Source organism: Papio anubis, chromosome 12 (genome assembly GCF_008728515.1).
Source record: "Papio anubis isolate 15944 chromosome 12, Panubis1.0, whole genome shotgun sequence".
Taxonomy (NCBI): domain Eukaryota; kingdom Metazoa; phylum Chordata; class Mammalia; order Primates; family Cercopithecidae; genus Papio; species Papio anubis.
Window position 1 is genome coordinate 5,760,174 of NC_044987.1, and position 135,177 is coordinate 5,895,350.

The 135,177-nt window shown below is 48.4% G+C and overlaps 4 protein-coding genes across 14 annotated transcripts; 3 read left to right on the forward strand and 1 right to left on the reverse strand.

Annotated features, from left to right (window-relative positions):
* Positions 1-4,837: 4,837 nt before the first annotated feature.
* Positions 4,838-16,206, forward strand: TP53AIP1 (tumor protein p53 regulated apoptosis inducing protein 1). Of its 2 annotated transcripts, XR_002517311.2 has the most exons (3): positions 4,838-6,697; positions 13,352-13,404; positions 15,420-16,206. XR_002517311.2 is itself a non-coding variant. In XM_021926745.2 (1 exon), exon 1 carries the CDS (start codon positions 5,433-5,435, stop codon positions 6,249-6,251), a length of 819 nt encoding a protein of 272 aa, XP_021782437.2. In that variant the 5' UTR covers positions 4,838-5,432; the 3' UTR covers positions 6,252-10,382. The 2 variants fall into 2 exon arrangements, 1 of the variants encoding a protein (XP_021782437.2); XM_021926745.2 differs by lacking the exons at positions 13,352-13,404; positions 15,420-16,206 and having other exon boundaries at positions 4,838-10,382.
* A 10,026-nt stretch (positions 16,207-26,232) lies between these two features.
* KCNJ5 (potassium inwardly rectifying channel subfamily J member 5) lies at positions 26,233-57,331 on the reverse strand. 3 transcript variants are annotated; one of them, XM_017949108.3, is made up of 5 exons: positions 56,970-57,118; positions 38,385-39,488; positions 35,707-36,653; positions 30,732-31,022; positions 26,233-28,069 (listed from the first exon to the last, which is right to left on the reverse strand). In XM_017949108.3, exons 2-5 carry the CDS (start codon positions 38,417-38,419, stop codon positions 28,023-28,025), a joined length of 1,320 nt encoding a protein of 439 aa, XP_017804597.2. In that variant the 5' UTR covers positions 38,420-39,488; positions 56,970-57,118; the 3' UTR covers positions 26,233-28,022. The 3 variants fall into 3 exon arrangements, with proteins under 3 accessions (XP_017804597.2, XP_017804599.1, XP_003910995.2); XM_017949110.3 differs by lacking the exon at positions 38,385-39,488 and having other exon boundaries at positions 56,970-57,205; XM_003910946.4 differs by lacking the exons at positions 26,233-28,069; positions 38,385-39,488 and having other exon boundaries at positions 29,634-31,022; positions 56,970-57,331.
* Positions 42,166-110,567, forward strand: KCNJ1 (potassium inwardly rectifying channel subfamily J member 1). Of its 8 annotated transcripts, none has more exons than XM_009187657.4 (3): positions 42,166-42,351; positions 43,256-43,423; positions 108,347-110,567. In XM_009187657.4, exons 2-3 carry the CDS (start codon positions 43,301-43,303, stop codon positions 109,484-109,486), a joined length of 1,263 nt encoding a protein of 420 aa, XP_009185921.1. In that variant the 5' UTR covers positions 42,166-42,351; positions 43,256-43,300; the 3' UTR covers positions 109,487-110,567. The 8 variants fall into 8 exon arrangements, with proteins under 8 accessions (XP_009185921.1, XP_009185924.1, XP_031508662.1 ...); XM_031652802.1 differs by lacking the exons at positions 42,166-42,351; positions 43,256-43,423 and adding exons at positions 80,242-80,830; positions 95,958-96,038; XM_003910949.5 differs by lacking the exons at positions 42,166-42,351; positions 43,256-43,423 and adding exons at positions 80,243-80,830; positions 81,350-81,482.
* Positions 110,568-121,734: 11,167 nt separating this feature from the next.
* Positions 121,735-123,938, forward strand: LOC103877764 (anther-specific proline-rich protein APG-like). Its single transcript, XM_009187007.4, has 2 exons — positions 121,735-122,490; positions 123,504-123,938. Exons 1-2 carry the CDS (start codon positions 122,484-122,486, stop codon positions 123,926-123,928), a joined length of 432 nt encoding a protein of 143 aa, XP_009185271.1. The 5' UTR covers positions 121,735-122,483; the 3' UTR covers positions 123,929-123,938.
* The last annotated feature ends 11,239 nt before the right edge of the window (positions 123,939-135,177 follow it).

The window sequence follows — 135,177 nt, forward strand, 5'->3', positions numbered from 1 at the left end:
GTCCCTGAAGAGAGGCCTATCTTAAGCTGAGCAAGAAAAGGTGAGAAAGACTAAAATCAGCGTTGTGGAGAGACGCCAGTTTCTGCTGCACACATGGAAACAACATGCACACAGAGCGAGCTGGCCCAGCTCCCAGCCACGTGGCTCATGCTGTCCCTGCTCACCCACCCGTTGCCTTCATCCCCAGCAGCACTGGTTGTGAACAGGGCACCTGCCTGAGCCACCCCACCACTGCGGGCCTGCCAAGGACAGGCAGGGACTCAGCCATTCCCCTCAAGGAGCCCAGGGGCATCTCCAGGGACGGCTCCCCAGCCTATGGGTTTGCTCCTGACAGGCCATGCTCGGGCTCACCTGCTCAGCTCACTCGGAAAGCCTCTGCTCAGACCTGCACCCAGTCAAAGCAGGAGGAGACCATTTCCACGGGCCCTCCGACTCCTAGGAGGCCGGGGAGGAGAGGGGAGGGAGGGGGCCAGCCCTGGTGCTTCAGGTATGCTCCGACCACTGCAATTCACTCTGCTGTGTGCCTGCTGTTTCACACACATCTCAGCGACTGTGTGCAGAAGGTACGGCTGTGACCGTGCGCAGGCGAGGCCTGGAGGAGTTCAGCTAAACGGCTCTCTCTCGATGGTTCTCAACCCTGAGAGTGCATCAGAGTCACCTGGAGGACTTATGAAAACATAGACTGCAGAATTTCTGACTTGGTCGAAGGAGGTTGGGGCCCAAAATGTGCATCTCTAACAGGTTCCCGGGTGACGCTGATGCTGATGCCACGCATCCAGAGCCACACTTGAAGAGCTACTGCGCAAGCTCACACAGCTAGCAGACCACTGAGCTGGGGCTCAGACCTACGTCAGCCCTGGTCCATGGGCCAGGCCCTTTCTCACGTCCCATGGTGAGCTGGGGCATGGTGGCCTCATGGACAGCGACCAGGGCCCCTAGGGAAGCCTGTCTGGAGGCCACTTCACTTTGAATGGATCTGGGACAGAGGAAGGACTCGAGTTGTGGGAGCCTGGGTCCTGGGCACAGCGGGCATGTCACGGCAGGGGTCACCAGCCTCCTTTGAGCAGTTCCCTGGTTCTGCCCCAGCTACCTGTGGTTGGTGGTGGGAGGTTTATTTGTTAGTTCTCTCAGCAGTGACTCGCCACACTTACTGAGAGCTTACCATGCACCAGGACTGCCACAGGTATGGGGATGCAGAGTGTCCACAGCCCCCAAAAAGATTGATGACAGTACCCTCCATGTGGGAAGGGCTGTGACTGCGGGCGGGATATGGGGCAGGGCACCTGTGTTTGCCACAGCCTCTAGAGGGCGTCTTCATATTCTCATCTGTGCGCGGGGCCCCTCCTCCACTCAGCTCTGCCTCTGGAGCACAGCCGCGCAAGTCCACAGCTGGTGACTGTGGCTGGCAAGCAGGGGAAGGTGGGTGGGGGCGGCAGCTGTGGGCTTTCCACTGGGTCCCAGCAGACCAAGGCTGGGTACAGGGGAGCATGGGCTGGCACTGGCAAACCCTCCTCAGAGAGCAGCAGGCCAGGAACCTGGGATGGGACTGGCAACAACATTTGCTGAAGGGAGAACAGTGCCGAGTATCCCTCGTGTCCCCCCAGCAGCCAGAAACCAGCAAAGAGAGAAGTGTCAGAACCGGGGAGAGGCCCCTGCCTCTGCACAAGGCTAAACGTCATGCCAGCTGGCAAGAGAGAAATGGGTACAGGGCCCAGGGGCGTTATCACAGAGGAAGGCAATGAAGGGTGCGTTGGAGGCTGAGGCAACGCATTATAACTGCACACACCACACACCAAGGATCCACTAATTTAGACTATCATGTGAATGGTCGTTTGGGAACTGAGATGTGTGAGGGCCCAGAGGGAGGAATCCACCCAGCTGGGAGGAGGTTAAGGAGGTCTACCTTAAAATACTTCCTATTCCTTCTCAGAGAACCCATGGACACTGGCCACAGGAGGGAGAGGAACGGCATCGCAGGTGGAGAGAATCGCTTGTATGAAGGCACAGAGCGGGGCAAGAAGATGGTGGTGGACTTTCCCCAGGAGCTGTTCGGGAGAGGGAACAGTGGATGCCGAGCTCTTCCTCTGCCCTGGAGCAAGTCCCATTTCCTCAGAGAACATGGTCCCCTTGGGCCAAAAGGACATGAAGACGCTCTTGCTAATGCCAGCCTGGCTCTCCCCATCCCGCCCCCTGCGTCCCTGCCCTCCTGGCTGCCCTCCCTTCTCCTAGCTCTGTCCCCTCTCACTTCAGGAGCCTCAGGTCCTTCAGATTTCTACTCCAAAGTCTGGGGATCTCTGGACGGGTAGGACGTGATCTCACCGCCTCTTCTCTTGCCCAGACTTGTTGGGATGAACTTCCTGATGCTGGTAGCGCTGAAGCTGACACTAGCCAGGGCACCTCCCTGACATGAACGCCCCTTGAGACTGGGCCAGGGCTCCTGGTGCCTGGGCACCTGCAGAAAGGCACCCAGCATGGCCGCCGCGGCACGCCCTGAGTGTGTGGGTGGGGGCTGATGCAAACTGACATTCCAGCTGTCCCAGTCCAGTTTGTGCTGCTCTCACACAACCCCGGAGACTGGGCGATTCATAAAGGACAGAAACGTATCTACCCGCAGTTCTGGAGCCAGGTGCCAGCAGGTTCCGTGCCTGGTGATGGCTCCAGTCTGTGCTTTCACGATGGTGCCTTGCTACTGCGTCCTCACATGGCTGAAGGTGGAAGGGCAACAAGTGAATATACTCCCTCCACACAGCCCCTGCATCAGGACCCCTGATTCCAACCATGGCCTAATCCCCTCTTAAAGGCCCCACCTGTTAATGCTATCACATTGGCAACACCTGGATTTTGCGGGGGACCACATTCAAACTGTAACGCCATCTAAGGCTGCTTCTGCCTGAGACAAGTGTGCTAATGTCTGCCTCAGAGACAGGGCCGAAAGCAGCTTGCTCTGCCCTGGCTTGGAAGCAGGGACAGGGGATAACTTTCATTTCTCCCTTCCAATGCCAGCTGGTCTCAAACAAAACTTAGCCCCTCATGCCCTCTAAGGAGTGGGTTCCTGTGCAGGAGGCTCTAAGGTACTTTGAGATAATAGACCAGGGAAGGTAAGTGGGTTCCCTCTCATGCTTGGCGTCCAGGTGTTTGAGGGTAGCTGCCCAGGGCCGTGTGTTGAGGGTTCTAAGGCCAGGGCTGCAGCAAGGGGGGATGGGTGCATGATGAATTAGCATGGTAGCTGGAAGTGTCCCCTCTGAATGGCTCCCTGGATATCCCGGGACCACTGGCCATTTGCAGCCTGAGTCCCAGCATGAACTCAGCTGGGGCCCTCCTTCGTGTTAATGCTTCACTTTTCAAACAGGAAATAGAAGGAAAACAAAGCTGGTTTCTAACAAAAACTTTGATTTTAAAGCCAGAATATGAGTCAGAAACATCATCCATTGCAGCCAACTTTACATGGGAACAGCCCAGTTCTTCAAAATAAGCAGCTGTCATTTCATGGCCCCGAGGCATCGTGTTTCCAGAAGAGCCACAGTCCCTCTTGCATTGAGATGGGTTGTAGCAGGACCTCTTAGAGAATCCGACAGTTTCGGGCTGGAAAGGGGATCCCTTTTGTTCTGTCTGGACACTAAGGCAGTGCATCATCTACAGGTACATGCCCTGCATGGCTGCTGGTTTGTCACCCGACAAAATGCCCAGCATTGATCCAGACGCATAGGCGTGAACCCTGGAGAATCCTGTTTTCTGTGGCTGGAAGAGGCAGGTGGAGGCACCAGCTCAAACTGTTCACCTCCTGCCGTCTATCCTGCAGACCCCGGCAGGCCACATGGTGACCTTCTATGTCCATCTGGGGCAGCAGGCAGCTGCCCCTGCCTCTGCGGGGAGTGAGCAATGGGCCGCGGGAGCACTTGTCCTGGGCAGCTCTTCTGAGGGTGGCTTTGCACTGCCACTGAGTTTTGGGAGCCCAGGGCCTGTGGTCTCCTGGGGGCTGCGTGCAGAGTGTAGTTCCCCAGAACCAGATGGGGAAGGGAACCGCGGGGAAAGAACGTGACCTTTGGGCTCAATCCTGGTATTGAAGCCCTGTTCGTTCTTTTACATTTTCCTGATGTGCAGCATTGGGTAAATGCCTTCTGAGTTTCGTTACTGCTGGTTAAATTGGGCGAGAACTTCGTAAGGTTGCAGGAAGTATTCCGAGAAATAGTACACGCACAGTACTTAGCATGGTCACCGCACGTGGCTAGCGTGCACCAAACTGGCCCAAATTGACTAGAATGGGGAGGGTGGGAGGTGGCAATCTCTACTTTCTTTTTAACCTGAGGTGTCTCATGCTACTTGCCGGGCGGGCTTCTGGCCTGTGACGAGCGCTCCCACTCTCTGCTGCCCGGAGACCTCGGTGGCTTTTGGGGTATTCTTTGTTCTCAGTGCCTTTGTGTGGAGAGCCTCTGTCTCCCTCTATTCTGTGGGTGATGCAGGGGGTGCTGCTGTGGGCTGCCCCTGGAAGTCATGGACTCTGAGCCTCAGGCTGTCAAGGATGGAGACTGCCATACCTGAGCTCCCGCCGCCCTGGGGAAGCCATGTGGGCAGTAGCTCAGAATGCAACTCCCCCCTACAGCCTGGGCCACCGGGGACTTGCGGGAGAAAGAACAGGGATGCGGAAGACTGGACAGTCCTGAAAGCTGAGAGGGGCCACAGGAGCCCAGATGACAGAGGACTATGGGAGACAAGTGAGGGCACCAGCTTCCCTGAGTTGAGGGCCCGTGATACCCAGGAGGGCAGAGAGGGAGACAGGGAGCCGGCCGGGAACCTCTGAGCAGGCGAGTGGGAGAGAGAGTGGGACAGAGAAGGCGGCTCTGTGTTCTGCTCTGATCCATCTGACTCCACACAGACGTGGAGTTCTCTGAGACGCCTTTCCCTGAATCTGAGAGCTTACTCACAGGAGGCTGGGCCCCTGAGACAGAGATCAGGCATGTAATGAATGAATGTGAATCATGAATACAGCTGGAGCAGCCCCAATCAGGGTAGCCCATGCCTTCCAACTGTGGACACAGAGGCCTCGTGGCTTTCCCGAAAGTCTAGTTAATGACTAGTTAATATCTAATCAATGACCAGTTAACGACAGTGCTCCCAAGTCCATCATCCCACCCCCTTTCCCCAAAATTCAGCACAAATGGCATCAGTTTGAGCTTCCCAAAGCGTCTCCTAAGATGTGTGGTTACAGTGGTTACAGCCCTGCCCTAGGGTCTCTGGGTGCATTGGCCTCCCGCTCCCAGATCCAAGCACGACCGAAACCCTCACAATAGAAATCGTCATTGCTGGCCCAGCGCTGCCACCTCTGCTTCTGCTTTTAGCCGGTTTTGTTTGTTTTTAGTCCCTTAGGCACTGGCCCTAACAACAAATGAGGAGAAGCCAAGTTCTCTGCTTTCTGCATTCAGGGTCTGCCCTGGATGGGGTCTTCCTCTAAGGCGAGCTTCAGATCTGCTCAAGCTTCCGGCAGTGGGGCCAGGAGGCAGGGCCTGGGCAGGGGAGACCAGAGCCTCTCGATGATGCCTCCCAACGGCAGGGCTCAGACACACACACCGGACTGGGGAAGCCCCTGCAGTGAAAAGCGAGACAGTCTTTTGCCTGCAGTGGCCCTGCGCAGACTCTGCTCTCACCGTGGTGCTGACATCCCAAGTTTTCAGACTCGCCAGGACCCAGTGACAGCATCTGTGTCCCCAGCTCAGGGCACTGGATGGAGCTGGGAACTGACAGCCCTGATCAATAGTCCCAAGAGAAAGGCCAGTCCTCTTCCTCCTCGGAATCCTGGGTTTCTAGAAGGCAAAAGGTTTTCTGAGAAACAAGGCTTTTGGAAGGAAGGCGGTGCCTGGCTGGGCGTTCAGAAAGGAGAGTTAAATGGAGAGGCTGAACAGAGGACACATGTGCAACGCATGGGGAGGGGAGGCTGGGGCGCAGGGCTCCGGGTCTGCTCTTCTGTGTCCATCCCGGATCCTGCTTTTGTCCAGATGGGCCTCGGAGCAGCAGTCACTTACTCCAAGAAGTCATTTCCCGTGGCCAATCATGAAGATGACGCACTCGGAAGCTTGTGGGCTCTGAGGAGGGGGAAGGACGCAGCAGCCATGCATTCATCCCAGCACAGGCAGCGCGTGGCTCCGGAAACAGACACAGGCTGGGCCTGGCCCAGGAGTCTGCCAGGAGCCAGGAGCGTCTGCACCTCCCTGGAGGCCCAGGCTTCTCTCCCCAGAAGCCGATCACGCAGCGTCTGAAGTGCAGGGCCCAGGTGTGCTGGAGTGACAAAGCCCCGAGCTGTGGTGATGGGAGGGAGGGAGGAAGCGCCGGTTTTTGTCTGTTCTTTGGGCGGATTTGCTGTCTCTGTCTTTGTCTCTAATGTCCTTTGCACCGCTGACCTTGAGGAGCCTTTTGTTCCTCCTGTCCCAGTTTGGTTTCCATGGGAACCTGAGTGGCAGCGTCATCACTTTGCTGAGGTGAAATGCCCCCCGATGCCATGAATACCTAGGGGAAAACCTGCCAGAGAAGCATAAACCATCCAAGAGACGGCCTGCAGGGCAGGGCCTCACAGGCTGCTCCCATTCTCTCTCAGGTTTCAGTCTTTTAGCTTTGTGTCTCCAAGTTCACGGAAGGTGCAGGGGAAGAGAAGCTCCATCAGTTTCGTCTGGATCTTGGTCCTCAGCAACTGTCTGGTGCCTGACAGGTGTGTGATAATTACTTAGTGAATTCATGGGTGTGGGCTGTGATAGAATTAAGTGATTTGACGTCCTTCGTTAAATTCAGGTAACGACAGGGTTTTTGGAGTTTGAGCCTCTCCTGAAATTTGCCATCTGACAAAATGACATCATGGCAGAGTTGTAAACTACTGTGGATATATTTTATTTAATTTCTCAAATTAAAATAAAAGGTAATGGTACACGTAAGAGTGGTCACCACAGCCAAGCTCATTGACACCCACTGAACTTTCTGGAATGGGCCGTGGGATGCTGGACAATGGGACAAATTGGAATGAGCGGTCTTCCATTCCAACTTTAGTTTCTGCAAAGCTGTTGAGAGCATGGAGCCAGGCTGCGGGGTCTGGGTTCAAATCCTGGCTCTACCACTTAGGAGCTGTGTGTACATGGGCAGGACAACTGGCCTGCCTGAGTCTCAGTGTACCTGTCTATAAAATAGAACGACAATGGCTTCCATCTCACAGATTCACTGTGTAAAATGGTATATGTGAAATGCTAAGAACAGCACCTGTACATAGTATGTCCTAGATATCTCATTGTTACCATTAGCATATTTTGTTTATTCCACAATATATTGTTTTCCCATTTGATATCTATGAAATCTAAAGATGTTTTTTTCCTGTCTTGGGAGATAGAATAATGCTCTGTCTTACAATGGATTGTTTTAGATTCACTGAAATTCACTGTTGTTTTTATCCCTGGTCTCTAACATGATATCTGGTAAATAACAAGGACTCCATACATTTTGCAAAGAGCAAATTCTCTCCCTTCCCGCTGAGACCTTGGTCTAGGTCTCTCCAGGCCTTTCTTTCCTGGAACCACAGTGCTTAAAGATAGGCCACTGGGGTCAGCACGTAAGCCTGAGCTATGATCAGAAAAAAGCACCATTGAGGTTGCAGTGAGCCGAGATCACACCACAGCACTCCAGCCTGGGCGACAGAGAGAGACTCCATCTCAAAACAAACACAAACAAACAAACAAAAAGGCACCATCTAGAAATGGCCCCGGCACTGACTAGCGGCCACCTCATTTCCCCACTTGACCACTGGGCCCACTGGGTGGCTAGGCTGCCTCATTTTGCATCCTTCTGACAATCAGAGGGAGCTTTATATCCGTGGCAGTCAAGGCCCTCCGGAGAAACAGAACCAACATGGTGTGTGTATATAGAGAGAATGAGCCTGAGGAATTGTGGAGGCTGGCTAATCCAAAGTCTGCAGGGCGGGCTGGGAGGCCACAGACCCGGGAGGAAGCCAGTGCTGCTCTTCACTCTGAGGCTGTCTGCTGGAGACTTTCTTCCTGCTGGGGGAGCTGAGTCCTTCATTCTCTTCAGGCCTTCATTGTCTTCAGCTGCTTAGATGAGGCCTCCCTGCCTTACAGAGACCAACCTACTTCACCAAAACTGCTGATCTAACGTTTATCTCATCCAAAAAACACAATCACAGAGACATCCAGACCAATGTTAGACTGAATATCTGGACACCGTGATCAAGGCAAGTCAACATAAAATCAGCCGTCACCGTGTCTATGGGAGGATTCCTGGAGTGAAGGTGTGCGTTTGCTGAAGACCCGTCTTCCCCAGGAGAGGCCGCTCCTGCTCCCCCGTGATGTCCTAGGGGCTCTGTCAACTCTACCGTAGTATCTTCTGTTATCTCTCCAACAACCCTGCCCTGGAAGTAAGAGTGTCTTCATTTTTCAGATTAAAACAATCAGAGTTTAAATGACTTGTTCAAGGGTAACTCTGGGAAGCCAATACACTGGACAAACTCAGGTTTATCTGTCTGCAACTCTTGTTTGGAAGGATAATAATAGCTACTGTTTCATTGTTTTATTATTGTATTTAACACTTACGTTTGCTGTATTTCAGGCACTGTTCTAACTATGCTAACTCTCCCCAAGAATTCCAGAGGCAGGTGTGATTCACAAGCCATCTGAAGGTAGGAACCACCTGCAGTCCACATTGCCTGGGCACTGGCCCCCAGGATGCCTCAGAGCTGCCCCGGGCCAGTTATTTCTCTCTCACCTGCCAATCCTCTTCCCTACAATTTTTTTTTTTTTTTTTTTTTACTGAGCAGCTGATGAACGTCTGCTCAGGGTGGGCATGAGTGCCCTGTAGTGTTCACGCCCCATCTGCTCTTAGCACCTCCTAATGGCTTCTGAAATTGGTGCCTGCGTTTCTCAGTCTGACACGTTTGATGAGAGGCTGCACACAGGACGGGGGTGGGATGTGGTCCACGCCCACAGTGCTCCTGGTGGCACCCTGCACCTGGCTTGTGCTTTCCTTAATGGCCAGTGGCTGAGGCTGTCGTTCTGCCCTCGTCCTCATGAGAAACATGGATTTTGGCAGTGGGACTTCTGTCGCTCTCTGAGTGTTCATTCAAGGCTGAAGTCCCCATGTCACAGGGAAGCCACGGGGTCGCCTCCGTCACTGCCTCCCGTGTAGATCTCTCCATCAGGACAGAGCCAGGTGCTGAGGGCGCCACAGAGGGAGGAAGCGCCACCTGGACCACTGAGCCACCAGGTGGCTGAGGCCTTCGGCACTTTGAGAACACACCGATGATCACCTGGAGTGAACAGTGAGTCCACTGAGGGAGACCACGAGCATTCAGTGGGAAGAGGGAGCAGTGTGGGTTGGGTTGGGTATGAAGAACAAAGAGGGTGTGACTTCATCTGGGGAGTGAAAGACAAAGAGGATTTTCCAAAAGGCAGAGAGAAGGGGGCAGAACAGGTAGCAGGAAAGCAGGGAAGAGCAGAGCACCCCTTGGAGAGGGGTTCTCCACCTCATCCCGCCTCAGGCTCTGCGTCCCCACTCCCACCTACCCCGGCCTCACGCCCGGGGTAATCTCTTTGCCATTGGCATCTTCTGCTTCCTCTTCTCCAGCAGACATTTCCCATCCGCACTTAGATATGCTTCAGCGTCTTGCATCTTAAAACATCAGCTCACAATCTGAAACTCCAGAATCATCTCTGCCCACCCCCTTTCCCTGCAGACACCTGCTGCCCTGGTTCTCACCTCCACATCATGACCAATATTCCAGGAATCAAATCATATGCACCTCCTCTCAATCCTCTTGCCTCGTGCACCCTCAGCGCCTCTACATTGGCCTCTGTGTCCACACCCTGACAACAGCTCTTGCTAAGGCGCACTGTCCCCCTTGCACTCCCCATCTTGGCAGTGTACAACACTCCTCCTGACACGCTGGAAGTGCTCCTCCCTTGGTCTTTGATGAACTGGACACCTGGTTCCGCTGGTTTGTCGTCTGCCCTTGAGCTTTCCTCCTCCTTCTTGGGCTTCTGTCCTAGGCCAGTAGCTTCCTTGGAGGCGTCACAGAGGGTTCACATCTGCTATGCTTTGGATGTCTGTCCCCTCCGAAATCATGCTGAGCCATAATCCCCAACATGGCAGAACTGAGAGATAAGGCCTTTAAGAGGTGACTGGGCCGTGAGGGTCCTACCTTCATGAATGGATTAATCCATTTGTGGATAAACGGATTCACAGATTAATGAGTTAGTGGATGAATAGGTTCTCATGGGATGCCTTGTGCTGCCTCAGGACTCTGCATACTCCCTGCCATCAAGAAGACCCTCACTATGTGCAGCCCCTCAACCTTGGACTCCTCAGCCCTTCATAAAAAATAAATTCCTTTTCTTTCTAAATTACCCAGTTTCAGGTACTCTGTTATAAGCAACAGAAAATGGACTAAGATAACATTCAACACAGAAAAAAAGGAACTCAACTATTTTTCAAGCACGATCTTTCTCCAGTATTTTCTTAGCAAATGTGATCATTTATCCTTTGTTCAGGCCCCAAATGAGAATGCCGATCTTGACATTCCTCATCTTACTCAGTCCCCTTCTCCCACCCCTCACCCTACTCAGTCTCCTTCTCCCACCCCTCACCCTACTCAGTCCCCTTCTCCCACCCCTCACTGGCCCTGTTGATGCAGGATTTTTTTCTTGGTCACTTTGCAAGGTGGGGGCCTCCAGCCAGTGACACCCCACCTGGGCCTCGCTCAACCATGCTACCTGCTGCAGGAGACGGCCCGCCCACTCAGCCTGCCTGGGCAGAGCTGGGCTTGCCCACTAGTTCCCAAGATCTTGTCCAGCATCCAAGAAGAATGAGCCGATTGAAGACTGAGCAAGGCAGGGAGTTTCACTGAGTGAAGAAATGGCTTTTGGCGAAGAGGGGATGTGGCGGTGGTCGCCCTACCTGAAGGTGGGAAAGTCCCTGTGTGTGTGGGTCCAGGGCTTTTATGGGCTCAGAATAGGGGAAGGGAGGGCAAACAGGAACAGAAATTCTCACTCTGGTCCAAGGTTTTACCCAGGACTGTCTCCAGCTTGGAGGTGGGGTTTCACCTGGGACCCGCCCCTATCTGCCTAGACATTTGGCTGCCTCCAGTCAGTATCTGTCAGTTCTACTCTTAAACATGGCCAGCAGCTGCCCACTTCCTTTTGTATCTACTGATTTACTTCTGCTCCCCTGGTCTGAGCTGTGAGCCTCTCCTGCCTGGACTAACACATTCGCTCTCTAATCCACTTCCCCACTGCTGCTCCTACCTTCCTCATGTCACTCTCCACGCTACGGCCAAACTGATTTCTTCAAAATTGCAGGTCTCATTACATAGTGCCCCCACTTAAAACCTGCCAGTGACCTCTCTTAGCTGCAGACCAGCTCCACTCCCTGTACTCAGGCCCTTGCCTCTCTCTTCCTCCAACATCCCAGGCTCCTTCTGTCTTCCTGGCTTTTGCATATGCTGTTCCCTATGTCTAGGAGGCCCTTCTTGCTTATCTTTACCTAAGTCATTCCTGCTCACCCTTCAGAGCTCAAATCCAGTGTCACTTCCTAGAGGAACTGGTTAGCGCCCGGGCTAGTGCTCACTCTCCTGCTACATATTCCCACACGGCACTCTGCTCAGAGCAGATCTCAAAGTCTGAATGCAACACTAATTGCGGGATGGCTTTTTGCATGCCTTCCCTGGTCCCCAGAATGAGGCCTTCAGTTTGCCTGCTGTCACTTCTGTGCCCTAGAGTATGTGTTGCACACTGTGGGTCCCCAGGGAGTCTGCTGAAGGCCTCAGCCTCTCTCTGCTGCCAGCCTCTCCCCTACACTGCAAATCTGGTTGTTGCTCTTTCTTGCTTGAATATCTTGGGTGGCTTCAAATGATCCATAGCTCCTCTTGTCAATCTTTTCGGCTGAAATGAAGAGGGGCTAGGAGGGCAGGCAAAACAGCTAATGTTGAGCATGAGGTTTTTCTGAAGTTTCACATTTCGGTTTTAAAGCCCTGTGAAGTCACCAGTCAGAGTGGCTATTATTAAAAAGTTAAAAAATATCACAGATGCTGGCAAGGCTGCAGGGAGAAGGGCACACTTACACACTGTTGGTGGGAATGTAAATGAGTTCAGCCACTGTGGAAAGCATTTTGGAGATTTCTGAAATAACTGAAAACAGAACTACCATTCCACCCAGCAATCCTACTACTGGGTAACTGCCCCTAAAAAGTAATACACCTGCACTCACATGTTCACTACAGCACTATTTACAACAGTGAAGACATGGAATCAGCCCAGATGCCCATCAACAGTGGATTGGATAAAGAAAATGCAGGAAATATACACCATGGAATACTACATAGTTATAAAAAAGAATGAAATCATGTCTTCTGCAGCAGGCAGATGCAGCTGGAGGTTACCTTCTAAGCAAATAACAAGTAATGCAGAGACAGAAAACCAAATACTGGGGCGAGGTGTGGTGGCTCATGCCTGTAATGCCAGCACAGTGGGAGACCAAGGTAGGTAGATCACTTGAGGTCAGGAGTTCAAGAGCAGCCTGGCCAACATGGTGAAACCCTGTGTCCACTAAAAATACAAAAAAATTAGCCCGGTGTGGTGGCGGACGCCTGTAATCCCGGCTACCAGGGAGGCTGAGATATGAGCATCACTGGAACCCAGGAGGCTGAGGTTGCAGTGAGTGGAGATTACGTCACTGCACTCCAGCCTGGGTGACAAAGCAAGACTCCATCTCAAACAAGAACAACAAAAACAAAAACAAATACTGGATGTTCTCACTTATGAGTGGGAACTAAACGTTGGGTACACGTGGACATACAGATGGCAACGATAGACCCTGGGGACCCTAGAGGGGGGAGGGAAGGAGGAAGGTGAAGATTGAAACACTCTCTATGGGGTACTATGCTCCCTGCTTGGGTGACAAGATCGCTCGTATACTAAACCTCCGCATCACGCGATATACCCAAGTAACAAATCTGCACGTGTATCCCCAAATCCGAAATAAAAGCTGAAAACAATTATTGTGAAGTTTGCATTCCAATCTATAATATCCACTTGCTAAAAAATAAAAATGACGCATCCCCACAAAACTCCGCAAGGAAAAGTATGCTCCAAGCGTTTCCTCACAGCCGTGGCGGGCACCGGGACCCTTCCAGGGACATAAGTGGCGGTTTGAGAAGTGCGGGTTTGATCATCTATAGCAGATGCTGCTGATGCCAATCAGCAAGCCCCGGGCCCCCGCTGGATGTCCCCCAGCTGTAGTGGACAGTCATTCCTGCTGACATGTTCCTACCACAAGCCCTGGCAATGATAGCTTGGTTTTGTTTTGTGTTTTTCAGTGCAGTAAGAGCTTGCCTGGCCAGTGTGCAGAGCTGCCTCCTCCTGAAATTCCGTGAGTTGGAAACCCCCAGGGCAGCCCTTAACCAATGGGGGAAAACACTGGTGTGTAAATCCCCCAGCTTCCCTGGGTGGGCTGCTGCTGAGCCATATTCTACATGGCACTTCCAAGGATCCCTGATAGGGGAGGATGGGGCCCTGAGACTGGGGGTGATTCATCAGCTGGGTCCTTGGGAAGATGTCGTTAGATGTGCCAGAGATTTACAGGGGGTAATGCCTGTGAACAAAATGGGGAACTAAACAGAAGTAAGCAGAGGGAGCCCCAGGTCTTGATGCAGGTCTGACACCTACGAAAGGAGAGGGAGGAGGAAGGAGGGTCAGGCAGGAAGATGCTCAGAATGCAGGCCACTCAGAAAACTTGGTGAGTGGTGCAGGGGCTCCTGCCCAAGACTGCCCATAGAGGAACCCACCACAGCAGTCATCATCAGCTTGCTGTGCAGGCCCCTGTCACTGGAGGCTGTCTGCTCATTGTATTCCTTGGGGCTGGACCTGTTATGAAGGGAGACCATTCTCTGTATTTTGCAAAGGGGGTTAAGTAAAGGGCCTGAGGTCACTGAGCAAACTGTAGATCCAAGGCTTGCCTCTGGGTTAGCCGGCTCCGAGACATGTGCTTAATCTCTGACCCATGTGGTCTTGGAGAGTGGGCCAGCAGTGGGCAAGACCAGCCTCTTGATAACAGTAGAAGCTAAAGTGCACTTGAAGTCTTGGCTGCAAGTGGGACAGTGTTAAAATCTAGAGATGCCAGCTTGACTCCAGATGGTGGTGAGAAGTGCAGGACACATCTGCAATGGCAGCCTGAGGCCATCTATGTGGGGGGAATTGCAGAGCTCTGTGAGCTCAAGCTGGTCTCCCTCAATTCCTTCTGCTCACATCAGTATCCAGGATCGTTTCCAAGAATCCAGGCCCCCAAAGTGGCTGCAGCCCCCACCCCATCTCCCTACCTTAAAGATGGCTCTGTACCCAGGGCCAGGCTACCATGTTGTGCCCGCCTGTCTGTTTGGGGACAGAGCTGAGTTTTCACTTCTGCAGCCGCATTCTGCGTAGATGTGGCTTGGGCTGCGCCATCCATGCGGTAGGGCAGGGAGCCCCCACCCAGGTCCACAGATGGTGACAGGTGAGTGGACAAGGAGATCAGAGGGACCTGGGGAAGCTCCGAGCATGGGGGGGCCTCACAATGATTCCTGATAGCCTTTCACTAGGGTTAGGTTGCATTTTCACCCTGGGGGCCTGTTTTAAAAATGAAGCAGCCCCTATGGACGCACACACACACACACCCTGCCGCGGAGGATAAACGCAAGACCAGCATATCCCAAACTATCCTTTTCAGATCATCAACATCTGAATGGCAGAGGATGCACTGGTTTTTTTTTTTGTTTTTTGTTTTTTGTTTTTTGAGACTGAGTCTCGCTCTGTTGCCCAAGCTGGAGTGCAATGGCGTGATCTCAGTTCAGTTCACTGCAACCTCCACCTCCTGGGTTCAAGCGGTTCTCCTGCCTCAGCCTCCTGAGTAGTTGGGACTACAGGTGCCTGCCACCATGCCCAGCTAATTTTTGTGTTTTTTTTTAGTAGAGACGATGTTTCACCATGTTGGCCAGCTGGTCTTGAACTCCTGACCTTAAGTGATCCACGGGCCTTGGCCTCCCAACGTGCTGGGATTACAGGTGTGAGCCACCACACCTGGTCAGGATGCATGTTTAAATGCAGACTCCGGGGCCCACATCAGACATACTGGATCTTCACGTCTGCACCCAGCAGACTAGGTCACACTCACACATTTCAAACTCTGACAACAGCTCCACAAGGAGGCTCCGGATGTCAGCACTGAGGGGTGTTGAGGGTCATCTGGTTAAATGCCTGCGTTGCAGAGGTGAGGAAACCGAGTGTGAGATAGACAGTCACCCCTCTGGGCTCAGGCTCTGTGATGGCTGCTCTGACTCACAAGCCAAAACCTTTTGAGTTATTAACAGTCTAATGTGCTGATCAATTTGTCCTATCATTTCCCCCTTGTAGTGACAGCCTGAGGGCAGAAACTGTCAACCGGCTCCCTCCCAGTGATCAGATGGACTGAAGTGGGCACAGGTCCCACTTCATCAACTAAACATACAGCACACCTAATTCCATTGAATTGCAGGTAAACAACATAAAACTTTTCAGTGTAAGTGTGTCCCCAGAACTGCGTGGCACACACTTACGTTCCAACAGTAGTCAGTGATCATCTGAAATTTCAAAGGAGCTGGGAAGCCTGTGTTTGTATTTGTTGAATCTGGCAGCTCTACTTCCAGGAGCTAGCACCCCTCTCAAGGCAATGAGAGCGATGCAGCATGGCGGCCTCTACTGAGGTGTGGTGTATGCACAGGGGGTCTTCCGTGGATGCTGCAGGGGAAGGAGGAGCAGCTGTCAACCCTGCAGGCTATAACCTCGACAGGTGGAGACGTGGAGGAAGATCATGTGTGCCCCCAGGAATGCTCTGCTGCCTCTCCTTGGAAGTTCTCTTAGTCAGCTTGGGCTGTATCACAGAACACCATAGATGGAGTGGCTTCATCAACAAACATTTATTTCTCACAGCTCTGGGGGCTGGGAAGCCCATGATGAAGGTGCCAGCAGATCTGATGTCGTGTGAAGGTTCACAACCTGGTTTGCAGAAACCCAGCCTCTCCTTGTATCCTCACGTGACGCAAAGACAGAAGAATCTTCTGTCTCTTCTTGGTTCTTTATTTTTGAGACAGAGTCTCACTCTGCCACCCAGACTGGGGTGCCAGGACTTCCCGGACTCAAGCAATTCTCCTGCCTCAGCCTCCCGAGTAGCTGGGACTACAGGTGTGTGCCAACACACCAGGCTAATTTTTGTATTTTTTGTAGAGATGGAGTTTTGCTATGATGCCCAAGCTGGTCTTGAACCTCTGAGCTCCAGTATTTGCCCATCTCGGCCTCCCAAAGTGCTGGGATGACTGGCATGAGCCACCGTGCCCGGCCTCTTCGTCTTTTCGTGAAGGCACTAATCCCACTCCCAGGGCCCCACCCTCCTGACCTCATCTAAGGCTAATCCCTTCCCAAAGGCCCCACCTCCAGATCCCATCACATTGGGGTTAGGGTTTCAACATGGGAATTGGGGTTGGGGGACACAAACATTCAGTCCAGAGCAGAAGACAAAAACCAATGTCCAACACATACATAGAGGTTGAGGGAGGGTAGAGAAAATCCACTCCATCTGACAGGGAGAGCGGGCCAGGAAGGAGCCAGGCAGAGATAGGAACACCTGGTTGGGATGGAGAGGGAGTAGCGAGTGCCAGGTTTACAACCCCTGCCCTCCAGAACCACTGCCCTCTCTAATCCCTGCCTCAATAACCCCTGCCTCCCTAATGCCCTGCATCCCTAACCCCCAGCCTCCCTAACCCCCTGCCTCCCTAACCCTCGGCCTCCCTAATCCCTGGCCTCCCTAACCCTCGGCCTCCCTAACCCCTGGCCTCCCTAACCCTCAGCCTCCCTAATCCCTGGCCTTCCTAACCCTCGGCCTCCCTAACCCCTGGCCTCCCTCACCCCTGGCCTCCCAACTCGCCGCCTCCTTCTCAGTGTGGCCCTTTGTACCTCCAGGGAGGGTGGTGAGAAGAAGGGATGGGAGCGGGGAGCAGGAGGGGGAATTATCTAGACAGTAAGTTCCAAATCTGACCTCCAAATGCACTCTCTTGTTCCTTGCTCTCCTCAGGAAGTGCTTCAGGTGCCAGGGCAGCTGGCCCTCCGAGGGCCTGCTCAGCTCTCAGGACACATGCCCAGCTGCTTGCAGGCTGCAGCGCCCTGGGGGCTGAGGTCATTGTTTTGCTGTATGACCTGGCAAATAATTCTCTGGGGGCACTTCTGCTATAGATGAATGGGCTATAGCCTTCCACTGAGACTAATGCCACATGTCTCCCTCAGATCGGAAGTGCATTCGTCACCGCAAAGCAGCTGTCTGCTTCATGAGCAGTGGCTCCACTGAGGGCCCACGCAAGTAGGCAGAGAATCCCATTGCTAAAGGTTCTGGCAGGTCCCTCCCCCATGTGAAAGCAGGATCCCTCCCCCACCAACAAACCTCACAAGCCAAGGGGGCAGGGGGAGCTCGCTTTTCTAGAAAGGTCACTCATCTGACCTCTCATGTACGGGGTCAGAAGGGAACTGAACCTTGTTAGCCAGGATGGACCCTTGGCCCAGCATCCTGCATGGGGCATGTGGGCAGCATGGCTGGCTCTGACTCGGGTGCCTACCAGGAGCCCCCGAGCCAGGACCTGGTGTGGCAGCACTGGGCACAGGGCAGCCAGGTGCTTAGTACGTGCTCAGCAAATCAATGCAGGATGAGGCTGGGTGAGTTGTAAAGAAGGAGGAGGAGGGAGTGTTTTGGGAGAGTGTGGGGGTCTCCCCTCAGGGGAAAGTTCCTCTCAGAGCAACACCAAGTGCACAGCTGACTGGTGCTGGAGAAGATGCCTGGCCAGCTTGGCCCAGCAGGTTCTTGGAAAGCCAGGGATGACGAGGAAAACACGGGGACAGTGACACAAAGGAGGACGAGGGTGGAAGTGATGTGGCCTCTCTCCTCACGTGGCCCCCATTTAAAGAGGGAAGGAGTTAATGTTTACAGGGATGCCACTTTGAGTAAGGCCGAGCCCATGAACTCTGATTTAATTCTGTAATAGTCCACGAGGGGGTGACCCGTGTGCTGCAGAGAAAGAGACGCAGAGGTAGAATCTGGCTCTGTCAGACTGAAAAGGCTTTTTTGGCCGGGCACGGTGCCTCACACCTCAAATCCCAGCCCTTTGGGAGACTGAGACAGGGGAATCACTCGAGGTTGGGAGCTCAAGACCAGCCTGGTCAATATAGTGAAACCCCATCTCGTCTGAAAATACAAAAATTAGCTGGGTGTGGTGGTGGGTGCCTGTCATCCCAGCTACTCGGGAGGCTGAGGCAGGAGAATCGCTTGAAACCCGGGAGTCGGAGGTTGCAGTGGGCTGAGATCTCACCACTGTACTCCAGCCTGGGTGACAGAGTGAGACTGTGTCTCAAAAAAAAAAAAAAAAAAAGGCTTTTTTTCTTTCAAGATGGCGTGGACACTTGAAGTGCAGCTGAAAATGCTTGCGGCTCTCCATCTGGGTGGTGTTTGAAGATTATATGCTTATGCAAGGGTAGCATATTAATATGGCGTGTATGCTTTTACACGTATAACTCTAATTGTAAATTAGCGAATAAGGCAAAGGTGATCGTAATCCACTCGCAGGTCAGTAAGAAAGAAATGAGCTGTAGAATTATGAATGTACTGCTATGAATCTCGGAGGGGGCATGTCTGTGTGTGCGTGAGTGAAAATGTCACAGTCTGCCGGACGTGTCTGTGAAACTAGGCTGAAGGGTTTTGCTAAAGAAACTGAAAGCTTTCTCGAGAAAGGCAGGGTAAGGAGGGAGGGGCACCTGGAAGTGATGAGCACTGACTCATCAGATGCACGGACCATCCTGTAGCAAATAAGATGAAGTGGTACCACATGGGACATGTCACTGAAACTACAACCAAAGCTGCTTATGAATTATCTTCCAGAATCGGCTACGCTAGGCAGAGTCAAATACAAATTAAGGGCTATGGGGTGCACTGGGTGGCAGTGATGTAGGAATCAAAGTTTATATTAACTACGAAGTTCTTCCCCCACAGCTGACTTCTGAGATTTTCCTCCCTGAGGTCTCATATTGCAAAAGGAGCCAGTTGTTTCCTTCCATGCACCTTTCTGCCCACCAGCTATTTCACTGATTCAACTGTCTTTTCTCCAGCAGATGGGAAAATGCAAATCTGTAAGGAGAATATGGAAATTCACTCTTTTAAGCCAGCTACCTGTCAGATATCACAATAGAAACCAACGAGGTGACAGGACGTTTAAAGGAATGCTTCAAAAATGAAAATAAGGCATTTAAATGGGCAGTGGAAATCAAGAGAAACTGCAAAGCTACAACATGAAAAGAGCTAATTAGGAGGAAGTCAGAGCAGCCCAGATCCTGTGACAAGCAAGCCAACAAGCGACATGGCCGCACTCAGAGGGAAGCAAAGCAGTGTCAGTGAAGCCCAGGGCTGCAGGAGAGGTCCTTTGGCCATCCTTGGTGATGGTGGGTCTGCGGGGAGCAGATGGGTTGCGGTGAGGATGGTAAGGGGTGCTCTGCTCAGGAGGCACATAAACCTGCGCAGCCTCAGGCTTGCCCTGGCATGTTCCCACCTGATGACCCCTCTGTGGGCTCCTTGCTCAGCATCCTCCGGAATCACAGGGACCATGGAAGCAGCAGTTGTGATGGTCCCTGCGAGAGTCTTGCCAGGTTAACAACACCTAGAGAGTGCTTGAAGGCCGGGGCCATGGGGATTTGAGAGTCTAAAATCAGTAATTCGCAGAATGATCGGATCGAGGCAGAGAGGAGTGTTAGGGAGGAACCAGGGCCTCTGACTTGCAGAAGCAAATGGACAGAGCATTTGAATGGACAGAGCATCCTCCTCTCCAGCCTCTGCCCATTCAGTGAGTGAGCTCCTCAAGCGTCAGTCCTAGCCTGCCTCTCTGTCCATGCTCTGCTTCCTTCGAGGACAATCTTAGCTAGGAACTCAGCTTCAGGTCCCACTTACAGCCCAATGACTCCCAAACTTAGGACTTTCACTGTTCTGTCTTCAGAGGTCTAGGTATATGCAAATGCTGGCTTTTGAGGGTCCTCAGATGCAAACATGCAAATGCAGGGGCTTGGCTCAAAGCCAAACTCACGCCATTCTCTTTCCAACCCCTCTGAATTAGATTCTACTCCAGGGCAGCTGGGCTCAGGGATTGGGCAGCCCCCGTCCATTTGCTTCTGCAAGCCAGAGGCCCTGGTTCCTACATAACACTCCCCTTTGCCTCGTTCCGATCATTCTGTGCATTATTGCCCTGAAAATGTCAAATCCATCTACGTATCTGTAGCTCCACTGCCTCCTCAGTCCAAGTGGCCATCACTTCTCACCCAGCTGGCCCCCCCATGCCTTCTCTTGTCCCTTTGGAGCCCCTGTCCTGTGTGGCCAGTTGGCAAGTGCTGTTCCCTGCGGGCCTCTGGCAGGAATGTGGCTAAGAGGGTGCAGGGGGCCGGCGGGGTGGGGCAGAGGGCACAGGAGCGGGATGGCAGGTGCCTCTCAGGGCCGCAGGGGTTTCTCTCAGGTTGGCAGGATGAAGGGCCACGATTCCTTTTCATTTCTGTTTCTTTTTTTAAAACTTGGAGCATGAAAGAAATCTTGGGAACTGTGTTCACTGTAACCTAAGAAAGAGGGATGCCTGTGCATCCTGGAGGAGCCCAGTGGAAACCCTCAGGAGTCCCAGAAGAGCTCTCTGCAGACAGGCCTCCGCGCGCAGTGGGCAAGGAAGGCCCCGGGCAGGGGGCTGGGCACGGCGGGTTCCCGAGATTCAGGAGAAGTCCCCTACAGAGCGCGCTCTGCAAGCCCTGGCTGTGGAGAGGATGAAGGTTTTGCCTGGAATTGGCACTGTCTTTTGATGGCACATTTTACATGTGTAAATCCTTAACGCTGATTTGATGGAAAAGCATTGCTTTTGTTGACAAAACCTGCATGTTTAGTCTCTCACTAATTTTTTTTTTTTTTTAATGAATGTGTCCATGTGTTTTTACCAAGTTCTTGCCTCTTGTCCAAGAACTTGGTTCTTGGTTCTTGTCCAACAACATGGACATTTGTCTTTATAAAATAGAATGACGTTTTTAAACAAACAAAAATTATTCTATGCAATGAATCAGAGCAATCAGTGCAGAACCCTCCTTCCAACCTGGCTGTGGGCTCCCAAAGGGCAGGGACTGAGTCAGCTTGGTTTCCCCAGGTCCTGTCGGGACGCTCGGGACACAGAAGGGGCTTGGCAAATGTTTGCTGAGTATACATCTAGCCTAAAACGATGGCCTGGAAAGGCATCTAGGAACATCCTCATTCTACATGTAAAGAATCAACTCCCAAATCCCTCCACCCTCAAAGGGTTTTGTTTGTTTGCTGGTTTTTGTTTTTTTAAAGGAACAATCTGATTTTCTTTTCTTTCTTTTTTCTTTTTCTTTTTTTTTTTGAGTCAGAGTCTTGTTCTGTCACCCAAGCTGGAGTGCAGTGGCGTGATCTCAGCTCACTGCAACCTCCGTCTTCCAGGTTCAAGCGATTCCCCTGCCTCAGCCTCCCGAGTAGCTGGGACTACAGGCGCACACCACCATGCCTGGCTAATATTTTATATTTTAGTACAGACGGGGTTTCACCATGTTGGTCAGGATGGTCTCGATCTCCTGACCTCATGATCTGCCTGCCTTGACCTCCCAAAGTGCTGGGATGACACACATGAGACACTGCGCCCAGCCACAATCTGATTTTCATACACAGAGGAGGATGGTTAACATGGCAGTGGAATGGGGCATTATGCATGGAAGGTAGGAGGACTGCAGGTGGAGGGCAGGGCCCAGGGAGTCCAGGATTGGAGCTGGGAAGAGGATCATGAAAGGGAGAGTGTGGGAGGCAGAGGGGGAGCTGGATTTCACTGGACACCACATAGAGCAATCCCAGTTTTCCAGATGTACAAATGTCAGATGCATGAGCAGTGCTTTGTGTAATGCAATTTCCCTTTTAAGATGAACACTTTAAGGGCCTTGAAAAGAGGCTGGTTTTCTCTTTCAGATGCTGCCTATTTGAAATGGATGTGGAGCCAGCTCTCAAGGTCAGGGCTGTGCGCTGGAAGCCTTCTCCATGTTGGTAAGGAGTCTGCATGCCGCCTGGCAGCCCACATAGGTGGGTGGCTGAGCTCGTTCCCCAGCTGCAGACAGGCGGGAAATGGAGCAAGTGATGTGGGCCGTGGACCCTGGCACTGGGAAGGGTCCTCGAACAGTCTGACCAGCTTCTGACACAGAGGGCATGTGCAATAATAGTTAGGAGGGATTTGTCCAGGATGACTCAGAAATATTACTGGGTTTACAACTTGGAAATATTTATGAAAAGAACTTAGACTGACCTGTGGCGTTTAGACCTTAAAGGACAGGGTTAAGGACAGCCAGACAGAGCTGTTCAGACTGTGCCCCAATGTGGCTGATGACCTGTGACCTCCAGGACAAAGGAAGGGTCACAGCATCTCAGGGTGGACTCACAGCAGGTCACCCCAGATAAGCCTCTTGGTGCGCTTTCCCCTGAACTTGGCATGAGATCTGATCTCAGCCCTAGCTCCCAGCCAGGTGTGCGCTGACTCCCCGCTCCCCTCTCCCAAGGCTGCTGCTTCCCTGGGCTCTTTTCAGTTCTTTGGATACAGCTGCCCCTTCCACCCCAGGACCTTTACACACAGCTGATCCCCCAGAGCCCTTGCGGGAGGAGCTCATTCCTGCTCCTGTTTCAAGGCTCAGCTTCCGGGCCCCCCTCAGAGCCTCAGTCCCTGTGGCCTCCCCAGGGGCAGCCCTGCTGTTCCTGACCTCAGCCCCCTGTTAGTTTCCCTCATAGCCCTTATTGCGAACTGGAATTCTTTGATTTGTGTATATTTTCTGTCTCTGTCTCTCCCCCTCCCCACCAGACAGAAAATTTCATGAGGGCAAAAAATCATATTGTCTCTGTTCTGGTCTAAATATTTATCTCCCCTTAAAATTCCTTTGTTGAAACCTAACCCCTTAGGTAACAACATTAGGAGGCGGGGCCTTTGGGCAGTGATGAGGTCATGGGAGAGGATCCTCGTGATGGATGAGTGCCCTTATGAAAGTGGCTTCAAGGAGCCTGTTGGCCCCTTCCACCAAGTGAGGACACCTGTAAGGCACCGTCTGTGAGGAACAGGCCCTCACCAGACACCTGATCTGCTGCCGGACTGATCTTGATCTTGGACTTCGCAGCCTTCAGAACTGTGAGCAGGAAGTCTCTGTTCTTTCACTCTAAGGTATTTTTGTAATGCAGCCCCAGTGGACTAAGACAGTCTTATCACCACTGAGTGTGCGGTGCCTGTTCCTGCTCTGGGCACATAGTAGGTGCTCACTAAATATATGCTGAATAATAGATGTGTGGGAGAATTGAAGTAATGAAAAGTCAGAGATGCTTCAGATGTTGTGTGGAGTTGGCTCTGTGCTTTCTGAGATGTCATTTTAATCCTTTGTCACAATGAGATGGTTGTTGGAAAGCCCTGCAAAGCTTCACCGATGCCAAAGGGAATGGTCAGGATGGTCAGCTCCTGGACTAATGCCCAGGTACTGCTGCTGCTGTGGGGTTCTGGGAGACCTAAACAGGAGCAGCTTCCCTGCAGGATTTTATCTTATATTCAAAGACAGGGTGTGTCCATGGGGTGCTTCATCTGAAGAGGAGGAGTGTGAAGCCTCTCCCAGTGCATTTATTGAATGGGAAAGACACCAGGAGATTAAACAGCCACACTCTCATCCATCAGGGCACAGTCTGGGTTCAGCAAATGCTCTTCCCCCTTTCTTAGCTGTTTCCATGAACCAGAGCAAGCGGGCTCTCCTCTGTAGGGAGAGAGAAGGTGGGTGCATTCCTGAGTGATCATGCCTTCCCACTTCCCCAGGTAACTACATGGTAAGGCGAGGAAATGGTTATTGCCTCGAAGCTTCAGATCACACAGAGCTGGCTGCAGTCTCTTCCATGAGCATGTTTATTTAAGAGGGGACTTGGGGACTGGGTGTAGTGGCTCACTCCTGTAATCCTAGCACTTTGAGAGGCCAAGGCGGGTGGATCACCTGAGGTCAGGAGCTCAAGACCAGCCTGGCCAACATGGGGAAACCCCATCTCTACTAAAAATACAAAAAATTGGCTGGGCGTGGTGGTGGGCGCCTGTAATCCCAGCTACTCGGGAGGCTGAGGCAAGAGAATTGCTTGAACCCAGCAGGCAGGGGTTGCAGTGAGCCGAGATTGTGCCATTGCACTCCAGCGTGGGCAACAGAGCGAGACTCTGTCTCAAAACAAACAAACAAACAAACAAACAAATAAATAAATAAATAATAGAGGTGATTTGGAATGTGGCATCCAGTGGGCACATGCACAGGAGTTCTCAGTGAAGCTACACGTCATCTCCTCTTCCTCGCTCCCTGCTGCAGCCTCACCCAGCGCAGCCGAGGATTGCTCCACTTACACTTTTGCTTACTTGGTAGAAAAATGAAGCACTAAGTATATGTTAATCTGCCCAAATTCTCAGTAATTTCTCCTCTGGGATTTAGGATTTTTGCCTCCACCAAGTGAGCCAAGGTTATTTGAATAGCAGCTTCTGAATCAACGTAAATACTCAGAGAAAAAGTCAGCAATGTTTCTGCTTTCAAAACTCCTTCCTAGACATTTATTTACCATAAGAAAGTCAGCACGCTTTATCACTGGGATCTAACAAGGCCTAAGGAGACATCTGCTATGCATGCGTTGGTGTTGGTCTTCTTCTGACTAGAACCAGCAGAGCGCATCTTCTGGGCCCGGGTGAGTTTTCTTTTTTCTTTTTTTTTTTTTTTTGAGACGGAGTCTCGCTCTGTCACCCAGGCTGGAGTGCAGTGGCGTGATCTCGATCTCGGCTCACTGCAAGCTTCGCCTCTCAGGTTCACGCCATTCTCCTGCCTCAGCCTCCGAATAGCTGGGACTACAGGCGCCCGCCACCACGCCCGGCTAATTTTTTTTTGTATTTTTAGTAGAAATGGGGTTTCACCGTGTTAGCTAGGATGGTCTCGATCTGACCTTGTGATCCGCCTGCCTCGGCCTCCCAAAGTGCTGGGATTACAGGCGTGAGTCACCACGCCCTGCTGGGCCCGGGTGGGTTTTCTAAGGGTTACTTTCAGATAGTTGCTTTTATTAGATTATGGGTCTAGTTCTCCTTCCTCAAATTGCAATCTGAGCTTGACTGACAAATGTGCAAATTCACAGATTCATCATTTCCCCTGACCTCATGTCTCCATTCTGACACTGAACAGTAACTGTAGCGCAATCCCCAGGCAAGAGCCATTCCCAGAGCTCCTGGCCTTTGCATGGGTCTTACCAACGTGAAGGCAATTCACCCTCAGAGTCACCAGGTACTTTTGTTCATGGCTGATTTTGAGGCTCAGCACATGCTATTGGCCCAAGCCCCATACACAGATTTGCTGATGCCCGGTTACCGTGGGGGGGCCATGGGGCCAGATATGGGAAGCACTCCCACGTACATCAGAGCTGTGCTGCCTTTCTCCTCTGAAAATACTGCTTCTCATTTTGAATCAGAGCCCTGGTGAGCATTGGTGTTGGTGTACGTGAGGGATTTTCTGTAAATCTCGGCTCTTCAATATTGCCACTGGGTGACCAGAGCAGAAGAGAAGCGAATCTTACATCCTCTTCTGCTAATGACATTTTCAACAGAAGCTTTAGGACTTCTCTTGAAAGATCCTGAGACCTTTTGCCAACATTAGAAATCACAGCCTCCTCTGCCCCTTTCCCACTGTTCAGCGAGAACGATCCTTTTGCAGATGTATGCCCTGACAGCAGAATGCTAGTCCAAGGGGCCCCTAAAGTAGGTATTTTTAGAATTACTCATTACATAGGTAATGTGGGTTCTGAATATTTGACATTAAAGAATGTACAGAAGTTATTTGGGGGTGGCATGAATGACTTAGTGTGAGAACCCTTGCTGCCCGCACCCTCCGCATCTGCCGCCAGCTCTGCCTCCAGACACCTGGTGCAGCTGCCCCTATCCGGCTGTCTCCTCCCCACCTTTGCCCATTCTCCCACCTCAAAACCAGTGGTCTAGATGTTGATACTACATTTTTAGGCTAACAAAACCAAGAAGGACAAGGTTTCTACAACTGGCAATGAGTTTACATGGGCAACTAGTGGCCGTCTGTTTAAAATGAGAAAGAGTTCTGCAAGGTCAAGTCCATTTTATTGTGTGAATTTTTAGCAGTGCAGTGGTGTTCTTTTTCATATGAAGATTGATGAATCCTACACAGGGAGAAAAAGATTTGACGGCAGTTTAAGGAGACGTTGTTAGCAAAAACCAAGGCGAGCCGAGTAAGTGGCTTCTCCCCGAAAGCAATTCTTCCCTGTCTAATCTCTTTTTGCAGCTCATTAGTTCTCTGGGAATCAGAAAAAGGTTGTTTCTCAATTATCCTGCCACAGGGGCACATCCTGGGTGAAAGCCGGGGCTCTGCGGCACAGCAGGTGAATCGGCACGACGCCATCCCAAGAGCCAGGGCTCTCCTTATCTCTGTTGCCTGGGTCCAGAGAGGTGCCGTGGATGCGAGAGTTTAGGCAGGATCACGGCCCCTGCTGTTTGTTTGGGAGGCGCTTGGCACCAAGGCCATGCCTCTTATTACTACCCGTAGCCTTAAGCAAGCTCATGAACCTCTCTGAGCCTCAACTGTCACGTTGGTAAGAGCTTCTTGGCAGTGTTTTGAGAATCAAGTGCCTGACCCACGGTGGGCACCTAACACGTGCTCCATGATGCACAGGCAGAGATGTTTCAGTTACAAGACAGTGGGCAACTTTGGTTTTTGGCAACTTCAGTACAAGCAATTTAAGTTTCTCTGGGGGTCACCTCACATGAGGCATAGGATAGATGGGGCTGGAAGGCAAGCCATGAGATAAGGGGTGTGAAAAAGACGCCCCACTGTTATAGATCACGAGCAGGGACAGTGCTCCCCAGACTGCAGGGGCTCTTCTCCTCCGGCAAGGTAACTGCTCAGGCCAGGACCTCAACCTCAAAGCAGAAGCAGGAGGCGATGGGCGGTGGGCTCTCTGACGACACAGGAGGCCGGTGGGAGGGAAGTCTGAAGGGGAGAGTCACGGGCAATGCTCATTCTGCCCTGGCCTGGGGACAGGATCCTTTAGGCAGTGGTGACATCTGTCAGGCATCAGATTGGTGGAGCAAGGAAAACAAGTGGGAACGGTTCTCTTCTGAGTTCCTGGAGGCTTCTCCCTACAGGGGACATTCTCAGAGAGCTTCAATTAAGGCAAGAAACCAGCTCTCCAAACTTTCAGCATCCGAAAGTGAAATACCTATCACTTTGGGATTTTGGAGATACTCAAGACTGTGGCAATGACCAGTGCACGACCCCATCTTAAAGCGGGGTCAGCCCTCTGGGGTCCATCAGATGTGATGGCGTGGGCTCAGAGCCTTCACAGAACCAAGGGCTGTGGCCTCTGAGTGGTTTGTATGAGGGAGCAATGTCTTGAAAATGGCTGGGCGCGGTGGCTCGTGCCTGAATCCCACTTACTCAGGAGGTTGAAGCATGAGAATCGCTTGATCCAGGGAGGTGGCAGAATTTGCAGTGAGCTGAGGTTGTACCACTGCACTCCAGCCTCGGCACCAGAGCAAGATCCTATCTCTACATAAATAAATTAATTAAATATTTTGAAAGTGACCCCTTGAAACTCTGTCCATCATCAGACTCTGCATTTAGTAAGTCCATGTTTATTCAAGAACTTCTAGAAAATGAAGAACTTTTCAAACTTTTATTGCTTCGACTGGTCACCAGGAAGGAGATTTCCTCGGGATGTGAAGGGGGTCTTCTTGCTTTTAAATTGGCATGGTAGAAGGCAGAGGAGGCACACCGGGGCAGTGTTGCACTAATCCCACTATGCCCAGGCTCGGGCCAGGCAGGGAGTTTTGGCTAAGGACCCTCTGCACACTTCCTCTCCTCTACCCAGAGCTTCTAGACTTGGCTGAGAGATGTGACCTGGTCCTGGCTCACGGAGGGCCCTGGTGGAATGAGAGAACTGGAGAGTGGCTCCCTTGGTCAGTTGGGTGATGTTTCAGTCATAAATGAAGGCAGGTGTGGGGAGGAGCCAGGCCGCTGTCTGGGTGCAAGGCCGGCTTCGCCTTCACCTCCCCTCCCTTGCTTAGTTGACCCCCATGGGCTCTAACCTGGGGGCACTGACTGGTCCTAAGACAGGCTTAGATCCGGCAAGGGGGTGTGGAATGGTTTTGCTGTTAGTAACCCTGGGGTCCAGGGAGCCCCGGGGGAGTGCTGGCCTCAGCCAGAGGGTTCCAGCTGTAGCTCCGCCAAAAGGCACCCAGCCTTGGTGATGAGCTGCCTGTCTGAGACTCCTGGGGGCATGCAGCTCCCCTGCTGGGGCACCGTCTGCTTCCCCTAAGTGGGGTGCCAGCCCATTCCCCATTCCCTCCAAGGCCTGCTTCCCCAAGACGGATGCCTGGGACCACAACTCCACGCCCTGCCACTGGTGGGAAGACCTCATTTGGCCATGGCACCCTGCGCACCTCTCAAGATCCCGCCCAGGAGCAAAGCTCTGGGAGCCCCTCCTGGCAGTGCGCAGACCACAGAGGCAGTTCCCGTCCCAGGCTGGCCCACTCCCTTCCAGCCCCAGGCCTAGAAAACGCATCTGAGATGAACCGGGCCTGAGCTCTGAAGTCTTCCCTTTGCTCTGCCTCAACTTCCTACCTCTCTGTGGCTCTGCTCCTCTCCCGGGAAGAAGTGCCATAACCAGGGCAGGAAAAGGCTTCCATTCTCAAAGGCCAGTTGAGAGCTGTGAAAACTGGGTGAGGCCCCCGTAATTCTGTGGCCTGGGAACATTGGCACTCTCTCCCCATGTCAGGCCAGCTAACCTGAAGCCTGTGTGTGTCAACACGCATTCCGAGACCTGACAATCTGCCCCGCTCCACCCTTGCTCTCACTGGGCCTCCAGAGCAGAAAACCCTGGAGGTTGGTGATTTTCAGGCTCTTCTCTACTCTTTTTCTCTTAACACTCACCGTGTCCCTGAATTCTCCTGCTGACCCCCTTGCCCTGTTGTTTCCAGCCTGGGAGGGGCAGCCACTCCCTTCGCCTTCCCAGGGCATCCTCCCTGCCCTCCCTGCCCAGCCCTCCTGGTTGTAGCTCTGCCTGCAGAGGGAGGCCCAGGGGCTTTGCAGCACCGGGCTGGGAGCTTGGTCCAGGCTGAGCTTGATGGTGAAGCTGCCACTGCAGTCACCTCTCACTTTTGATTCACATCCCGTCATCTGCCGTGATGGCAAAGGTGCTGAGCCCTGTGGCAGAGTGTCTCAGCCACAATTGGGGCAGATGCTGATTCTTTTTTTTTTTTTTTTTTTTTGATGGAGTCTGTCGCCCAGGCTGGCGTGCAGTGGCACAATCTCGGCTCACTGCAAGCTCCGCCTCCCAGGTTCACACCATTCTCCTGCCTCAGCCTCCCGAGTAGCTGGGACTACAGGCGCCCACCACCACGCCCGGCTAATTTTTTATATTTTTTTAGTAGAGACGGGGTTTCACTGTGTTAGCTGGGATGGTCTCGATCTCCTGACCTCATGATCTGCCTGACTTGCCCTCCCAAAGTGCTGGGATTGCAGGTGTGAGCCATCACACTCTGCCCAGATGCTGATTTTTAAATGCTCCTGGCTCTCCTTTCTCTTTGCCCCATTCCTGTTTCAGGGCCAACTGGCTCATCATGCCCCCTGACACTCAGCTTTCTCCCCAGGTCACACCACAGGCTCACTGAGATTGTGAAAAAACAACACAAAACAAAAAAACTACTGTAATGATTAGAAGCACTCTGAGATTCTTGGGCCAAAAAGCACTAGAAAAGCCCCAGCTGCTGGGGTTCCCCTTGGTGGGAGGTGCAGGGCACAGTGTGATTGGGAGTAGGCCAGGAAGCTGCTGATGCCACTATGCTTGTGCTCAGAGGGGCTGTCTAGTCCCAGGTCACCTTCTAAGAGTCACTCTAATGAGATCGATTCTCCAGTAGGTTACATTGGACACACAGAACACAGCAGAGGAAAAGCACACACTTGGCAGATAGTAGCGGAGAACACCAACGGCTGTACGCTCTGTAGCTCTCAGTAATGGGTCATCAGTATCTGATTTAAAAGGAATTGCCTCTGTGACACGGATGGACCTTAACCCATGAGGGCTCTGTGAGCTCATCCCAGACTACAGGTTTGAGCTCCCATCAGGTAAGGCTCCTCTCTGAATCCACGGCAAGCCTCATGGTGGAAGGAATGAGAGGACAAGGTGATGGCTCTCTCTAGATGTCAGCCCCTGGAGGGTCTGTGAGACCCAAAAAAGGAAGTGACCCAGGGCAGGGAGAGAACAGATGCCACCTTGTAACATTCACCATGGGGAAACTCATCCTGGCCTGGCCCTTAGCCAGCACCCACAAGAGGCAGCACTGCCATGGGGGGCCCAGGAAGGATGCCACTGGCTCAGGGAGGCCCTGTGCTGGGAGCTGTGAGGGCTGGGTATATGGTTCCTCCTCACAGCCTTGATGGCTTCTGAGCCCCCAAACAGCACACTCAACTATTCCCCTCCCCTGGTCCCAGGCTCTGCAGTGCCTGTGCTCACTGAAGCCAGTGACAGGAGGTCTTAGGGAGGCTGCAGCCCTCACACCGAGCCCCTGGCCTCCCTGGACCCACCTAGCCTCTTGGGCTCATCGTCTTCATTCTGCTCAGCCTCTGCATCCAGCCCTGCCTCAGCACAGCCCCCCAGCAGCGGGGGGCTGGGGAGGTACTGGAGGAGCCGGCCTTCCCGCTTCATTTCTGCCAGCTCCTTGGCACAGCAGCTGGGTGTGTTGGTCTCATAGGTGTCGTGGAAGGTGTTGTAGTCCACCTCATAAAAGCCCTTTTCCAAAGTGAGGACTGGTGTGAATCGGTGGCCCCAGAGCACCTCTGTATCCATGTAGGAGCTCCGGGCTTGGCAGGTCATGCCTGGGAAAACAGAAGTTACATGCATTATGATGCAATCATCCATCCATCTATTCATCCATCCATCCATCCATCCATCCATCCATCCATCCATCCATCCATCCAATCATCTATCCATCCATCCATCCATCCATCTATCCATCCATCCATCCATCCATCCATCCATCCATCCATCCATCCATCCAATCGATATCTATCCATCCATCATCCATCCATCCATCCATCCATCCAATCGTCTATCCAGGTAAAGATTAAAGATTAAGGTAGAATTAAGGTGGATTAAGGTGCATTAGCATTAAAGGTAAAATTAAGGTAAAGATTAAGTTAGAATTAAATTAAAAAGGTAAATTAAGATTTGATAGATAATAATATGATAGGTAAATTAAAATTAAAATTACAGTGGGTGGAGTGGATTCGATGGGGTCAAAGATTAAGATTAAAGGTAAAAGTTAGTGCGTGACGTGAATTAAAGATTACACAAAGGTGCATTAGTTATTAAATGCATTAAAGGTAAGATTAAGATTAAAATTAAATTAAGAATTAAAATTAAATTAAAGTCAAAAGTGGGAACAATTAGAAGTAAGACAAAGATTACAAGATTAAAGATTAAAGAACAAAGTGAATTAGTGCTGATATGATGGGTAAAAGGTGAGTGAGTGGGTAAAGACAGGTAAAAGGTAAATTAGGTGATAGCAATGCTGATAAAGGTAAAGGTGATTACGTTAAAATTAAGGTGGTGAATTGGGTAGATGGATTCGTTAGATTGGAGTGGATTAGATGCAGTAAAAGTAAGGTGGTGTTAGTTTGGGTAAGATTAAAATTAGATTAAATTAAATTAAGATGGGTCGTCGAGTTAAAATTAAGATTAGATTAGGACATCATCCCATCCTCCACCCCAATTATTTTATTCATCCTATCAGCCCCAGTGCTCTATCCCATCCTATCTGTCCAACATCCATCCATCCATCCACTCATCTACCCAATCACCCATCCATCCAATCATCCATCTACCCAGTCATCCATACATTCATGCATTCCTTCATCCATTCAATCATTCATCAACCATTTCATGAACATCTGCTTTGTGCTAAGCACAGTGGAGATGTAAAGCTGAATACGACACGTCCTTGCCCTGGAGGAGTTCAAGGCATGGTGGTGGCAGAAAATTAGAAACCAACATGCAAGATTCTGAAAGTCATTTCCTAGAGATTGGAGTGAATAGATGTTGGAACAGTTGAAGGCAGGGACTTGGTTCCTGAAAACAGCATTCAGGTCTAGAAGATTGAGATGGGAAAAAGGCAGGAGAGAGCAAAGATAAATTCAGCGTGAATGAACACGGAGAAGCTGACAGGCATTTGGAACATATGGGGATTGTTTTGGGTAGACACATATGGAGAGAGGGCTCCACACTCACATACACACAGGAAGAGGAGCAGACGCACACACAGAGCTTGACTTCTTGATTTGAGGCTGCTCCAATGCCTCCCTTCCCGTCTACTCAGCCCGTGCCATGCCTGTGCTATTTTTAGGTGTTGCTTTCTCTCCAGAGAGGAGAGCAGCTTTGTTTATGAATGAGGAGGCCTCTGTGCTTAGGGTCACAGGAAAGCAACTTTCTGATATTTAATCTTCTGGCCAAGGAAGGCATTAACTGTGCTGGTTGGGTGCTGAAGGCAACCATCTCCGGCTCCCACTTTGAGTTTTCTCTGGGAGGGGCTCATACAAACCAGACCCAGGTCCAGGGCTGCTTCTCAGCCCCAGCGCACCCACACAGGGGGGCCCACAGCCTGCCCTCTGCTCTCAGGGATGCCTGCCTGGGCCGGGCCTCTCCCTTCAGTCCTCACCCTTGTTGTCCCCACAGCCTTGGCAGAGAGGCCCGAACTGGGCCCTGAGCAGCCTAGACTATGCCAGATGTCTGCAGGCTCCCAGGGCCTTGGGAAAGGTGTGGGCAGGACCTTTCCCCTTTGGGCGCCTCCTGCTGCTCATGGGGTGTGGTAGCAGCTGCCCTGTAGCTAGAGATCCTGCTGTGTCCCTGTCACTGCTCGATGCCTCTGGAAAGGATTCTCCAGGTGTCAGGTATAGTGCTCAGCACAGGGTGCTCCTTTTCATCTTGAATCCTCCCAACAGCCCTAGGAGATCGATTTTCCTCACTCTGCTGACAGGGTAAGCAGCTGGCTCAGACCCGCTCAGGCAGGATACAGCGGAGTTGTGCTACTCAAGCCGAGGCATGGATTCCCAGCCCACACCTGGCTGCATGTGCCTGACAACCAAGCCACCCACATCCAGGACAGATGTGGGCCGGGGTCTCCTGCCCTATCTCCCTGGATCTCCCCTACAGTTTCTGGGACAGAGCAAGCATAGCCCAGGTTGTAGGAGGGGAAGGAGGACAAACCGTGAGGACAAGTGAACGGTGGGCCCCTGACTTCGAGGGAGGCATGGCTGGGGGTGTAGCAGGGCGGATAGCACTGGTTCCCTCCACTATGAGCCTGTGGGCGCTCTCCCCGCTGTGTGGCTGGCGAGTGAGGGCGGCCTTGGGGAGTGGTCAGGCATGCTATGATTTGTCCCCATGTCTCTCACCCAATCCCTTTTTTGTGACTCCAGAGTGAAGCTCTTCCCCTGAAATGCAGCCTGGGTCCTGATTCTGACCCTAGAGCCAAGGACAGGGTGACCTGCAAGCCCCTAGCTCTGCAGGGGAAAGCTTCCTGTGTCCTGACTGTCCTTGGCCCCGGGGGCTGCCCACCTGCCACCATATGCTGCCTGCTAGGCTCCAGCCCCCAGCAGATGGCCGAGCAGCCCTCTGTGGCACCAGTCCCTGGAGCCTGTCATTGCCCTCTCCTGGTTCCACTGACTTCAAAATGGGAAGGCTTGTGGAGTCTGGGTCTGAGTCCCCTGCCCGGCAGCCAGCTGCCCGGGGTCTGGAAGGCGTGCTTGGCCATCTTTCTGACAGGCCCCTAGTATTTCAGGGGGGCAGAGTGGTGAGAGAAGCTCCAGATTTGTAAGTGGAAGAGCTGAATATGCGCACTCACTGTCTACATAATGCTTTTGAGCTTCAGCTTCGACATCTGTAAAATGAGACTGAAGCCAGCTCTACACTGTTGTTTGCAAGAATTAGAAAAATAGACATGCATAATTCTGAGTGTGATTGAGTTTCTAGAAGCCATCCTTAGGGCCTGACCAGCTGCTCATTGTACCTGGTTGGAAAGAAAGGGGGGGGGGGGGGGGGGGGGGAGAGAGGGGGGGAGGGGGGGGGGGGGGGGGAGAGAGAGAGAGAGAGAGAGAGAGAGAGAGAGAGAGAGAAAGGAAGGCACAAGGAAGAAACAAAATACGCAGGATGTCGGATTTTGCTGGTGGTGGGGTGGGGACTAGGATTCTCAGCCAGAGCTCAGGCGGTCCCAGGCCTTGGGATCCCTGGAGCCACCTCACAGAGGTCTGCCGTGGCTGAGTGGCTGAGGAATGGGGGGGTCCTTGGTTACCAGCTGCCGGTGAGTCAGTAGCTGAGCAGGGAGGTGCCATGCTGGCCACAAAAAGGGCATTTTCTTGGGCATATGTGGATGTTGATGCCTCAGTATGGATGCACTGGTGTTTTTTTTTTTTTGTGAGAAAGGAGCCTTGCCTGCCCTGGGTTCACTAAGCCAACCTTCTGCAACAACGCTGAGGGCTGGCTGCTCCAGAGGGGGCCCAGCCAAAAGAGCCCCTCCCCTGCAGCAAAGTTCTTTCCAAGTAAAGGATTGGTGAGAACCCTTTTGAGTTTCGGAAATTCTGCATCCTCTCCTTTCCCAGTGATGAGACTCAGTGGGTAAGGAGAGCGAGAAGTCCACTAGTCCACTGTAAAGAAACCAGTTCGTCTTTGTTTCGCCCTGTGATTACCAGAGCTATCTGAGCAGCAAGCTCTTCTGGGTAGAACACTTGTTCCAAGAAGGGGCAGTTTGGCCTGTTGGAAACAAGTGCTGGCTCTGGGGTCCCCTGCCTCAATTTCCACCCTGGCTCTATCACGCAAAAGTGCTTGCTCTTGGGCAAATAATTTAGCCTGTCTGTGTCCCTGTTTCTTTATTTGTACCTTAATAAAAACTATCTCAGCTGGGCACTGTGGCTCACACGTGTAATCCCAGCACTTTGGGAGGCCAAGACAGGTGGATCACAAGGTCAGGAGTTCAATACCAGCCTGGCCAACATGGTGAAACCCTGTCTGTACTAAAAATACAAAAATTAGCTGGGCGCGGTGGCGGGCACCTGTAATCCCAGCTACTCCAGAGGCTGAGGCAGGAGAATCGCTTGAATCGGGAGGTGGAGGTTGCAGTGAGCCAAGATCGGGCCACTGCACTGTAGCCTGGGTGACAGAGCAAGACCCTATCTCAAAAACAAACAAGCAAGCAAACAAAACAACAACAACAACAACAACATCACAAAAAACCCCACTATCTTATAAGGCATGCGAGGACATTTGGCCGAATGATAGATGTTTATGGTTTAGGACAGTGCCTGAAAGTTGGGAAGCTCCTGTCAGTGTTAGCTGTTGCTATTACTCCATCTTGAGTAGCAGTACCACTCAAAGCACAATTTACGGATTGAACGTGTTGCCTGTGCCACCCCAGGACTCTCAGGCACAGACCTGCATCTTCTTGGGTCACAGTGGTCTAAGTCTGAAGTGTAAGTAGGGCCATCTGTGGCTAAGGAGGACAAAGTGCCTTACCTGTGGCTTCCACCATCCCTTCTAGAATGACCACGACTTCGAACTCCTCCTGATGCAGCTGAGCCTGAGACATCTCCCAGAAAGGGCTCTTCTCGTTGATCTCGTGGGAGATGATCAGAGGAGACACCAGGAAGAGGCGGTCGTCGCCCGTGTCGAAGCCCACGTTGATGTCGGTCTGGTTCAGGGGGATGAACTCCCCCTCCTTGGTCTGCCGGGACTTGATGAGCTTGGCTCGGATGGAGGCCTCTACGATGTGGGAGTTGCGGAGGTCACCCACCCGGAACATGAGGCACAGCTTCTCGTCCCGCATGGAGATGACCGCGTTGTTGGAAAACATGAGAGTCTCAGCTCTCTTCTTGGGCTGGCTGATCTTGACAAACATGCACCCCACCATGAAGGCATTGACGATGGAGCCCAGGATGGCCTGAACCAAGAGGAGTATAATCCCCTCCGGACACTTCTCTGTGATGACTCGGAAGCCATACCCAATGGTTGTTTCCGTCTCAATGGAGAACAGGAAAGCGGACACGAAGCCACTGAGGTTTTCAACACAAGGGATCCACTCTTGGTCACCAACATGGTCCAGGTCACCCCGGATGTAAGCAATGAGCCACCAAATGAAGCCGAAGAACAGCCAGGTGACGGTGTAAACCATGGTGAAGACGAGCAGGTTGAAACGCCACTTGAGGTCCACCAGGGTGGTGAAGAGGTCACTCAGGTACCGGTAGGTCTCCTGGACGTTGCCGTGGTGCACATTGCACTTGCCGCTCTTCTCCATGTAGCGCTGGCGCGGCTTCTTGCCCTCGGCCAGCAGGCGCGTGCGGTCTGTGGCAATGGGGACATATTCGCGGGCCTGTTTGGGAATCCTCTTGGGGTCCCATGGAGTGACTCCAATCTCCATGTCCTGGTTCATGGCATTCCTAGAATCACCAGCCATAGCTGGGATGCTTTGAGTTAAAAAAGACACCATCAGGGAAGTGGGCTGTTCTGATTCACTAGAACACAAGATCAAAGGCCACCCCCGCCCCGGGGCTCTCCCAGGCTTCTCCTCTGGATCCAGGGGTCGGGGTGTAAAATCGTCAAGGGCAGGGGCCTCACTCTCTTACAGGGTTCTTTTGTATCCCTGGTGCCTAGTACAGAGTCTAGCACATAATAGATGCTCGATAGCTGTCTGTTGAATGAATACATCAACAACACCTAGGTGCAAAGTACACATTAAGTGTTAAAAGGGTTTGAGAAATGTGGGAGCAATTTTAAAAAGAATAATCACAACAGTTTATTAAATGTACTATGTCCCATGCATTCCATGTGGATTGTCGCTTATTATCACCACAGCAACTCACTGGCATTAGATATTGGAATTCCCACTATATAAACAACATATTGTTTGCTTATGAATCAGGCTTAATTCAAATCGTCTCTCTCCCACCATCAGAAGGTAAGCTCCACGGGGGCATAAGTGTGTGTTCGTTTTGTTCTGTGATATTCCAAGCACTTAGAACATAGCCTGGCACATAGATGTATTCAAAAAGTACTTATTGAATAATTGGATGGATAAATAAGAAAACAGGGTTCCAAAGAGGTTAAGTGACCCCCAGGCCGAGCTGATATTTGGATTCCTGCTCATCTGGCCCAAGCCTGTGCTGTTTCTTTCATTCCTTACTGTCTCCATTTATCTTGAGGCCTTTTAGCAGCAGACAGAAAGGAAGAGGCGGCACGTGTCTGATTTGTCGATTGGTCACTCCTACCATCTGAGTGTGAAGTCTGAGGCCATCTGAGCACTTATTAAAATGACAAATTGCTGTGTAGGCCCGCCATTAGAAAATTTGATTCCCTGTCCTCTAAGAAATTGAAATGGACAGGATGTTAATGGCCCCAAGGCTCTTCAAAGGGCATAACATGTTTGGGGGGTACCTGCCACACCCCCAAGAGATACCCAGACGCCTGCAGTACAGGTGTCGGATATTTCCCTCAAAACCCATTTGACATGCTTTAAGACTCTCATGCAATTAGGAAAGACCTCTTTAATTAACAATAACAGACTACATTTGTGAGCACTCAGAAGCCAGGCACTGCACTAGGACATTTCTATCCATTAGCTGATTTAATCCTCACAACATGGTTAGATAAATACTATTATTATCCCCCCATTTTTCAGAAGAGAAGAATGAAGCTCATGTAGCATGTGGCCAAGTGAGGTTCTGGGTCTAAGTTTATCTGGCTGCAGCCCGAGGCCTGACCCATAGCACTCACCACACAATGGCCAGCAGACACTGATGCTCCATGGCTCATGCTAAGGCTGATGACCTGCTCCCTCCAGAAAGTTCTATGAGCTTCCAGCCCTGGGAAACGTCACCTTAGGGATACTATCCTTCAACCCTTCTTCCTCTTTATAAGCAAGCTTTCCCTGAATTCGCAGGTACCCTCCTTCCCAGGTATAGGGTGCCCCAGGAACCACCACTTACTTATCTGTCCTGATCAAGGAACACAGAATGCCTAGACTGCTCTGCCACCTGGCCAGCTGCAGACCTGAGCCCTGGAAACATTCCCGGTGCTGAAACCCTGTTTAGGTTGCCACCTGAAGTACTGAAAGATCAAACATGTTGCTAAACAAGTAGGAATTAGCCCAACTTTAGGCCAAGTAACTCCATAACCCAGAGCCCTTGCTGCAGACGTACCTAAACAGAGCATGTCTTTTCTTGCTGTCCGTCATGAGGGCCACTGCAGCGCTCTACATGTAAGTTCCCCTCATAAGTGCTTTGGAACCTGGTGCTTTCTTCTTTGGAATCTCAACTGACCCCATTTGGGGATGGTTTGGGTAGTCCCTTGCAGGAATTCCCCTGCCACCATTCTGAGGGTGACTTCAGCTGCAGGTTCCACCAGGCAGAACACCAGGAAGCTGTGTCCCCAGTGGAACAACCTGGAGAAAGGTGTGTCAACCACTGAGCCGACTGCCTAATGGCAAACCAAGGTAGATTCCAGCTGTCCCGGGAAGTCAGATGACCCTGGCAGGCCTTTTCCTGTGCTGCCTGAGTGGTTATAGCAATTTTAAAGTAACCTTTAAAACATCAGATCGAAAGGTCATCTGAAGGGCTATTTGTCCCACATATCCATTGGCCATTTCCCACTCTGCATAGGGCCACCTGCTTCCTGCTCCTTCGTGTGGCAGTTAACAAAGATAAATGAGACAAGGAGGAAAATGCTTGGGGCTATCTTTGCAGAATCCCAAGCAGGAATTTGCTCTGCCTTAAGTGGGAGACTTCATCCTGAAAACCTGATCACAGACGCTCGGAGATGGTGGAAAATGCTGCTGTCCCAAGGCCCCGTGTATTCTGGACGCCCCCGCTGCTGGAACCAAGATAGGGTTCCAATGGGGGTGCTGCTGCGGACTCCCTGAGCCACTGAGGTTGGGCAGGGCAGGCACAGTGCCCACAGGAATGAGTCATCGGCTGGGGCACATGGGAGCTCACATCCTCCTGTGCTCAGCTCTTTGGGGAAAACAGCTTGCTGCTGATTTTCTGCACTGTTTCCTTCTTTATTTTTAAACATACTTGCATACATTCTTGTAGGCGAAGGCTTTGTGCTGTACTAGAAATGGGAAAATGTTTTCTAGGAGACTTCAGCCCAGATAGGAGAACTTTTTGCGTCCGGCAGATAGGCAAAGGTGGTTTACTTTTGATTTGATATTGGGATGCATTCCTGTGCACTGAATCATCCGCAGAAGTCATTCCTGGCTCAACCCAGGGTAACATTTGGATTCTAACGCAGTGTCCAACAACCTGCTTTGTGGTCCAAAGAAAAACAAACTTAACTTTCTTTGCTCAGTTTACTCTGCTATAAATCCCAGATAATATTCTCTGCCCCTCCAGCCCTGGGAGCCAATTGTAGGGATTCTTGGAAGGAATACATGATACAAACATAAATATAAATAAAATAAACATACGTATTCATAATCTCTCCTCAAATTGAAATTTAATGCAAATCCCATTAATTCCATTTTAAAGATGAAGAAAGAGAGGTAGAGAATATCTAAGACAAGGAGCTAAAGGCCCAGAGGGCAATTTGCAGGGCAAGCATTGGGCTGACTGGCATGGAGCTTCTATTGTTCAGATTTCTTTTAAGGGTAAGTAAAATCCCCATCCTTGAAACCCTGGCTTCCAGTGTTGTGTGCCTATCAAGTCAAAAGGATTTTCAGGGACAATGGAGATGAAATTCTTTAATCAGGTTTTTGAGATCCGTTCTATTAATTATGCACTCATTAAGCACACATTAATTGAGGAACTACTGTAGCGGAGCCCCTGTGCTAGGAGGTGGACATAAAGCAGTGAAGAAGATAAACGCAGAGCCAGCCCTCCCATTGTTGATATTCGAGCATTTCCTCTTTGAAGCTAGGGTTTTTACAGAACTGTCTGTACAGGACAGACAGCGAGGAACGCTGTGGCTGGCCCAGGCAAGCCGAACATCCTAGCTACTCTCTGCAGGACGCAGGGAAAGGCACTGACTTGAGCAAATCCTATCAAGCCTCATCAAGCCTGTTACTGCTCTTCTTCCACCCTCTCCTGTGTCTGCGAATGGGAAGCTGTGCTGAGACATGAAGAAAGCTTTTGGAAAAGACAGAGCTTCAAGTCCAGCAAAGTGGTTTAATCCCTTTGATAGGAAAACACAAGTGGAGAAAGACTCAAAAGAGGCAAAATCAAAGGAAGTTGTATTTCAGATGATGCATTAGTGAATCTGACATCCATTTAGATGGACCTCTGGATTAAGAAGGTCAAACATCACGCACCCATAGGGAGGAAAACTTGGTGGTTTTCCTGGAGAGATCACGGCGTGGTCTAGAATGTCAGGAGTCGGGGCCACAGCAACTTGATAAGAGCCTTGCTTGGGGGTCAGCAGGGCTTCCTGGAGAGATCACTGGGCTGGGAGTGATTTTTCAGACTCAGTCTCCCTATCTGTGATCACAAACATCTTTATCAATTTCCTACTTTCTCTCTCAGATATGCCGGATCAAAATGTACATTCCCTGAGCTTTGAAACATGGGATGAGGTTGGAGGAAGAGGAATGGAGGAGGGTGTGCTTATGTCTCATATGGAGATATTTGTATACTCTTCTATGGGAATGTATATGACTGTACTCATAGGAAAATGCTCCAAACTGGTTGGTGAATAGGCTGCCCCTCTCCCCTCAAGGCCCTTTAGGGTTAGCAGGAAGCGTTCAAGGTGTTACACTTGAATGTAACACCAGAATACATGCTGGTGACAGGGAAGGCCCTTGTAAGTAGGCAGAATTCCAAGACACCCTGGTGATTCCTGCCCCCTTGTATACACCCCCTGAGGAACCCCAGGAAATCCTCACTCCCATGACCGGGGCATGTCATATGGCAGAGCTGATTTGAAGAAAGAAAGTTCATCGGGGGTGAGCTTGACCCAGTCATAAGCCCTTTGAAGGCATTGGGCTTTTTCTGAAGTAGGAGATTCGAATTATTAGAGGAATTAGACAGAGGGAGGTTCTCTTCTGCTGGTTTTAAAGATAGAGGGGGCCACAGAGCAAGGAATGTGGGTGACCTCTGGGAGCTGACAGCAGCCCCCAGCTGAGAGCTAGCGAAAAAATGAGGACTTCAGTCCTACAACCACAAAGACCTGAATTCTGCCAGAACCACAGGAGCTTGAAGGGGGCCCTGAGTTCCACATGAGAATGCAGGCCTCGCTGACACCCTGGTTTTGGCCTTGTGAGAACAGAGCAGAGAACACAGTCGCATCGAGCCTGGACTTCTGACCTACAGAACTGTGAGCTTATAAATGGGTGCTGTTTCCAGCCATTATGCCTGTGGTCATCTGTTATGGCAGAAATAGAAAATTCGGTACAGAAAGGGAAGCCGGATCATAAACAGTGAGGAAGGCTGACTCTGGCATCAGATGACTTAGGTTCCTATTTTGCCTGGAGCTGAGGCACATTTGGAAAAGTTACTTCTCTAAGCCTCCGTTGCTTTATTTGCAAAATGGGGATAACAGTACTCACCAAGAAGAGCTGCTGCGAAGATGAAATGAAAAGTGTGTGTACAGTGCCTGGCTTACGGGAGCCCTCCTGAGAGGTAGTTCTTACGATTTTCCACCAGGGGGCAGGGCTGGGAAAAGGCGTGGGGCTGAGGGGCCGGAGTGCTTCAAACAACTCAAGGATAAGGAAGGAGAATCAAGAAGTCCCGAATTCCTACGGAGTGTCTGCATCGTGCTCCCACTCCCAGGAGAGAGACGTTATCTTCAGTTTACAAAAGCAGAAAACAGGAGAGAGTTTAAAAACCTCGCCCGGAGTCGCACAGCTAGTGCTGCAGGCTCTCCGGCTTCCGCCTCAGCTGCCCTAGATGAGCGCATGCCTGGAGGCCCCGCTCGGCTGCAGGGCCGGTGGGACTGGGAACCCGTGCGCCTTTCCTCCCCCCGCCCCGCCCCGCCCCCCAGAAGCCAAAGCCTGAAGAATTTTCTAAGAACTTTCCCTTTCGTCCCTCCCACGACTAAGGTCCAGGTCCCAGGAGTTTCCCTTGCACCTTCATCCCTGGCCCTGCAGAGGCCTGCTTCTCGCTTCCAGGGTCGCCAGAGCGCCCCTCCCGCCACCCGTCGATCTCCTGGCCGGATCCTGGGAGAGAAGCAGAGGAGGTTGGGACCGGAGATGGGGGCTGAGACTGGGGAAGGGAGCCTGGGAGAGATGGGGAGGGAGGCTGGGACTGGGGAGCCTGAGGGCGGCGGGAACCGGGAGTCCTGAGCGCCGCAACCTCTAGCCTGGCCTCGGAGTGTGACACAGGGGACATCCCTCACTCCGCGGGGGACGAAGCCCCCAGTGGGGCTGGATAAGGCGATGCTCGCCGCCTGGGTTCGGCCCCCTAGTCAGCTGCAGCTCCGCGGCGGCGGAGGAGGCGGGGCTGGGGGATGCAGGCTGGGAGGGTGAGAGCCAGGAAGAGCCTGCGGAGGGGGGACAGAGGCCCTGTCCCCAGGGAACGGGCGTGGGGAGGCCTTTGGCAGTGCCGGGGACTCCCCACCAGCGAGTCTGTCTTCCTTCCAGCGGCCCCAGCCACCTGGAGGCTGTGCCCAAACCACACAGGTGGACAGGATCCTCCCAGGGGCCAGTCCTGGTTTCCCAGGTTTTCACAATTACTAATCTTAAAACCAAAATTATCTTCACGTGTAGTAGAAGAGGTTTAATGGCGCAGAGCCTGGTGGTAATAAATCTTTAAAAGCCCATCAGGTGTTTCATTTAAAAACCTCACCATTTTGCAGCTATTTGTTCTATCAACTTAGGTCTGTGTCTATTTTTGAATTCCTGAATGTTTTACGGGTTTACTTTTTGAGCCTGTTTGTTTCATAGCACATGAGGGAGTAGGTGTGAAGTCCCAGTGGAAACTGACACAGGGCTTCACTCATTCAGTCAATTAGTCAATCAGTGAACCCCCACTCAACACCCACTGGGTGTTTGAATTATGTCGAGCTCTGGGGACACTTCGCTGGCATTCCTGTGCTTTCCATTCCTGGGGATCTGGCTAAAATGCAGGTTCTGATTCTCTAGGTCTGGAGTTTCCAGAGTCCGCGGTTTTGCTAAGGAGCTGCAGTGATGTTGATGCGGCTGGTCCTCAGTGCACACCTGAGTAGCACGACCTTTCTGTCCTGGACACACGCTGCCATCAGCTGGGAGCTGGACAACGTGCTGATGCCTAGTCCCAGAATCTGGCCCCAGGTGAGTCCAACAGGCAATTAGATTGAGGACCCTTGATGCATTCCCTGTCCAAAAGGAGTTCCCGGTCTGGTGGGGAGTACACAGCCAAAAAAAAAAAAAAAAAAAAAAAAAAAAAAATCAGTGCAATAGAGAGTGAGAGAGAGGCCAAGGTGCAGTTCTGAATTTGGCGTGTCTGGGGCGGGTGAGGAAGGGTCAGGAAGGCCCTGGTGAGGAAGGCGCCCAGTGAGCAGGACGAGGTGGCAGAGCCTTGTGGGCATGAGAACAGGGGAGCAAACAGTAATAAAAGTTCGGGCATGGAATCCCTGTTATGTGCCATCTTTGTGCTGAGTGTTTTTCGTGCATTGTATCATTTAATCCTCAAACAGATCTATGAAGTCTGGTTTAGTCGCCTCATTTTACAGGTCACAGAAGCAGAGTGATTCAGTAGCTTGCTTCAGGCCACGGTTACTAAGCTGTGGACTAGGTTTTGTCTGATTCCAAAGGCTCTGACTGCAGCCACTGCTGCTGGGGAGGTTGTTCCTCCTGAGCCCTCTGGGTGTGACCAGGTTGTTCTGAGCCCCCGGGGGGATCAAGCCCTGAGAAAACTGGCCCTGGCTGGAGCCAGATCCACACCAGCCTGATCTGCATCAGGGAAGGAATTCATGATTTCCTGCTGTGTGGCCCGCTGTGCACAGGCTGCCCAGCAGCTCGAGTCACTTCCCGCCAACCAGGGCTGTGTTCTCCCTCTCCCTCCTGCTCCCCTCCAGCACGCTCCCTATTCATCTAACAGCTGCTCCTCTTATTGTGGTTAGACTTTTTCTAACCACAATACTTGCCCCCAAAGGTCCCTGATTGCTCCAAGGAGATAAGGTGTCCATGCGTCCCAGGTAGCACCTGCTGTTCTGGCAGCATCACCAAGAGTGCCCCGTCGCTCTCTGAAGGTCTGCTTGGACAATGGCGCCCACAGCAGAAACAAGAGCCCTGACTAGCAGCCGCTGATTTCATTCTTAACGCGCCTTTACTGGATTCTCCTTCTTCTAAGGCAGGTCTGCCTCTGCCAGGAGTGAGGGTAATGCCTCCTCACTCTGGAATTTCTCCGCTGGGCAGGATGTGCGTGTCATAGTAACCAGAACCTGTGGGTCTTGTGCTGAGCTCTGCCGCCTACACCCGCCTCTGTGGCTGTGTGAGGTCAGCGAGCACAGTTGCTGGATTGGGTTCTTCCGACACAGACACACTCTACATCCTTCTTGGTCCCGTGCAGTTAGTAGGCTTTCTCCTATTTCTATTTAAATGGGATGTCTTAGACCCTCATTTTCATATTTTGATGTAGAGAAACATTTAAAATATTGCATTGTGTTTATTCTAGGAAAAGCAAATATACAAACCCATGATAAATGTGACCAAAACTTCCCCTGGGTTTGGGGGACATGGTAGGGGGTGGTGGGGACTGTGGTGAGCTGTACACACATGCAGTTCTAAAGCAGCAGCCGCGACTCGCCTCTAGTTTATTATTGCCTTGCCATGCCGTGGAGCCAGTACTGCAAGATCCTCCTCTTGCTTTTTCCAGAAAAGCCAGAAATTAAACTTTTGAAGATGAAATTTCTCTTTTTCCATGTTGACCACTAATTCGACAGTTTTTGAAAAAGTGAGCAAGCCATAGAAGATCTCTGTGTGAGTCAGATTCAGTCTGTCAGCTGCCGGTTTGTATTTCTGGGCTAGGGAGTCAGAGAGAAGCCTTTTCCTCCCATGGCTACGTTGGGCTGCTTTGTGAGTTAGGCTGAGAGTGGTGGTAGGAGTTGTGGTAGTGCCACTAGATTCCTCTCAGCGCCTCCCTGTTTGCACTAACAGATCTGCCACAAACATTACCTGCCAGTCCTCAGGACAATGAAGGCAGGAGGCCCGGCAGGAAGAGAACTCAATCTGCAAGGCCCATGATAGCAGAGAGGGCCACCTGGGCTGCCCCCTCAGTGCCCATCAGCCTGGTTCCCGTGGTCCCAACTAGCTCTATCTCCTTGCCAACAGCCCTGTGCTCCCCAGCCCCCTCCACCATGCAGATGGCTGCTATGACATCCCTGTTCCTTAAAGTGTGGGGTTCCTTGCTCCCCTCTCCTCCCTAACTGGCACCCCGTGCAAACCTGCTGCAGGGAACAGCGTCTTGGGCAATGGCAATAGTCCTCCAGTTCACCAACAGTAAAAATGGTCTCAATGGGGAGAGATTTCTGACTGCAAGCGCTCTGAGTCCTTCCAGAGGAGGGCTGGAGAGACAGGAGGGGGGATCAGGCGGCCTCCTGAGCTGGTTCCTGGCGCCGATGTAATGGATGCTGATTATCAGCGGTGAGGGCATCCCGGAAAGGATGGAAAGGACTGCAGAGCTGTGCGAGATGAGTGGGATGAGGCCGCAGGTGCTGATTTTTATGCCCAGGATGCTCCTGGCTGTCATGGACTCCCAGGGCTCCAGGCATGCATAGCTCTTTCACCTCTTCTCCAAGCAGAATGCCCCAGAAAGGCCGCCTCTATTATCCAGAGTGGCTAGAGTCTCCGGTGGCTGTGCGCGGGGACTGAGGGCCGGAATCAGGGCAAGGGGCTTTCAGTGAAACGCAGAGCCAGGCAGGGACAGCGCGGATCTCGGAACAGTCTGTGTCAGATGGGACACTTCATCCCCGCGGAGCTGTCCGTGCACACGATGTTCTCTGATTGCCAAGCTGTTAAGGGCTCCGTGGAAGGGAGCTGCTGGGAAGGCGGACGAGGCATCTCGGGCGGGTGAGGGGCTCTGCTGCATCGGCCTTGCTCACACCGACCATCCCTGGGGAGCTGTCACTGGCACCCAGGTCTCCCCTTCTCAGCACATCCTATGCCTCCATTCTGGGCTGCCTCTGTCCGTCGAAGGGGAGCTCCCCACATGGGTGGGATTATTGTTGAGAACAAAGTTAAGGTGTTGACGAGGATGCAGGACTGAGGTTGATCCCAGAGTCACTCAGTTGTCCCTCATTTTGCTCAGAGACACCCTGACCAGGACAAGCTCTTTAGGGAGCATCTTTCCTGTCTGTGCCACATTCTCCATGGCCTTTGCACTCTTTTTGCTTTTGCTTTAAAACATCGCCGCCACTCATTGCCTGCGCAGGGCTTGAATTCGCCCTTTTGGTTTTTCTTGCAACAGCTCTGGAATTGGAAGTGTAAAAAGCGGTGTGTCCGTGGTAGGTGTGTGTTCGTGTGTACATGTGTGAAGGCCCAGGTAGGAACCAGGTGGAAGGAAGGAATGGAACAGGGAATGGAAGGAAGGGAAACCGGACAACAGGGACAGACTGGCAGGTGGTGGTTCAGGCGGCTGGCAGGCAGGTCTCAGGTGGTGGTGGTTCAGGTACCGCAGGTGGTCCCAGGTGGTAAGTCCAGGTCTCAGGTGGGTGGGTGGTCCAGTGGTGGTGGTCCAGGCCAGGTGGCACCAGGTGTCCAGGTGGTATCCAGGTAAAGAATCTGGCAGGTGTCCTGCAGGTGGTTCAGGTGGCACACGCGCAGGTTCAGGCAGGTGTCATTCAGGTGGTCCAGGTATGGTGAGGTGTCCCAGGCAGGTGGTGTCCAGGCAGGCAGGCAAGAACGCAACAAGATGGGTAAAAGAACGCAGCGCAGGTGGCAGGTTCAGGTGGTGGCAAGACCGCCGTCTGGATCCGGATCTTTATCGCAGGTTAACGACCTGATCAGCTCAGCAACACTGTGGAATAAGTGTTTTATATCCAGTATTCAGATCAGGAGACTGAGATTCAGAGCAGGGAGGGAACTTGTCGGAGACCACGTGGCTCGCAAGCAGCAGAACCTGGGTTTGAACTGACAGCGGCCTGACTTCAGAGCCCATGCTTTCCCACGCTCCTACTGCACACCCATTGGAGTCCAGCCATCTTGGTTCTGAATCATAACCCTGGCTCTCCTGGCCACATCCTGTGCCCCACATTACATGTTACTCTATAGGTTACCACCCTGGGTCTCTTTCCTATATAAGACATAGAAATACTACTTGTGGAAATCCTAATGTTCCTGACATCTCTGCCATTTTATCATGAAAAATCCTATCCTACCAAATACTGGTGTAATGTACTTGGCCCCCCTGGATCGGATTGGTACAGGTTAAGGGCAGATATAAGGTCTCAAATAATCCCGGTATTCCTGTATGTGGAGTTATTATTATGGAATAATAATGGCAGTTTGCATCTCTGTTGGGCTCTTCCAGCTCCGGTGTTGGCTCATGAGAATCCTATCACATTAGTCCCCTTTTATAGTTGGATAGTGGGGCTTGCCAGAAGGCACACTAATTTGGGTTAACTCGTTCCCAGGATTCTGGCATTGTAGACACAGAAACAGCTCCTGTGGAGTTTTGTGTAATATAAACACTGAAAGATTTAGCAATAGGTCTGCCAGGCGGTCCTGACCTCTGGCTGCACAACAAAGGGGGGCGGCTGGTGCCAAATGGGGCAACAGAAAGTGAGTTTGGGGCCTGCAGAGCCTCGGGTAGCCCAGACAACCGGGAGAGAATGGGCTGCTTATTCCAACTCCACCCTTGCAGGATTCCCCACCACAAGTCTAAGGAAGTAATAAAACCTCATGCATTATTTTCTGATATCTGGAGAGAAACACGTACCCTAGAAATGCTGTGGACTGATTCCACAGTTACTTTGTCATTAAAGAAACCAAAATACTGAGAGGTCACCATAAACACAAAAAGGCAGAGAGAGAAGGATTAAATGGTGTTTCATGTAAGGATTTTTAAAGGGAGGCAGAATTCTAGTCTGAAAGGAGAGCTGGCAGATCTGGCATTTTGCTTGAGGAGTTCAATTCTTTGGAGAAAATACAGAGACAAAAAGACCATTTTGATGGTATTTAAAATATCCCTCTGTCCAGCATATCTAAGTGAGTCTAAATATATTCAGCAGTTTTTTAAAGGGCAGATATCAGGCCCGATTCAAGGTATGGAATATAGATTTGAAAGGCTTAGTGACACGTGAGTGCCTTTCAAGTAACTTAGCATCACAGATGAAGCCCGTGATTGAGCACTGCACCTATGGAGCAGGCGCGTGAGCTTGTGACTGAGCTTCCCACCTACCAGCCTCCCATTTGCTTAGGATGAGTAGTTTTCTGCCCTCCTTGGTGAGCCGCTGTGGGCCACTCACCACTCCTTACACCCCTTCCCTTTAGTACTTAGCTGTGGCTTACTTGCAAAATCCACATGCACCCTCCTGGATCCCACAGACGATGTATGAAAAATCATGGCCATGAAAAGGGCACGGAAATCAAATTAATTAATTTTGCCTTTTCCCCACATTTGTTTCTGTCTGTCTGGTACTTTTCCTTTTTAAGCCTACCATCTCTTTGAAAGTGAGCCGCACAGTGATAATCCATTTTCCTCATTGTAACCCCACAGTGTATGTATTCCACATTAAATAATAAAAGGGATTAATAATTAAATCAAAATGAAAAACCACTTGTTTCCTCTCTATAACCCAAGGGACAGATTTCCTGGGCTGGTGCCAATTGATCAGTGATGATTAGGCAATATGAGGTAGATGTGCACAGAGATGACAGCCTGAAAGCAAGGTAATTAGAATTTGAATATATTCATATACAAGTGAACAGGATCAGATGGTGTGGGAAGGTAAATGTGAGAAAGAGCCAGGGAAACTGGACATAACAGGTAAAATCCCAATAATTATAGCTACCTACTGGGGCTATACCATATACCCAATTTTATTCCAAATGCTTTACATGTATAAACTCATTTAATCATTTCAGAAAAGGTATCAGGTAGATACTGTTCTCCCCATTTTATAGATGAGAAAACTGAGGTGCAGGAGGGTGAGTCAACTGTCCTGAATCTAGTAAGTGATTGATCTGGATTTGAACTCAGGTTGAGTGACCCTTGAGTCACACTCAATGTCTGAGCAACTCCACAAAAATGGAATGCTTAAATGATCCAGGAAAGAGGAGAGACACAAATACCGTGGGAGAAGAAATGAAACAGAAAAGTCCAGTGAGAATAAGAGAAAAACAACATGAAAGAAATAGGAAAGGCCGGCAGTGGTGGCTCAGACCTGTAACCCAGCACTTTGGGAGGCCGAGGCAGGTGGATTACCTGGGGTCAAGAGTTTGAGAAGAGCCTGGCCAACATGGTGAAACCCCAACTCTACTAAAAATACAAAAAAATTAGCTGGGCGTGGTGGTTAGCACCTGTAGTCTCAGCTATTCGGGATGCTGAGGTATGAGAATCCTTGAACTCAGGCAGCAGAGGTTGACAGTGAACCGAGATTGCACCACTGTACTCCAGCCTGGGTGACAGAGTGGCACTCTGTCTCAGAAAAAAAAAAAAAAGAAAAAAGAAAGAAAAAAAGAAAGAAAAAGAAAGAAAAGAGAGAGAAAAATTAGAGTAAGGAGTTGAGAATGAAAGAAGGATAAAAAAAAGCAAAGGATAAGGAAAGACAAAGTGAAGTGTAAGTGGATGTGGGCATCAGAATGAAAGCTGAAGAAGAAGAAAGAACGAACAGATGAGAGACCCAGCTGAAGGGAACTGCGTCTTGGTGCTTGCCATGGGGTACTGCTCATGTGCTATCTTATTTGACTTTCCCATGGCATTTCAAGGTAGGTATTACCAGACACGTTTTACAGACAGAGAACTGAAGGTCTGAAAGACTAATGTCCAAGGTCACACGATTAGTGACAATTACAAAATGCCAAAGAGAGAAACTGAAGAATAGCAAATAAATGGAGAAACATACTGTATTCATGGATTGGAAGACTCAATATAGTAAAAATGTTGATTCTGTCTGAATTCGTATACAGATTCAATGCAATTTCTATCAAAATATCACAAGATTTTTTACAGATATAGATAAAATTATTCTAAACTTATGTGAAAAGGCAAAGCTACTAGAATAGATAAAACAATTTTGGAAAAGAATAAAGTGGAAGGAATCAGTCTATACAAGTTCAAGACTCATTACATAACTGCAGTGATCCAGACTATGTGGTATTGGCAGAAGGATAGACACATAGATTGATGGAACAGAACAGAGAACCCAGAAATAGACCTTTGCAAATATGCCCAACTTATTTTTGACAAAAGTGCAAAAGGAATTCAGTGGAGGAAACAGTCTTTGCAACAAATGGTGCCAGAGCAATTGCACATTTTTAGGCAAAAAAAAGAACCTTGACCTAAGTCTCAGACTTTATACCAAAGTTAATTCAAAATGCATCATGAACTTAAATATAAAACAATAAAACTTTCTAGGGAAAAACATGGGAGACACTCTTCAAGATCTAGGGCAGGCAAAGAGTTCTTAGACTTGACAACAAAAGCACAATCCATAAGAAGAAAAACTGGTCAATTAAACTTCCATCAAATTAAAAACACTTGCTCTTAAAGACTCTGTTAAGATGGAAAGGCAAAATTACAAAGTAGGAGAAAACATTTGTAAATTACATATCTGACTGACAAAGGACTGGTATCTAAAATATATACTTAAAAATTCTCAAAACTCAACAGAAACAACAACAAAAGCCAATCAAATTAGAAAATGGGCAAAAGACGTGAGAGGATATCTGGAGGGCAAATAAGCACATAAAAAGATGGTCAACAGGCCAGGCATGGTGGCTTATGCTTGTAACCCCAGCATTTTGGGAGGCTGAGGTGAGCAGATCACCTGAAGTCAGGAGTTTGAGACCAGCCTGACAAACATGGTGAAACCTCGTCTCTACTAAAAATACAAAAATTAGCCAGGCATGGTGGCACGCACCTGTAGTCCCAGTTACTTGGGAGGCTGAGGCCAGAGAAGCACTTGAACTCAGGAGGCAGAGGTTGCAGTGAGCTGAGATCACACCACTGCACTCCAGCCTGGGAGACAGAACAAGGCTCTGTCTCAAAAAAAAAAAAAAAAAAAAAGATGGTCAACGGCATTAGTAATCAGGGAAATGCAAAATAAAACCCCAACAAGATAGGACTAGAATGGCTAAAATAGGAAATAGTGACAATAACAAATATTGGCAAAAATGCAGAGAAACTGGATCACTGATACATTGTTGGTGGGAGTGTAAAATGGCATAGTCACAATGGAAAACAGCTTGAGAGTTCTTTGGGGAAAAAAAAACTAAACATACAACTACCAGATGACCCATCAATTACACTTCTGGGCATTGATCCCAGAGACATGAAAACCTATGTACCTGTGTTCACACAAGAACCAGTACACAAATGTTTATAGCAACTTTATTCATAATTGCCCCAAAGTGGAAACATCCCAGATGTCATTCAGTAAGTGAATGGTTAAACCAGCAATGGTACCTTCCCGCTATGGTACATTCCCACTACTCAGCAATAAAAAAACCACACACACACACACACACACACACACACCCCTCACCCCCAGCCCCAACAAGCACACAGGCACACCCCTGAATGAATCTCCAGAGAATTTTGTTGCGTGAAAAAGGCCAATCCCAAAAGATTACATACTGTATAATTCTACTTCCATAACATTCTTGAGATGACAAATACAGACAAGTGATTGCCAGAGGTTAAGGAGAGGGTGAGGTGGGATGGAAGTGGGCGTGGCTATAAAAGGGCCACATAAGAGATACTCCTGGTGACAGAAATGTTGTTTTCTTATCAGTTATGTATTCGTTTTGATGGTGTACTACAGTTTTGCAAAATATTACCACTGAGAGAAACTGGATGAAGGGAGTGGCAGATCTCTGTTCATTATTTCTGAAACTGCATGTGAATGTATAATGATCTCAAAATCAAAGCGTTTAGTGGAAAAATAAGGAATGACTGCAGTAAAGAGATGGAGTTAAAGAAGCATAAATGCACTAAACGGCATCCATGATCAAGAGAATGAGTGAGGCCGGGCGCGGTGGCTCACGCCTGTAATCGCAGCACTCTGGGAGGCCGAGGCGGGCGGATCACAAGGCAGGAAATCGAGACCATCCTGGCTCACACGGTGAAATCCCATCTCTACTGAAAATACAAAAAATTAGCCGGGCGAGGTGGCGGGCGCCTGTAATCTCAGCTACTCGGGAGGCTGAGGCAGGAGAATGGTGTGAACCCGGGAGGCGGAGCTTGCAGTGAGCCAAGATTGTGCCACTGCACTCCAGCCAGGGGGACAGAGCGAGACTCCGTCTCAAAAAAAAAAAGAGAGAGAATGAGTGAAAAAAAGACAAAAATGGAGGGGAAAAAAGAACCAAACTGAGACAGAGAGAGAGGGAGAGGAAGAGAAAGGAAATAAAATGTGACGGAGCATGAGTATTTAGGAGGAGTCAGGGGACATTGAAAGAGACGCAGGAGAGGTGGTCGGGGCTGGGGGCAGCCGCAGGCCCAGGCCTCCCTCCCTACTGCCCTGTGTCTAGCCTTGGCTCTCTCCTCTACAAACCACTCCCTGGGCCCCTTCTACCCTTTCACCAGCAAACCTGTTTCTCAAGCCCCCTTAGAAGCCTTCCCTGCTCCCCCAGGGCAGCCCGCCTTCACCCCTGTGGCTCCTGTGCCTCTCCGTAAGGGCACGCAGCACCAATGCTGGAGTCTGTCCGGGCAGCTCTGCCGCCCCCAGGCAGTGGTCTGAGAGCTCCTCCGGCGGGCGGCAGGCCTGGTGTGTAAGATCCGCCCCCCTCCCCCGTCTAACTCAGGTGCCTGCACAAGGTCTGGCCTGTAATAGGAGCTCCCTACTCATTTTTTGAGGGAGTTCATCTGGAGAAGGACACTTCACAAAGCAACCTGACTTGGCTGGGGAAGCTTTCATACTGTGACATCCAGTGGGCCGGTTCCTGGGGCCTGGCACCCATGGCTTCTGCTGGCACTGCTGGACAATCCCCCTTGCTGGCGCAGAAGCAGCACCTCCCACTGCCCCGGGCTCTAGGCACCAAGTCCTCAGCAGTGCCCTCCTCCCTGGGGTTGGGGGAGTGGGGGGCACACTCTAAGGGGGAGATACAGGTTTGGTTCCAGGAAGCATCTGAGGTCCTGTTGGTTCTTGCACTGCGCCCCACTCCCATTTTCCTTTCTGAGCAGCAGGAAATAACGTAAGATGATAGCATTGGACCTCCCTGATTGTAAAGTGGGGTGCCTGAAACCTGAGAGAAGGTATAGTGTGGGCAGCACACCCAGTCCCGGACCACCAAGTCAGAGGGGAGGAGAATGAGACTCTGAGTTTGCTCTCTCCTTCCCTCCCCAACCCCTCCATTTCTCCCCCACCCTCACCCTTTCCTGCCCCCAAACTCTCTGGCCATCCTATTGATTGATCCCTGGTGACCAGGAAGTGCCATTGCCACCTGCCAACTGGTCAGATGATCCATGACCTTTGCCCTCAGCTTGCTCTGGTCTGGAACGATAATGGATGTTAACAGTTTAAGCACTAGCCAGGATCTCCAGGGTCACATGTTAAAGCTTTGGCTCTACCATTTAACTTAGCACGGCTCTTGGCAAGGGTTCCCGCCATCCTGGGCCCTGCTGACTAGAATAGCTCCCTTATCAGAATGTCAAGGTAGGAGGAGTTAGATAAGCTGCTGCTGCCCAGGCAGGGCCTTCAGAGGCAGCCGCTTATGCCAGCCCTGGCTGGCAGAACGTCAGAAGGGGAAGCTGTCCACTCTGTTTTAAAACAATTCCAGAGAAAGCCACTCCATAAGTCTTTTTGAAAGATACACTCAGGTATTCTTATTCAAATACCTCACTACATTCCTCTGAACTGGAACTCCCATTCTTCTTGTTTTTTCTTTAGAAAAAGAAAAACCAGAAAGATTTCTCCATGTCTGACAACTATCTTAACAGTTATCTGATGACGGATCCGCTCTTGGAACACACTGCCAGCCCTCAGTGACCTGTCTATAGCTCACACACAGTGAACATTTTCATCCAAAAATAGCCCCTTTGAGCTACCTATGGAGTCCCTGACCCCTGCCTTCTCTCCACCATCCTTCCACCTCCAGCCTAAATGGTCAATCAGTATTGGCTCAGAAAACGCAAGTTTGCTAATATTCTCCTAAACAAAAAGCATAACCCTGCCCCAACGATCACATTCCAAGGTTTTCAAAAATTAATGATTTCTGGCACATGATAGGTGATCAAACAAATGGTTGTTGAACCAGAAAAACAACAACAATGCAGAAGTGGATGCAGTTTTCAAGTACGTGAAAGCACAGCACACATGTTTGTGGCTTCGCCCACAGCAGGCAGGAAGAAGCAGGTGATTTGAAGGGCAAATGGGAACCAGAGACTGGGCATTCTAGTCATTTCTTCCCTCCGTGGGGGTTTACTTCATCACAGATGACTAGAGCAGGCTTCAGAGTCTCCCAGATTCCTGGACAAGAAACCCAGTCTGGTGCTTGCAGAAAGCCCCAAAGGGATCTTGCTTGGCACCAGGGACAGCGGGGCTGAGGAATGCTGTGACAGAGCCACACACATGTGTCTGCTGGAGCCACAGACAACGAGCTCTGCACTGCTCAGGACATGCCAGCTGACTCTGGAGAAGCCATGGTGGGGAATCCCACTAAGAGCTAACTTCATCCCAGAGAAGACAGCTAAGCTTTGGGGACAGCCCCGGGCAGAGTGAATGTGGCCCAGGTTCTCTTTGACCCCCTCACCCTCATCCTCTAGCTGGACTGCTCCCTGGATGGAGCACGTTCATTTTCTGCTGAATGCAGGCAGACTACTTCAATCCAAATGCTGCGTGTGAGTAATGCCAGCGGTTTCTAGCAGCTTTTGGAGAGGCCAGAAAACAGCTACCCCTGAGTGGCTGGTTCCCTTTCTGTTGGAGAGCTGGGTCTAGAACATTGTTCTGGGGACAATCCTTGTGCTTTGTGGAATGTATAGGCAAATTCTCCATCCTTTCTTTCTCTTTTTCTTTTTGAGATGGGGTCTTGCTATGTTGCCCCAGTTGGTCTTGAACTCTTGGGCTCAAGTAATCCTCTCACCTCAGCCTCCTGAGCCAGCAAGTTCTCTATGTGCTGTTTCCTCTCTTTCAATGGTGGCCCTGCTGCTGCTCTTCCAAGAAACACATACCCTGTTCCCCGGGCCTCCCATTAAAGGCCTCATGCCTCTAGGCAGAATGGTGCCATCTCAGGTGGGCTCCATAGTTTAAAATGCCAGCCAAGCGGACCAAGCTCTTTATGCCAGAGTCCAGCCATGGGCCTCTAACTCCCACATCATTCGCTCTGCCCTGTTCATTCCTCAGATTCCAGGAAGCCTGAGGGCCTCATTCAGCCAGATGATGCGATTTACACCTGGCTTTGAGGAAAAGCAGGGACATGGGAAGACCAGAGCAGCTTTCACAATTAGCTTTTGTTAGTGGAAAGACCCTGGATGTAAAGCCAGAGGACAAGAGTTTTGGAGATAACAGTGCTGCTGCCACTTAGTGCTCGGAATCCTGTTACCCTTACTCTCATCTGTAAAACAGAAGAAATAAGCTCTGCCCCACAGGACTGGTGTCAGGATGAACTCATGTAAACGTATCTAGCTCAGCACCTTGGTTTCATAAATATTAGACTTTTCCTCACATGGACAAGTGCTTTGGGAACCAGAAAGCCCGATAAAGCATGGCTTATGAAAACAAGGTATGTTTTCGAGTCATATCTAGGAGAGAATCTCCCTTTATGAGCTGTGCACCTGAGGCAAGTTGCACAGCCTCTCTGGGCTGCTATTTTTCACCTGGAGAATGAGGATGATAATCTCAGCTTATTAAAAGGATTGAAGCAGAGTAAAATGCTCGGAATGTTCCTGTTGATCTTCTGGTGTTTGAAAAGGCTCCTGGAACAGGTTCTGGGCTGGCCTTGCTCACCCTGATGTTCGGGGTAGGCCCTAGAACTTTGGGGGCTGGACCTGAGGACCTCCACAGCCCCCGGGGCAGGAGAGCCCTGCTTGAGGGAAGGCGCAGATAAAACCAGGGGCCAACAGCTCTGCAGGGAGAAGCACTGACTTAAAGAGAAGGGGAGCAATGACAAGGCCGCCCTTCCCTGTTCCCTATCCTCTGTCCTCACAGCCTTGACCCCTGGCCTTTCTGAACCGTTTGAAAGCTGTTTAAAAGGAGATAGGGAGGTACGCAGGAAGTGACTCGGGCAGCGAGAGGGGCAGAAATCACAAGGCCGTGTTTCCAATTTGGCCACACTTAAAAGAGAAAGCAAGATTAGGCTGGGGATCTAAGGCTGAGGGGTGCACCGCCCCCACCCTGGCCCTCCCTGCTCCCACTTGAAGGAAGAGTCCTACCAGGTGAATAATGTCCTCCCCACCCCACCCACTCCTGGCCACTGTTGCCTCTCAAACCACTGCTGGGAGATCTGGGGCACCCCCAGGTAGCCCTGGTCTAGTGCCAGAAGTTAAGGTGTTTATGGCTGGGCTCCCAACGCCCAGGGCAGCCTGCAGCCACGGAGATCTCCAATTTCCTGGCTAAACTTGGGACTTGCCCTAAGCTTTTCCTTATCCCTCCTGGCTACCAATCTAGCAGGTTCCCTGTGAAAGCCTGCTGCCCAGCGAATGGACACCTGAGGGTGTCGTCCTGCCCTCCAGAACCCGCGAGCTGGGGGAGAAATGGAGGAGGAAAAGAAGACAACTTACTTGTTGAGATCAGAGCTTCCGAGTCCCACTGATGCTAACTTCTGGGGTGTCCCTTAGCGGCAGTGCAGGGGTGCTCAGGGCTTTTGAGGGGACTCCCCAGCCCCTGCCATGACCCCACGGAGGAGCTGTAGCTGGAACCTCTCCTGTCGTGTGGGGTCACCATGGGCGGAAGTGCTTGCAGCCATCCTGTCCCTTCCTCCATTGTAGGTCCTCCCTTTCTCTAGCGAGAGCAGCTGCTGGTGTCTGTCTCTCTCTCTCTCTCTCTCTCTCTCTCTCTCTCCCTCTCTCTCTCTCTCTTTCTCTGTGGCCAGCCATGTGTGTTCCCTCTCCCTCTCCCTCTCTCCCTCTGTCCTGGTACAGATACGATCTCTGGGGTATGTGACTGGAGGGCCACGGCATTGGTGAGAGGGGACGGGCTGGGAATTAGAGGCAGAAGCTCCATGTGATCAGGGACGCCCATCAGGCTCAGTGGGACTGGGAGAAGAAGGGAAGAGGCAGAGAGAGAGCCAGCAGGCATCAGCCCTCCCGCGTCCCGCGGCCTGCGCCCTCCCCAGCTCCCCACCCGGCACCTGCAAAGGTGCAGGAGACCTGCAGCGTGACATGCCTGTGTAGGCGCCGCGTGTACGCGTGTCAGTGTGTGGAAGGCCCGTGTTTGAGTAGGTGCGGTGGAGGCAGACAGAAGGAGAGCTATTAGGGCCAGAGATCTTGGTGGGTGCCTCGGCGGGGCTGCTCAGTGGCTCTGCGGTGCGCTAAGCTGGCGGTTGGCAGCATTTCGCTGTTTCCCGAGAGGGATGGAGCAGATGGGGGAATTCCTTTGGGAAGGCGGGGGAGCCACAGTCTGGGCACTACATCCCCCGCGCGACGGCTCTGTCTCCCGCAGTGGAGTGAGGGTCCGGGGACCTGATCCGCCAGCTGCAGGTGGAGTAGGTCCAGGGACAGGACCCAGGCCAGCTGTCCCCGGGCTCGCTGCTCATCCCGGAAGATCCCTCCCTGGCGTGCGGCGGTGGCTGGAAACGCGCCCTGCACGGACAGGAGGCCGGAGCGGCCCGGAGGGAACGGAGCTCAACCTTGCCCAGACGTGGGCAGAGTCGGCGTCCTCCGCGCCACCTCCCGGCTCTCGCTTGTGGATTCCTCCCTGCCTTGAGGACAGATGATGACCAGAGTGTATTCTTTAATTCGTGGAAGCCGTAGGAAAGGCAGCTGCCAGGGCAGGCTAAAAGGGAGGGCTGCTGTCTGGGGAGGGCCGGCAGGTGCCTCTGAGGACAGGTCTGTTCAGGGTGGCCCTTCTCACCCTGTAATGTTCCTTCTGACCCTCTCTGTTACCCAGCCTTTTGGGGTCAACACCCCCCATGCCAGCCCCCTCTCTCAGGGGCAGACACAGCTTGGTCAAACGTGGGATGTCCCCAGCACCTAGCACAAGTGCTAAGTGAATGATGTCTACGACCAGAAAACTGGTTTATTACATTGCAATGAGAAAAATGCGTGTCACTAATACTGGAGGGCACCAAGTCCATCCTCTCCTGTAAGCACAGTGACAGGGAAACTTAGTCTCTAATAGTGGCCTGGGGGTCCTCTTGCCTTGGAGACCAGTGTGCACACAGCTCATTGCCCAGGCACCCTCCCCTGGGACACAGCACAGAGCTGTCCAGCCCGAGTGGGCCTCCTGGATGCCCCTCTTCTCTCTGTAGAGGGGGTGATAACTAAATGTGGCTGCAACAGGCCCTGACTAACAGGAAAGCTCTGTGTCCACTTAGGGGATTCAGCTTGCCTAGGTGCTCACGCACTGCACCGTACATTGCTTGATCTCAGGGCTTAACACTATTGAGGAGAAAGTTCTTAATTCCCTAATTGCCTAGTTCTTGGGAGAGGCTTTGGCTGTGCAGTTCTCAGGTCCAGATAACACACACTATAATCTTCTGCTGAGCCCTGAGGAGGGCTCTGTCCTGGGGCAGCAGTTGCTTTTGGATCAGGTATAAAGACCATGATAGTCCTTCTGCCATTATGGGGTGGGGGTAGGGGGAGCTGGACTGACTTTAAAGCCAAATATAGGGTACTCTGGGAAACACTGCTTTGCAAAGATTCTCTCAGGGATGGGACCTTGGATCAGGAGACAGAAAAATTTGTGTCCAGGTCTCACCTGAGAACTGAAAAATGAGAAATTTGGGGATTCTAGTCCTGACTGATTGTTGCAAACTTAGGGGAGCTTTAGCTTCTCCATGCCCAAGCCTCTCAAAGAGCACGGACAACATTTGAGGATAGAAATGCAATAAAAGAACTACTCAGGGAGCCATGCAAGGTGCTACGTGTGTCTTTCATTGTCTGAAAATTGATGAGGCGGCGCTTGAAAGCAACAGAAAATGTGTATGTATCATCGCTGTTAATTAGAGTACAGCCCCACCTCTTCTGTTCCCTTTATCTGCTTCTCTTACCTTCTTTCATCGAGCGGGAGATGGGTTCACAATTAAAGATGTTCTCTTTAGAATATGAGACTTGCAGAAAATTATTTTTTCTCCTATTTATAGAAATTCTATTTGCATTTATGAGGCTGGTAATGTCTCATAAATATTTCCTGTTAGATAAAATATTAATTAAAGGAGTTTGTTGAGTTATACTCTGAAATCCCAACTAAATAGCTTCTAAAACAAATATTTTAAGCATTTTCTCTCATGTCAGAAGAATTCTTCATACATTCTTTGTGTACGTTAATAAGCTCATCTGAAAACAGCAGATATCAATCAAGTAAGGACATAATATTTTGCATATTTTTTTATAAGTAAGGATGTATTATTTTGCATATTTTAAAAACTGGGTGGCAGTATTATGTTAAATAAGGTATCTTATTTACTTACAGATATTTATCAAGTAAGGACATATTATTTTGCATATTTTTAAACTGGGTGGCAGTATTATGTTAAATATGTTTATTTATTAGTTAAATAACTAAATAAATGAACTAAATAAATAAACGTATTTAACATAATACTGCCACCCAGTTTTAAAAAACAAAACCAGGCATGGCCAACACTGCCAGATCCACATGGGATCACCTCCTCTTCCCTCAGGAGAGGACCAGCCACCTGAGTTTGGTGTTTCTCTTTCTCATAGCTTTTAAAATGCGAAATGGACACACACACACACACACCCCCCTACACCTACACCTGCACATCCTCAGTTAGTGAATATTAACTGTATGTAAGTATTTTTATGTCCACAAACTCTTGGTTGATAAAGGCCTACTATGTTTGAGACACTTTGATAGGTGCTATGAGAGAGAATAAAAGGTATAATGGTGGCTTTGATCTCAAATGTCTCACATCTAATGGGGAAGGTGGCATATCTGTGAGTAGGGAGGAGTTAGCCTACAAATTAATGTGGGATTTTAATTCCTAGGTGTTAATTGGGAGCTGGTGTGGAATTGACAGGAATGCTAACACAGCTCGGAGAAGAGAAGCTAGGACTGACTTCTGACCGAAAGGCTACCCAGAGAAGGAAAGCCTGAAGGAATTAGGAAAGGAAGACTAAGGTTTGAATGTGATGAGAGGGAGAGGAGTCACGGAGCTGGGCTGGGAATCAGGGCTTGAGAAGGGAAGGCTCAGGGTGCTCAGGGACCACAGGAAAGGGAAGGGTTGCTGCTGGGGGATCAGAGCAGTAAAGTGGTGATGCCAGTGGCTGTAATTAACGCAGTGCCTACTAGGTGCTGAGCCCTGCTCAGTGCTTCATGTAAGTAATTGCTTGTAATTTTCTTGGCAGCCTCGGGAGGGAGGTAGCTTTAGCACCTTTCTCAGGGGAGGAAACAGGCTCAGACAAGTCAAGTCCCCTCACACTGGCAGGAATTTCAGAGCTGCTCTCAGAACCCAGTTTTGTTAGTTTCCAAGATCATATTTCTAATTGTTATGAGATGAGCTTTGTCTCTCCCGAATTCAGATGGTGAAGGCCTGATTCCGAGTGCTTCTGAATGTGACTGTATTTGGAGACAGGGCCTTTAAAGGGGTGATTAAATTAAACTAAGGGGACTGGTGAGGTGGCTCACGCCTGTAATCTCATACTTTGGGAGGCCAAGGCAGGTGGATCACCTGAGATCAGGAGTTTGAGATCAGCCTGGCCAACATGGGGAAACCCCGTCTCTACTAAAAATACAAAAATTAGCCAGGTGTGGTGGTGTGTACCTGTAGTCCCAGCTACTCAGGAGTCTGAGGAAGGAGAATCTCTTGAACCTGGGAGGTGGAGGTTGCAGTGAGCCGAGATCGTGCCACTGCACTCCAGCCTGGGCAACAGAGTGAGAGTCCATCTCAAATTAAAAAAAAATTTAAAAAAAGAATTAATTAAACTAAGACCATTAGGGTGAGTCCTAATCCAATCTGACTGGTGTCCTTATAAGAAGAGGAATGACCTTGAGGACACTAGGAGAAGGCAGCTGTCTCCAAGCGAAGCAGATAGGCCTCAGGAGAAATCAACTTTGTTGACAACCTTGATCTTGGACTCCTAATTTCCAGGGCTGTGGGAAATCAGTTTCTGTCTGAGCCACCCAGTCAGTGGTGTTTTGTTATGGCAGCCCTAACAAACGAAGACGCTAACCCCGCATCTCTGCCTCTCAGAAGGGCCTCGTACCCCAGGCTGTGGCATCTGGATTTTCTTCTGCATATTGAAAGCAAGTATTAAACATTTCTGAGTTAGGGAGAATGATGAAAATCAGTGTGAAGATTTCCCTGGGGGTGGTCTGTGTATGATTCATTCATTTTTTCATTTCAATGAAGACTTATGGAGCACCTGTTTTGTGACCTCTGCAATTACAGGGACCACGTTTGTCTTGTTCACCTTGGGGTGCCACCTACTCCCAGTGCTAAGCACCGCATCTGCTACATAGGAGATGATCAATAAATATTTGTCAAATGAAAGAAAGGATATGGGGTAGGTTCTGCAATTAGAGAAAGATGACAAGACAAATACAGAACTTGCCTTCAAGGAGCTGACAGTGTGGTGAGACTGGTAGTCAGTTTGTGGTTAGTTTAGGTGGAGCTGAGATTATTGTGCAGTGCCACCCAACGGAAGTTTTGCAATGAAGAAAATGCTTGATATCTTTTCTGTATAATGTGGCATTGTGGCCATTGCGTATGTGAAATGTGGCTACTGTAAATAGAAAGGGAATTTTAAGTTTTAATTAATTTGCATTTAAGTAGGCACTATGGCTGGTGGCTACTGTACTGCACAGTCTAGGATTAGAGGCAGGGAGAGTGTTTGTGGGCTGGGCCCTGGCGCTGGCCTGAGGTGATAAGGCTGCAACAAGGCAAAAGAAGGAAGAACCTTGGGATGTGTAGTGGGTTGCACAGTCTGGCGGCAACAGTGCCACTCCCTGGGATCATGTATGAAATGTAGAACCTCAGGCTCCACCCTCCACCTGCTCAAAGAGAATTCGCCTTTTAACAAGATCTCCAAGTGACTCTTATGCACACTGGGGCTTGGAAAAGCATGAAGCAGAAGATGTAGCTGAGAAAGGGTCAATAGGAGCCCAAAGCGAAAGAGGAATGAAACTGGATTGCGTGGAGTTGAGCTGGGCTAAGCTCCCCTGAATCTCCAGGGGCACTGAGATCCCCTCCTCTGTGGACACCTTGACCCCTCTGCTTCCTTCTGATAGAGCTCTGATCACATGTGTTGGGGGTTCTGTGACCTGTCTCTCTCCTCTACCTGCAATCTACGAGTTCGTTAAGGGTGTAAACCTTGTTTTTTAAAACCCGAGTAAATGTTTATTGAATGCGTGCATGCCTGATGTTGGGAATGAGAAAATTAGCAGGAGTAGGTGGCTGGGACGGGAGAGCTGCTGAGTTTGATTCTAGACATGCTGCATGCATGTCTAACTGAAGGTTGGTGAATTGCCTAAGTGGAGTTGTCTGAAAAGAGGCAGGAATGGATGTCTGGAGATGAGGAGGGAGTCAAGGATGGGGTGGAGATTTTGGAGTGTCATCCACAGAGGGGAGAAGACTGAAACTCTGAGAAATAATTTAGATATCTGGAGGAGGGTGGAGACAGAAGGAGAAGAGTCAAGAGCTGGGAACCATGCTCAGATCTGGGACAGAGGGAGGAGGATACAGAACAGGAGATAGAGGAGTGATCAGGATGACGGGGGGTCAGCCAGGCTGTGGTGGCAGAATGATCTGGAAAGGAAGAGTGGCAAGAAAACTGAGTGGCCAGTGTGCCAGAATCCCTCATTAATAGAATATTTCTTTCATAGTATTTATCTCATGAAGCCTGTGTGCAACAGAGCAGAGGTCCGAAATAGGTAACCACAGATCCAGAAAAGTCATGGAAAATAGGGCCAATGGGGGAAAAAAAACCCCTAATCATTGACCAGGTCATCAAGTTGCCATTAGTGACTTTGCAGAATGTGTTAAAGAGGCCTCCTATTCATCTCAAAACTCGAAGCAGACATGCTTTCGGGGAAAGTGGCCTGATATTCATGCTGATGCCTTGGCTTCTCCCAGTGCATAAGCTTCCCACTTGTCACTGAATAATCCCAAATTCACTTTTCCTTGAATGTCATTCAATTCTGACCACAGGGAGCACCAAAGGTAGCTTCAGCTTCCCTGAAACAAGCTTCCCGTTCCTGAATTTCCTCTCACTCGTGAGTCCAGGCCCAGGTGCCTGAGACAGGCATTTGCCACAGCTGGCCACACCGTTGAATGTATCGAGTTAACATCTGTTTCTAGAGGGCACAGCACTTAGCCCCAGGACTCAGCTTCGTGCCTAGCACTGAGCTTCCAGTTATTGCACCACTAGGGGCAAATGATGTTTTTCTTCCTATTCAGTGAAGTGGGATCCTATTTAGCAAGGAAAGAAAATGAACAACGTTAATTCCTTCCTAACTTTTTTCATAACAAGCTTACTTAATTCTGTTTCGTGGAAACTCCACAGACATGCTGACCAGCACCTGCCCTGCCCGGGTGCGGTTTCCACAAGGGGGACAACAGCACCATCTAGTGGTTGAAAGAGATTTCACACTAGGTAGAACACATGTATTTACTTATTTTGATTTTTAGTTTTTGTTTTATTACAGTAATATATTGGCCGGGCGCGGTGGCTCACGCCTGTAATCCCAGAACTTTGGGAGGCCGAGGTGGGCACGAGAACACGAGGTCAAGAGATCGAGACCATCCTGGCCAATCAACCCGGTCTCTACTAAAAATACAAAAATTAGCTGGGCGTAGTGGCGCATGCCTGTAGTCCCAGCTACTCGGGAGGCTGAGGCAGGAGAATCCCTTGAACCGGGGAGAAGGAGGTTGTAGTAAGCCGAGATCGCGCCACTGCACTCCAGCTTGGGCGACAGAGCGAGACTCCGTCTAAAAAAAAAAAAAAAAAAAAAAAAAAGAAAAAAAAAGTACTATATTTGAAGCATCACATTCTTCTAAATAATTTGAAACAAAAGCAGTTGAGTTTTCCTCTTTGACCATCTTCCAATCTCCAGAGGTCACCACTTTCATTTATTTTGGCTGTTTTTTCCCCCTTGATTTTTGTCTCTAAATGACACCCTTCTAGTAATACTTCTAGATGCTTCCATCTTCAGAGATGACCTATGAACTTTCCACCGCTGAAGATGGAAACGTGGCTCCCTTTCCTCCCCTGTACCCACCACATGCTCACATACTTCCCACTTCTCATCCAGCAAGGGAGCTGTGCCACAATTTTGGTTGGATGAATACTCAGTTTTAATATTTTTATGTCCATGAAGTTCTATTTGTATATAACTGATCCATGCAGCAAACCAGATTGCGTTGTCTTTCCTGCACAACGTTTTGTCTTCTCTGGAGGTACTAATTCATTGTCTTGGTTTGGTTTGTGTAGTTGTCCTTGCTCTCATCGCCAATTTCTTTTTTCTTTTTTTTTGAGATAGAGTCTTGCTCTGTCATCCAGGCTGGAGTGCGATGGTGTGATCTTGGTTCACTGCAACCTCTGCCTCCTGGGTTCAAGCAATTCTCCTGTCTCAGCCTCCTGAAGAGCTGAGATTACAAGTGTGCGTTACGTGCCACCACGCCCGGTTAATTTTTGTATTTTGGATAGAGACAGGGTTTCCCCGTGTTGGCCAGACTGGTCTCAAACTCCCGACCTCAAGTGATTTTCCTGCCTTGGCTTCCAAAAGTGCTGAGATTACAGGTGTGAGCCATCACGCCTGCCCTTATCACCAATTTCAATGCAAAAATTTCCACCTACAATTTCAATCTCCTCTCAAGATGTCCAGATGCACCAGAAGTCCTACTGATTGCATCTGGAGAAATCTCCCTGGGGCCTTCTGCTCCCTTTGGTCTGGCCTGGTTGCCCTCTCTGCCTAGCACACAGCTGACTTCCTGGCATCTCTGTTTCCTTTGCCTCACTCCCATATTGCATCCCCTGTTTCCTGAATGCCATGCGTGTTTCTTTCTTGGTTTACTCTCTTACTTTTTAGGAAGAACACGTCCTACCATTGCTTCCTAGGAAAGAGAGTGTGCAAGGTACAATTTTGAGACTCTGCATATCTGAGAGGATCTCTATTCTATTCTGTTCGCAGCTTGGGCATGTGTAGAATTCTAAATGGGAAATTGTTTTTCTTCAGAATGTTAGAGGAATTTCTTCTTCTTCCACATTTCAATTATATTGTTAGAAGCCCGAAGCAAGTTTCATTCCTGATCCTTTTGCGGGTCCTCTTTTTCCTTTCTGGAAACTAGCCGGATCTTCTCTTAGTGAGTAGTGGTGTGAAGTTTCACAATGATGTGCCTTGGTGTGGGACTGTTTTCCTCCACTGTACGGAACACTGGGTAGCCCTTTTAATCATTGCCTTCCCTTCTGGGTGAGTTTCTTGCAATGCTTCTTTGATGATTTCCTCCTTCCTATTTTCTCTATTCTCTCCTTCTGGAATTCCTCTCACTTAGATGTCAGATCTCAGAAACCTCTCATTTCCTCATCTTTTTTCTCTACCTTCATCTCTTTGTATTTTTGCAGTATGTCCTGGTAGATCTCCTCAACTTTTTTCTTTCAACCCTTCCATTGAGATTTTTATTTTTCTATCATATTTTAATTTCCAAGGGCTCCCCTTTTTTCTGTTCCCTGAAGGATTTTTGGAGCATCCTCTTTATTTGAAGCGTTCTTCTCCCTGGACAGACTCTGTTTCCTCCAAGATGCCTTTTCATGCTTGTGTTTTCGCTCTGTCTTTCCTCAGATGCCTGATAACCAAGTAAGAGGAGGCTCTGGGCCTGTGAACTGGACATCTGTCAGCTTCCCTGGAGGGTGCACTGGCAGGGACTGAGCTTGTTACAGGAACACTTGGTATCAGATTTTGCTTAGGGGAAAGTCAGAATCCTCAGGATGAGCTCTTTCAGTCTCCTGCTTGGAGGGTTGAGTCCTGACCACCAGCCCCTGAAACCAAATTGGAGGAGAGAGCTGGGAGTCTAGACATCTAGTGTGGATATGTTTACTTAGTCATCCTTTGGGGGGTATGACAAGCCCATCCTTAACGGTTCTGTGTGTTTTTCAGTCAAGAGACCCTTTGTTTTCCACTTTCCAGAGAACAAATCTCCAGGCTTCTGCCAGGAAGGGTTGGGAGAAGTCTCTTGTCTGGACAGAGTCAGGGAGGGGAACAGGAGGTCTAACTAGGGTGCTCCCTGAATGGACTCTCAACCCATCCCCTCTTCTTTTGGCTGCTTCCTTCACCCCCGACTTCCAGAGGTAGACAGGGTCATGGACATCTAATCCCTTTGGGATTCTGAAGTGGCAATGGTGCTAGTTCCTGTTTTTTGTTTTTTTGTTTTTTTGTTTTTCTTGCACAAGTGTAGAATGCATCTACTTTCTGGGTTTCAAGAAAGTTGCCATTGTTTCCTCTGCAGTTCTTCTCACCCTTCAGGGTTTATCCTTTTTTTATAAAAGCTGTTGTTTTTACTGGGATTTTTGGATGGGAGCAAAAGTAGAAGCATTTCTTTAACTTGCCATCTTTATGCTGAAGTCATTCATTCATTTTTAATCACCCATTCTGTAAACATTCTTGACCTTCTCCTATGCAGTAGGCTCTCCGGTAGATTCCGCTGTGCACTGATGAATAAGGCTGTGTTTCCTGCCCCCATAGGGATACGTATTCTGTGTGGTAGCAGATAAATAAATAGCTATACAAACTTAAATCTCAAGGGGACACAGCTAAGGGTGATGGTTGGCTGTCTCCATGAAGGTCATCTGTCTTCCAAGAGACCCCAGAAGGTGACGTAGCTTAGACCATTTGCCAAGGTGCTCTTGCAAGTTCAGACACCTAATTTCCAGCACGACCATCTCCCGGAACACCCATCTCCACCGACTGAAGTTCAGCCTCCTGACGTCCAGATGAGAATGTGAATTTGTTCATTAGCTGTGCGTGACTGTGCCGGGGGCTAGAATACACAAGATGGCACGATCAGCAAATCTCTCCCTACAGGGGGCTGGACAGGAAGCCAGATCTTGATTGAAGCATGGCTGGGTGAGTCTGGAATCCAGCAAGGACATGAATTGTCGATGCCTTATGGCCATTGTTCGTGGCTCTTGAACAAGAAGGAAGGGCATGTTCACTGGACTGGAATGCAGGAGCCTGCTGAATGAGGCTTACCCTTCCTGGAAAGTGCCTGATTCACAGCTCTGCTGAGGCCTTTTTTCCTTCAGGTGCATCGGGTCAGGTTGGGGGAAGACACAAAGAAATTGGACTTTTTCTAGATGGGGTCAGACTCCCCCACCTGCCTCCAGCTGATCAAGCCGTCCCCTGACACTCTGGCAAAGACAGATCTTACTGCGTCAGGGGACACTGTCTCTCACTAGATGCAGGCTCCAAGTGGGTCATCCCACATCTGTCTCTTGGTGGACACACCTGCTGGGGGAATTGAAGAATTGCATGAGGGGACTGATGAGCTCTAGAGGGTCACAGAGAAAGACCACCTACTTCACTTCACAGTAGCATCAGGAAACATGCATTGGACAGTTGTTTCCAGAGAATCATTTTCCCCGGAGAACCTGGCAGTCCTTAGCCCCAGTGCCCTTTTGAAAACAAGAAGCTAAGTCCCAAAGCTGTGGGGGTGGGGGAGTAGCCAGGATGGGGTCTTCCTCCTCTGTTAGGATTTGCAGGGCATGGGGATGGGCGCTCATAGCTTCTGCTTACTGAGCCAGGCAGGACAAGGCAGGACTGGGGTGTGGGCGGCACAGGCGGGCATGGGCAGCACAGGTAGGCATGGGCGGCACAGGTGGGCATGGGCAGCACAGGTGGGCATGGGCAGCACAGGTGGGCAATGGGGAATAGGAATTGGACATGAAAGTGCCCCATGTCACTTCTGCTCCAAGGCACCAGGGCAGGCCAAGAGCTTGGGCCCTGGACTTTCCCTCTGCGGCCAGGGAAGACCCACTCTGGGGGCCGGGGTACATGACCACTCAGTTGAGCAGAGGTTTTGGTGGGGGAGCTGCTGTCCCCAATCCCCCTCCCTGCCCCCACCCTCCCACTCCATTCAACCCTCCTCCTTCTGGTGCCCCCAGGCCCCTGACCGCGCCTGATCCTCGTGGCTGTGGACCTCACCAGACCGGCCTCATCTCTTTTACCCAGCAGCACCACCTTCCCCAGACTGGAGCCCTGCCCTGTGTGAGACTGTAGTTCAGAGGAGGCTGCAGTCCTCCCCTGAAAGCCAGGGAGAGCAGCACAACAAACACTTAGGTTTTTTTGTAGGATTAAACACAGTTTTGTATTTTTTTAAAGGAGTTTACCGGAGAAGATTATTAACCTGACCAAGAGCCAGGAGGCCAGGGACAGTCTCCGCCCTCCTCTGCAGCTGCCTTCTCACGCAGACATGATCTCATAAGATCATTCACCAGAGTGCTGTGGGAAGGGCCACACAGACAGTGAAGGTCGCTATGGTGACTGCCCCCTAAGCAAGGCCAAGAACCCTTTACAGAGCAGAGTCCCTGCTGGGATTCTCTTGCCTGCAGGCAGGTACAGCCCCGCATCCTAGTAGCCAAGCCTAGGCCAGGCCTTCTGTGTGGTCTGATCTCCAAAGAGCATCCCAGACACCCAGCACCTCCATTTCCACAGCCCCTGCGGGCCCCAGGGTCCCTGGAGACAGCTGTCTCTATCTGCACGTTACAGCCGGGGAAGGCTCAGCGTGGCCTCCGCTGAGCATTGGTGGAGGACTTAGAACTGACACTGGAACTTCCTCATCCCTGGCTATATTTGATTTTAGTACTACACATAATAGTAATAGCAAGCAATGATATTTTATATAGTATTTAGCAGCTACAGGGCACAGTCACACAACATTGTATATGGCAAGTAGAATTTGTCCTTTTTTCCAATGAGAAAGCGAATATGCAGAGAGGTTATGTAACCACTCAAGGTCAGGCTGCTGAGACACGGCAAAGGCGGACCTCAAGCCCAGATTTGCCGATCCAAATTCAGTGTTTTTCCTACTACCCAAGCTCCCTGAGGCTGTCACCCTGAAGTGTGGGGCCCTTATTCTAAAGCACGTTTCCTTCCCCTGAATGGAATCCTCATGAAATAGTCCCCCAGGCACTGCAGGCTCAGCAAGAGTGCAGGGACCCTGGCCAAAAGGCCAGTGAGACCCACTCTTTGGAAGTTCTAGGATATTCTGGAGAGGTCTGGGGTTTGCAGTTGGTCCCATGGGCCCTGGGCATGCCAAAAAGACGGTCCCATGGCACCAGCTGTGGGTGGATCTTTGAGCAGCATGGTAAGGAGTGGGGCAGGTCACATCATCTAATGTGGCTGAAGGGCGTTGACTTCAAGGTCACTGCACTGCTTTGTCTTTGCGGAAGCTGCCCACTTCCAGAGCCTGGGCGAAGGTGCGTGCCGAGTATCTGTGCAAGGGGAATTTGCTACCTGCCTGCCCCTGCCCACTTCCCCCCAGCATTCAGTGAGCACACGGGCTGACCAGCTGGGAACGTGTGACCCTACTTGTTTTGACTTCAGACGTTATAAGGACACGTGTGAGGCAACTGAGGATCTGGAAGAAAGTGAAATGCTGAAGTATGGAACCATAGAAAGACACAGGCCAGTGCTGACCATAATGTAGAGCTCGGGATCCCTCTTGAGCCCCTGCTTTTAGCTTGCCAAAGGGCCCCAGCATGGTTCTCTGGCCTCACTCCCTGCCAACCCCCCAGCCCAGATCTCCTCTCTCCACAGAGGAATGTGAGAAGCAGGACTGTCACCATCTGTTGCTTCTCTGATCAGAGGTCCCAGCTTGAACCGCCTGCTCTGTGGGAATCTGACAGGTCTGGCAATGACTGAGGGGGTGGTGGGTGGTCCTCCCAGGATCTACTGGCTGCTGGAGGGATTGTAGCCCCCAGTGAAGACCATTAGCCAGACCATCATAACCTGGTAATACCCTGGGTCTTCAGAGAGGAGGTGGAGGGGTGGGTTATGCACACAGTATAGGGGCCACTCAGCTTTGTCCTCAGCCCAACCCACTGCAGATGTGGGTCTTGGTGTCTCTCCAGAAACAGAATGAAAAGTACTTCCCCTGCTCACTCCGCCAGAGACAGCACAGTACAGGCCTCCTGCGTGTCCTGGCACCACCATGGAAGGCGCAGTGGGCTCTGTGGATCTGACACCTTGAGCAACTCATGCCTTGATCTTGAGTACGTGTGAGACCCCAGCGGGCACCTCTTGGAAAAGACTTTCTTGGGTCAGGGTGGTGACACTTTGCAGGGGAACAGGCATCCCAGACTAGCAGGTTGGGTGAGACAAAGAAAAGGGAAGACACAATTTCAGTCATCCTTCATTCATCCTTTGGACAGGTATCACTCTTGGGAGCTCTGGAGCGTGAGGATCTTTGGGAACATACAACAATGACTCGGAGGAGGTACCTACCCTCCTCCTAGGACTTCAAGCCAGTAAAGGAGAAAGCCATGATCACGGATAAAAGCAACTTGAGAAGTAGCAACAAAGTCCTGCCAGAGTGCAAGAGTTAGGGGAGGAGGGCGTGACCGCTGACTTGGGGGTTGGAAGCCTTCATGGAGAAGGCTTTGGGAGGCTGCTGTCTCCCTCTGCTTGCTGGTTACAGAGGTCAGGAAAGCAGTGAGGCCAGATCCTCAGAATGAAAAGTCGAATTTCTGTGGTGAAGCCACCGTGAGGCTCTTGGCCCATCTTCCTGGCCTATTTGTATTCATCACTCCAGCCTACCAGACAGCCATCTCTGCCCCAGTGCTCAGACGACCTACACACACGCCACGCCAGCCTTTCCCAGAGATTTATTTGTATATATTTACTCTTTAAACTTCTAGTAAGTTGCCCACATTTTTTTCGTAGACATTATCAGGTTTTTTTTGTTTGTTTGTTTGTTTTTTTTGTTAGCTAATGTGTGAAAAAGGAGAGAAATGTGAAAGGAGTGGGGACGGGGGGAGAGGAGACGCTCTCCAAACTGCCCTTGTGATTTCACCATCAAGCCCAGACACTGGGGAGCAGACATTGTAGGTCTTCCCTGAGGTTTGCGAAGTTCCTTGTCCCAATTCCTGAATGTTCAAAGACTGAGAGAGAGTATTTTGTCTTTGTGATCTGCTTAGTATTTATGCTTCCATAGCACAGTGGAGGTGGAGTCTGGGATCTGAGCGCTGGTTCTCTGTCTGTCATCCACGTTCTCTTGGGCAAGTCAACTGCCAACTAGCCATGAAGGTGCAGGCTGGGGAACATATGGGTTCTTTCTTTCTTTTTTTTTTTTTTAGATGGAGTTTCACTCTCGTTGCCTTGTTGCCCAGGCTGGAGTGCAATGGCCCAATCTCGGTCACTGCAACCTCCACTTCCTGGGTTCAAGTGATTCTCCTGCCTCAGCCTCCCAACATATGGGTTCTTTAGCACTTGTAAACCAAACAAAAGTCACTTCTAGCTCAATAAAAATCACTCTATGAGTTCTAAGGGGCATTAATAGGAGCAAGATGTCTAGCATGAAGGGGGTGATGGTCCTATTTCACTTGGGCTGGTGGGAGCACACCTCCAGAGGGCCAGCCCCGAGGGGTACGTGTGAAGAAGGTTCTTGGCAGGCTGGAGTGTTTGGGTGGATGTTGTTGAGGCAAAAAGCACAGGAAATATGGACAGGCCAGAGGTGGCTTTTTCTTTTGAGATGGAGTCTCACTCTGTCACTCAGGCTGGAGTGCACTGACTGGATCTCGGCTCACTGCAAGCTCCGACCCCCGGGTTCACACCATTCGCCCGCCTCAGCCTCCAGAGTAGCTGGGACTACAGGCTTCCGCCACTAGGCCCAGCTAATTTTTTGTATTTTTGGTAGAGACGGGGTTTCACCATGTTAGCCAGAATGGTCTCAATCTCCCGACCTCGTGATCTGCTCGCCTCCGCCTCCCAAAGTGCTGGATTACAGGCGTGAGCCACTGCCCCCAGCCCAGAGGTGACTTCTACATTCCCTTCCAGTGCAGGGAGTTTGTGAATCTATGAACCTTTCTTTGCATTCCAGGAAGCAGCTGCTCGGGGAGTGGCGGTCCAAAGCTTTTCAGATTGCTGGTGTGGAACCGAGCTATGGAAAATACTGAGCAGTTAGGTTCCCAGCGTTAGTGGCTGAGCGCAGCCTTGACCCCTTGTCTCACCATCGACACCAGGACCCCTTTAGGAAGGGTGTTCAAGGCCCTCCGGGAGCACCTCTTGCTAAACCTCTGCTTCCTCATCTCTAAATACTTCTCCGCCTCCCTCACAGGCAAAAGAGATCCGGACAATAGAGTAACATCAAAGGGTCTGTGAACTGCAGAGTGAGCAGGCGGATTGTCTTCACCTACGGGGCTCACCGCTGAGTCTCGTTCCTGTGCTTCCTGGGAGGAAAGCTACGGTACACGCCTATGCACACGCGTGTTTCCTTGTTCCCCAAGCTGGAGTGCAGTGGCACAATCTCGGTCACTACACCCTCCGCCTCCCAGTTGCAAGTGATTCTCCTGCCTCAGCCTCCCAACATAAGGGTTCTTTAGCACTTGTAAACCAAACAAAAGTCACTTCTAGCTCAATACAAATGTCTTTGCAACAGAGGGGAACTGGATAATCCACTGAGAAGACAAGAAGGAAAGAACATTGCTCTACGTTCTCACAAGGAAAAGGTTTTGAGAAAGCCACATGCAAGAGATAAAAATGCTTTCCCTCCGAAACCTGTAGCAGCCCCTCCGGAACGTGGAGCAGGCCCTCAGCAGAGGAGTCGGTGGTGGAAACCCAAGCGTCCTGGCTGCAGTCTTCCGGGAGCTGCAGTGTGAATGCTTTCCTTCTGACGGCAGACAGCTGAGAACCTGCAGGGTTAAAAGTGCACAGTCCGGGAAGCTTCCGTTCCCAGGAGAGCGCTATCAAGTCCATTTGCGGGCGCTCCACGCGGTCTACCTAAAGGGAACAGCCTGCGGCGCCGGCGCCCTGTTCATCTCTACCGGTGGGGAGATGGAAAAATACCGTGCCGCTTAGCATTGATGAAGCGCTTGCTTCAGGGAAACTGACTAGAATCTATTTAGTCCCCAGAGCATTTCTGAGAGGCAGGCAGGCCTCAGGGCACCGCAGAGGGACCTCGTCTTTTTCCAGAAAGCCTGGCAGACAGCAAAATGAGGCCAAGCCTGAGGGCTCCCGGCTCCTTCTCTTCCTTGTGGAATGCCCTTTCAGACTGGTGTGAGCGTCGGGGCTCCGTGAATAACCTGCTGTGTGTCTTTGGGTGTGAGATTTGGGCTATGGGATGTGTCCGCACAATATCCCAGAGAAGGAAAAATTTTGTATCTGTCAAAAACCTACTAGGGATGTCAAAATATGAAACAATATTTATAAATATGAAATTCTGGGTAAAACATGACAAAGCTCCTCGAGATAGACAATAAGAAACAAAGAGAAGTGGTGAGCATCCTCCTACAGAAAGCCCCCGCCACCCTCACCCCGGCTCCTGCATGCCAAGAGCCTGTCCCTGCCCCAGAAGGAGGCCACACAGTGCTTGCGTGGAGGGGTCTCCACAGTTAAGGAAGGATGAAAGGTCACCCTGCCCAGCACAGCAGATCCTGCCACCTTGTTCCCACCTACCCTTCTGCCTTGTCCACCAGCACGTCTTCTTTTAAGCCGGGCTTTTTCCTCTTGACTAGTCCCCCCTTTACTCTCTGGCCTCCAAGCTGCTTCTCCTTCCTCTCCTCCCCACCTTCCATGACCACCTGTTGTAATTTTAATCTTTCTATAGTGTCCAGTCCAACAGCACCATTTCTGTGAAGCCTCTCCAATTTCCCCAGCTGGACGGAACTTCTGTATATTCGTAACCCTTCCTATGCGTTTATGCCTTATGATGTTTGTGACTGTCCTCCCTTCTATAAGAGATTCAACTCTTAAAGGGCAAGGGCCATGTTTTATCATTGTTGCAACTCCTAAAGTGCCTAGCCTGCTGCCTTTTATTTAGCAAGGCCCTCAAAAAGCTTTGGATGAATTAATTGGAATCATCCAGATTTTCCCTTCATTCAGTTAGATTTCTTTTTCAAAGAAAGGCCTTCAACCTGGAATTTCTCACTAAGTGAGATGCTTTCATCTGCAGTGGCAGGCCAGGTTTCGGAGGGAAAGCATTTTTATTCTTGCATATGACTTTCTCAAAACCTTTCCCTTGTGAGAGTGTATAGCAGTGCTCTTTCCTTCTTGTCATCTCAGTGGATTATCCAGTTCTCCTCTGTCGCAAACACATTTGGATTTTACCATCACTCTTTCACCGGACAAGAAAATCAGGCCTCAAAGGTAGAAGAGCCTATTCCAGCAGAGTCCCTCTGTCCTGTTCCATTTAGGAGGGCCTGTAAGGTGATGTGCCTTGCTGCTGGTGGTGTCATCTGCATGGCTGCCTTTCCTCAATCAAAGAAGGGCACTCACAGGTCAGCATCTGCAGAGAGCAGTGACCTGGGATTCCTTATGTATGGATGGGAAACAGCTTGTAGGTTTGTGGCTACATGAAGCAAAGATGCAACTCAGTCTCATTGTGTTTGAACACATGTCAGTGAGCTAGTTTTGCAAAACGCGTGAGACTGTGGTGATGAAGTCATATATCAATGAGACTCGCCAGTGGACACTGCTTGGCTCCTCCTGTCTGACTCTCATGGCTGCCAAGCATGTTTTCCACATCACTAAACAAGATCACCCCTCCCTTGGAGCTGGAGTCAAGGAGAGGAAATACTATCCACCAGAAAAAAATCACAACCACACTGTCCAAATACGAGCATTAGTCTTGGAGTTGCGTTTCTGAAAAAAGTGTCTGTCCTCAGCCAAATCTTTAAAGGGGCTTGCGGGAGAAAATAGGGGAAATGTCAAAAAACTGTACCCAGAGGATTCATTCCTTTCCCCCCACCCAAAAGTGGATGCTGGGAGACGATACCTCCGAGTCAATCAGCATTAGTTACTGCGCCATTCTTACTTGGGGTGTATTGGGGTGTGGGGGGATGGCATCCACTCCCAGGGCTCCAGGAGCTGTGGTTCAGGTGAGTGACTGTGGTTCAGGGCAAATCAGATGCTCCTTCTGAACGACATAGAGACCTATGATCAGTGCACAGCATAGAGACCCACCATCAGGGCGTTTGCTTCGTCTTGCCTCATTTCATTGTAAATTATTCAAAGATAAAAAGGGACTGTGCCTTTAAATTTTACTGTTGTTAAAGTAATCTACATATAACCTTTAAAAAGGCTCTTGTTCACATTATCCCCTCTATATTCCTCTCCACACTCCCATATAGCTAGATCAGACATTTTATTAGATCAATACTCAATGTTGCATTCCGATAACTCTAATATCGTTCACAGCTGAACCAAGTTAGGGTATTATAAGTACATTTTCTCTCCTTTAAAATTGCTTGCATTTAGTGGAGTTAACAATGTTCTCCTTTTCGTGTTTACATAGTTCTCTATATGTCTATCCCTGATTCATCCTGAAAATCTCTTTCAGAACCATAAACACCCTCTTAACACATATGGGCAATTCAGTCTGTCCCATTTTCCTGAGAGGTGGCCACCTCTCCTTGCTGGATATTCTCGGGGTCAGCTGGGCAGATGTCCTGCAGGGTGGCCCTTCACCATCACCCAGGCAAGCCCCTTTGCTTCTTGCCTGTGCGGGAGCCCATGTGTCTGGGATTTCCTGTCCCACTTTCTGGGGTTCTTCCCTTTCTTTAGTGGATGCATATTCTAGTCATCTCCTAGGAAATGGTCTGGAAGAGGTAATTTGAACCTTGTATGTCTGAAATAGTCTTTATTCCACCTGCACATTTAATTGAGGGTTCGTCTAGGCATAGAATTATTTTCCCTCAACATTTCAATTTGAAAATGCTCCACTGTTTTTTGTAGCATCCTGTGTGGCTGTTGGGGATTCAAGTACCCTTTTGGTGAACAATTATTCATAATCATTGATGTGCAATATATTTCTCTTGCTTTATCTCCAGCGTTTCGAAGTTTTATGAGATTGCCTTGATGTGGTTGACATTTTTTGTTCAGAGTTCTTAGTGGGCTCTTTTAATTTGGAATCTTGTGGCCTTCATTTTGAGAAACTAAAATAATATATACAATTCCTCCATAATTTCTCCCTTTTATTTTTTCAGTTCTTTCTTTCTGGAACTTGTAGTACTAGTCTGGGTCCTCCAGGAAGGAGATGCCAGGACAGGATGAAACATGAGAGGATTTTGTTAAGGAAGATGGTGGTGAGAGAGTGTGGGGAGGAATCTAAGAGAGGCTGGGGGCTGGGGTAGCAAATCTGAACCCTGCAAAGGAGAGAGGGAGGAGGATTGGAGGGTGCATCTCGTAGGGGACAGCTGTCGTGGAGCTGAAGCCCCATCAGAGAGCCTACCTCTTCCAAGAACTGGCCTGCCTTGGTGCTCTGCCTCACTCAGTGACCAGGACCAGCTCCCAGAGTGTGTGCGTGGAGCAGAGGCTGTGGAGGGCCTCAGCAGCTGCAGCTGCCAGTTGGCCAGGTACGTTCTCACGGCTGCCACCTCCTATCATCCTGTGAATGCTGACTCTCCTGCACGGATTCTATCCTTTTCTTATCTTTTCTCCCCTATTATTGTCCCTTAACAAAGAATATTGGGAGATTTTCCTAGCTTTGTTTTCAGATCATTTTATCTGCTCTAATATTTAAATTTCCAAGTGCTCTTTCTTGTTCTTGGAGTCTTTTTTTCTAGCTTCTTGTTTGACATCTATAATGTCATCTTTTCTCTCTGAAGGTAGTTGAGGGTTTTAGAAAATTATCTTGCCCCCTGCTATGCCTCTACTTACTCGTTTCCTTTCTGTGTTTGCCTTGACCTTTCTTTTTCATGTGAAAGCCTTTCCTCAAATGTCTGGTGACACTTGGCTGCCTGTCATTTAAGAAAGTGCCCCTAGTCAGCTCATTGGAAGCTGTGAGGGAGAGGGCTGCACTCGGTCCTGCCAGGCGGAGGAACACCCACGCATCAGTACTGGGAGGTCTTTCCTCTCAGCCCATTGAATTTCCCTAAAGAGTCCTTCGCGGCTGGGATGAGGCACCTGTGCGCTGAGTAGAGGAAGGGAGTCATGGGTCAGTCATCCTGTACGCAGATTTTCACACAACCCCCTCAGTCTCCAGGATATGCCTTCCCCCTACCCTAAGTAATGCAGAACCCAAATCCATACCCTTCCTGGGTTTCTCCACAGTCAACCTCAAACCCTAGGCTGGGGAGTCTGTTTCCTAAAGGCACTTTCAACCAGTGTTCCTGTTTCTAGCCCCACCCATCAGGTCTTCTTTCAGAGGCGCCCGGCCCCTCTGTTGTGTGAATGGGAATGTGCTACCTTCCTCTAAATCAGACAGGCGCCTGCAAAGGCCTTTTGTTTATCTGAATGACTCCTGTTGGAATATTAGTCATGAATAGGATAATGTATTTCAAATGTTCCAAACTTCTTTAAGAGAAAAGGAAAGAAAACCATCTGTTGACTCTGGTCTTTGCTCAGGTCCGGAGGCGGGAGGCTCCAGGTCCAGTCTGAGGAGTAAATGCTGGATGCATAAACTCATCAGTGTTGGGAACCCAGTGAGGCTACACAGCACAGAGGGGCTGGACAGAGTCAGGGGAAGAGGAGCTGGCTTGTCTCCTCATTGTCACACGCCGTCCCACCGTGGAGGACTCAGGCTGTCTGGTGGCTACAGAGGTAGTGAAGCGGTTACCAGGGGCCAGAGCAGGAGTGGAATTTCTCCGTGAAGACAGTGGTTAGGAGGAAGGACTGAGAGCGCATCCCGCTGGGGTACTGGAAGGTGTAGGATTCCATCAGGGCAAATGCTATCGCTTGTGCTTTAAGACTAGGATTTGTGGAACAGGTAGAATGCATCCCCTGCCTTCCCCGTTGCTTAGCAACAGGCCTCTTTCTCATTCCCAGCAGGTCCAAAAGGGCCCAGTTTTGAAGGTAGGGGGCAAGGAGTAGGGGATGAAGGTAAGATAACTCCCTAGTCTGCATAATAATGAGACATTCTGGCTCCTTTGTGCAAAAGGTACCTGCCTTGCAAATGAATGAGGTAGTTGAAAAACACTTCTTTTCCCTGTTTGGGGTTTATTCTGTGAGGATGGATGCTTACCTGGGGCAGGCACATGTTTCTGTGTATGTGTTTGTATTTCCACAGCAGTCTGCTGGATTATGAGAGTCAAAGTCATGTTTTCAGCCCACACCGGTGGGGAGGCTCACAATGCCTGCCCCCTGGGCCTCCACACTGGACACTGGGTCGGGGAAGCCCCCGTTTCCTGAGTTGTTCTGTGGGACTCCAAAGGGCCTCCTGCCAAGCTCTCTGACAGTTCACATCCCATCTGAATAGCCTCATGCGCCAGTCCAGGGCCTCTGAGAAGCAGATGCCAAGAGGGGATTAAAAGTGCCAGGATTTTGTTGGGGGAGATGCCCAGGTAAGGAACGTCAGAGGGAGCCTGGTAACTTGCAGCTGGTAGACCACGGTCTTAGCCCCACCAGTGTAGTGCAAAGTCTGTGCTGTGAAGCTCTGCATTGCCCGGGACCAGGCTGGCTGTGAATGGTCAAGGGAAAGTCAGGTCAGCCTGACCTTCTAGGGCAGGAGTCCCCACACCTGGTCTGTGGCCTGTTAGGAACTGGGCTGCACAGCAGGAAGTGAGCGGTAGGTGAGCAAAGCTTCATTTGTATTTATGACCCTCCCCATCACTCACATTACCGCTTGAGCTCTGCTTCCCGTCAGATCAGCAATGGCATTACAGTCGCACAGGGTCGTGAACCCTTTTGTGAACTGCACGTTTGAGGATCTAGGTTGTGCGCTCCTTGTGAGAATCTAACGCCTGATGATCTGTCACTATCTCCCATCACCCCCAATGGGACTGTCTAGTTGCAAGAAAACAAGCTCAGGGCTCCCACTGACTCTACATTATGGTGATGTTGTATAATTATTCCATTATCTATTAGAATATAATATATATTATATAATTATATATAATATATTAAATATATAATATACAATATTATATTCTAATATATAAGATATAAAATATATAATATATAATATATAACATATATAATATATATTATATAATATATTTAATTATATATCTTAAATATATAATATTTAATATATTATATAATATATAATAGAATAGAATATTATATATAATAGAATAGAATATTATTTCATTATATATTAATTTATAATACTTTTCAAATATATATATAATGAAATAAGAATATAATAGAATGTAATACGAAATAATTATTGTATATAAATAGCAGTAGAAATAGTTATATAATATATATAATATATTTATATATAATATATTATGTATATAATATATAATATATTTATATATAATATATTATGTATAATATATAATATATTTATATAATATTATGTATAATATATAATATATATAATATATCATGTATATGTATTTATATAATATATCATGTATAATATATATGTTATATAATATATAACTATATATATATATATTTATATAATATATCATGTATAATATATAATATATTAGAATATAATATATAACATATTATAATATATTATGAAATAAGGAATGTAACAGAATATTATTTTGTAGAATAGAATAGAATATTATTTCATTCTATAATAGAGTAGAATATTTCATTATTTCATTCTATATTCATTATTTCATTCTATAATATTATAGAATAGAATAGAATATTATATAATAGAATAGAATATTATTTCATTATATATTAGAATATAATATAGAATATAATATATAATGAAATAAGGAATATAATAGAATGTAATAGAAATAAAGTAATTATTATAAATAAACACAGTAGAAATAAAGTTCACGATAAATGCCATGTGCTTGAATCATCTTGAAATCATCCTCCCCCACCACCTCCCTGGTCCATGGAAAAAATGTCTCCCATGAAACTTGTCCCTGGTGCCAAAAAGTTTGGGGACTGCTGTTCTAGGGCCACTGAATGATTCACAGTACAGGAGACACTGGTGAGGGGCTCCTTGGGGACCCCTACTTCCCTGCCCTGTAACATCCAGCCCCAGGTGCACATGTGTTCAAACTCATGCCTCTGACTTAGACACCATCAACATAAGCATTCCAGCCTTCTGGTTCGAAGCCAGGGTTCCATAAACAAATCCTTCTTAGTTAGCCTCGGGAGCTCAACACCTTTGGTATCTCACCCACTTAACTGGCACGCCTACTCTTGTTGGATCTGGTTATAAAGTAAACTATGTTCTTTGAGAGCTGTTGCATACAGATGAGTTGGTAGCCAGTCTGAGCTGGCCCACAGACTCATAAAATCAACAGGGCCTCAGGTACCCTCACCCAGCACATCCAAACTCTTGCATCAAATGTGCAAGGACTTGCTCACATCGAGAATCTGTCTGCTTTCTTCAAGACCAAGAAAATGAGTTTTTGTTTCTACATTTACTCCAGCAATCCATGAGGTAAGAGGAGAAACACCTCATTGTCTCTTTGTAGGAAAAAGAAGTTAATTCTTGTGAAAATTTAGACTTCTTTTCCCCACCTCAAATCTAGGCAGACTTGTCTGTCCACTTCTGGGGGGATAGATAGAAGCACGGTTTTAACTCACTCACTGGATGCTTTTGATGTGCTGGTTACGTTTGGATTTATTAGCTGTGAGCTACATCTTGCCTTCCCTGGGCCACTCTGCAGCCCTGCGGCTGGAGGGCAGTAAGAATCTTTGGTTGCATCATGCCTGGATTCGAAGTCTTCTTTTGGCGGCAGAGATGTACGTAGGGTTTTCATCTCCGGTGGCATCCTTTCAATTGTAGCAAGACCTTGCCTAGTAACACAACCTCTGCCAGGCCTTTTCCATCTTTAAGGTAGAGGATCAAGGTGCTAGTGGGGTCTACTATGGAAAACATCTATCAGGAAAAGGCAAGAGTTAGCAAGACATTTTGATTACCTTCGCCCAAATGTCTTTCTTTCCTTTCCTGACGTAGGACTTCATAGGAATTTTGCACCATTCTGAATGAATACATTTGGATTTCTCAACATTTGTTCAGCTCCCTAATGACTGTTGTGACAATTGCTGTATACCAGTGAATGCCAACTGTTTATCTCTGCTCTGAACAGGTATGGAGCCCCTTCTCTCAATATCTATATCTTACAGATTTGGTGCATAGACACTTAAAAGGAGTTGGTCTTTCTCAACCAGCAACCTTTAGGAAAAATGATTGGATTTTTCTCCTTTTAGCTGGGCTTACAAAATGGAGCAAAACATCATGATTGTGCAAAGGATCCGTTATGGACAGAAACTTGGCAGAGTCCCTCACTGGATGCTTTTGATCTGCTGGTTGTACCTATATTATTAGCTGCGAGCTGCACGCTGCCTTCCCTGGGCCTTTCCTTGGCCCTGGGGCTGGAGGGCAATTAGAATCTTTGGTTGAATCTTTGGTTACATTGGACGAGCTGCGCATTCTTTGTGGGCTCCCTTCAGTCGTGGGCTTGGCTTGTGTTGTCTTACTCTACATTGTTTAGTGTAAATGGATTCTCACTAAGTCAGCTTCAGCTTCTAAGAGCATGATGGGGTAGGGATATCTGGGAATGTATGGGCCATTAGAAAAGCTTTTTTTTTTTTTTAATATATATATACTCAAGTCATGAAGGTGGATTTCTTCTGTGTAAGGTGGTGCACCAAGTCATTGTAGGTACAAGACTGCACTTGCAAAGAAGCAGAGTATGTGAATTCCTTGTGAGTGGGTCTTGATCTTTAATGCTGTTAGTGACTTTTGGTTTGCCTGATTTTTTTTTTTTTTAAATATAAGAAGCTTGTAATTGCCAAGCATGCTTTGCTGTGAAGAGCTAAGACTTGAAATTCCCCATGCACATTCTTTTTCTTTCCTCAGTAATGTGTTTTTCTGTGCTAGGTTACAAGTCTACCCTGGACCTTGTCACAGCTCAGTGATTATCCAGGGATTCAGCTGCGACTCACATGCTTTGCCTTTTACTTGCCCCAGGGTTTCCATGCATTGAAGGCTTCCTGGTGCTCTCTCAGTGGAATTGCTTCTGGCCTGGCAGTTTGATCCTGAGGGTGACCCAAATGTTCCTCCCCTTGGCTCCACAATTTAAGATGCCAATGGTGACTATTGTCTTCTCTTCATTCTTGTCTTTCTCATGACTATTATTATTATACATACAGGTTTTGTTCTTCATTTGCCTTTCAACAAGCTTGTAATGAGAACTCACTGTGTTTGGGGTGCTGGGTCCTGGGAAACCACTGAATGGCTTGGGAAACACTGCTCTGGAGGGCAGGCACTTGGGCTAGGGGATATATGCATGGAAACAAACTGTCACACACTAGTGGGAGAGATACCATGACGAGTGGGGACTGCGACACAAAAACATAGCTCATGGTATTATCACTGCCTGCACAGGAAAGTACATCATACTTTTCCTACAGAAGACCTCATGGAAGCATGATCCTAAATGCCCTGGGTGAGCAGGAAGGGGCCTACTGGAGGCAGGGAGAAGAACATTCTAGAACAAGGAAATGGCATTTACAAAAATATGCAAGCATGAGACAGAGCATGGCTTACACAGGGAATACCAGGCTGGTGTGGCTGAGGGTGGGTGACCAGGGGAGGGGTGAGGGAAGCTGCAGGGTGCCATGATGAAGGACCTAGTACGTGATGCTGAGGAACTTGGGCAGTGTCTAGAAGGTGGTGAGAACCAGGGTAAGATCTTGTTTACGATGTGGAAGGGTTGCTTTGCCTGCAAAGTGCAAGGTGGACTGGAGTAGGGTAAGACCACGGCCGGGTAATCAGGGAGGAGATTACCAAGAGGCAGAAGGCACAAGGTCTGGTGGCCGATCGGCTGCAGAGAGTGATGGGGACAGGCGAGGATGAAGTGGAGCTCTGAAACAGGAGCCAGAGACTCCCAAAGGCCACAAAAAGAGCACACTTTGAATGGCACAGAGCCTTTTCCTTCCATTCACCCTCCCACATTCAAGACTGTGATGACCTAGGCTCAAGCCAAAAGAATACAGAAAAGGGCCCGGGCCTTCTCAATCTGCTCTGTCTCCTGAAATATATATGGTTCAGGAATAGTATTAGTACTGCTGTGAAATAGCAAAAAGTGGTTGGCTTGATTATGTGGTTCAGAAATCATCATGAACAAGCAGGGTATGCAGAAATTGGAAAAAGAAAACAGAGCAAAAACAAACATCTACAAAAAAAATGCTGAAGAAAAAAATTAGTGTAGAGACATATAAAAGATAGACCCCTAGAAAAGTCAACAATAGGCCTGGTGCAGTGCCTTACACCTGTAATCCCAGCACTTTGGGTGGCTGAGGCTCATGTGAGGTCAAGAGTTCAAGACCAGCCTGGCCAACATGGAAAAACCTCATTTCTACTAAAAATATGAAAATTAGCCAGGCCTGGTGGTGCACACCTGTAGTCCCAGCTACTTAGGAGGCTGAGGCATAAGAATCGCTTGGACCCGGGAGGTGGAAGTGGCAGTGAACCGAGATCGTGCCACTGTACTCCAGCCTGGGTGATAGAGTGAGACTTTAAAAAAAAAAAAAAAAAAAAAAAAAAGAAAGAAAAGAAAAGTAACAATTTTGCCCTGTTTCAGGCAGGATGATTTTAAGCCATCCTTTTAGAAGATTGTGAAGGATGTGCAAAGTGTCAGCCTTTCTTGCCACTGCCTTGTCAGAATCTGTGAGCAAACAGAAAAAAGAACGATGCCCTTACACATGAAACTCCCGGATTCTTTTTAGAAAAATAACAGAAAGAAACCAAAAATAGTGCAGAGAACAGGTCGCTTCAAAACTATTGAGGATCCAAAGATGTTCTGCCCTAAGGAATTGCTTCTCAAAAACTGTTATTAAGGTCCTTATCTGTCAAATATAAAACCCAACCCAAAAGCATCCCATTAGAAACCAGAGCATTGAAACACTAATTTTGAACAATCATTGTAAAGCCTCATCAAATCCAGCTCACTCATTGCAGGAATACACAACTCAAAGGCCCTAGGAGAAATGTAAATCTGAATTTTCCCAGCACTGTTTTGGATAAATAATTTCTTCTCTCAGAAGAAGCCTGTTGTTATTTTTTATTTATTTATTTATTTTTTTTTTTTTTGAGGCGGAGTCTCGCTCTGTCGCCCAGGCTGGAGTGCAGTGGCCGGATCTCAGCTCACTGCAAGCTCTGCCTCCCAGGTTTACGCCATTCTCCTGCCTCAGCCTCCCGAGTAGCTGGGACTACAGGCGCCCGCCACCTCGCCCGGCTAGTTTTTTTTTTTGTATTTTAGTAGAGACGGGGTTTCACCATGTTAGCCAGGATGGTCTTGATCTCCTGACCTCGTGATCCGCCCGTCTCGGCCTCCCAAAGTGCTGGGATTACAGGCTTGAGCCACCGCGCCCGGCGCCTGTTGTTATTTTTCAAAATGGGTTTCCCAGTATGCAACAGAGTCCATCTCTGCATGCATGTATCTGCCCTGTGCTGTGTTCTGCCGTTACCATGCTTTGTAAACTGCATTCTGGTTAGATGCATGTGACCCACCCAGGCTTCTAAGAGAAGATTCTTTTTGAATGCTCCGTGAAGTACAAGCCAGAATTTTCCATTTATTTAGAATTTCCAATGTTCCTGCCCCTCCCTCTCCTCCACTTGCACACACACCAATGTTTCTTGGCTGGGATTCAGGAATTGTATTTATTGGGGTCTCCCAGTGTGTCACCATATCCCCAGGGAGCAGATTTAAATGTGCGACCCAACACAGTTGAAAGCAACAGGTTAATACTGTCTTTGCAGAGTTAAAACAGCCCAAGCTCTCTCAGGCGACTGCCTCTAGGGGAAGTCTCATGGTTCGTTGCCCTTGATTACATTCTCAGGAGCTTTCTGGTTTTAACCAGATCTACCATTTGTCCTTGAGGAGCTCAGGAGAACTCAGCAACTGTGAATAACTGTTGCGGGTCTTTTCACAAGAGAAGACTCCGTGAAATGTGCGGCCCCTTGGAGTCCGAGAGCAGCGATGAGATGTTCAGAGAGATAAGGGTAATCCTGGTCTCATGCTGGAAGGTGCATGTGACCATTTTGGGGATCAGGGTATTTGGATGCTGTTAAGGGAAGTGTTGGACGGCTGATGAATTATGCACAGAGTATGGGGAGCTTGAATCGGGTTCAGAGATAAGCCATAGGCATGGGCTAAGGTCACTTTAGAAGACCTCTGGGATGCCCCTGCTGTGCTGGACTTAGTGAAGTGTGATGACACAGTCCCTGTGCTGCAGAAGCTCCGGTCCCCATGAGAGGATGAGTAGGGATGACAGGTACAAGAGTGGCTTCGTGACACATCAGCGGACTGGCACAGCATGAGCACGTTTTAACCTACTGACCAGGCTCCCCAACCCAGTCTGCTTCAAGGGCAGCCCTGGGGGATATGGGGAGTGGTAGGAGAGAGGGCTGCTTCCTCTCCCAATACTCCATCCCCTCAGAGGAAGTGGAGAAGGGGAGTCAGGAGACCCCCAGAGCGTGCCCCAGGACCAGGTCTGAGAGTCTTTTCCAGCATGGGGCCCTTCACTCCTAGTCCTGCCTGAATCCATTGTGCATGAGAATTCACGCCCAGGCTGGGCAGTGCTGACCACTGAAGAGACAGGATGACGTCTGCTGGGGACAGAGGCTGCCAGGGAGTGGAGAAAAGCCCGTGCCGCACTCGGATTTTCTTCACCTTCTTACTGACACACCTGCTCCTTTGGCTGGGCGTTTCCCAGCCTGTGGTGTTTACAGATTTGGATTTCTACAAAGATGCCCCTTAAGTATCTTGTAGCAGTGGGGAAAGGGGTGGGGAGAGAGCGGGAGGATGGCACTGCAGCAAGGTGAGTGGCGCGACCCAGGCACCCAGCGCGCAGCAGGCAAATCCCTTCCCACGCGACTGACCACATCCACTGAGACCTGAAGCTGGGAATAGGCAGCCACCGGAGAAGCACAGCCGAGAGCTGGGGGTTGAAACTGCTTTCTCATCTATGAAGAGGCTGGTTTTCTCCTCCTCACTGAAGGCCAGAGGAAACGAGACTTCAGCCTCACCCGTTAGGATGTGGGTTGGAGATCAGGAAGAAGCTTGGGCTTTAGGGGTGTGGAGAGGCAGGAATCCATGTCAGCGGGAAATGGACACAAACTTCTACAGACACAGAGCCCGCATCTCTCTTTCTGGGAGGGGTTCTGGTGGCCGCTTACTGACAGGCAGGGCACGGGGCTGGCGTTTTTGGAAATCTTATCACAAGGCCCTCATTCCTGGGCTTGCACCAGGGAGGCGAGCCCCAGTTCTCCTGCTCTCCAGCGGCTCCCAGAGCAGGGGTATGTTTCTGATGACGGTCACCTCTGGCTATCACTCTGATTCTGCCTTTCTTCAGCTTGCCTGGGTCTATCCCATCAATGAGCCTGTGATCACTGGGTACAAGCTCCCTTGCAGCTTCCTTTCTGTCTGAGGTCGCAGCGATACCTGCTAGCCCTGTTGCTCCCATCTTGCCTCCTCACTCGGCATGTTTCTCTTCCTGTTCTAAATGTCCCAGCTCATGCTCCTCCATGGTACCATCCCCATTGACCCCAGCCCCACTAGGGCCCCCGATGCTGGGTCTCAGCTGTGAGTGAATGCTGCAACCTTGCGTCAGTCGCTCAGTCAGCACCCCACCACAGGAAAGCGCCGTGAGCAGAAGCTGGCGACACCAGAGTTTCTGTCTTTGCCTGCTTAGCCATGTGGGTTAGGGAGCCCCAGGGACGCCAACAACCAGACCACAGGCGGGCTAATTTCCAAATGCAGACACAGTGAATGCCACCCATATTTCACCAGTGACTGGAGAGCAGATGCTGGGCCATTTGTGGGCCCTGCGTGTGCCTGGGGATGGAGAGAAGGCAGGACACTTGAGGGAGATGCCAGTGCTGCCTCTGAGCTGTTGATGCTCCCTGCCCTGGGGTTCATAAAAATAATCCTCTACATGGTGCATAGAGTGTTTTTGTGTTTTCTGAAGTATTACAGGCAGGCCCCGGCAACATGATCTTCATCTCCAAGATAGGGAAATTCCCGCACCAGGAAAGGGGCTGGACATGCACCTGTCACATAGCTGCTAAGTGGAGCTGGGTCTCTGGCCTTCAGGGCACTTCCTTTGTGGTCACACCTGGGTTTCAGAGCCACCTGGCTTCTACTTTTCTGAGCAGCTTCCTTCAGCATTTTCTTGTTTCCTCTGTGCTTGCATCCTGCCTGCCCCTTGGAGTCACCCTGTTTCCAGGCTATTGCGTCTCCAGGCCCCTTGGTCCAGCTGATGTGGGTTACAAGGCCCACCTGTGAAGTGGCAGTAGGCTAATTTTCAATAATCCAGTTGGTGACTGTTCTTCAGAGAGAATCTTCTGGAATCCTTGACTTAGTGACAGCACAGAGACTTCCTGAGTTCCTTAAGTCACATCTTCCTTCCCTTAGGTCACTTCTTAAAAAAAAAATCAATTCATTTCTACAAGAACTCCTGTATGCATTTCACACAGTGAAACCTGTGCAGTGTCACGCACTTATGTGAGACAGTCATTGCCTCTCTTTCACATTGTCAGGATGGAATTCTTCACTGGATACCTGCCACAGTGTCCTGCTGGCCTCTCAGTCAACCCATCTTCATGTCTCACTGAAGTCTCTCTTGCCATAAATCCAAGTCATGTTTCTATAGTGTGGCTCCTCCATCCGGATTCTCCCAAGCATTGCATCATTTAACCTGTACGATGGCCCTGGGAAGTAGATAGCATCATTGTCATCTGACAGATGAGAATCTGAGGCCTGACTCTTGCCGCGTCTGGGGCCAGGCAGGTGTCCTTCCGGGCGCTCCTCTGAAATCAATGCCGACCTCCCTGCGCAGCGCCCTCAGCAGGTGCCAGGGGGCGCTGCTGCTGGTAAGCAGGAGGCCCGGCGGAGGCGAGTGTGGGCCCTGCCGCGCCTTCTGTCTCCCCTGCGCGTTGCTGCCAGCGCCGTCTGCAGCACCAGTGCCTACTTACGGGTACTTTTCAAGGTCACTTCTAGTTACTGTTTCTTTCTAAGTCCTTATCACAATCTATAATTACTCTGTTTATTTGGCTCCTTTTAATTTCCTGCCCAGCTCCCCCACTTTCCTGGGTCTTGTGAAGGCCGTACCCCAGTGCCCAGCACAGGCGGCTCCCACTACAGATGCCCTGACAGATGCAGAAGGGAGGGCGAGCCAGGAGAGGGCACACAGGGAAGGGAGGTGAGGAGGGAGGGCCAGCCTTTCCCCCAGGCCTTCCTTCCTTTTCTCTCCTGCCTTAGACATCAGGATTTACTCATCTTCTGGGCCAGATCTTCAGGGAACTTGGGGTGGAGACATCGGGTTAAGACCTGGGTTCCGGCTGGGCGCGGTGGCTCAGGCCTGTAATCCCAGCACTTTGGGAGGCTGAGGCAGGAGAATTGCTTGAGGCCAGGAGTTCAAGGCCAGCCTGGGTAACCTAGTGAGACCTCATCTCCACAATCAATATACTAGCCTGGAGTGGGGTACTTGCCTGTGGTCCCAGCTACTCAGGAGGCTGAGGCGGGAGGATCCTGTGAGCTGGGGAGGTAAGAGGCTGCAGTGAGCTATGATTGTACCACTGCACTCCAGCCTGGGCAACAGAGCAAGACCCTGTCTCAAAAAGAGCTGCGTTTCTACCTCAGTTCAGCCTCATATGAGTTCTTTAAATTCTCTAAACTTCAGTTCCCTTCCTTGTCAAATAGAGAAAACTAGACCTACTTCATGGGGTCGCTGTGAGATTGAATGAAATAATTTCTGCCAAGCCCCTACCGCAGTTGCTGGTACATGACAGAGATTCAACAAGTGTCCACTCCTTTTCCCCTGTGGTAATTCCATGCCTAGAAGGGACCCACCATTTAACCCCAATCCTGTAGACTAAAATCAACCCCTTATGTGCCTTCAATCACATAAGAGGGGTAACTTGCCTGGTGGGATGAGGGTCTGGTAGCAAATTCACTACCACTTTTCAGGTCTGTGCCAAAGAAAGTCACATGGGAAATGATTAGTTTTAATGAGTTTCTTCCAATAATTAAACCCAAGGTAGACACATAGCTACCCGCTGAGTCCTATACTAGGCTAAATTCTAACCTTCTAGCTCTGTGAACTTGGATCAATCACTTAGCCTCTGGTGTTTGGTCTCCTTCTCTAGACACTGGGAATAATAATGCTGTGTATGTCATAGAGTGATTGTAACTACCGAGTTTAGCCCTGGAGACTGCCTGGGACATAGTAAGATCCGTTAATGTCAGTGATTTCTGGTCCATGGATGAGAAGGAGAACTACCCTGACCGAACTAGTTTCACGAAAACTTTATGGAACATTTATTATTCGCCAGCCTCTTTTCTATATCTTGTCTTCCTTCACCTTCAAATCACTCTGAAAAGTACGCGCCCTTCCCATTTTTCATTCATTCATCCATTCACTCCTTCAACAAACCCTAGCTGTTGCCACGGAGACATGCGCCATTTGAACAGAGGTTAATTGTCAATCAAATATGGTGGTGCAGAGTTGACACTTAACTGTTCTTACCTGTCTTTCATGGTAGGGCTCATGAATGTGTTGTGAACCTCCTTAAGGAGTGGATGTTTTTCTCTGGGCACTTCTGCTTGGTCTGTAGCATGCATTTCCTTGTCTCTTCATTCTCAGCTGCTCTTACTCACCGGTATTCTTTGCCTCTGCATCCCTTCCCATCCCTCCCCATCCCTCACCATCCCTCATCATCCCTCCCCATCCCTCGCCACCCCTTGCCATCCCTCCTTAACCCTCCCCATCCCTTCCCATCCCTTGCCATCGTGGAGCTTCTCACATTCCCTTTGCCCACTCTATTTTATCCATATTTTATGCAGTTTCTCCAAGCTCTTGCACAGGGTTTAGCTGCTTTTGCACTTTTTAAAACTTTTGGCCGGGCGCGGTGGCTCAAGCCCGTAATCCCAGCACTTTGGGAGGCCGAGGCGGGTGGATCACCCGAGGTCCGGTCGAGACCATCACAGCTGGCTAACATGGTGAAAACCCCGTCTCTACTAAAAATACAAAAACTAGCCAGGCGGTGGCGGGCGCCTGTAGTCCCAGCTACTGGGAGGCTGAGGCGAGGAGAATGGCGTGAGCAGAGGCCGGGCTTGCAGTGAAGCGAGATCGGCGCCACGCACTCAGCCTGGGCTGACACAGCCCAGCTCATCTAAAAAAAAAAAAACAAAAACAAACAAACAAACAAAAACTTTTAAACCCTTGACTAAGCCAATAAATGCTAAAATTGGGTAATTTTTAAAAAATGTAAATGAATACCCAGAAACACATTTTTATGTATGTTTTCAGATACAATATTGAGTTCAAAATACATGAGATCTACGTATTCTTACTCACTGTAGAAAATCTAAGGTCCCGCTTAAAAAGACGAGGGAGACAGTACTCCAGGTGCATCCCGAGCCAATGCACAGGCACTCGTCCCTGCCACCTGTCAGCGATGGCGCCTTGAATCCTGCCATGTGCAGTGTCCACACCATCCCTGGGTGTTTCCTTGGTCATTAGTTTGGTGAGCTAGTGAAAAACTAGCTCAGCTACAACTTGGAGAAAAGTAGCTTCTCTCTTCCCTGGCCTTCTCTGTTTGGAGAGAGCCCTGAGGCCCAAGGAACAGTGTTGGGTATAACATAGGGATGCAGCTGACGGGTCCCTGCACTTGTGGCACTCCCAGCCTGGGGAAGGGCACTGACCTTGGTTAAGAAAGATTTGTAGAGTCTCCACTGTGGATCCGCATGCTGGGGATTCAGAGGAAGGCAAGACGGGCTGCTGTCCTGGAGGGTGCATTCTGTAGAGGGGAGATGGACAATCAGTGAACGCATCACCAGCAGGGAAATAAACAACCAACCTGACAACCACTCTTGATAAGAGATGGGAAGAAGCCAAGACAGGATGGAGTTCCCACTGGAGCAGCGGATGATCCTTAGATTGGATGCTGAAAGGCTCTCGAAGAAGGTGGTGTTGGAGCTAGGTCCCCAGTGACATGGAGCAGCCAGACACTGGAAGACCTAGAGCAGAGCAGCCCTGAAGGAGGAAGCAGCAGGTGCCAAAGCCCAGGGCAGGAGCTGCGCCGCACGCTTGCAGAGCAGAGGGGGCGGGAACATAGTGAGGTGACAGAGGGGATGACTTTGGGCTGTGGAGTGTGGCAGAGTCCCGGCTACATGGGGCCTTGAGGTCATCAGAACAAGGGGAAGCTGAGAGAGGTCTCAGCAAGGCAGCAGCGTGATCTGATATTCAGGACTCCTTCCTCGCTCTGATGGTGTGGACTCTATTATAAGGAGGAGAGAGAGGCAGTGGACAGATCAAGGAGCCCATTTTTGTAGCCCAGCCAAGGAATTATGGTGGCCTGGCAGCAAAGGAGATGAAGAGAAGAGGACAGAGAGGTCCTGACTATATTCTGTAGAAAAAGCAGACAACATTTGCTGATGGATTGCTTATGAGGGTGAGAGGAAGAAAAGAATTAAGAGTGAATCAAGGTTTTGCTTGACTTTGGGGTGATGTGCCATTGACAGAGCTGAGGATGATCTGAATTGAACAAAATCAGTATCAATTCAGTTGTATTCAGTCCTAAGAAGGAAAAGAAGATGGTATTAGGAAATTTTTTTAGAGTAGGAATTTCAGCCCAAGATGCCTATACCCAGATGTGCTGTACCCGCATATATCACACATGGAGCTGCCCCTCTCCTGCTCCCTCTTCTGCGGTCCTCTCTCTGTCCTGCACTCTGAGGGTGGACATGCACCTCTCACTGCAGCCTAGTGGCCATGGAACCTGCAACCCCAGCCAAGAGCTTTCAGAGAAAGGATCATGCCAGGCATCCATCACAAAACCTTGTGCCCTGGCTGCCTCTGGGTCTGGAAGGCTGGTCATGCAAACCTCAGAGGAAATTCAGTTGGTCTAGCACAATTGCATTCTCCTCATGTAATTTAATCTTATCGTTTCATGGCCAATCTTTCTCTCTCTGATCCACAGATTTCACCACTTCGTTAATTTGTCCCTAGCAGACAGATAAACAGAGTCTTCTCCCTCTGGGCCTCATGTACACAAAGATGCTTCTGACAGGCCCCTTGAAAGCAGCTCAGAGCCTGCTGTCTTTTCCCGCCCGTCAGTTCTGGTGGGGAAGCCTTCTTTAAGAGGCTCCAGGAGGGGATGAGGGGAGAGAGAGAGAAGAGTTCCCAAGACCTGGCAAGAGCCCGGAGCAGGACTGTGCATCCTTCCTGCATTTTCTCTGCAGCTCACACAGGCACAGTGGTGCTGTCCTTGGGTTGGGCGGTGAGAGCTGCCTGCCCAAATCCAGACCTGGGAGTTAAAACTGAGTTCCCCAAGTACCACCCCAGTCTTTGGCTGTCCCAGTCCTGATCTCTTCATCCTGACTCTCGTTCAAGAGTCCACAGCCCTTGAATGTGGTCTCTTCATCAGAGCCCCTCAGCCCTGCTAAACAAGGAAGGTACCCGGCATTTATTGTGGCTTTCCCCATACTGAATCCTCTACTGGGCCTTCTGACACTTAATCCTATCTCAGCACTGTGAAACGGATTTCCTTATTTCCATGTTCACGTTCTCTAAACGTTCAGGTTTGGAGAAGCAAAGTAACTCACTCTGATAACAAGTGGAAGAGGTGGTGTTTAAGCCCAGCTCTACACCGCCTTATAGCCTATCCCTTCACTACTTTCAAGGCACCGGTGGAGCCCCATCTTTGCTTTGCCAACCTTATTTGCTGGCTCTTTGCAATAACGTCTTCAATCGTAATGCGGATCGCAGCTTGGACCTCACACCCTCTGGGTGCCAGGGAGCCAGTATTTTGGTTAGTGCTAAGGCCAGTTTTCAATCTCATCACAATTCCTAGAGGTCTTCCTTCTATCCTCTTTTCTCCATCTGCTCCAGTGAAGATCGGGGACCTTGGCAAGGTGCGAAAGGTCAGGACTCAAATGATGTTGGGGAAAAAGAATAAACCCATCACTGAAAATGGGTACAATTTTTGGAAGTGTGGGAGGGTAAGAAAAGTGAATCAGGAAGACAGTCATGTCCAAAACAACAGAAAAGAAAAGGAAAGGAAAGAAAAACTGTAAATAGCTCACAATGAGCTCCAGGGTTTTTATTGCTCCTTACGTTTCTTTTTTTTTTTTTTTTTTTTTTTTTTGAGACGGAGTCTGGCTCTGTTGCCCAGGCTGGAGTGCAGTGGCCGGATCTCAGCTCACTGCAAGCCCCGCCTCCCGGGTTCCCGCCATTCTCCTGCCTCAGCCTCCCGAGTAGCTGGGACTACAGGCGCCCGCCACCGCGCCCGGCTAACTTTTTTTGTATTTTAGTAGAGACGGGGTTTCACCGTGTTAGCCAGGATGGTCTCGATCTCCTGACCTCGTGATCCGCCCGTCTCGGCCTCCCAAAGTGCTGGGATTACAGGCTTGAGCCACCGCGCCCGGCCATGCTCCTTACGTTTCTTAGCAACATTTTTGTTTGTTTGTTTTCCAGGCTTAATCGATTACATTGAGAAATTGGCTCTGTAAAAACCCCAGGTAGGCTGCTGGGTCACGCACCAGTAAGCTGCGGAGGCGGAATTCAGGCCTGACTCCAGACATGTGTCTCAAGGCCAGAGGCTCAGTGGGGAGCCTGCGCGTGCGCTCCAGCTAGACCACCTCATTTCTTCCCATAGGAATTAGTACTCTTAGAACACCGGGTGCTTCAGTTTCTTTCCCCAAACCCATCATGCATCTACAATACTTAGTAAGATCTAGGTTTGGCCTTCCAGGTGTGTCATCAAACAGATCATTACGATTTGTGCTAATCCAGATGAGGATGTTGAGAGGTGCTGGTTGGGGACATTCTTTCTAGTTCTTGATAGTGGCCCTTATTCAGGAAGTAAGTGAGGAACATCCAGCCCTGCCTTTGAGAAAGGGCCCAGCCTCTGGACATGCACAGTGGGGGGTTTCTGTCATTCTCGCGTGAGCCCTTGAATGCGGACTCCACACAACTCTGTGCCCTGTTGTCACCCAAGAAAGCAGCAAGGTCCCCATCCCAGTCACCTTCCATCCTTCTCTCCCCTTAGCGTATGTGGTGCGGGGTGGGGAGCAGAGGGAAGGAGTGGCACTGGGGAAATGTGGGGCAAGGAGGGGTTTTGAATGGGCCTGTGGGGCTCTGGCTTATCTGTGAGGTCATGCTGAGTCTCCGGAAGTGCTGGCTCAAATGGTAATTGGAACATCCGCACTGCTGACTCCAGGAATACAAGGGCTATGGGCAGGGAACAAAATGCCTGAAAACATTCAAACAAAAGATGTGCTGAAAGAAGGAGAAAGAAGGAGAAAATGAAACCGAGCTCCCAGGAGAGCCGAGAGAGGGAGCGCTGGCTTGGCTGGTGCAGTAGGGGAGACCCTGTGACTTTCCTCCCGTCCCACAGATCTGCCCTCTGGCACTGGGAGGTGTGAGGGACTTCACCCTGGAGCTGCCAACCCCGGATCATAACTGAACACCATTCTCAGGCTTGTGGAGCCCAGGTGCAGGTGGATGGGTGGGTGGGTGAGTGGGAGGGCCCACGGTCCAGCCTGGACTGCTTCATCCACACACACCTGGGCAGCAGCAAGGAAGAGCTTCTCCTGTAGACCCTGGGAGAAGAGACATCTCCCACGCTAGCGGGCCTTCTGTTTAGCAGTGAGGGTGAGCAGAATAATACTTTCCATACTCCAAGCTCTTGTGGCAAAGAAAATCATTTTGATGGCGGTGCCTTCAGGATCACAGTAGCCACTTGCTAGAGAAGGCAGGTGCTGAGTTCAGCCAAGGTTCCAACAAGGGTCTAAAAGCATGGGGAAGTGGGGTGAGAGTGGGAGGGGAAGTGGGTTGAGACTGTACTGTGTGGCAGGCACTTTACATGTGTGTGTTTTCTATCCCAGCTTTATTGCAATATAATTCTCATAAAATAAAACCCACTCATTTGAAGTGTATGATAGGTGGTTTTCAGTGTATTCACAGAGTTGCACAGCCATCATTACAATCAATATGAGAACATTTTCATCACCCACAAAAGAACCTGGTGCCCATTAGCAGTCACTCCTCATCGCCTCTTCCCCAGTCCCGGCAGCCACCAGTCTAACTCTCTTTCTCTGTAGATTTGCCTATTCTAACATATCATTTACATGGAATCATATACTCTTCGGCTTCTTTCACTGGTCTAATGTTTTCCAGGTCCGTCTGTGTTGTAGCATCTACCAGTACTTTTTTCCTTTTTAGAGCTGAATAATATTCCACTGTATGGATACATCACATTTTATTTATTGATTCATCAGCTAATGGACATCGACTGTTTCAAAAGTTTCCCCTTTTTGGCTATTGTGAATAATGCTGCTATTCACATACTCATTTTCATGTGGATATGTGTATTTCTCACTGAATCCCCATAACAACAAAGGCACTAGAATCATCAGTATGGTGTGGAAAAGTGCAGCTCAGAGAGGTTAAGGAACATCTTTGAGGCTGAAAAGCTTCTTTTGATTTGGCTTGATTTTGGTAGACTAGCAAATACATGAAAATAAAGTGGAATTTAATTTTGCCTTTTCCAGGTCATTATACACACCACTGAGTGAAAAGAAACGAGGAAAGGAATGAGAGAAAGTGCGTCAGCAGGCCTTCTCTCCCGGGAGGTGGGTCTCAGTGAAGGCCCCGAGCTTGCCTGCCTTGGCATGGCTCTAAGGTCTAGGGGGATGCCCCCTTCCTGCTTGTCCTCTTTGTTTCAGAGGCAGACACCAGGATTGCTCAAGAGCAGTTCAAGACATTTGCTGGAGAACCCAGCTGGGAAGTCTCCCAGGCAGTGTCCTGTTCTGAGAGGGCTCCTGGGTGGGCTCTGCCCGGTGATGAGGATGGGGGCGTGCTAAATGCCAGCAAGAAGAGCCCCAGTGAGAAGACTCCAGCATTTGCTCAAGGGCAGCTCTGTGGCATGGAACAAACGGTCACCGAAGCTACTGGCTCTGCTCCCTCTGGCTCCAGGGTTTTCCCAGAAAGCACTTGGATGTGGGAGGGTGGGTGATGACGTGCCGCCCCATTAATGTAACTCTGATGGCTTGGCAGAACCCAAGCCGAAACTGGTAATCACTGACCCTTTGAGGGTCAATGATACCCGTGGGGCATAGCAACAGAGTCAACAGAAATGCTGGCTCTCCCACTAATCCACTGCCCTAGAGCCTGGCTATTCTTACCTCCTCTCTGGGAAGCAGGATGCTATTGCAGCCTGCACAGTAGCTAGAGAAGCCCAGGATTAAAGGCCTCACAGATAGGGACAGGATTGCCTCCTTTCATTCAATGCATGGCAGGAGCTTGAAGGAGAAACTGGAGTTGCACACAGTATGACTCAAGGTGTTAATAGCTTGATCATGTTCTATGTCCAAGTGTGGTCTAAGCTATTTCTATCCATCTGTAAGCTAGATATGAATGCCCCCATTTTTCAGACAAGGAAACTGATACACTGAGTACCCAGTGTTAGAGCTAGTAAGTGACTGACTTCAGATTCAAACACTGGAAACCCACTTCTTAAATCCTACGCCATAGGTCACTTGATGGGACTAGGACAGAGAAACTTCAAACACACAAGGTGTGGGCCTAGAAGGCATCCAAATCCCCTTCCAAACCCAAGCACCTGGTGCTCTGTGCCTTAGATCTTGTGTGTCTGTGGAAGCTGGGATACAAGGGCCTTCTTTGCCTGTGCAACTTAATGAATACTAGTCCCCTTGAGTCTTCATACTCAGTACATTAGCTGAATTTTTTCCATTTTATAAATTGTCAAGGTTGGGCATCCTATATGTTTTCTTTAAAACAAAGTGCACTTTCTTGTCGCAGACACTCGGTAAAGCATGTTTAGGCCTCCTGTCCACATGGAATCCATTCCTTTCTGGTCTGGAAAGACTGAGTTGATTTAATACCAACCCAAACCACAGAGAACTAGAAGGGTCAGACTAATAACAGGATCTCTGCACACATAATAGCTACAACTTTTTAATAAACATTGAAATTCCTTCATTAAACTCCAGTGCCATTTGAGGTGGGTGGCTGAATATGAGACTTAAGAACAGTTTCATTACAGATATATCCGGTTTTCAGAGCAACCATCTGCTTCTCAACTCACGTACAGGATAAACAAGTGGAAGAATGATTATTTGATTTGCAAAAATTATTCTTCACTTTATAAAATAACCCACTATAGGATTCCTATAAATATCTAATATCCTAATGCATACGTAATATGATTCACCATACACAATTTCTGTCTATATACATCTTTTGAGAGTATACAGTGATTTCAATATGGAATATCTAGATGTGTACAATGATATTTTCAATGCAGTGGTGTTCTTTTTAATAGTAATAAAAATAAAAAGACCATGAGACTAGGACAGACTGTGGATCATTGTGTTAATTTAATTTTCAATCTTAAATTCACTAGAAACTAGAATGGACTAGTTAGGGAGGTGTGGCCTGAGCGTGTGGTAGAGGTTTGAGAACTTGGGTTAAAGTTGAGTCCACCGGAGCCTGAGCTGACCTTTCTGCCTTTGCTGATGTGGAGGGTCCTGTGTGTTCCTGGTCCAGACTGACTGAAGTTTCACCCTGGCTTCTGTGTGGGCCTTTCCTCTGTCCCCAGACAGTAGCCACGTGTGTTGTATTTTACCAGGTATCTTCTCTACTGTGCCTTCATTCCCATCCTGGGCCCTGACAGAGACAGTGTGATAAGTTCTGATCCCCACAGGTAGAATCCCAAACCAAGCAGCTCTTGCTGGTCATCCCAAGATCTACTTATACATGAGGTTTTGAAAATCATCTCCTGAACCTCTTCCGACAGAGGTGAGTGGCTTGATTTTCAATAAGCAACTATTGGACACCCCAGGCTACAAGAAAGCTGGGTAAGCATTTGGTTATGCAGAGCCTCTTAGGCAAAGGCTGCGGGACCTAATCATCTGCCCGTTCAGGTTCTGCAAGTACTGAGTCCCACCACCAGCATCAGAGAGTGGTGTTAGGCTGGCATTGCCCTCTCCACAGCCCCTTTCAAAAATCAAGCACACTGAGTCATTCACACTTTCCTGTATTTGCTTATTTCCTTGACAGATACCTGTTGAGCCTCTGTTCTCTGCCTGGTGCTGTGTGGGTGGGCACTGGGGACATGGCGGTGGAGGAGACAGCACAAAAGTAAATGTATCAGTTAAAATTACTGTTCATACCACAAATAAAAGGAAAGCATACAATCAAATATTGCAAGGAGAGGAAACTTGATTTAAATGGGGAGGGGGATCTTCTTCCTTCTTTGAGAAACTAACATTTACATGTCCTTCTGAGAAATGACATTTAACTTGAGGTCAAGAAGTCGACAAGGGGGTGGGGGTGGCGTGGGGGAGAGTAGAGTGCCAAGGGTTCCCAGCTGAGGAAATAGCAGGTGATACAGGACCAGAGAGGTTAAATGACCTGCTCCAGACTCTACGGTTATGTGTCTTTTTGCCTTTGTATCCCCAGCCTGCTTCCTAAACATGACCTCAGCACTGACTCCAAGGTCAAGAGCTTTGCCCTCTGCTAAAGCAGTGATGAGCATGGGGCGGGCTCATCGTCACTGGCAGGTTTTCCTTATCCACCAGGTGGTGGGTTGGCCGGCGGGCAGGCGGGGTTGTGGGGGGGTTGCCTCCTCTTCCCACAGGAGCCATTGTCATCACACCAAACTTGTGCCTATAGAAGTAACAACACCCTGTAGAGGTCCACAGATGTCCCTAAATGTAAAATGTCACTCCCACAACTTCAGGTCATTTGCTTATGCCGGGACAATCCACAGAAGCTTCCAAAAAAAAAGCATGATGCTGGACAGCGCATCTTCAGTTGCTCTCATGGCTGCTTCTTAATTCTCTTGATATCGTAACCATTTCTAAACTCTGCCTGGCTCTACCAGGCCCTTCTCATGACATCAGGGCCTATGGCCTTCTCTTCCAACACACACCCTCAGATCCAACTCAGGGTACCTAGTGCCCTCTCCATCAAGTCCTCTCCTTCCTCCTCTTGTAGTGCTTTTGTAGATGCTACAAAACCCCAGAAACCTGTGCCCTCCTGATCCTTTTGTGCTCACTATCTAAAAAGGTTTGGACCCTTGCTAGCTCTCACCCTCTTATGTGATCACTCATACAAAGCAAGGAAATGTGTAGAAAACCATTCCTGGTGCAGAGTAAGTTGATGCTGAATAAATATTTACTTTCCCTCTACATTGTTTACCAACTGTGTTACGTATGCTTTAGGGTTTAAAAGCAAAGACTTGTCAGTTGGGAAGATCTAGATTCTTCTAATCTTTGCTCTTCTGGCTTTCTGCTTTGTGACCCTGGAGAAGTTGCTTAACTTCTCTGAGCCTCAGTTCCCAGCCTCCTAGAGTTACTATGAGTTTAAATCCAACAACACCTTTAAGAGATTTTGCATCCGTGCCTGGGATGATACTACAGGCCTTTGGGGGCCCAGAATGTCACTACTCCAGAGGGGCACCGCTGACATCGTGCTCCAGAGGGCGCTGTTCGCTGAGACTGCCACAGCGTGTGTCTCCTGCAACAGGCAGCCGAATACAGAAACCCTCTCTGGTCACCTTAATGGCCATTCCACACTGTCTGGAGACTGTTCTCAGCTCCAGCCTTTTTATTCATTCATCTGTGCTTTGCACTTCCATTTTTACCTTGGTTTACCTTCTCAACCCTGGCTCAGCCCACTTAATGTCCAATAAAGCAATGCTTTCCCTTAAAGTGCAGTTGAAGGGAAAGTTTAGAAGAGAAAATTCTTAGAAAATCTCTAGCATAGCCAAGTAGCTCCCATTGTGTGGTAGTGAGTTTCTCCTGTCCCCTAGGGTGTTCCAGCTCCTTGTCACTGTTCCTCACAGCCCCTGAGGATGTGCTGCTCTCTCTTTAAAACTCTGAACAAGGCAGGGACCAAGTGCTTCTTTTTGGTGTTTCTTCATATAGCTTAGACATGCTAGCATTTCTGAAATATCTTAAGAAACTATTATGAAGAACAGCAGGAAACAATATTGGAAATACAGCGGCCAGGCATGGTGGCTCACACCCGTAATCCCAGCACTTTGGGAGGCCGAGGGAGGAGGATGGCTTGAGAATAGGAGTTCAAGACCAGCCTGGGAAACATGATAAGACTCCATCTCTACAAAATTAACAACAACAACAAAATCAGCTGGGCATGCTGGTGCACACCTGTGGTCTCAGATACTTTGAGGCTGAGGCAGGAGGATCGCTTGAGCCCAGGAGGTCAAGGATGCAGTGAACTGTGGTTGCACCACTGCACTCCAATCTGGATGACAGAGTGAGACCCTGCTCAAAAATAAAAATAAATAAATAAATAAATAAGAAAAGAAATGAAAAAGAAAATACATACAGGATAAGCATCCAGCTTCCAAAGCATTGATTTCTGACTACAGCAAATGCGGACTGCCACCAAAGACTGGTAAGACCTCATGAACACTTTGCCTGGATTCAGGCTTCACTAGCACCCAGTGGTGGGGACATCACAGCTTCCAGTGCTTCCCACTGGGACCCAATCAAGGTGCCAAGAAGAGGTATAGGTTTCTGTGGTGAGAGTATAGTTATCTTAGGATAACCAATGGCTTTGGTAAACACGTTAGCTAGATAGAACTTAAAACCTGAACTTGAAATGTTTTAACTCATTTTAATGGGTTTTTCTATTGAATGTGGCAATATCCTGATTCTTCACTTCTTCATACAAAAACAAACATACGTACCAATTGCACATAGGCATGTAAGACTTGCGGAAGCCACGGAATGCAACTGGTTCTCGCCAATGGGCTTGTAAAGTGGTTTTATTGTGTTATAGTTACACTTCTTATTTCCTGTGCTCTTAGGGTCTGTCGTGGTGTCAGTGCCCTCCAGTCAGAAAGTACCCTGTGTTTGAGCAAGTTGGACTTTTTGCAGCTGTGGAGACCTACACCATAAGCAATCACGGGGCGTCTCACTGAGAGGGCTTTGGAAAGGACTTTCATAGGATCTGAGCATGTTTCAGATGATGTGGTTGGGGAGAGGCTTAAGGAAGCAATGCTTTGCTCTGGATTAGGTGCTGTTAGGGAGTAGTGATGATTCTATGATTCAATATGTTGATAATTCTTATTATCTAGGTGAGAAGACTGACATGAGGCTAAAGCTGTTCTGGGGAAAGAAACAGCAGACACTCATCATAGCCAGGATGGGGGGATATTTGGCCATTTTGTGGCTTGGGTAACGTTTGTGTTTTGACGGTGTTCAGACATTATTACAGAGTGACCTTGTTTTATCCCAATCCATCATGATTTGAGTGGCCTGGTCTGAGGCTGACGATCTGTGAGATTGCTTGTGCTTGACAGGAGCAAGACCCAGCCTCCTGTGCCAGGAGAGCCAAGACCTTGCTGGTAGTTCAAGGTCAGCTCCTAGAGGTCAGGGCTGCTTTTCCACCGGTCAAATCCTAGTTGATGTCTAGGGTGAGAGAAGAACAGCATCACGCCTCGGTACCATGGCTCTGTTCAGCCTAGCCAAGGATAATTCTCTCCCTCTGTCCTGTTCCCACCTCTCCAAGATAAGACTTCTGCCCTGATTATAGAGAAAACCTTTATAAAACATGTTTGTATTTTCCAGATCTCCTGTTCTGCACTGGAAGGATGGGCTCTGAAGCTAGCATAGCTGATAGACAAGATATGTTTTGCAGAACTTTCGTCACTCTCACAGAAGCCTTTTCCCCCATTGGCTGTAATCTCCAATATGACCCATTTTGCTCCACATGGTAGATCCTGGTTGGCCTGGACTAGTGACCCCTGGTTAAACTGCCACACTAGTTTAAGATTTGTGAAGAAGTGATAACAATTGTAGCTATTTATTGCATAATTGCTATTTTCTATGAACTTTACCTATGCTATTGCATTTAAATCATACAACAATGTTTGAGAGTATATTATTATAGCCATTTCATAGGTGAGGAAACTGAGGCTCAGCAAAGGTCACCTAACTGTTGCTCAGGTCACCTAACTGTTGGGTGGTAGAGATAGGGTTCAAATCCATGTCCATGCTAACCCAAACTAGAGGCCCTTCCACTCTGCCACGCTGCCTGTAGCTGTTACCTCTTCTGGGAACATTCCTGGCTGGAATCTCCTATCTTCTCCAGATTCCTTATGCACAAAAGGCCAAGTTTTTCAAAAGTGATATACTCTGGCTGGCTGGCCCAGAGATGCCTACAGAGCACGGTGTGCCTCCTGAGAGTACCAACACCATCAGACCTTGTGATGCTCCAGCCCTTTCTCCCCAAGCTGTCTTCTCTGGAAGGAGGGAGGCACCTGGGAAGGTCCTTGCTGCACTCGCACCCTGGATTCAGACACACTCTGGCTTCACTGCAGTGGGGACCCACTGCTCACCCCACAAAAATGTAGGGTATTCCTGAAGTGCATTCCCAAGTGTAGCCTGGAAGAGTCCTGAAGCTCAGATGCCCTCTTCTATGCCCATGAGGCCAGGAAAGATGGTTTCTACCAGCCTTGCCAAGTTCTATCTAGAAGGAGCCCATGCTGCTCCCATGTGAGCTGCCTGATAGTGGTAAAGACATCAGAGATAACTTCTCCGGCATTACCGAACAGAAAGGAAATGCCACCCTCTGTCCACCACAGGTTCTGAATGTTATAGGTGTAGTCTGTGGAGCTGGATGGTTTACTGCTTCTTGGGGCTCTGAACCTTTGCAAATCCAGCAGGGTGGCGATCCTCCAATAGCTTGGATGATTTTCATAGAAAACAGGAAGTCCTCTGCAGCAGCAGTTAGATGCACTTATTTTCCCTCCTTAGCAAAGCTGAGTAAGAATACAAGTCCAACACCCACCCACCCTTCTGGGTCTCCTCTTTGGGGCCACCTTAACATCCTGTCCTCAATCTTTTCAAGGCAGCAAACCTGCCCCATTACAATTCTTGAATTACTTATTCATGAACAACTTGAGAGCAGGAGCTGTTACCTTGCATTGTTTCCTAGCACAGCACCTGGTATATAGCAGATGCTCAATAAATAGAGTGTTTATATTGATTAAGAAGTAAGAGTCTCTACCCCATAATCCCATTCAATCATTGCTATGGAAAATCCTCAAGATTTTCCATAGAAAATCTTTCCGGATTCAATCAACTGTTGGTAAAGCAGTAATTTTTTCATAGAAATGAATTTCTTCTCCACTGCATTTACAAAGGGACGGGAGAAAATCATCTGACTTCTTCTCTCAGGCCACACAGCTCATATTTCCTACCTCTAACCTGAAATCCTGACTCTCAGAAATGTCCTAAAGTTAACGAAGGCTGTGTATGAGCCATGAGAGGTTTGACTAAAAGGCAGACTACAGTAAGTGTTTTTGTGTTTCCATTTCTGTGGAGGAATAATAGACTTCTAATTCCAAATCAGAAGCAGTAACAGCCATGCCTATTTCCCTTTCCCCTTTTTGACACAGTGGCTGTTTCACTGCTGAGCAGGCTGGGGTGGTAAGTGCTGTAAGAAATCCCAAATTCATAACGAATTGTTCTCAAGTGGGTGTCTCTGGAAGAAGAGCTTCTGCACCTGGGTTCATCAGATTCAGTAAGGACCACAAACTGTTGGTCCCTCCCTTAAAATGCGCACATACTGACTAAAGTAGATGTTACATACAAATGAAGCACATATTTTTATGGAGAAAAGGAAATTCAGGAAGAAAATATGTTTATTTTCAAGAATTTGAAGGGCTGTTAAATGGAGGAGACTTCAGACTCATTTAGAATTTTAATGAGTTTTCTCTGAAGCACAACTAGAAGAATGTTCTTTATCACAGCTTCTCCTTTAGTTCAATAAAAAAACCATGTCAAATGGTACACCAAGTGCAGAGTGTGTTGGCTCTAGCTTGCCTTTGCAGCCCAATGTCTCACTGAGGCTTTCCATGCTCCATTATTTGCTTACTTGAAACTTCTTTCAGCTCCTCCATGTTTTCTTTCCTCGGTTGCCCCTGCCTGGGTCCCATAGAAGATTACACTGTAATGTGGTTAGTACGGTACATGCAAGACATCTCCATTAGAGTGGGAGCCACCAGATACTAAGTGATATAAGTGACAGCAAGCTCATTGATTTTATGTACTCATTGGTTTATTTATTTATCATCATTCAGCAAATATTTATAGAGTTTCTACTGTGTGTGACTCTAACTCATCTTCAGGGCTTGGCCTCAGGGTTGCGGTTCTGCTCATCAAAATAGGTGCTCCCCGGAGGGCTCCCACTGTTTCATATCCTGGCATTTATCACTGGTCATTTCACAGTTGATTGACTCATTTGCACCGCCCTCTCTGCTGAAATGGGAGCTGCATGATAACAAGGACTGATGTCTAGGATGTCTAGTACAATGGTCAGCACACACAGTCAACACCGGGTATCAACACATCATCAGTGAATAATGATTGATAAATAAATTAATGTATACATAAATGCAATGAGTTTTCTGCCAGTTGAAGTAAGTTTGCAAAGAAAGGGTGGATCCCCAGCTGATGGGGATCTTTTAAAAAAGTTATTCTTTTTGGCATTATACCAACCATGCTAGGTTGTTAATTGATTTCCTTAGTTCACTTCCCCATTAGACTATGAACTCCTTGAGAACAGGAAGAGTTCTATTTGTCTTTGAAATCCTACAGAATAAGCATACAATCAATGTTTGGGAAGTGCACAAAATGTCTATTTTCTGAGAATGTATTGTTTACAGAACAAGAATGCTGAGGCACTAAAGAAAAAGTGGCAGTAATGTAATCCACTTGCTTTGCCAAGCCACTAAGAATACCTTGGTAAATATTAGCTAACGCGCAGCCCTTTGCTTGCTATTAAGATTTACTGATTTCAATAGAAAGGAACCTAAAAACTGAGCATATTATATAACGCAGACACCAGGGACAATCTCTAATCACCTAAGAGTTCATAAAATACATATTGGCTCTGTCTGTGGTTAGATTAAATGCCATTGTCTAAAAAACGTAGGATCTGTGCAATAATGGGTCTGCCATGTGAATGACAGCTTTGGTTAGTGGATGAATTTATCCTGTATCATTGCATTCTCTAAGAATAATCCCTCTCACTCTGAACAAATAAATCAATAGCATTGGCTAACCCAGTGCATGTAAAAAACACCTTCAGTAAATGCCAGGTTTTCCAGAATAATAAAGACTTCCAACAATAAAGACTTCTTTTAAGTCTGTTTCTTACATAACTGTTGTATAGAGAGATTAACATGGTATCTTGTTTCTTCCTGGTGTGATCTTACTGTTGTCTTGTAAATATGTACTTACCTGTCTGTATGTTCACCTGCATCTTTGTGAACCCTTGGAAAACTCAGTATTTCAGTGGGTTTCAGAGAATAGGCTGGGAGATTGATGATAAGTAACTATTTCCGGCCAGTAGTTATTAGGCACAACTTTTAGGAGAAACAAGTGAGCAATAGAGCGTGGCCAAGGAGAGGAAGGCAATGCTGGAACCCAATCCACTCCTGCCCCCCAGGGACCTTAGCTGATGGCTTGTCATGTCTTGGCATGTTGGTATTCAAGCCATGTGATGTTGGAAAGAAAAAAATACATATTCAACTTGGGGCTTGGTCTGAGAACAACCAATTGCCTTGGTTTAAATCACACGATTCCACTATCAAATTAAGTGTTTTCAAGTTAACACAAATTAGCGTCAGTCCACTGACTGTCGCCTACAATAAATTAGGCTGAGTCTGAAAGAAATCAGTCTGCATAGAAAGACCAACTCCCAGCACCACTTCCTTGCTTTTTCCTGCCATGAATGCTTCCAGGTGGAATGTGTTTGAGACATTGGTAAGTGGAGGCTGGGGAAATCACCTCTGTAAAGCAAGGCAGATAATGTTTCATTCTTAATGCAGTCATGGAAACCCAACGTTATTCAAGTGATCAATCGGGATACTTCTTCACTCTACAGAAATCTTCTTTACCTTTAAAAGTAAAGTGAATTTAAGGGAAGCTAGAGGAGCAGGGTGGTGGGGAAAAAAACTCAGAAGTTGGTGTGTTAGGAGCCATCTCTGGAATTACAATGTATGACAAAGAGAATGTGGATTCAGTTGATAACTGTTGGTTTTAGAATTTACTATTTGAGCTGAGAGTCCCTCTCTGGAGAGCTGGATAAACAGTGCGACCCTGAATGCACCCGGGAGAGAGGTCAGTCCACATGGGTGTAGACCAGGGTAAAGGATGCGTGTACGAGGAAAGGAGGAGACCATTTCCTCCTCTGTACCTCACATGCACCATCCCCTAGTCCTCGCTGGGGACTTGAGGTCAATAAGGGCAGTGTGGGAGGAGAGGAGGGCCCTCTGACTATGTGCATTGTTGTTTATTCTCTTGGCAGCATTTTTTTTTTCTTTATGTCTTTAAGACCTGTTCTCAACATTTCCAATCACCACAGCTGTGGTTTTCTTGTCACCGCTTCGACTTGGTGTTGGCTTCTTGTGTTTTCAGCTGGGTTAAGGCCTTGAACAAGACACTGTGGGATATCACTATTATTTAAAATGTATCACTCAGTTGGTTTCGCTTCCTAGTTCTTACGAATAAACACATTTTTCAAGGGGGATTTTGAAATCTATTTTAAAAACATATTTGCATTTAATGAAAAATACCCTGAAGACATTGCAGACCAGGGTGGGCACACCTTGATATTCTTGGGCGTAGGGGAGGAGGTAATCTAGCGTTTATGACTTTGGGTTTCACCATCGTTGGCTGTTTATGGGACAGTCCCTTCACTATTTTGCTGTAAAATGGAAGTCACAGTAATGTCATCTATAAAAAATCTATTGAGCAGATAGGAATTTGAAAAATGTAATTCATTCACTGAATTATTTCATTTATGTTTACTGAATAAACAGTAGGCACTCATTGACTGTGCAAGCAACTGGGATATAGGAATGAATAAAGTATGGTCTGTCTTAATGGAGTATTATTTAAATCAATGCTCCCCAGTCCTCCAGCTTTGGAGTAGGGAAGGAAGTGTGAGATGTGTTGATGGTGGCTCTCATACTATTCATTTTGGGAACCTTGGGAAACCATGGGGAGAGAGTAGGAACAGGCTTGTAGATTTATGGAGAAGTCCTGTGAGACCATCTGGTTGGATCTGAGCTCTGTTCTAAATAGTGTTGAGCATTTAACAAAAAGAAATATGACCCATACTTGTCTAAAAATATTTTAGGGAAGTGTAACTTTAGAATATAACATTTGATAACTGAGACACAGAGTGGTAGAAACTCCCCTAGACTGGAGGCAGGGAGCCCTATATTCTAGTTGTCATCCTGCCACTGGCTAGGTACATGAATTTGGACAAGTCATTTAAATTTTCTGAATCTCAGTTTTCTCACTTGATAAAAGAGAGAACAGAATTGAATTAGGATTTTTCTTGATATATGAGTATCAATAGAAGTACATAGATGATTTAGGAAGTATATTGATGAGTGTTTTATGGATCAGTTATTTATTTTTCTATATCTCAAAAATATATATAATGCTTCAAGTTTGTGATTTCTCAGAAATTATTGCTTAACATAAGGCTAAATTTATGAGCAGGTGATTTAAGTAATATTCAATAAAAAAAATACAGGTCACAATTGGTTATTACAAACATATTTAAGGTTGCGTGAGACCAGTTGAGGTCAGGAAACACTTGAATATATAATCTCTTAGTCTGTCTCCATTTCTAGCTCTCTGTAATTATTTTGACTCTTTATATTTGAGTAACATGGTCTTCCAGTGGAAAGTTTCTATCAGAAATAGCATTGCGGTATCCAGAATAAACTTGTCAGCTTGCCAAATGATTAGTAACCCAGATAATTTTGAATGATCTTTTCGTAGTTAGGTCTTTTATGTGAGTCACCTAGTTCACTATTGCTACAAACATAATCCTTTTTTGTTTTTCTTTGATGTGTTTTCAGATCAGGGTGTTGACAGAAAGTATGTTTAAACGTCTTCGGAAATGGGTCGTCACTCGCTTTTTTGGGCATTCTCGGCAAAGAGCAAGGCTAGTCTCCAAAGATGGAAGGTGCAACATAGAATTTGGCAATGTGGAGGCACAGTCAAGGTTTATATTCTTTGTGGACATCTGGACAACAGTACTTGACCTCAAATGGAGATACAAAATGACCATTTTCATCACAGCCTTCTTGGGGAGTTGGTTTTTCTTTGGTCTCCTGTGGTATGCAGTAGCGTACATTCACAAAGACCTCCCGGAGTTCCATCCTTCTGCCAATCACACTCCCTGTGTGGAGAACATTAATGGCTTGACCTCAGCTTTTCTCTTTTCTCTGGAGACTCAAGTGACCATTGGATATGGATTCAGGTGTGTGACAGAACAGTGTGCCACTGCCATTTTTCTACTTATCTTTCAGTCTATACTTGGAGTTGTAGTCAATTCTTTCATGTGTGGGGCCATCTTAGCCAAGATCTCCAGGCCCAAAAAACGTGCCAAGACCATTACGTTCAGCAAGAATGCAGTGATCAGCAAACGGGGAGGGAAGCTTTGTCTCCTAATCCGAGTGGCTAATCTCAGGAAGAGCCTTCTTATTGGCAGTCACATTTATGGAAAGCTTCTGAAGACCACAGTCACTCCTGAAGGAGAGACCATTATTTTGGACCAGATCAATATCAACTTTGTAGTTGATGCTGGGAATGAAAATTTATTCTTCATCTCCCCATTGACAATTTACCATGTCATTGATCACAACAGCCCCTTCTTCCACATGGCAGCGGAGACCCTTATCCAGCAGGACTTTGAATTAGTGGTGTTTTTAGATGGCACAGTGGAGTCCACCAGTGCTACCTGCCAAGTCCGGACATCCTATGTCCCAGAGGAGGTACTTTGGGGCTACCGTTTTGCTCCCATAGTATCCAAGACAAAAGAAGGGAAATACCGAGTGGATTTCCATAACTTTAGCAAGACAGTGGAAGTGGAGACCCCTCACTGTGCCATGTGCCTTTATAATGAGAAAGATGCTAGAGCCAGGATGAAGAGAGGCTATGACAACCCCAACTTCATCTTGTCAGAAGTCAATGAAACAGATGACACCAAAATGTAACAGTGGCTTTTCAACAGGAGTAAAACAAAGTCTCTAAAGTTCCTAGTGGCTAGAAGCATTATGAAGCAGTCAACAATTTAGGGGCACAAAAGTAGGATGAGAGCTTTCAAAGTCTACCAGCAAATGACCCCTGAACCTCGCAATTGTGATCCCACAAGACATGCATCTCTACAAGGCTACTGTATTAGAACGTGCAATGCATTTATATGAAACTGGCATATGGGAGCCATAGGTGCTCATTTGGAATCTTAAATATGATTATTTGAGCTCATATAAGGTTGATGGGAGCAGACAAAATTATCAAAAGTTTCATGCATAGGCCAAATATTTTTTAAAGTTTCCTTAAACAAGTTATGAACTTCAGAAAGGATCAGGGAATAATAATAATCTCATTTTGATTCTACTGATAAGAAAGACTCCACTTTTATTTTAATGTGGACTTTTACTCAAAGAAAAATTGTCTCCTAATTTGGGGAGATGAACCAACCAATCAACGACAATAAGAAAATGCTTACACAAGGAACAATTTGAGGCTCTAAGCTTCTCATGTGGTACATTTAGACAGATAATACCTTCCCTGTAAGACAGAACACTTTAGTTAAAAGTGGTGATAATATTTCTTTCAATCTGTATTGGATGGCTTAAAGGGCTATAAAACTGTTTATAAAGAGCATTTCCTGTTCTTCCAAGACCGCAATGAGGAGTTGGAAGGTGCAAAGTCAGTAAAGAAGGGAATGTATCATTAATGCACCTGAGAAGAAACAGTTTCATGTGTTTCTCCACCTAGAGTTTGTGCTGGAATGCTATTTCTAAAGAAGAAGTGGGAAAGAGAGAGGAATGGGATGGAGCCCCACAGTCAGAATGTTACTATGTCTTTCTTTCTCTGGGAGCCCATCTTCCTAAAAGGGATCAGCTTATGGAAAGATCGACCTTGAGGGGAAGGTTCTACTATGAAAGTCTTTTTCAGATCCCCAGCTGCATCATTTTGAATGTGTCCTGGAAAAAAGCTGGTACTCAAAGCTGCTTAGGAATCAAAATGTTTTCAGTGTGTTGATTAATATAGTAAATTTCTGAAACTGTGCATGCACTTTGATTATTATTATTATTACTATGCATTAGCTGAATCAGGTCCCAGGTGAAAATCCTCTTGCAGATAGGACCCTCTCCTGGAAGGGGTGGGAGGAGTGGAGAGGAAGCAGATAGGACACATTTGTTGTCTGGAGTCCTCAGAAGGAAATGACCCTGGCCATAGACACACCCCTTCCGGTACAGCTCCATCACGCCTCTCCAGTGTGAGTCTTGGCACATAAAACGGTAGCTGCCCACAGTTGTTGGGAGGGATGGCTTATGTTTTTGCATGCCTGGGTTGTGTTTGTACAGATCTATGCACCACTCCGGTCCTTCTGACTAAGAACAGTGGGAAGTCTGATGGGTTTAGGGTTGCACACCTTGTCAGTGGCCATAACAGTGGCAATAGCTGGCCCATGTGGGACTCTCACTCTGTGCCTGTGAGTGCTTTGGCATCACAATTTAATGTGCTGACAGGAAAAAGAAATCAGGTATCACAAGCTTGAGGGAGCTGGAATTCTCTGCTGGCCCACTCTCATGATGTAGCCCCTTCATAAACTGGAGGGAAACTGTGTTGACACTTGTTCCCAGCAGCATGCATTCCTCCTGGTGTATTCTCCTGCTGGCTGGCAGCGTGCATGTGGATGGCTGGAAGTGAGATGGTCATAAGCAATCCATTCCCTTTGATTGTTTAGGGAGCTGAACAACTGACATCTTTCTGATTGGTATTTACTTCTGGGTTATTTTGGTGGAAGCCCGTCTGCTTCTAAATATCCCTTTGCTAGGATCAAGACACTCTGCACCTGGAGTCTCTTTTTTAATGGAAATTCCCATTGACCCTCTAGCAACCATTAACATAGGTACATCCAATTAAGCCCCTAGGAAATGAGGCCTGGAACAGGTAACTTTTGATAGGTCTAAGGAGTGGCTGGAACCCAAAAGCTCATAAAACTCCTGTGCATTTCAGGAAAGGGGTTAACAAGGGCATGGGTGCTCAAGTAGTAAAGAGAAATGAAAAATAGCTTCAGAAGGCCAAACTGCTTGTGGGTTAACACCACTGCTAAAGGCAGCCTTTTTATTACAATGCAGTAACATTTTTCCCAGTGGGATCTGACCACATCAGTACTGCTATTCGCTACAGATGCCAGGTTTTTCTATTTGCTGATTTTAAAAGCAAGTCTATAGTTCTAATTCCCTTCACGAAAAACTGCATCCCATGATGCATTATTATATTCAGAATTTTCCTTGAGACTGATTCCCTTTGAATTGCCCAGTTCATCTCTGTTGCTATGGGGATTTTGACTAAGAGCATTTGATCCTGGTTGAATCTTCCTGGACTTAAGTTGGCTCAAGCTCCAATATTTAAGAGTTAAGATTCGGGAGGTTGTCCTTAATGGAAAGCACTAAATGTTTAGAAATTATTTATTCCTTAAGAGAGAAAAGTCAGAAGGGAAAGATCTTTTCTGTGTTGCCAAATCTAAGACATGGGCTGATCGGTGACTCTCCTTCTGTGTCCCTCACTAAGAGAGTGTGCAACCGGACCTTCCAGAAGAACTCCCAGGGCGGATTGCAGAGACAGTTGAGGAAGTGTCTTCCTTGGGGATTTTTCATGCAACGGAATATGGGTCCTCAACAGGATGCTTCTGTGAATAGCACGGGATCTTTCCCTGTCTAGAACAAATGTTAGGACAGCTTCTGATGGAAAGAATGCAAATGAATCCGGCCCCGCCCCTGAGCCGTTGTTGCCTGCCATTACAGGAAGTGTGTGTCAATCAAAGCTTGACAGGGGAGATAGAGCATTTTATTTTGGAAGCCAGAAGTTTGAGAACAATGACTGGAATTTCCTCTTTCTGTCCGGCAAGGGCTGTTTGTCATTGGGGAGATAAAAGTCCAGGGCCAGGGAATAAAGGTTATCGGGAACTGCGCAAGGCAGAGCCATGGGGGGTTGGGGGGTGGGAGGAGGGGTTATGGAGGAAATCTATTTCAATGCCTGTCATTAAGTTTCCATTAAAAGAACATTCAGTTAGGAATTCAAAAATAATTTAATCTCCCCAGCCAGATGCACCCAGCTGGACTCCTTGGAGCTGAGCCCCTTGGGGAGGGAGATTTACACCACCGGCTGCAGGGGCCAGGAGCTGGGGTGCGTCTCTACCCAGTGTGCCCTTGACTGCTTGGGTGTTCTAGAAGACATCGGTATCCTTCCGTCAAGTGGGAAACCCCAAGGCTTGTGCAGTGGCAGAAGAAAGTTATTTACTAGGAGTTATTTACTAGGTTGTGACCATGTCTGAGGTTCTGTTTACAGCATTTTATATACCTTCCCTCATTTAATTTTCCCAGCAATCCTAAGAGGTCAAGACTATGATTATAACTTTATTTCACTTGAGGCAGCTAAGGTAAGGAACGTGTCCAGAGTCACTCACTGGAAAATGGCAGGGCTGGCATGCAAACCCCGGGCAGTCCGCCTTGAAAGCCCATGAGTTGAAAATCCCTCGTGGACATCCTAGGAGGGATCACCCTCTGAGGGGATTCCCCAGGGCCATCACACATTTCCCTGAAACCCACAGATGACTGGTGCATGCTCTTGGGATGCATCTTATACTTTGGGAGAAACCACTCATTGCTCAGCACAGGACAGAGCCCTGGCCAGTGCAGTACGAACATCTCCGGAATTGCAGGTTCTAGGAAAAGGCAGTCTTTTCCCACGAACTCTAGGTCATCCACCAGGCCAGTATACGGAAGTATCAGGGGTGTCCTAAAGATTTGATTAGCCAGTTGGTGCAAAGTATCTTCCGAATACTAATATATATACTGCTCTCTCTAAATATATACAAACACTGAATATATATACTAATTATATATATAATTAAAAACTATGTGTGTGCATATGTGTATGTATACACACACGCACATATACATTTATATTTCAGTCTTTGATGTAGAGGCAGATATTATTTCCATTTTGATGGGGGAAGTGGCGCCTCAGTTCTTCCTGGAGAACAGTGCCTGTGTTCTCTACTCACCTCTGTATTCCTAGCACCAGCCTCTGCTAGTTCCTCACACAATCCATACATGGTTATAATGAATAAAATAAACAAATGAATGATTTGCTCAAGGCTGGTAGTGGATTCAAACCCACATCTGTCCAATGAACTTTTGGTCATCGGACAATGAACTTTTGGTCATCGACCAGTCATTTGTCAAGGGGCCTGGACAAATGACTTAACTTTGTTAAGCTCCAGTTTCTTTATTTGTAAAATGGAGTTTTGTAATAGAGTTAAGGGGGAGATTCAGTGAAATAATAGATGTTAAAATCCATCTGTCGAAAGTAAATGGCTATGGACACGGCAACACGGGATGGGAGCAATGGGTTTGAAGGTGAGGAATGAAGGGGAGGACACGGGTCCCCCAGAGCAGACCCGGTGCCTGATGCTTCAAGGGCAAAGAAAGCAGAGCCCAGGGCAGGGCCTGATGGAGACCAGTGGAGGCCTGGGGGACAAGAACAGTGCCTGCAGGGGTCTGTCCAGCTGGGATAGGCTATGAGTTGGGGGGATTTTAGTAGAATCGTGGTGCTGTAGGTTTGCCTTCAATTCAAGAGATGCTCATTTTGGGTTTACTGTGAGCACTGGGGATGCAAAAAAGAGGAAGGAAGGGTCCTGGCTACTGCAGAAAAGATCCAGGAGTTCCAACCAGTCCAGGGGCCGAGAGTTAGACTGGAAAACTGCTAATGTGGGGGAGAGTCTTTTTTTGTCTTATGCCATGTCCTTATAATAGTTTCAACAAAAACAATATTGACTCCACTGCTAACAATAAGACTATTGATTACAGTCTTAAAAGTATTTGGGATTAAACATTTTGAAATCATCTCTCCTATAGATTCTCTTTATATAGCAATGTACAAACAACACACAGTGTTAGTCACTTGAGGTTCTTTCCTCTGTGTGATCAGGTACCAACTGGACACAGGTTCATTTGTTTCCATTTATTTCCAGTCGTTAGAGTCTGTTTACTGTTTTCCTTTTTTGATTTAACCATTTCTTTTATGAATTATGCAAGGAATTTATATAATTTCGAAACCACAGAACAGGGTTTAGAAAACATGCTTCCATTCTTGTGCCCTCCACTCTATTTCTTCCCCTTCTATAAAGGGTAACCATCTTGATTATTTTGTATCCTGTGGCAGTTTCTTTGTGAAGGATGTAAGCAATGCATATGTGGCATGTTAGTACTTACGTGCAGCCCCTACTCTTACACAAAAGGTAACACTCTAGAAACACCGTTCTGCAGGGTTTTCTTCACCTAACAGAATGTTCTGCAGATCACTATGGAGGGATAAGTGCTGATAATACCAACATCTGTGGGACACCCTGCCTCTCCTTCATGGGTGCTCTTGCAGTAGTTGCTGGGATCTTGCTCCAGAGGCTCCTGCTGCATAGTTTTGAACCTGAGTGATGGTGGCCTTGTCTGTTTTGCCTTCCTGAAAACCTCCCTCTCTTTGCAGGGTGCCTGTAGGGCTGATTCTGACTACCCTGCTGGGGAATAAGCTGGGCTCTCGACCAGGGCTCCCAGTGGGAGACAGTCTGGCCAGGGTCAACAGCTCTTTGAGGATCAAACCTCCGTGGAATTTTGGCTGGGTAGAAAGTCAGAAGAAGTATCCTTAAGAGAGACATCCCACTCCAGTACATGGGGTGGGGGCTCGGCTGGCGAGGGGAGATTCAATTCCCAGAGCATTCTGGATAACTCCCTTTTGATTAGCATCCTCTGACCCTTTGGGGTTAGGGTCATGGAGCTCACCATTGTGTGGAAAATTTTGTGTGCAAGTATATTAAAATTGAAATTAAATTAATGAAATGAATAAAGGCTACAAACTAAGTATGAAAAAAGTGCTGAAGGAGGCAGGGGAAGGCTTCTAGGAGGAGAAGGCAGCTGATCTGGGTTCGAAGTGTGGCTACGATTTGACAGAGGGAAAGGTGAAGGGTAGAGAGATGAGTGACCAGGTGGGCACATGTTCCAGACGAACAGAGCCACAGGAGTGTGAATGTGCCTGGGGGCTCTGGGAAGTGCTGTGCAGTTTTACATGGCCACGGCATGGCCATGTGGAAGGAACGGTCCAAAGAGGCAGAGGTTTGGTGCCAGGCAGACTTGAGTTTGAGTCCTGGCTTGATCAGTCAAACCACCAGAGTCTCTGAGGGGGCATGGGATGATTAAACATGTATTTCAGGACTATATCTCTTATGTTGGCATGAGGGATGGATTAGAGAATTAGAGGCTGAAACTAACTTTGGAGGGAGGCAGAGAATGTGTTGTCATTTCCATTTTTCAGGAGGGCAAACTAAGTCTCAGAGACCACATGACTTGCCCAGGTCATGTAGCTGTGAAGTGGGGAAGCAGGAGTCAGAACCCAGGGTGCCTGCCTGCTAGTTAGCCCAGCGTTCTTGCCTGCACCTCTCCCTTTCCTGGAGCCACCCACAAGCTTCATGCCTGGGGGTCACCGTTCCTGAAGGAGAATGCACCTGGAAGGTGGTAGCCAGGACCAGAAAGGCAGGTGAGTCTGGGAATGGAGAAAGCACCACACCCTTGCATTGTGTATCTTTTGGGAACACAGAGGCCATGTGTATCTACAGTTGCACTTAGCATCTGAGGAAACTGGGAAGCCCTCACTGGAAGGGAGAACACGGAGGCACCTTCCTCTACACCAACAAAGTGAAAGTCAGCAATCACTAATGAGTGGGCTGTTGAAGCCACCAGCAAAGTTGTTTTTAGTTGAACTAAAAATGGCAAGTAGAGACCATAATCATCCCTATGGTTATCTCAGTTCCCCACATCAATGGCCAGATGCAACCTGAACCTGTGGTGGCCTCTGAAAAACACAGCCTGATGAAGCATGAAGAAAAAAGTAGGCAAGGAAGGAGGAGGGGTGAAGGCAAGAAATAAGGTGCAAAGTTCAGGGGCTTTGAAGACAGACGGATTTGGGTCAAATCCCAGATTTCCCACTTATTGGCTGTGTTTAGCTTGAACAAGTTCTTAGCCTTTCTGAGCCTTTTTTCCAGTTGTGAACAACAATAATACCTACCTTAAAGGGATAGTGTACAGATAATAGTATGAAATAATATTTAACAAAATACTATGTAAAGAACCTAGCACTGTGTCTGATATAGGCTCCCAATAAACGGTAGTTTGAGTGATGACGATGATTCTGGTGATGATGGGCAAGGCCAAGGCAGGGTGGGTCTGGCTGATGAGCGGGAGTGCCATGCTGTGCCCTCATTCCCTCTGTCCTGGGCCTCATCATTTCCCAGCCTAGATTCCTGGCCTTGCTTTCCATTTCCAGGCTTGATTTTAAGCTGAGACACGGTAGCACAGTAGTAACACAGTAGACACAGAAGCACAAGTAACCTTCCTCCCTGTGCCTGCCTCCGAGGTGAACTCACAGAATCCTAGAAGCTTAGCTGTGAGAGGCACCTAGGCAAAGCCTGACTCTACCCTGTTATTTCACAAGTGGAGAAACTTAGGGCCCCTAAGTTTCTGCAGGGGGTCTTGTTCAAGAGGAATAATGTGTCTTAATGAGCTTCAGAAAGAGTCGATTGCTGACCCATCCTGTACTTCAGACATCCCCCTGGCTGGGAGTGAAGAGAGGGGAGGGGAGGGGTGGAGGAGGGGATCCTACTAAAATGGGCAATCCTTAGCACTTTGTTAGCGAGGTGTGCTTTGGCCAGGAGGTGGCGCCATACACTTCCAATTCGCAAAAGTGAAACTGACCTGGTTGAAAAGTTGTCTGCCTCTGATGGTTAAGAGGGCTTGGCTATACCCAGAAAGCTCTTAATAATGCTTAGAATATTTAACAGAGATGTATAAAATATTGGGCCTTCTAGTCATTGCTGGGGTGATAAAATGACTGTGAAAGGCATCAAAAAATTTAAATTGTGATTTAAATATAGAAGTTTATCATTCTAGAGAGATTAGACTGGCTCCAAGAGGAAGTTGTTACCCTGTGTTAGAGTCTGTGAGAGCCCATGTGCTTTACATTTTCCTGACAATAAAGCTGAAATAATACCATGACTCCCATTTTACAGATGAGAAGTCTGAGGCTCATGGTTCATACAGGGCTGGTCAGGGCAGAGCTGCTACGTACCTATATACTCAACATTTATACGGAGTTTATTATGAGCAGACATTATTTTAAGTGCTTCATAAGTATCTACTCATTTAATCCCAGTAAAAACTGTAGATAGCAGAACAGGCACTTTTGAAAGCACAGGTCAGGCTGGGTCAAAATTCACGGGCTTCCCCAGGAACAGGCCAACTCCTCTCTCCTGGAGGCCTGAGGCCAGATTCTTTTTCCGTTGCTTTCATATGAATTTGGTAACTCACTTACCCTCTCTGAGTTGTGGGTTTCTCATTCATAAGCTGGTGATAACCCCACGTGGCTGTTGAGAAGATCAATTAGTAGAGCACATGACACAGAGTTAACCACAAAGTCATATTCCTTGTTAAGGGATTATTTTACTACAGACACCTAATAGATGAATTTACATAAAGGCATGTTTGTTGCAGGATTATGTGTGGGGATGAAAAGCCTAAGTGTACCACAACAGGGAAATGAGTTAATGCAGTGTGAAATGCCAATATATATATATATATATATTTTTTTTTTTTGAGACGGGGTTTCACTCTTGTCACCCAGGCTGGAGTGCAGTGGCACGATCTCAGCTCACTGCAACCTCCACCTCCTGGGTTCAAGCAATTCTCCTGCCTCAGCCTCCTGAGTAGTTGGGATTATGCACCAACACTCCCGGTTAATTTTTTGTATTTTTAGTAGAGACAGGGTTTCACCATTTGGTCAGGCTGGTCTCAAACTCCTGACCTCATGATCCATCCGCCTCAGTCTCCCAAAGTGCTGGGATTACAGGCTTGAGTCACCATGCCCAGCCTGCTATTTTTAACAAATATTTGGGTACTGAGCAACGTCCTACAGACACATTTAGAAAAGAAAATACACTAGGAGCTCCATGGAGCTCACATGCTTGAGGCGGCTGACAGGGCACACCAATGCCAGAGGGGAGAATTGGCACAAGGCATCCTCACCTAGTGTGAGGCACCGAGGAGAGAGAGCTTCTCTGAGAAAAAGACCTGGAAGTGAAATCTGAAGCAAAAGGAAGAGTTAGTCAAATGATGGGTGGAGGGGGGTCCAGGAAGAGGAAATGTGTCCAAAGTCCAGGATATGAGAGCACAACCCTTCATAAACCATATCTTAAAAATAAGGAATGATTTTAGACAATGTCCTCAAAACATCAGTTGAAAGAAGTGTGTACCAGAAATTACAAACTTTTTGTAGCTAGAAAAGGTTTTAAGTGTGAAATGTTTTTTAAAATGTCGTATTTTGTTGCATATATATGTGTACCCAAAAAGACTCAGAAGTAAACATAAATGCATTCTTACATTTATTCACTCACTCAATCATTTATTCATCAAATGTGTTTTGAGAGCTTACGGCACTGGGGCCTGCTGAGGCCCCTGGGATAGAACAATGAAGAAGACAGTCCAGGCCCCACCTTCATGGACTGACTTCCTAGAGGAGGGAGACAGAAAATAAGCAGATGCATGCATCCATTTAAAATAACTTCAAACAAGCTGGGCGTGGTGGCTCACACCTACAATACAAGCACTTTGGGAGGCCCAGGTGGAAGGATCACTTGAGCCCAGGAGTTTGAGAGCAGCCTGGCAACATAGCGAGACCCCATCTCTACAGAAAAATGGAAAAAATAGTCTGGCATGGTAGCACACACCTATAGTCCCAGCTACTTGAGAGACTGAGGTGGGTGGATCACTTGAGCCCAAAAGTTCAAGATCAGCCTGGGCAACATGGTGAAAACCCATCTCTACAAACAGTACAAAAATTAGCCAGGCCTGGTGGTACACACTTGCAGCCCCAGCTACTCAAGAGGCTGGGGTGGGAGAATCACTTGAATCTAGGAGGTGGAGGCCGCAGTGAGCTGTGATCACACCACTGCACTCCAACCTGGGTGACAAAGCCAGACCCTATGTCAAAAGAAAAAAAATTCAAATAGTGATACAAGAAAATACGAAAGTGTGATAACATGGAGAACAACTCACAGGGAGGGCGCTTCCTCAAACCAAGTGGGAGGGGAGGCCTCCCTGAGGAGCAGACACGGAGGGAGGGCCAAGCCACAGGAAGAAGAAGCCAGTCATGCAGACTTGGGTGGAGAATATTCTAGGCCAGTGGCCTTCAATCTTGGACACACATTAGCATCATCCAAGAACCTCAGAAACTACTGCTGCTTGCCACCCCTCAACCTTTGAGTCTGCCTTAATGGCTATAGGGGGACAATCTGGGCATTGGGATTGTCACAGGAATTTTCCTAAGCTCTCCTGGTGACTCTGAGAATGCTGACTCCTGAGAACCCCGGGTCTAGTGGAAGTGACTCACAGCATGATTCCGTCAGCTTTGGGTGGGAGCATACTGGTCATCAAATAACAGAGATCGATGTCCAGGTCTTTGGACACCCTTAGGGCACCAGAAAATCCTGACTCCGGAGGTCTGCAGAGGGGCCCAGGGATTCTGTTTCCATAAAGTGTGCTCTCAGGTGACTGTATCCACTGCTAGGCCCAACAGATATCCTCTGCTAGGACAAATGAGAAACCCACAACTCAGATGACCAGTATGACCAGTATGACCAGTATGCTCCCACCTGAAGCTGACCAGATCATGCTGTGGGTCACTTCCACTAGACCCGGGGTTTCTAATACTTCTAATATTTCTAATATTCTGATTGGTACAGATTTTCTATCATGACAATACATTTCTTTTATCATAATTTTTAACAAACGGTCATTGAGAGACAGGGCATTGTAGCATCTAAGGAGCTAGATTAAATTCTGGGCCTGGATTAGATCTGGTAAATTTGAATTCGAATAAATAGTAGTGCAGTCTGGGCAGTAGATGTTAGCTTTCTGGGTCTCTGGTTCTCTCATCTCTAAAATGAACCCTATCATCCTACAACTCCACGAGCTGGAGCTGCGGGTGGGGAAGAACAGATGGCAGCCTGAACAATGAGCCACCTGACTCCGTGCGACGGGAGGTTTCCAAATAGCAGCCGCGTCTGAACATCCAAGCTCTGCGGGATCTTAGTTTTTGTTTTTTAACTAGTTTTCAGGTGAACTCAATTTCTGGTGTTTTCTTATGGTAGGCTCTGAATGGAACACAAAAAAGTAAAGCACAGCCTTCTCTTTGTCCCATTTCCCTCAAGTTGACCCTGCTCTCCATACCCATCTCTCTATGCCCATTACAGCACTGCCACCGCACCTCCAAGGCCCTGGGTGGAGTCGGTCCAGGCCAGCTGGCAAGATTGCTGTCTCTGTGTCCTCTCAGTTTTGTCAATGCTCTACGTCCACTTTCTAGAATCGTTCTCTTGCCTTTTCCATTTTCTCCTCAGAGAACACAAGTGTGGGCAGTCAGGCTCTCTCCTTCCCTGTCACCCACACTCCTGAGGCCTCTGTTGCAAAGTGAAGAGGAAGGAAAGACCGACTGTGCTTTTGTTTCTTGTTCAGCTTCCTGATTTCATTCTGGCCCCGCCTTTGACCAGGGCCATCCCTGAACTACTTGGTCATGATTTCTGGTAAGTAAGAGGGCAGTGACTAACTAGGAAGCAAGGCAGTGTGGTGGGGCAGGCCCCTGGATCCAGAATCCTCTCCTGGCTCTGTCCCCAAGGAGCTGTCACTTCAGTTTCGTGGCCCCTAGGGGGTGTGAGCATTCCTGTAAAGAGCTGATGGTGCATCTTTTCCTAGCTCTGGACCAGTGTTATGCTGGCAGCCTGACATCAGTGGTGGCGGAAAGCTTATGTCCTGGGAATTGGCAAATGTGATCACTCAGGGCCTACTGTATTAGTCTGTTCTTATGCTGCTAATAAAGACATACCCAAGACTGAGTAATTTATAAAGGAAAGAGGTTTAGTTGACTGACAGTTCAGCACGGCTGGGGAGGCCTCAGGAAACTTACAATCGTGGCAGAACGGGAAGCAAACGTGTTCTTCTTCACATGGCGGCAGCAAGGAGAAGTGCCAAGCCAGGGGGGAAAAGCTCCTTGTAAAACCATCAGATCTCGTGAGAGCTCACTCACTATCATGAGAACAGCATGAGGGTAACTGTCCCCATGATTCAATGACCTCCTACCAGGTCCCTCCCACGATACGTGGGGATTATGGGAACTACAATTCAAGATGAGATTTGGGTGGGGACAGAGACAAATTGTATCACCCACATTTGCCCCCTTCAGTGGCCAGCTGCTAACATTTACCAGCTCACCACTGAGGGTATCTTTTGGGCCTAGCAGTGGATACAGTCGCCTGAGAGCACATGTTATGAAAACAGAGTCCCTGGGCCCCTCTGCAGATCTCTGGAGTCAGGATTTTCTGGTGCCTTAGGGGTTTCCAAAGACCGGGACATCAGTCTCTGTATTTTCTTTTGTTTTCTGTTTTTTTGGTTCTTCTTTGAGTGGGCATCTTGCTCCATAGCCCAGGCTGACATGCAGCGTGGCATGATCATAACGCATTGCAGCCTTGAACACCTGGCCACAAGTGATCCTCCTGCCTCAGCCTCTCAAAGCATTGGGATTCTAGGTGTAAGCCCGCACATCTAGCTGGACTCTGGGTTTACAACAAGGGGTGAAACTGGTGGATTACATGCCCCTAAAGGTCATTTTCAGCTCTAAAAATATCTGCTTTTGGTTGCCACCCAATGTGTTCGTAGGTTGGTGCAGGAACCGCCAGAACTGAGCTGCAAAGAGCAATGGTCTTCTGCAGAGCCATCTCTTCCTCACAGCCCTGGGCCCTGCTCTGCCTGCTGAGCCGCTGACATGTTTCCACCTTGACGGGACACTTCCCACTTCCCGGGCTTGGGCGGACCTCACGCTGGGATGGGAGGTGGGTGACTATTCCTCACTAGCTGTGGTTTGGAGGAAACGGGGGTAAGGCAGCCAGGTTTTCCTACCGGAAGTGACTTCGCAGGGGGAAGTGAAGTCTCCACGGAGAGTCTACCGGTGACCTTCCATGCCCTGGGGTCCCTTCTCCTGGCTCTAAGAGGCTGGCCTGGGGCATGCTGCCCATGCACACTGAGCTGATGGTAGATCTTGCCAGGATTTGGGGAGGAGGGAAATAGTTGCCAAAGAGAGACAGAGGCAGAGATAGACTTAATAAAACAGAGGGAAAAGAAATAAATAATAAGCAGCGCGCCAGAAAGCCAAAAACACCAGGAATGCCTTCTTCAGCCATGTGAAAGGAAGCTGGGGTTAGGAAGGAGTTTGTGATTTTCAGCCCAGCAGGGAAAGCCCGGTCCTGTGTATGACACAAGGTCCTTGTAGCTGTAGTTCTTTCTCCATCCCTCTCCGGCTCCATCAGCCCAGCTGCTCAGCTCTCCGGTGATCTGCACTTGGCAGGAATGCTTTACTCCACATTCCTTCTGTTTCCCCTCTCCCTTCTTTCTGACCCCAGCTTTTCGCGTCTGCCTTCTAGAGCCACCCGAGTTAGGCCTTCCTGCTCCCTCCTCAGCCTCTAGCCCTCCACACTGGGCCCTGTACAATCCACTCTGGTTGGGGGCGGGGGCAGGGTGGCTCCCCAAAGCCTCTGGTCTCCACACTAACAGAGAAGGGGATCCTTCTCTCTCCATAGATCCCCCCGCCACCCTGCCATCCACCAGCGGCTCCGCTCCAGAGAGGTGAGGGTGGGATCTCCAGGGGCAGGTGGAAACCTCTCAGAGGCTCCGGCGCCAGTGGGATGCCGCCCAGGAGCACACTCGAGGGGAAGGTTTGTGCTCCCCCTGGGCAGAAAGCAGGGAGAGCGTTTGCGGAAGAATGGAAGAAGGGGGACTCTAGCGGGGGTCCAAGTTTCAGCTGCCTCCTACCCCCAGGTCTTACACGGAATTACCATCATCTTTTCAGGAAAACCAAATGGTTACTGCAGGGTCACGAGATCCCTGGACCGCGGAGGGAACCACTGTCAAGCTGGATTCCTGTCGCCCCAGCCAGGCAGGCGCACAGCCTGGCGTCCTCCCTCCAACCCTGCAGTGCCCCTGTTCTCCCCAGCCCTTCCCCTACTCTCGGCGTTGGCCCACCCGAGCTGCCCCCTGCGTCCCCCCACCTCCCCTCGCCCAAGGCTGCCCCCAACCCCCGAGCTGCTCTCCGCTCCCTCGGCCACCCACACAATGAGCTGTCCCCTGCGTCTGCTGGCCCCCAGCGCCCTCGGCCACCCCACCCGGAGCTGCCCCCTGAGTCCCCCGCACCTCCCTGTGCCCAAGGCTGCCCCCCACCCGGAGCTGCTCCCGGACTACCCCGCCCCCCGCACTCTGGCTGCCCCTCACCCTTGAGCTGCTACCCGCGTACCCCGCCCCCCGCGCCCTGGGCTGCCCCCCACCCCCGGGGCTGAGCCCGAGCCGGCTCCGGCTGTCTGCGCGCAGCGCTCCAAGGCAGCGGGGTGAATGGACGGCATCCAGCCTGGCCGGCAACTTGAAAATAAAAATAAAACAGAGGGAAAAGAAATAAATAATAAGGAGCGCGCCAGAAAGCCAAAGAAAATACAATCCCAAGCCCCGAGCAGGCTTCAAGCCTGCAGCCGGCCCTGGGCCGCGAGCCTCTGGCGTCCGAGCCACCGGGCCCCTGCGCCCCGCCCGCGCGCGTCCCTGTCCTCGCCGGCGAAACACAATCCGCGCTCGCGCTGCGCCCGGGCTGAGGGAGCCAGAGAGGCCCGAGGACGCCCCCGCCCGCAACAGGGACCGGCTTGTTCTTTGTAATGGCAAATATTTATTTTGGTTCAAGTGGACCCCTTTCCACAAAGACCACTTGGTTGTAATCAGTAACACCTATTTTCAGATAATCTGCCGCTCTCTCGGCAGAGCCCACGGAACTCACCCAAACAGAGATCTTTTCAAAGAGAATTTTAAATGGGCTGAATTCACAGACGTCTGGAGGAGGGGCCTGGCGCGGGGTGGGGATGGGGGGCGGGCAGGGGGAGATGAACCTGGGTGGTCAGGCCGGAGCTGGGCCCAGGCGCTGCCAGGTGGACGCCTCTGCCCTGGGTGGGGTTGGGGGGTCTTCCAGGAACCTTTCTCAAAATAAAACAAATCGAAAACCTTTCCCTGGTTGGCCAAATGTTGCTGCAGAGGTAGACTTCCAGAAACTCCAAAACCGCTTCCTTTTCCCTCCCAGAGAGCTTCTACGTTGTCAAACGCGGACTCCATTGCGGGATGAGGCCCCCAGACTGCCCCAGCCCTCGAGTCCCAGAGTTGCTGAGCGGCCGTATCCCTTACTGGTAAAGTGGGGACCAAACGTGTCCTTGTCACAGGCGAGCTGCTCATTTGAGAACGCATCTGAGCACAGGCAGCGGGCGGGCGTCCTTCTAGGTGCTGGGATCACCAGGGAAGAAAACCAGAGCGGCGCCCTAGTGGAGCCTCCTTCCAGTGGGGAGAGACGGACATTAAGCCAGTGGGTACGATGGACAGTGACGTACGTTACAGGAAAGAAAGGCCTTGAAAACTGTGAAGGGCTTTGTGCTTCAGCTCTGCGGTGGAGGCAGCTGTCCGGCGGGGTGGTCTGTCTCCTGTGGAGCGGGCAGGAAAGGCCAAGAGTCAGAAGGTGCTGCTAGTGCCGAACAGCTCAGGGGCGGAACTGGCAGGCCAGGGTCCAAGTCCACCTGCTAGTGTCGTTTCAGAACCTCAGAACCCTCAACTATGAACAGGGACGGGCAACGCCCGCCTCATTGGGCTGTTCCAAGGGTTAAATGAAAATGGATAGCCCTCAGTGTTAGTTCCTAAAGGCCACATTTCAGCCTAGGTCCAGTGGCGATGTAGTGTCCTTCTCTCAGATGACATTTGCTGACTTTCCATAACATAATATAAGATTTCTGGGTGAAGCATGGATACTAGTAAGTCCTGGACAGGGGGGCCCCTCTGGGGAGATGCTGTCCTGGGTGGTCTCACACTCAGTGCTGTCCTGACTTTGGCCGTAGGGGTGGCCTTAGGCTGGCCCGTCAGGGTGCCTCACTGACAGTAATCATCTAGGCAAACCAGATCTTCCTGCCCAAACATATTAACTGGGAAATACGGAGAGATTGAGGCAAGATGGTAGTGAGACGAACGACCAGTGGCAAGCTGTGAGAAGGGATCTCAGTCATGGGAATGCAGGAACACCCGCCATTTTGGACACTGGTAGCTTTTTTGTTCCAGCGCCAGGAGGCTGTCCCTCCAAGAGTTCCTGTTCTCCTGAGGTTCCTGTCTCCCTCACTGCCATGGCTGTTCGACAGTAAATTCCCAGTGTTCCAGGAAGCCTGCATGAATGCCTATCAGTTCAAAGGAGCCATCTTCTATGAAGCCTCTGTAAATAATGAAGGGATTTTCTCTGACTATATGTGGCCAGGTTGAGAGTGGGGAGACCAATGACAGGTATGTGGTGTGCGTGATGGTGATTAAAACTTCAGCAGATGAAACTGTTTCAAAAGTTTCCCTTCATTAACAGTAAGGGCCTCCATGCTGTTAGAAAAATTACTTTGTGTATCCTAATGCTGTTTTCTTTGTCCTTGGAGATGACTGGAAAAAGGGGACAGGACTGATTTACTTACTCTTTGTGCTGGTTAGGCCAGGCTGGGTCTGAAATTATGTCATTGCTTTCCATCAAGAATGTGGCTTTCTTCCTCTGATGAGACGTCTTCAGCATCGATTCTTAGCTCAGAGCTTGCAGAGGATTTAAACTGGGCTCAGACAACCCATTGGGGGTTGATGGCCCGGGAAAGATTATGATAAGGAAAGGGTGAGGGGCAGGAAGAGGGGTGGTGTTTTGGAATTTGGGATAATTGAATTTGCTGTGCAGCCAGCAGTTATGACTCGGGTCATCTGCTGAAGCTTCAGTTGTAAATCTACCAAGACCAGGAAATTCCATGGTTAGGCCAATCTTCGCGTTTTCTCAGAGATCAGAATGGTTGAGGATTTAGCGAGAGACAGTTTTCACCTAGAGATGCTATGTGTCTCATTAAACTTTATTTTTTCATTAATATCATTAAGCTGATTTCCTGGACACCCGGCATCAGCCCCCCGACTTTCTGTCATATTCTCGCCCAGGAAAACCAGCAGGCCCTCATGCATAAAGAATACTTGTTCATCTGGTCTGATTAGCCAGAGTGCTGGCAGTGGAATAGGCCCCCTCCAGGGACCGACTGCAGTTGTCTTAACTCCAGTTTCCTCTCCATTGCCTTTGGCCAGTTGACTGAGCAAAGCTAAGGGACCATTTGTAATTAGCTCCCAACAAGCTGAATAGCTGATCTCTTGAGAATTAGATACTTCTTGCAAAGAAATTTAACCTAGGTGAATGTTGTATGTAAATATGATATTTATGGCTCTTTTGAGTTTTTTGGAAACTCCACAAACGCCCATAATATCCCTCCCAGAATTAATCAGACTTCCCCAGAGGTAATGGGCTTTGATCTTCTAGGGATATGGGTTTCCTAAATGAGCAGGACATCGTAGGGGATGCCTGTATCTTTGGTGACATAGCTCTTTGTGGGGATGGAAACACCTTTATTTTTTATTTTACTTTGAGTCTAAGTCTCGTTCTGTCCCCCAGGCTGGCATGCAATGATGCCATCTCAGCTCACTACAACCTCCACCTCCCAGGTTCAAGCAATCCTCCTGCCTTTGCCTCCTGAATAGCTGGGATTACAGGCGTGCACCACCACGCTCAGCTGATTTTTGTATTTTTAGTAGAGACGGGGTTTCACCATGTTGGCCAGGCTGGTCTTGAACTCCTGACCTTAGGTGATCCACCCGCCTCAGCCTCCCAAAGTGCTGGGATTCCAGGCGTGAGTCACCGCGCCTGGCAAGAAATAGCTTCTTTTCTCCTCTTCTCCCTCTTCATTCTCATCTACCCAAAACCTTGGAGTGTTGGCTTTGAGCACAAATGGAAACCCTATGATTTGGTTGCTGGGTTGAAGCCACTTGATAAATCGGATTCATCTGAGTTTTGTGTCTTGGATTCTGATGATCACTGAAGTTTGTAAATATTCAGTATAAAAGGAACAGGCTGAGAAGCATCAGAAATATCCTTATGAAGGCAGATCTACATCAGAAATATCCTTATGAAGGCAGATCTACCTATAATTGAATTAATTTTGCTATTCAGAAATTAGTGGCAAGTTCATATTTCTTCCCTACAGACTAAGTCACAATGGGTAGAGTTTGCATTCTCCACATTTTAAACTTCTCGAGTGGATGTCTGACCCAAATTGGTTTCCTAATGGTTATCTGTTATGTTATGACTTTTTTTCTGAATGACAAAACTTTGAATTATGCAGAAAATCACTGAATGATTTGATGTTCCTAAAAGAGACAAAGAAAGAGCGAAGGAAGGTAACGCTGTCAAGAAAAGCTGAGGTGTCTGGAAAGTATTGCTTGAATATATGCAATGCTTCATTAAACATTTCTGAAAGCCAGGGGCTCTGGGCAATATAATCATCAGTGGAGAAAGAAATACCGCATCTTCTGGGGAAACCAATTCTCACCAAAAGCTAGCTTGGTAAAAATTACTGGCAAGTTTTTTTTTTTGTTTTTTGTTTTTTAATTTATTTATTATTATTATACTGTAAGTTGTAGGGTACATGTGCATAACGTGCAGGTTTGTTACATATGTATACTTGTGCCTTGTTGGTGTGCTGCACCCATCAACTCGTCATTTACATCAGGTATAACTCCCAATGCAATCCCTCCCCCCTCCCCCCTCCCCATGATAGGCCCCGGTGTGTGATGTTCCCCTTCCCGAGTCCAAGTGATCTCATTGTTCAGTTCCCACCTATGAGTGAGAACATGCGGTGTTTGGTTTTCTGTTCTTGTGATAGTTTGCTAAGAATGATGGATTCCAGCTGCATCCATGTCCCTACAAAGGACACAAACTCATCCTTTTTTATGGCTGCATAGTATTCCATGGTGTATATGTGCCACATTTTCTTAATCCAATCTGTCACTGATGGACATTTGGGTTGCTTCCAAGTCTTTGCTATTGTGAATAGTGCTGCAATAAACATACATGTGCATGTGTCTTTATAGGAGCATAATTTATAATCCTTTGGGTATATACCCAGTAATGGGATGGCTGGGTCATATGGTACATCTAGTTCTAGATCCTTGAGGAATCGCCATACTGTTTTCCATAATGGTTGAACTAGTTTACAATCCCACCAACAGTGTAAAAGCGTTCCTATTTCTTCACATCCTCTCCAGCACCTGTTGTTTCCTGACTTTTTAATGATCGCCATTCTAACTGGTGTGAGATGGTATCTCATTGTGGTTTTGATTTGCATTTCTCTGATGGCCAGTGATGATGAGCATTTTTTCATGTGTCTGTTGGCTGTATGAATGTCTTCTTTTGAGAAATGTCTATTCATATCCTTTGCCCACTTTTTGATGGGGTTGTTTGTTTTTTTCTTGTAAATTTGTTTGAGTTCTTTGTAGGTTCTGGATATTAGCCCTTTGTCAGATGAGTAGATTGCAAAAATTTTCTCCCATTCTGTAGGTTGCCTGTTCACTCTGATGGTAGTTTCTTTTGCTGTGCAGAAGCTCTTTAGTTTAATGAGATCCCATTTGTCAATTTTGGCTTTTGCTGCCGTTGCTTTTGGTGTTTTAGACATGAAGTCTTTGCCCATGCCTATGTCCTGAATGGTACTACCTAGGTTTTCCTCTAGGATTTTTATGGTATTAGGTCTAACATTTAAGTCTCTAATCCATCTTGAATTAATTTTCGTATAAGGAGTAAGGAAAGGATCCAGTTTCAGCTTTCTACTTATGGCTAGCCAATTTTCCCAGCACCATTTATTAAATAGGGAATCCTTTCCCCATTTCTTGTTTTTCTCAGGTTTGTCAAAGATCAGATGGCTGTAGATGTGTGGTATTATTTCTGAGGACTCTGTTCTGTTCCATTGGTCTATATCTCTGTTTTGGTACCAGTACCATGCTGTTTTGGTTACTGTAGCCTTGTAGTATAGTTTGAAGTCAGGTAGCGTGATGCCTCCAGCTTTGTTCTTTTGACTTAGGATTGTCTTGGAGATGCGGGCTCTTTTTTGGTTCCATATGAACTTTAAAGCAGTTTTTTCCAATTCTGTGAAGAAACTCATTGGTAGCTTGATGGGGATGGCATTGAATCTATAAATTACCTTGGGCAGTATGGCCATTTTCACGATATTGATTCTTCCTATCCATGAGCATGGTATGTTCTTCCATTTGTTTGTGTCCTCTTTTATTTCACTGAGCAGTGGTTTGTAGTTCTCCTTGAAGAGGTCCTTTACATCCCTTGTAAGTTGGATTCCTAGGTATTTGATTCTCTTTGAAGCAATTGTGAATGGAAGTTCATTCCTGATTTGGCTCTCTGTTTGTCTGTTCCTGGTGTATAAGAATGCTTGTGATTTTTGCACATTAATTTTGTATCCTGAGACTTTGCTGAAGTTGCTTATCAGCTTAAGGAGATTTTGGGCCGAGACAATGGGGTTTTCTAAATATACAATCGTGTCATCTGCAAACAGGGACAATTTGACTTCTTCTTTTCCTAACTGAATACCCTTGATTTCTTTCTCTTGCCTGATTGCCCTAGCCAGAACTTCCAACACTATGTTGAATAGGAGTGGTGAGAGAGGGCATCCCTGTCTTGTGCCAGTTTTCAAAGGGAATTTTTCCAGTTTTTGCCCATTCAGTATGATATTGGCTGTGGGTTTGTCATAAATTGCTCTTATTATTTTGAGGTACGTTCCATCAATACCGAATTTATTGAGCGTTTTTAGCATGAAGGGCTGTTGAATTTTGTCAAAAGCCTTTTCTGCATCTATTGAAATAATCATGTGGTTCTTGTCTTTGGTTCTGTTTATATGCTGGATTATGTTTATTTATTTGCGAATGTTGAACCAGCCTTGCATCCCAGGGATGAAGCCCACTTGATCATGGTGGATAAGCTTTTTGATGTGTTGCTGAATCCGGTTTGCCAGTATTTTATTGAGGATTTTTGCATCGATGTTCATCAGGGATATTGGTCTAAAATTCTCTTTTTTTGTTGTATCTCTGCCAGGCTTTGGTATCAGGATGATGTTGGCCTCATAAAATGAGTTAGGGAGGATTCCCTCTTTTTCTATTGATTGGAATAGTTTCAGAAGGAATGGTACCAACTCCTCCTTGTACCTCTGGTAGAATTCAGCTGTGAATCCATCTGGTCCTGGACTTTTTTTGGTTGGTAGGCTATTAATTGTTGCCTCAATTTCAGAGCCTGCTATTGGTCTATTCAGGGATTCAACTTCTTCCTGATTTAGTCTTGGAAGAGTGTAAGTGTCCAGGAAATTATCCATTTCTTCTAGATTTTCCAGTTTATTTGCGTAGAGGTGTTTATAGTATTCTCTGATGGTAGTTTGAATTTCTGTGGGGTCGGTGGTGATATCCCCTTTATCATTTTTAATTGCGTCGATTTGATTCTTCTCTCTTTTCTTCTTTATTAGTCTTGCTAGTGGTCTGTCAATTTTGTTGATCTTTTCAAAAAACCAACTCCTGGATTCATTGATTTTTTGGAGGGTTTTTTGTGTCTCTATCTCCTTCAGTTCTGCTCTGATCTTAGTTATTTCTAGCCTTCTGCTAGCTTTCGAATGTGTTTGCTCTTGCTTCTCTAATTCTTTTAATTGCGATGTTAGAGTGTCAATTTTAGATCTTTCCTGCTTTCTCTTGTGGGCATTTAGTGCTATAAATTTCCCTCTACACACTGCTTTAAATGTGTCCCAGAGATTCTGGTATGTTGTATCTTTGTTCTCATTGGTTTCAAAGAACATCTTTATTTCTGCCTTCATTTCGTTATGTACCCAGTAGTCATTCAGGAGCATGTTGTTCAGTTTCCATGTAGTTGAGCGGTTTTGATTGAGTTTCTTAGTCCTGAGTTCTAGTTTGATTGCACTGTGGTCTGAGAGACAGTTTGTTATAATTTCTGTTCTTGTACATTTGCTGAGGAGTGCTTTACTTCCAATTACGTGGTCAATTTTGTAGTAAGTACAATGTGGTGCTGAAAAGAATGTATATTCTGTTGATTTGGGGTGGAGAGTTCTATAGATGTCTATTAGGTCTGCTTGCTGCAGAGATGAGTTCAATTCCTGGATATCCTTGTTCACTTTCTGTCTCGTTGATCTGTCTAATGTTGACAGTGGAGTGTTGAAGTCTCCCATTATTATTGTATGGGAGTCTAAGTCTCTTTGTAAGTCTCTAAGGACTTGCTTTATGAATCTGGGTGCTCCTGTATTGGGTGCATATATATTTAGGATAGTTAGCTCTTCCTGTTGAATTGATCCCTTTACCATTATGTAATGGCCTTCTTTGTCTCTTTTGATTTTTGATGGTTTAAAGTCTGTTTTATCAGAGACTAGTATTGCAACCCCCGCTTTTTTTTGTTCTCCATTTGCTTGGTAAATCTTCCTCCATCCCTTTATTTTGAGCCTATGTATGTCTCTGCGTGTGAGATGGGTCTCCTGAATACAGCAGACTGATGGGTCTTGACTCTTTATCCAGTTTGCCAGTCTGTGTCTCTTAATTGGAGCATTTAGTCCATTTACATTTAAGGTTAAGATTGTTATGTGTGAACTTGATCCTGCCATTATGATATTAACTGGTTATTTTGCTCGTTAGTTGATGCAGTTTCTTCCTAGCCTCGATGGTCTTTACATTTTGGCATGTTTTTGAGATGGCTGGTACCGGTTGTTCCTTTCCATGTTTAGTGCTTCCTTCAGGGTCTCTTGTAAGGCAGGCCTAGTGGTGACAAAATCTCTAAGCATTTGCTTATCTGTAAAGGATTTTATTTCTCCTTCACTTATGAAACTTAGTTTGGCTGGATATGAAATTCTGGGTTTAAAATTCTTTTCTTTAAGAATGTTGAATATTGGCCCCCACTCTCTTCTGGCTTATAGAGTTTCTGCCGAGAGATCTGCTGTTAGTCTGATGGGCTTCCCTTTGTGGGTAACCCAACCTTTCTCTCTGGCTGCCCTTAAGATTTTTTCCTTCATTTCAACTTTGGTGAATCTGGCAATTATGTGTCTTGGAGTTGCTCTTCTCGAGGAGTATCTTTGTGGCGTTCTCTGTATTTCCTGGATTTGAATGTTGGCCTGCCCTACTAGGTTGGGGAAGTTCTCCTGGATGATATCCTGAAGAGTGTTTTCCAACTTGGTTCCCTTTTCCCCCTCACTTTCAGGCACCCCAATCAGACGTAGATTTGGTCTTTTTACATAATCCCATACTTCTTGCAGGCTTTGTTCATTTCTTTTGCTTCTTTTTTCTTTTGGTTTCTCTTCTCGCTTCATTTCATTCATTTGATCCTCAATCGCTGATACTCTTTCTTCCAGTTGATCGAGTCGGTTACTGAAGCTTGTGCATTTGTCACGTATTTCTCGTGTCATGGTTTTCATCTCTTTCATTTCGTTTATGACCTTCTCTGCATTAATTACTCTAGCCATCAATTCTTCCACTTTTTTTTCAAGATTTTTAGTTTCTTTGTGCTGGGTACGTAATTCCTCCTTTAGCTCTGAGAAATTTGATGGACTGAAGCCTTCTTCTCTCATCTCGTCAAAGTCATTCTCCGTCCAGCTTTGATCCGTTGCTGGCGATGAGCTGCGCTCCTTTGCCGGGAGAGATGCGCTCTTATTTTTTGAATTTCCAGCTTTTCTGCCCTGCTTTTTCCCCATCTTTGTGGTTTTATCTGCCTCTGGTCTTTGATGATGGTGATGTACTGATGGGGTTTTGGTGTAGGTGTCCTTCCTGTTTGATAGTTTTCCTTCTAACAGTCAGGACCCTCAGCTGTAGGTCTGTTGGAGATTGCTTGAGGTCCACTCCAGACCCTGTTTGCCTGGGTATCAGCAGCAGAGGCTGCAGAAGATAGAATATTTCTGAACAGCGAGTGTACCTGTCTGATTCTTGCTTTGGAAGCTTCCTCTCAGGGGTGTACTCCACCCTGTGAGGTGTGGGGTGTCAGACTGCCCCTAGTGGGGGATGTCTCCCAGTTAGGCTACTCAGGGGTCAGGGACCCGCTTGAGCAGGGAGTCTGTCCCTTCTCAGATCTCAACCTCCGTGTTGGGAGATCCACTGCTCTCTTCAAAGCTGTCAGACAGAGTCGTTTGCGTCTGCAGAGGTGTCTGCTGCTTTGTTATTGTTTACTGTGCCCTGCCCCCAGAGGTGGAGTCACAGAGACAGGCAGGTTTCCTTGAGCTGCTGTGAGCTCCACCCAGTTCGAGCTTCCCAGCAGCTTTGTTTACCTACTTAAGCCTGAGCAATGGCGGGCGCCCCTCCCCCAGCCTCGCTGCTGCCTTGCCGGTAGATCACAGACTGCTGTGATAGCAATGAGGGAGGCTCCGTGGGTGTGGGACCCTCCCGGCCAGGTGTGGGATATGATCTCCTGGTGTGCCTGTTTGCTCAAAGCGCAGTATTGGGGTGGGAGTTACCCGATTCTCCAGGTGTTGTGTGTCTCAGTTCCCCTGGCTAGGAAAAGGGATTCCCTTCCCCCTTGCGCTTCCCAGGTGAGGCAATGCCTCGCCCTGCTTCAGCTCTCGCTGGTCGGGCTGCAGCAGCTGACCAGTACCGATCGTCCGGCACTCCCCAGTGAGATGAACCCAGTACCTCAGTTGAAAATGCCGAAATCACCGGTCTTCTGCGTGGCTGGCGCTGGGAGTTGAAGACTGGAGCTGCTCCTATTCGGCCATCTTGCTCCGCCCCTCTACTGGCAAGTTTTAACAGTGGTCTAGCTCCATACTTTAACTGCATCTTCCGTAATTTTTATTTTCTCTGTGTATTTCTGGAATTAACAATAACTGAGGAGAACAGACAGCTCACGCTTCCCTCAGAATTGCTGGGCAGCTGTATTGGGTTCGGACACTTTTTGCCCAGCGAGTGCAGTTTGACAAATAGACACATACTGGATCTTTCTAGAAGCCAGACACAGGCTTATAAAGAAGGAGTTAGACAAAGTTTCTGCCCTTCATTCCCTTATTGTCTAATGGAGGACACAGACTTTGGGCACAAATAGATCCCAAGGTCTCATATTACTCTCTCTTCACAGAACCCAACAACCAAAAATAATTAAAAAACCATGCATTCTTCACCCCAGCCTCTACCAAAAACATTAACGTTATAACCCAGAACATTGCTTTTTCATCCTTACCAGTCACACTCTGTTCCTCTTCCCCTTCCAATTTCTCCCCGCACATCTAAAACAAGGTTTTAACATTTCATTTTCTCCGCTTGTCTGTCCCTCATTGCTTCCTATCTTGTTAGCCTCTCTGGTTAACTACTCCTACATCTCTTTTTCTCCTTTAACTGCTCACCAGATTCTGCATCTCAAAAGGCACAAGGGTGTGTGTGTGTGTGTGTGTATGTGTGTGTGTAAATATGGTAGCAGGAAAACCACAATTTAATGGATCTTGTGGTCCCTTTTTGCCATGTATGGTCAACACATACACACACCCAATGAGATATGTGCTGTTGTAAGTGTGTAAGCACACACTTTCCCTTCTTCCTTCCCCTTTCCTTCCCTTTTCCTCCCCCCCCCCCCCCCCACTGAGGTCTTGACTCCAGTAGCC

Excerpts from the sequence above, each read along its gene's own strand:
- TP53AIP1 (XM_021926745.2), top strand. The coding sequence starts at position 5,433 with ATGGGGTCTTCCTCTAAGGCGAGCTTCAGATCTGCTCAAGCTTCCGGC.
- KCNJ5 (XM_017949108.3), bottom strand. The coding sequence starts at position 38,419 with ATGACGGACAGCAAGAAAAGACATGCTCTGTTTAG. Across the intron at positions 31,023-35,706 it reads AGGGATGGTGGAAGCCACAG|GCATGACCTGCCAAGCCCGG; the intron begins GTAAGGCACTTT and ends CTGTTTTCCCAG. Across the intron at positions 28,070-30,731 it reads CGATGAGCCCAAGAGGCTAG|GGCCCTCCGTGAGCCAGGAC; the intron begins GTGGGTCCAGGG and ends TCATTCCACCAG.
- KCNJ1 (XM_009187657.4), top strand. The coding sequence starts at position 43,301 with ATGTTGATGCGGCTGGTCCTCAGTGCACACCTGAGTAGCACGACCTTT. Across the intron at positions 43,424-108,346 it reads GTCCCAGAATCTGGCCCCAG|ATCAGGGTGTTGACAGAAAG; the intron begins GTGAGTCCAACA and ends ATGTGTTTTCAG.